General features: G+C 51.2%; 5 protein-coding genes and 1 pseudogene across 7 annotated transcripts; 3 read left to right on the top strand and 3 right to left on the bottom strand.

The window, feature by feature from the left end:
- Positions 1 to 6,249: 6,249 nt before the first annotated feature.
- On the bottom strand, positions 6,250 to 6,372 carry LOC125355815 (annotated as a pseudogene).
- A 10,305-nt stretch (positions 6,373 to 16,677) lies between these two features.
- Positions 16,678 to 17,258, top strand: LOC125354663 (small ubiquitin-related modifier 1-like). The gene has a single exon (XM_048350380.1). It carries the CDS (start codon positions 16,761 to 16,763, stop codon positions 17,256 to 17,258), a length of 498 nt encoding a protein of 165 aa, XP_048206337.1. The 5' UTR covers positions 16,678 to 16,760.
- Positions 17,259 to 22,406: 5,148 nt separating this feature from the next.
- Rnf186 (ring finger protein 186) lies at positions 22,407 to 23,852 on the top strand. The gene has a single exon (XM_048350379.1). The coding sequence runs from the start codon at positions 22,773 to 22,775 to the stop codon at positions 23,565 to 23,567; it is 795 nt and encodes a 264-aa protein (XP_048206336.1). The 5' UTR covers positions 22,407 to 22,772; the 3' UTR covers positions 23,568 to 23,852.
- Positions 23,853 to 32,982: 9,130 nt separating this feature from the next.
- Positions 32,983 to 94,773, top strand: Tmco4 (transmembrane and coiled-coil domains 4). 2 transcript variants are annotated; one of them, XM_048350376.1, is made up of 17 exons: positions 32,983 to 33,040; positions 36,221 to 36,445; positions 40,184 to 40,320; positions 43,564 to 43,640; positions 44,280 to 44,456; positions 47,880 to 48,054; positions 49,744 to 49,771; positions 59,473 to 59,605; positions 65,450 to 65,547; positions 66,017 to 66,160; positions 66,984 to 67,103; positions 69,571 to 69,735; positions 70,472 to 70,608; positions 73,685 to 73,769; positions 86,236 to 86,353; positions 87,098 to 87,215; positions 93,918 to 94,773. In XM_048350376.1, exons 5-17 carry the CDS (start codon positions 44,287 to 44,289, stop codon positions 94,260 to 94,262), a joined length of 1,836 nt encoding a protein of 611 aa, XP_048206333.1. In that variant the 5' UTR covers positions 32,983 to 33,040; positions 36,221 to 36,445; positions 40,184 to 40,320; positions 43,564 to 43,640; positions 44,280 to 44,286; the 3' UTR covers positions 94,263 to 94,773. The 2 variants fall into 2 exon arrangements, with proteins under 2 accessions (XP_048206333.1, XP_048206335.1); XM_048350378.1 differs by having other exon boundaries at positions 32,985 to 33,040; positions 36,269 to 36,445.
- Positions 94,774 to 97,119: 2,346 nt separating this feature from the next.
- Positions 97,120 to 113,566, bottom strand: Htr6 (5-hydroxytryptamine receptor 6). The gene is made up of 3 exons (XM_048349830.1): positions 112,852 to 113,566; positions 97,750 to 97,908; positions 97,120 to 97,566 (listed from the first exon to the last, which is right to left on the bottom strand). The coding sequence occupies exons 1-3, from the start codon at positions 113,563 to 113,565 to the stop codon at positions 97,123 to 97,125; spliced, it is 1,317 nt and encodes a 438-aa protein (XP_048205787.1). The 5' UTR covers position 113,566; the 3' UTR covers positions 97,120 to 97,122.
- Positions 113,567 to 118,774: 5,208 nt separating this feature from the next.
- On the bottom strand, positions 118,775 to 128,516 carry Nbl1 (NBL1, DAN family BMP antagonist). Of its 2 annotated transcripts, none has more exons than XM_048350375.1 (4): positions 128,267 to 128,516; positions 121,230 to 121,418; positions 121,015 to 121,126; positions 118,775 to 120,104 (listed from the first exon to the last, which is right to left on the bottom strand). In XM_048350375.1, exons 2-4 carry the CDS (start codon positions 121,394 to 121,396, stop codon positions 119,841 to 119,843), a joined length of 543 nt encoding a protein of 180 aa, XP_048206332.1. In that variant the 5' UTR covers positions 121,397 to 121,418; positions 128,267 to 128,516; the 3' UTR covers positions 118,775 to 119,840. The 2 variants fall into 2 exon arrangements, with proteins under 2 accessions (XP_048206332.1, XP_048206331.1); XM_048350374.1 differs by having other exon boundaries at positions 121,230 to 121,426; positions 128,269 to 128,514.
- Positions 128,517 to 140,191: the final 11,675 nt, after the last annotated feature.

Here is a 140,191-nt window from a genome sequence, read left to right as displayed (position 1 = left end):
GCTAGGCAAGCACTCTACCACTAAGCCACATTCCCAGCCCATAGGGAAGTTCTATGTTTAGTTTTTTGAGGAACCTCTCAACTGCCTTCCAGAGTGGTTGTACTAGCTTACATTCCCATCACCCATGCAATAGGGTTCTTTTTTTCCCCTTACATCCCCATCAACATTTCTTACTGTTTGAATTCTTGATGCTGGCCAATCTTACCAGGGTGAGATGGAATCTGAGATCTATTCTTACAGCTCCATGTAAGTCTGGATTGTAGCCAGGTGCCACAATCCTGAGACTCATGCCTGAAATCCTGCCTTTTCTGGAGGCTGAGATCTGAAGAATCTGAAGGAGACTGGCTTCCATTTGAAACCAGCTTAACCAGCAAAACGCCAGTAGTGGAAGTATGGCTCAAGTGGTAGAGTGCCAGCCTTGAGTGAAAAAATTAAGTAGGAGTGTCGGGTCCTGAGTTCAAGCCCCAGGACCGGCACACAAGAAATTAATCTGGATTGTTAGCTCTGGATTGTATACAGCCATAGACTACGTGTTTCCTGGGAGTCCCCAGTGTGGCAGACACTGAGGGAGCGCCATACTCTGCTTCTCCCAGCAGTTGTGGGATTGTGGCACCTTTGATGGCACCAAGACAATCAATCTCATTGCTGTATGTACTTATACTTCTCTGATTATAAGTGAGATCATGTGTGTATGTGTTTCTCTCTGTGTGTGTGTGTGTGTGTGTGTGTGTGTGTGTGTACACTAATTTGCTATTCACATACTAATTCACTATTTGGGTTTCTCCTGTGAATTCCTGTACATACCTTTTATCCATTTTTCTACTACAGTGACTTCTAATTTTTTTCTTGCAGATAGAGGCATTTCTTGTAGAGTCTAGAACAATGTCCAATTGAAAGATAATATGAGACATATTTGTAATTAAAATGTTTCTAATAGATACATTGGAAAAGTAAAAGGAAACAAGTGAAATTAACTTTTGTAATAACATTTTATTTAATCCAATATATCTACAATGTTATTGCAACATGATGGAATCAGTATAAAATTATATAGAAATAGTACATTCCTTTATGCACATTAGCTCTTTGAATCTGGTGTGTATTTTATATTTATAGCACATCTCAGTTTCTGCTAAGTCACTTGTAGTGTCCGATAGGTCGATGTAACAGTGACAACTCAGGTCTAAAATCTAAGTATTAATTATTTGGCATTGTTAGGACTTGAACCTAGGGCCTTATTTATGGTAGGCAAGTATTCTACCACTGAGCCACAGCATCAGTCTCTATACTCTAAATATTAATTCCCTCTTGGCTTTAGGTTTAAAACTACCTTCTCTGTCAGCTACCAATGGCTCATGTCTATAATACTAGCAACTCAGAAGGCTGAGCTCTGAGAATCATGGCTCCAAGCTAATCCAGGCAGGCAAGTCCATGAGACTCTTATCTCCAATTAAACACCAAAAAGCCAGAAGTGGAGCTGTGATTCAAGTGGTAAAGGGCTAGTGCTGATCAAAAAAGCTCAGGGAGGGGCTGGGGATATGGCCTAGTGGCAAGAGCGCTTGCCTCATATACTTGAAGCCCTGGGTTCAATTCCCCAGCACCACATATACAGAAAATGGCCAGAAGTGGCGCTGTGACTCAAGTGGCAGAGTGCTAGACTTGAGCAAAAAGAAGCCAGGGACAGTGCTCAGGCCCTGAGTCCAAGGCCCAGGACTGGCAAAAATAAAATAAAATAAATAAAGCTCAGGGATAGTGCTCAGGCCTTGAGTTCAAGCCCCAGCACTCAAACACACACACACACACACACACACACATCTCTGGCCTTCTCACCTGTTAATTTACTTGTGGCATTTTTCTGTTCAGATAATAGATTAATTTTAATATAGTGGGTTAATTTTAATAATGTAATGTTATATTACACTAATTTTAATATAATTCAATATAATAGATCCATTTTAATATAAGATACTGTTAATAATTTCATAACTATTCAATACAGCTATTATATTAAAATTAATATACTTTAATTATTTACTTAGTCGTCCATTTTCCCCCTAAAATTTGTGTTTCAGGCACTGTGTTTAAAGTACACACCCAGAGGGCTGGGAATGTGGCCTAGTGGTAGAGTGCTTACCTAGCGTACATGAAGCCCTGGGTTTGATTCCTCAGTACCACATAAACAGAAAAGCCAGAAGTAGTGCTGTGGATCAAGAGGTAGAGTGTTAGCCTTGAGCAAAAAGAAGCCAGGGACAGTGCTCAGACCCTGAGTTCAAGCTCCAGGACTGGTAAAAATAAATAAATAAATGCACGTCAATACCAATAGGTGGAAGATACAATGTCTATAGTCTTTTGTCTTTCTTAGGTAGGTCTTCCAACTATTTAAAGATTTTTTTTCATATTGTAGAAAGTAGGTCTCCAACTTTTTTTTTCTCTTACATGGTGAGTCACTTTCCCCAATACCATCTACTAAATAGTCTGTCCTTTCTGCCTTCATTTGCTCCTCCACGCCTACCATCCATCAGTTTCTCATGCACACGGGAATCGCCTTGTGAACTCTGTGCTCCGGGAATGATCCACCAAAGACTCGTCCAGGATCTTGTTTCTCTCAAAGCCTCAACAAACAAGACAGCACCTGCCTTCCTCCCTGTCCAACTGTAAAGTAAGGATGAAATGAGACTCCTGAAGCGGGGCTTTATTGGACTCTTGTAAACAGAATCCACCCATACAGATAAAATTGGAGAACAACAGAGTAGAAAGATCGTTCTGTGGCTCAAAGTCGGTGTTTATGTAAAGGGCGTACATTGAACTTCCCCATAATCAGGTATAAGAAAATATTCCTTCTCTAAATCAGTTAATGAGCCTCACCTACCTGGCTACTGGAAAATTCCATCTTAATCTTTTTTCCTCCCCCCCCTCCCCCCCGCAGAGGCCCTCTTCTCTAGGGTTATATGAAAGCTCCTGAAGAATAGGGAGCCCATCCTAGACTCTGCTAGGCCACTGTTGACAGCCTACCTTGTAAGTGGCATTTCTGGAACCTTGGAGCTAAGCTGGAGCACAAACAATCCATCACCCAAGCCAGGGATCTGTGTGCCAGGGCTCAGAACCTCCTCAGCTCAGCTCATCATTGTCCCCATCTGAGCTTCTGCCGACTGCATTTTTTGTTTGTTTTTGTTGTCCCAGAACTGGAGCTTGAATTCAAGACCTGGGTGCTATCCCTTAGCTTTTTCACTCCAGGTTGGCCCTGTACTACTTGAACTATACTTTTTGATGATTAATTGATGTAAAAGTCTCACAGACTTTCCTGGCTAGGCTGGCTTTGAACTGCGATCCTCAGATCTCAGTCCTCTGATCAGTTAGGGGTAAGCCACTTGCATGCCTACGTGTCCTATTCTTCTTAGTCTTTCCCACCCGCACCTCTTCCTGCTCAGGGCTGCCTGTGGTTCAGTCCATCTGTTCCCACTCCTAGAGCCTGATCCTCTCAAACAATCCCACTCTGGCCATCCTAGGCAGGCAGAGGGAGGGAGTCACAGGAGGGGACACTGATGTAAGAGGTTCTACTACTGGCTACTTTCTTGGGATGGAGAAGGGTTGACTATACACTCAAGCTATTACTATCCCCACAAGTTATTGCCTAGACACAATTAATACGTGCTCCACACTCCTTAAGCAAATATGCTCTATGGTGAGTTTAGATGGAGTTCAAACTTATTTTTCCAAAGAGATGCATGTTTATCTTGCTGCTATGTGCTTACTTTTAAATAAGAGATTCAATTGTTTTTCAAGCAAACAGTGTCTGATAGGAAACTAATACTGTCCACCATGCACTCTGGATCTGGGTTCCAACACCAGCCAGGACTAAGAGGATAAAAATTTCCCCAGCTGCTGGTTCGGGTGTTTTAGGAATCCAATCCACTTGGTGGAGGACACGTGGGTAATGCTGACCCGGCAGCGAGAAGACAAACCCCACTGGAAGTTAGCAATGAAAGGATCATATTCCAGCCACCACCCCTTATCCACCACCCCCCACACACCCCCAATTCAGTCTCACATATGGAAAATAACTCGGCTCTCCTTCCATTTCTTTTTTAGTGTTAGCCGTTTATTGAAGAGGCCAAGGTCAGTGTGAAGGAAAAAGCCCAACAACCCTGGTGATTTTCCCTGTGACGCAGGAGCGGGGCTACAAAGCAGGACTTTACTCTGCCATGGAAATAAATCTCCCGGAGGCCCCTGTGGGAAGGAGGAGGCTGGCTGCGTGGTGACAGCCAGCCCTTTTCTATTCTTCCTTTTGTTTTCGCCTTGCTGGACATCAAATCCAGGGCCTCAGAGATGTTAGAAAAATGCCGTATCACTAAACTATACCCCAGTTCTGGTTTTAGGCTGTTTTCTGGGTTTTGTTCATAGGAGAAAACTCCAGGTTGAGGATCTAAGGATAGAAGAGAAGGGAGGAAATGAGTGAAGCACATTCCCAGGAAATGGATTTGCAAAGCTGACCACAGCTTGGTGTTCAGAGTGTGGCTGAGAGGAAGGCCCGCCCTCAGAGGGGGCTAGACCTGGGTCCATGGAGAGGCTGGCGAAGTTACACCCACCAGCTGGTATGACACTCTATGATGAACAGACACGCATGGCGCACGTGTGCAATTCCTTGAGCTCCTTGCTAGAATCCTAGGTGGTGAATGGCATGGATGGGGGTGTTCACTGTGATGGGATGTCACTGCTCCCTGGTCTTGGGGGGGACGGAGGGTGGCCAGAGCTGAGGATGTGCACCCAATCTCTTGGGATGTTCTCCATTTCTGTACTTGGCTCTTCCTTCTCTGGTAGTGAAAAGGGGTGTGTGTGTGTGTGTGTGTGTGTGTGTGTGTGTGTGTGTGTGTGTTGACATAATTGATATTGGACTTGACCGTGATCACAGTAAGCATAGCATGTTGATGACAGATAAATCTAAGGTGTCCCCCTCTGCACCAGTGCAACCAGACCAAAGGAATTCGAGCGAGACTAGCAGACTGCTGGCAAATCCAAACTGCTGGTGAATCCTAAGGCCAGAATGCTGGGAGCCAACCTTAAGGGTCAACCTTAACGTTGTCAATAAAATCAACACTAGCAAGTCACCTGTTTAAATTGACAACAAAATTCACCTATTTAAAATGTGCAAACCAGTGATTTTTGACATGGTTGCCCAAACTGTATAACCCTCACCACTCTAATTCCAGAATTTTCCTCTGCCTCTGTCTATTTCTCTCTCTCTCTCTCTGCCACTTTCTCTCTGTCTCTTCCCTCTTCTCTCTTCTCCTCTCCCCTCCCCTCTTCTCCTTCTCCCTCTTCTCTCCTTTCCTCCCATCCCCTCTCCTCTCCTCTTTTCTGCTCGGCTTTCCTCTCCTCTTTCCTCCTGTCTTCTCCCTCTCTCCTTCCTTCTCCTTCCTCCCTTCTTCTTGTCTCCCCTCTCCTCTCCTCTCTTCTCCTTCCCTTCTCCTCTTTTCTTCTCTCCTCTTCCTTTGGTTTCTTAAAGTAGAAAGTCAGGTTGCTAATTTAAGATGTTTCTTCCTAGCGGGATGCTGGTGGCTCATGTCTGTAATCCTAGGTACTCAGGAGGCTGGGATCTGAGGATCACAATTCAAAGCCAGCCTGGGCAGAAAAGTCTGTGAGGCACTCATCTCCAATTAACTACAAGAAAACCCAAAATGGCACTGTGGTAGAGCACTAGCCTTGAGCAAAGAGCTCAAGGACAGCACCCACGCCCCAAGTTCAAGCCCCATGATCATCAACAACAAAAAAGACATTTCGTCTTGTTAAATAATATATACAGATACAAATTTTCCCTTAGTGATTGTCTTACTTCCTGTCACATCCATTCATTTTGGTATGTTGTGGATTTGGTTTTGTTCTATTTTTCGTTTATGTCCAGGTATTTTCTAATCTCTTCTACAATTTCTTTTTGAGCCCATTGGTTATTTAGAAATATATTGCTTAATTACCACAAATTTATGGATTTCCTTAATAACTTTCTATGACTGACTACTAATTCTTTTTCAGTGTGATCAAAGAATACAACTTATATGATTGCAATATGTTTGAATTTATTGAAGCTTGTTTTATGGCTAACATAGGACATGTTCCGAAAACTAGTTCCTGTGTCCTGGAAACAAACCATTTGCCCTGTATTGTTATGGGGTGGAGACCTGTTAAGATGTATGTTTGGACTAATTTAGTGTTATTCAAGTCCTTTGCTTCCTTGCTGATCTTTTTACTTTAACCCCATGCCTCCCCATTCACAATTCAGACCAGGCACAGGGCCTGGGCTGACATGTATATGAGTAGGTTTCTGCCTTCTTGCTCTATTCGGTCATTATAAGAACACAGCCTGTGAAGCCAAAAGCTGGTGTCTCAGTCCTGTAATCATAGCTACTCATGAGGCTGAGATCTGAGGATTGTGGTTCAAAGCTAGCCCAGGTAGGAAAGTCCATGAGACTCTTATCTCCAATTAACCACCAGAAAACCGGAAGTGGAGCTGTGGCTCAAGTGGTAGAGCACTAGCCTTGAGCTAAGAGCTCAAGAACAAGGCTCAGGCCCAGAGTTCAAGCCCCATGACCCACAGGAGGAAAAAACAAAAAAGCACAGCCTGTGGTAAGCACCAGAAAGCCTCCTTGCTGATCTTCTATCCATTGTTCAAAGTGTGGTTGGTGAAAATCTTCCACTAGTCTTGTTGGCTTGTCAATTTCTTTCCATTTTTGCTTCATGTGTCTGGGGGCTTTGATCCTTTTGCATGAATATTTATAATTCTTCTGTCTTCTGAACAGATTAGCCCTTTACCACTGTGCAATAAGCTTTTCCTCTAGTAGTAATTGTTGCCTTGATACCGGTTTGATCTGATAATTGTATGGCCATTCTTGCTCTCTTTTGGTTCCTATTTCATGGAATAGTTTTTTCCACTTCTTTACTTTATGGGGTTTGGGGAGAGACTATTCCTAGGGCTTGAACTCTGAGCCTGGGCGCTGTTTCTGAACTTTTTTTTTTTTGTTCTCAGATGAGTGCTCTACCACTTGAGCCACACCTCTACTTCTGGCCTTTTGGTGGTTAACTGGAGATAAGAGTCTCACAAACTTTTGTGCCCTTGATGGTTTCAAACCACAATCCTCGTAACTCAACCTCCTGAGTAGTTAGGATTACAGATGTCAAGTACCAGCACCTGGCCATCTTTTCACTTTTCATCTATTTGTATCCTTGAATGTAAGACATATTCTCTTGTAGACAGCAAATAGTTGGCTCATGGTTTTTTGTTTTGTTTTGTTTTGTTGTCAATTGTGGGGCTTGAACTCTGGGCCTGGACACTATCCCTGAGCACTTCATCTCAAGGCTAGTGCTCTACCACTTGAGCCACAGGGCCACTTGTGGTTTTCTGGGTTAATTCTAGTTAAGAGTCTCAAGGACTTTCCTGCCCTGGCTGGCTTTGAACTACACCTCAGATCTCAGCCTCCTGAGTAGCTAGGATTACAGGCATGAGCCACTGGCGCCTGGCTGGATCATGTTTTTCTTTCTGTCATCTAGTATCTGCTTCTTAATTGGAACATTTAATAAATTTACATAGAAAGTAGTTACCGATAATATAGGATTTTACATCTGCCATTTATTTGCTTTCTATATGCCGTGTCTCTCTGTGTGTGCACATGTGTGTGTGTGTGTGTGTGTGTGTGTGTGTGTGTGTGTGCCAGTACTGGGACTTGAACTCAAGGTCTGGGCACTGTTCCTGAGCTCTTTTGCTCAAGACTAGTGCTCTATCATTTGAGCCACAGCTCTACTTCCAGCATTTTGTGGTTAATTGGAGATAAGAGTCTCACAGACTTATCCTGCCCAGACTAGCTTTGAGCTGCAAATCTCAGATCTCAGATCTCAATAGCTAGGATGAGAGGCATGAGCCATTGGCTCTTAGCTCATGCCATGTCTTTTTTATTTTATTCAGTGGATGAGTTCCAATTCGGGATAAATAAAGACAACCTTGCAAGTTTCAGTAGATCCACTGAAACAAGCCAAGTAACAAGAAACCTCTGAAACTGATACTTGGAAGAAGTTCCAGCCCCTGGGCCCAATCAGCAGCTGCCAAGTAGTCACCGGAGCTGTGAGATGCTAGTTATTCTGGTTGCCACCAGGCTGGAGGCAGGGTAAAGGAAGAAGTTCAAGTTCAAACATGATAGAGTTTGCTGTCCTCACTAAGAGTCAGCCATTTTTCTTGAGCAAGTGTTCCCTGGATTGCTGAAAAGCCTTTGGCTAATTTTCAGAGTTCTGAAAGTTTGGTGTTAGCCATTTTTCTTTGTTGCTTTCACAAAGGAGAGAAGATTCAATAGCCCTCACTCTGACATGATCACTGACTTTTCCTGGATCTCATGATTAATACATTCATCTCCTTGGCCAATTCCCGTATCTCACCAACCTCCCATATATTACCACCCTATCAATCCTGGACAGGTTTCCTACTCATCTCACTCAGGCTCTGATTTCCCATGCTAGAATGTTCTGTTCACCCTACTGAAGATTCTAACACCACACCCTGGGTCAGGCCCCACGTGGGCACCCGCCTCACCCTGCCTGGGCTCTGATAACAGATTTCACCTCATGCTGATGCACACCTCCCTTTGCTGAACTGTCTGTGCCGGGCTGCCAGTGTGTGGACATCCTCCCTGCCCCATCGATGTCTGCAGCTTCCCTCCCCATGCCCTCCCTGCCTGTGCAGACATCTGTCTTTCTCTGCCCAAACGTATAATTTTAGGACTAAATTATTCAGGGGGAGCAGGGAGTCAAGAGCAGTTTTCTTTTTTTAGACAAGAAAACAAAAGATGGAGCAGGGCACCAGTGGCTCACACCTGTTAATCCTAGCTACTCGGGAGGCTGAAACCTGAGGATCATGATTTGAAGCCAGCCCAGGCAGGAAAGTCCATGAGACTTTTTTTTTTTTTTTTTTTTTGGCCAGTCCTGGGCCTTGGACTCAGGGGCTGAGCACTGTCCCTGGCTTCTTCTTGCTCAAGGCTAGCACTCTGCCACTTGAGCCACAGCACCACTTCTGGCCGTTTTCTGTATATGTGGTGCTGGGGAATTGAACCCAGGGCCTCATGTATATGAGGCAAGCTCTCTTGCTACTAGGCCATATCCCCAGCCCATCCATGAGACTCTTATCTCCAATAAACTATTTTAAAAGCTGGAGGTGGAGCTATGGCTCAAATGGTAGGATGCTTGCCTTGAGCAAACAAAATGAAGCTCAAGGACAGTGCCCAGGCCCTAAGTTCAAGCCAAGGACTGGCACACAAAAGGAAAGGGAAGGGAAGGGAAGGGAAGGGAAGGGAAGGGAAGGGAAGGGAAGGGAAGGGAAGGGAAGGGAAGGGAAGGGAAGGGAAGGGAAAGGAAAGGAAAGGAAAGGAAAGGAAAGGAAAAAGAAAAAGGAAAGGAAAGGAAGAAGAAAAGAAGGAGAGAGAAAGGGAGAAAAGAGAGGAGGAGAAGGAGGAGGAGGAAAGAAAGAAAGAAAGAAAGAAAGAAAGAAAGAAAGAAAGAAAGAAAGAAATAAAGAAAGAAAGAAAAGAAAGAAAGAAAGAAAGAAAGAAAGAAAGAAAGAAAGAAAGAAAGAAAGAAAGAAAGAAAGAAAGAAAGAAAGAAAGAAAGAAAGGGGAAAAGAGAGGGAGGGAGAGAAAGAGAAAGGGAGGGTGGGAAGGAGGGAGGAGGAAGAGAAGGTAGAAGGAGGGAGGGAGGGAAGGAAGGGAGGGAGGAAAGGCAGGGAGGGAGGGAAAAGAAAACTAAGGACTGCATGGTCAAGGACACATTGTAAGAGCAAGGTCATCTGACTTCCAGTAAATGTATTTCTTTTCTTTTTATAATAGCTTTTAAAAAAAATTAATGCCTGTTACCGATTGAGTATTTTCAGGTCATTCAAATCTCAGTTTATATCTTACCTCCTGACTAGCTGATCTAAATAGTCATTCAGTCACTTAAGACTAATTCACCCTGTTGCAGTTCTCCTTATTGTCCTCATCCCTAATTAATGTCTGCCTGTATTGTAGACTTAGCTATTCCCAAGCTCCAAGAACAAGGGCTGTGCCAGTCCCATTCACCACTGTCGTCAGCACTGTCGTCAGTTCTGATGGCCGCTTCACATGCGGTACACAGTGTTATTCGCTGGACGAACCAACGAGCCATGTGCCAGGCACAGCCTAGTTTCTATTATGCCTATCCTAGGACAGGTATCAGTTATCAAAGAGCTTAGTAATTATCCCAAGATAGCACGCCAGCAAGGGATATATTTGTTAGATTAGATTTCTGCAACTACCAGTAATATAATCTCAGATCTTAGACTACATTTACTATCCTCCTTTGCAGGTAAGGATGGCCTCATGACCAAACTCTAGCCAATAAGATGAAAATATGATTGTTCTGTGCAATCTTGGAGAAATGTCCTTGAAGGTTAGGCTACTGTTTTCTGACTCCCTTTTTGTTTTTTCCCTTCTGTCAGCCACCATGCAGATTTGAAAAGCCATCTTGGAATATGGCATAAACTCGGGAATACTGGCCAACAAAAGTAGAACAAGAAGCTAGAGGCCTAAATCCACGACACTGTGGATACTATCACAGCTCTGGATGGCCAATCAAGTCTCTATGACGTAGAAAAATAAACGTCTCCTAGGGGCTGCATTGGTCCCTACCCACCCAACCCAGTCCATATATTAAAACCCAAAACCTGATACCACTCTCTCTGTGGAGATAGGGCCTTTAAGGAGGTAACTAGTTTAATGGAGGTCAAATGGGTGGTTCCCTAATTCCAGGAGATGCCAGAATCTTCTGTCTCCACATATACACAGAAGAAAGGCCAAGTGAGATCACACTGAGAAGATAACTGGCTAAGAAAAGATGCCTCCTAAAATAGAGGCTGTGGCTTGAGAGGTAGAGTGTCCACCTGTAGAGTTGAAGTAAACCCCATTTTTGAGGCAGTAGCCATTTTGTTGACTGTTTAAACTATGAATAACCCAGGCCACCAATTATCCCGGCTAGCAGAACAAGCTTATTAGGGCCCAGCCGGTCAGGAAACTCCTGCTTAACTCTAACCGCCTGGGAATGCTTAACTCTAACTGCCCCAGAATGTCTCTAGCCCTGAGCCAATCAGATCTGTACCCGTATCCTAATCTTGCTTGAACACCTGATTGCTGTAACTTTGTGGGTTTTTTTGCCTTTATAAGCCCTGTGAAATTTCAGCTCAGGGCCTTTCTCCTAACCTCCGCTGCGTCAGCGTGTAGGACAAGGCCCGAGCTGCAGCCCGCCTGAATAAAGCCTTAGTTTTGCATTTCGGAACGTCTGGCTCTTGGTGGTCTTCTTGGTGGTCGTCTCGCGACTTGGGCATGACACACCTTGAGTAGAAAAAGCGAAGCAAGAACTTGGGGCCCTGGGTTCAAGCCTTACCACCAGTACAAAATAGAAGTTAAATTTAAAAAAAATGTTAAATAAAGAGCAGGGAAAAGAAGACATATCTCACCGGAAATTAGCACTGAATAGAACCCTCATCTTAAGTTTCTGGCCCCATAACTGCAAGAAAATAGAGTTCGATTGTTTAAACTGCAGTTTGTGATATATGTTATGGCCTCTGAGCAGACTAATACAGCTTTATCTTATTTAATTCCTTGTAACTTAGCATTTTGCCAATGAAAAAAAAGGAGGCTAGTAGCTATCCAATAGCCGAAGGAAAACACAGTCGATCAGAGACACACAAAGATAGCTACAGATATCTATTCATCAACAAATACCTGTTAAGTGCCAATTAGGCACCCAGCTCTGCTTTTCACCTAAGCAACCTGAAATGTCACCCAAGAAGAATGAGAGGCTGAGCTGAGACAAGCCACTGACCTGACATCCTTGGCAAAAATGACTCTAAGTGAATCAAAGACCCAAATGTGAAACACAAAACCTATCAAAACTCCTAGAAAATAAAATAGCAGAACACTTAAGTGACTTTGGTTATGGCAATGGCTTTACAGATCCAACACCAAAAGCATGATCTACGAAAAAATAGTTAACAAGCAAGACACACCAATTTTTATTTTCTGCTCTGTGAAAGATGCTATCAAGAAACTGAGGGCTGGGAATGTGGCTTCGTGCTAGAGTGCTTGCCTAGCATGCACGAAGCCCTGGGTTCAATTCCTCAGCACCACATAAACAGAAAAGGCTGGAAGTGGGGCTGTGGCTCAAGTGGTAGAGTGCTAACCTTGAGCAAAAGAAGCTCAGGAACAGTGCCCAGGCAAGGAAGGAGAGAGAGAGAGAGAGAGAGAGAGAGAGAGAGAGAGAGAGAGAGAGAGGGAGGAAAGAGAGAAGAAAGGGAGAAAGAGAGAGAGAAAGAAAGAAAGAAAGAAAAGAAAGAAAGAAAGAAAGAGAAGAGAGAGAGAGAGAGAGAGAGAGAGAGGGAGGGAGGGAGGGAGGGAGGGAGGGAGGAAGGAGAGAAAACTCAACAATTTTTTAAAAATCTGATTTAGAGAGAGAAACCATGAGACTGGGGATATAGTTCAGTGGTAGGTACTCACCTGGGATAAGTTAGTTCCTAGATTCAAATCCTAGCACCTTGGGGAAAAGGGGGTGGAGCAGGGGGAATAGTGAAAGGCCTTACAGATATACCCTCCAAAAGATACCATATGAAAAGAGGATGAATGCCTTGTGTCATTAGGAAATGCAAATAAAAACAACAATGAGATACTCCTACAAACCTACTAGAGCAGCCAACATCAGGAACACTGACCACATCAAGTGTTGGTGATATTATGGAGCCACAGGAACTTTCAGTCATGGCCAACGGGGATGCAAAATGGCACCACCACTTTGGAGAATACTTTGGTGGTTTCTTACAAAACTCGACATTCTCTTGCCATATTACCCAACAATCATGTGTCCTGAAAATCACCTAAAGGAGTAAAAAAATATGTCCTACAAAAAACCTGTACATAGATGGTTTTTGTGGCTTTATTTATAAGTTCCCAGACTTGGAAGCCACCAAAATATCCTTGGGTAAAGTTGTGTACTGGTGGCTCACGCCTGTGCTCCTAGCTACTCAGGAGGCTGAGATCTGAGGACTACAGTTCAAAGACAGCCTGGGCAGAAAAGTCTTTTGAGATTCTTCACTCTAATTAGCCACAAAAAAGCCAGAAGTAGAACTGTGGCTTACGTGGTAAAGAGCTAGCCTTGAGCAAAAGAAGCTCAGGAATAGTGTCCAGGCCTTGAGGCCAAGCCCCAGGATTGGCAGACACACACACACACACACACACACACACACACACACACACACACACACACACACACCTTGAGTGGATTAATAAACTTTTGTTCCATCCAGATGATAGAATATTAGCACTGAGAGAAATTCAAGACATGAAAAGATGAGGGGAAACCTTTAAATACACATCACTAAGTGAAAGAAGCGGATCTCAAAAGGCTAAATACCGTGGGAGAGCCACTCCACAAACTCCTAGGAAAAATCAGAGTCAGGGGATGTGGAGTTCATGTGGGGAGGGTGTAGGTGGACACAGGGCTTTTGTAGAGCTTTGGAATGACTGTATGATACTTTGCCTGTAGACAGTGTCCAGACCCATACATCACACACCATCCCGAGTGAAGCCTACCATAAACTTCAAATGGTGTATCAATGAAGGTCCACTGCTTATAACAAATGTACACGCTAGAGTCCATGTTGATCATGAGAAAGACTATGTATGTTGGGGAGGGGGGGGATATTTGGGAAACTCTGTATCTTCTAATTTTGTTACAATTAAAAAGTCTTCTAGGGTTTGAACTCAGGACCTAGGCACTGTCTCTGAGCTTTTTTTTGCTCAAGGCTAGCCCTCTACCACTTTGAGCCACAGCTCACTTCTGGTTTGTAGGTGGTTAATTTGAGAGAAAAGTCTCACACACTCTCCTGCTGGGCTGGCTTTAACCTGCCACCCTCAAATCTCATCCTCCTAAGTAGTTAGTATTACAGACATGAGCCACCAGTGCCTGACTTGAAAGTTTTGTTTTTGTTTTTAAAAAAGGATACAAACATTAACTTTTTGAGAGGATTGAAGAGATAAGAAATTCAGGTCAGACATACTGCGTTTGAGATGTCAATCAGATGTTCAAGGGAGGCATAGGTGGCTAAATCTGCAATGTTTCAAGAATAGGCTGGAGTCTTTCTCATGCTGAAGTACTCTTTCTTTTCTTTCCTTCTTTCTTCCTTCCTCCCTTTCTTTTTTTCTTTCTTTCTTTTGTTCTGGTACTGGGGCTTAAACTCTGGGTCTGGACACTGTCCGTTAGCTTTTATTATGCTCAAGGCTAGTGCTCTTCTTCTTTTTTTTTTTTTTTTTTTTTTTTTTTTTGCCAGTCCTGGGCCTTGGACTCAGGGCCTGAGCACTGTCCCTGGCTTCTTCCCGCTCAAGGCTAGCACTCTGCCACCTGAGCCACAGCGCCCCTTCTGGCCATTTTCCATATATGTGGTGCTGGGGAATCGAACCGAGAGCTCATGTGTAGGAGGCAAGCACTCTTGCCACTAGGCCATATTCCCAGCCCCAGTGCTCTTCCTCTTGAGCCACAGTGCCACCTTTGACCTTTTGGTTCAGTGGATATAAGAAGCTCATGGACTTTCCTGCCCAGGCTGGCTTGGAATCGTGATCCTTAGATCACAGCCTCCTGAGTAGCTAGGATGACAGCCAGAAACCACTGGGGACCTGCTTGCAAACAATATCTGAGACAGGCGAAAATCCTTCTCCTGATAGATGAGGAAACAGGCCTGGAAGGAGCCCAGCTGGTCGGCCATGTGGAGGAAACTCACAGAGGAGAGGCAGCTTGACGCAGGGACCCAGCAGCCAGACGCCCTGGAGGGCGTCCCAGCTATCAGCTGCTAGACACATAAACCAACTTAATCTCTCAGTGACCCAGTTTCCTCACGTGCAAACCAGGAATATTTACTTCTTAGGTGTGTTGTGTGAGCACTTACTAATCCTAGCTCATGCAAGGGCCACGTGCTCACACCTCCCCAGACCTCCCCCCCCCCCCCCCGCCCCCGGCCTCTCAGTCCCTAGAATGAAGAAACGCCCTCCCCTCCTGGGTGATGCCATCTTACACTGAGTCTCTCCACATCATTCTTGACACAAACCCCACGTGGGTCGCCCTCCACCTGGCATAAAGATGAAGATCAGAGAGAGCAAGATGGCTGCTTAGAGATGCACAGCCCAGGTTGGAACGCCGTTCTGTTGGACCTGCCCATGCCTTCCAAACACAGCCGCTCAGCCTCCCCTCGAAGGCCTTGTGCTCAGGTCCCTTGACTCTTCCTCGCAGGGGGCTCCCCAAAGGCAAGGACTGCACGTCTGGAGGGGAAGCCACAGCCTCCTGACCTGGAGCTGAGTAGTTAAATGGGTCAGGAGCCACGTTTGGGAGGGTTCATTTTCGCATAGCCCAGTGGTCCGGATGGCAGATTTGTGCTCCGTGGAGTGTGGAGAGCTCAGGACAGGAGGAGACGGTTCTCACAGAGCACGCTTCGCCTCTGTGCCCACATTGTCCAGGACCGCATGAGTGGAAAGAGGCAGAAGCCCAGGGTGGATGTTGAAGAAAGCCAAGAATGCTAGTTACACACCCACTCACGCTCTCTCTACCTCCTGTCTCTCCCCTGAATTCGCCAGCTCCTTCTCTACTTTCTTCTTGTTTTCTGCCTTTCCTCTTAACCAGCCCCACCCCCCCCCCACCATTGGAATTATTTACAAGAAATATGTTCAAGCTGGGCACTGGTGGCTCACGCCTGTAATCCTAGCTACTCAGGAGGCTGAGAGCTGAGGAGTGCAGTTTGAAGCCAGGCAGGCAGGAAAATCTGTGAGACTCTTGCCTCCAATTAACCAGTAAAAAGCTGGAAATGAAGTTGTGGCTCAAATTGTAGAGCACTTAGCCTTAAGCAAAAAAAACAACAACAACAACAACAAAAAACCTCAGGGACAGCACCCAGGCCCTGAGTGCAAAACCTCAGGACTGGCAGAAAAAAAAGAGAGAAATATATTCAAGTGAAATATAAACAAACAATAATAAATCAGATGTCAGGACCTGTAAACCATAAACTGGATTAGGAATAGGTGCAACTGTTGAACTTCCTAGTGGTCAAAGCTAAACTTGGAAACAGAGTTAATTAAGGAATTCAGGATATCTGAGTAGCATAGACCAACCATCTGCTATCCAAGGAAGCAAAAAGCTTTCTCCAGCATTCAGACCCACGGGGAGAGACTCGCCCCCTGTGTATGAGTGACAGTCCTGTCACATGTATTTCTTGACTCTGTTTCTGACTACTAGTATAGCCAGTAACAGGTTTCCTAACCTTATTTAGAATATTTCTTGAAAGATAGCCACGGAGTCTTTAGAAGCATAGTCAAATGGTTTAATCAACAGCCTGTCTCAAACCCTGTGACTCAGAACCCCAGAGCACTGGTCAGTGTTATAAAGCAGGTATGCAGTGCATGCCTCTAATATCAGCCCTCAGGAGGCTGATGCAGGAGGACTGCATGTTCAAGGCCAGCCTGGACTGCATAATGAGAACCTGTCTCTAAAAAGAAAGAGAGAGAGAGAGAGTGGAGGGAAGGAAGGGAGGCAGGGAGGGAGGGAGGGAGGGAGGGAGGGAGGGAGGGAGGGAGGGAGAGAAAAGAAAAAAAATGTTGTATAAGAAAAGGCTTCCAGGTTGTGCTGTAGGGAAAGGAGAGGGATTTGTAAACCCCTGAGCAAGGTTCTGTCTGCCACTTGTCACTATGTCTGACCCGGATGCAAAACCTCCAACCAAGGACTTGCAGGGTAAGAAAGCAGGAGAATACCTGAAATTCAAAGTCATTGGACAGGATAGCAGTGACATTCACTTCAAAGTAAACATGACAACACACCTCAAGGAACTCAAAGGATCATACTGTCAAAGACAGGGAGTTCCAGTGAAGTCACTCAATTTTCCCTTTGAAGGTCAGCGAATTGCTGATAATCATACTCCAAAAGAACTGAGAATGGAGGAAGAAGATGTGATTGAAGTTTATCAGGAACAAACTGAAGGCCGGGGGTGGGGTGGGGCATTCAACAGTTTAGATCTTCTTTTTACTTTCTTTTTCTTTTGCCTCAATTCTTTTTTATGTTTAAAAAATAGTTCTTTTGTAATGTGGTGTCAAAATGGAACTGAATACTGGCACTCCATCTCTTTTAAACATCTGTTAAGTTGGGCTCCAGTGGCTCACATCTGTAATCCTAGCTACTCAGGAGGCTGAGATCTGAGGATCTTGGTTCAAGGCCAGCCGGGGCAGGAAAGTCCATGAGACTCTTATCTCCAATTAACCACCAGAAAACAGGAAGTGGTGCTGTGGCTCACGTGGTAGAACGCTAGCCTTGAGCTGAAAAGCCTAGGGATAGTGTCCAGGCTCAGAGTTCAAGCGGCACAACCAGCAAAGAGGAAAAAAAAAAAACTTAATTTAAATTCTAGTACTCATTGTTCATTATCATTTGTTTCCATTGTGTTGATTTTTAGTGATCAAGTCTCAGCCCCCTTCGCATTACCCTCTCATTTTGAAAAATGACCTATGTGCACAGAAAGGCCACTTTTCAGGACTGCAATTTTAAGTAAGATTGACCAATGCGAGTGTTCACAAAGACTTTCCAATTAGCCCTGAAGTTCTAGTGTGTGATTGTCTCACTCCTGGACTGTGACTTTCAGAGGAAGGTGGAAGTTTTTTTTTTTTATAGAACTGAACTGTGGGAAAATGACCTTTCCATAACTTGAAGCTACTTTTTAAAGTCTGAGGGTTTGGACCAAAAGAAGAGGAATATATCAGGATTGGACTCAAGCTGGCGGATGTGGTAAGTGTAACGCTTAACTCCAAAGATGGCTTCACAGAAGAGAAAGTGTTTTCAGATTTAAAAAAAAAAAATCTTGTCAGAAGAACCCAGAAACGTTCTAATTTTCATTTGAAGTTAATAAAGTTGTTCATGAAGAAGTGTATACAACAGAATACTGCTCCTTTTGATTTTATTTGTACTTTATAGCTTGGGACATGGGTTTTAAATGAAAACTGTCTGTATCAGCCTCATTAAAATAAACAATATTTGTTTCATTTTGGTTTTTTTGCCAGTGCTGGAGCTTGAACTCAGGGCCTGAGCACTGTCCCTGGCTTCTTTTTTGCTCAAGACTAGCACTCTACCACTTGAGCCACAGCACCACTTCTAGCTTTTTCTATATAGAAAAATGTGGTACTGAGGAATCAAACCCAGGGCTTCATGTATACGAGGCAAGCACTTTACCACTAAGTCATATCCCCAGCCCAAAATAAACAATATTTGTAAAAACTGCAAAAAAGAAAGAAAAGAAAAGGCTTCCAGGGCTGAGGATGTAAGTAACTCCATGGTTAAAGCAAACCCTTGGGTTCCGTTCCCAGCACTGCCAAGAACCAAGGTTACACAAAGGCTCTACAATCACATAAGTCAAAGATAAAGATAAGACTTAACAAGATCTAGCAGAGTTCTTCCTGCAGCTAAGCTGTGAGGAACACAGAAGCAGAAATTCTGGGACAAGAATGTGAGCAGAGGTGGCCGGGCATAGTCAGTGCCTGCCTGTAATCCCAGCACTTGAGAGGTTGAGGCAGGAGGATCTCATATTCAAAGCTAGAGTTGACTCTATAAGCAAGCTGGAGGTCAGCCTGGGCTCCATAGTGAGACCAGGTTTAAAATAAGTGAACAAGTCAAGACTATTCACAACCAGCCCAGGGGGAAGAAAGGATGGAAAGATGTGTGAAGTAAGGGTGACCACAGAGAGAGGCCAGGCTTGAGTAAGACAGTCTGATCTTGACATTGCTCCTCCCTGGCCCCTTTCTCAGAGAGTTTGCTGTAGGACCACTCCTTTGGATCCAGGCGTGGGCTGTTACCTGCACCATGTAATTCCCTATAAAGTTATCCCTAAACCAAGATGGCAGGATGAGAACAGTGGGAAGGAATCCACTGGTGTCAGCAGAGGTGTCTCAGGGAGAATAGTATAAAGAATATTTGTATTCTACTTTGTATTCTGTATTCCTGTAATATTGGGGGTAGCTATGCTTGCTTTCTTCCTTCTTTCTCTCTCTCTCTCTCTCTCTCTCTCTCTCTCTCTCTCTCTCTGTTTCTTCTTCTTCATCTTTTTTTTTATGTGTATATGAGTGCTGTCAGTGGAGCTTAAACTCAAGGCTTCATGCTCTGAGGATGTTCTGTAAATACTAACCCCAAATCATTTCCCTTGATCTGATTTTAGTCTTCTCCAGCCAGCCTCTGATAACCCGGCTTTCCACTGAGCTGGGTAGGAGAGAACAAGAAAGAGGCCTCTGGCCATGCCCACATCCATCTGATGCTTGATTCTTTCATTATCAATGAATGTGGCTGGGCAAGTTTGTTTTTTCCTCCTCCTCCCATTCCTAACCCTTCCTAGCTTCTAATAGACACAAAGGCACATTGTGTAATGCAAGACAAAGCTGGAGAAAAACAGTCTCTTTTAGCACACAGGCAATTAGGTCACTTTCAAAATCTATCTCACTAATACCTGTCCCCATCAGAGAACAAATGAAGGCTTCTTTACTTTTGAGTAAATGTTACACAGAAGTCTTTTTACTTGCAAGGAGGAAAACTCCAACTTGAACGGACTTAATAATCATTGGAGGTACGGCTCAGCTGCTAGGGTACTTCCTTAGCACGCACAAGGCCCTGGGCTCAATTCCCAGCACTACAAAACATAAAATCAAGATTGATTTCATAGGTTAATAGAATCAGAAGATCCTGAGATAGATTTCTCTGACTTCAGATATGGCTGGATCCAGGTGTTCAGATGATATCTTTCAGCCTTTGTTTAACTCTTTACTCGTCTTTCTTTTGCATTTACCTGATTCGTTCCATACACTGTAATCTTGACAACTCCAGCTCTCCTCCATGCCCAAGCTTGGAAATGCAAGAGAAACTTTTCAAGAACACTAACAAAACCCAGATGTGGTAGTACAGGCCTTCAATACCAGCACTTGAGAAGGGGAAACAGGAGGATCTAGAGTTTAAAGCCAACCTGTCTACCTAAACAACTCTCTGTTTCAAAAAAGAAAAATCAACAAGCCGAGCACCAATGGTTCACACACATAATCCTAGCTACTCAGGAGGTTGAGATCTGAGGATCATGGTTCAAACCAGCCTGGTCAAGAAAGTCTGTGAGACTTTTATCTCCAATTAACCATCAAAAAGCCAGACGTGAAGCTGTTGGTTCAAGTGGTGGAGCACCAGCCTTGAGTGCAAAAGCTGAGGGACGATGCCTACCTAGGTCCTGAGTTCAAGCCCTAACACCAGCACCCCACACCCCTCAAAAAAGAAGTTTCCACAAAAGTCCCAGAACTGAATCTCACTGGCCTGGCTTAGAGCACATGCCTATGTCTAAACCAATGAATGCAGCCAGCAGATTGGCATGCACTGATTGATCCACCCTGAGTCACATTCCATTGATTTCCCTCCCCCCCCACTGCCACACACATACACACACACACACACACACACACACACACACACACACACACAGAGAACCAGAGTGAAAGAACAATTCCAATGGACCCACACAGAATAGCAGTGAGGAGCTGAGCTTCAGAGCCAGAGAGCCCAGGAAAGCAAGAGTCACTTCGTGAGGAAGAAGCTTGTGCTAGGCTGAGGCTAGGCCATGCAATGCCCACCCTGGGGCTGGACACCTTGTGGCCTGCAGGTGGCAGTTGTTAAGGGAGTAGCTGTGCCACCCTCACCCTCTGTGGTAAAGGGGTCAGATCTTCCTAACTTCCAGGCTGCTCACGTGAGTCCTGTCAGCCTGAGCCCACTGCCTGGATGCCCACGGCATCTCTATGGACAGATGTGGCTGGGTTCCACGAGCTTGGGAACCAGACCTTGGACGCCAGTAGGTCCTGCCCCTGTGGAAGGCCTCCGGGCAGGCAGCCAGCCTGCCTACCCTGGCCACACCCTGGCCATGCATCCAGGCCTTCCTTATGGGGCCAGGATTCCGGGAGACTGCAGAGGAGGGTCCAGAGCCCAGAGTTATAACCAGCAGCTGTTTTTACAACTGCTTGGGTACACAGCTGCAAGCCAAGCATGAGACCCAAGGCAATGATTATTAGGTACTTGGACAGGCAAGACACGTGGACTGGGAGACGCTAATACAATTGTATTATTCACTGAGTGCAGTGGGGGAGGGGTGCAAAGGCCCTACAGGAAGCTGACGTTTTGTTACTCTGTTTTTGCCAGTATTGGGGCTTGAACTAGGGGCCTAGGCACTGTTCCTGAGCATTTTCTGTTCAAGGTTAGAGCTCTACCACTTCAGCCACAACTCCACTTCTGGCCGGGGTAGGGGTGGTGTATGGAAGGATGTGGGGGGGGGGGTGTCCTAGAGCTTTATTTGCTCTGGAATCCTTGAGCATTATTTGCTCAAGGCTGGCATTCTACTATTTGAACCACAGTTCCACTTCCACCTTTTTTGGTGGTTCATTGGAGGGTCTTAGTTTTTAAGTCTCACAAATTTTTCTGCCGGAGCTGGTTTTGAATGGTGATCCTCGGATCTCAGCTTCCTGAGTAGCTAGGATTACAGGCATGAGCCACCAGCGCTCAATTTCACTCAAAGAACCCACCATCCGCCAGCACCCAGCATTGTCACTCCGTTTTGCTGTGCTTCTTGTCTACTCTACTTCTCCCACCTCCTCAGGCTCTTTCACGAGGCTCCCTTGCTTGCAAATGTGCTCAAAGAGCAAGCAAACATTTCTTCCACTCATCTTAACACCCAAAAGGTTTGATCTGAAACCCCAGTGCTGGAAAATTTTCTCAGACATCTCCAATGTTGTTCTGTGCATCCAGCTACATCAGAATCAAGAAGGTGTTAGTTGACCCTGCAGACATTTAGAAGCCATTCAGAACCTGTTACATCTCAGTCTCTTGGTCTGCAGTCTAGAAACATGCACATTCAAAATGGTACCAGGAGGGCTGGGAATATGGCCTAGTGGTAGAGTGCTTGCCTCGTGTACATGAAGCCCTGGGTTCGATTCCCCAGCACCACATATATAGAAAAAGCCAGACGTGGTGCTGTGGCTCAAATGGTACAGTGCTAGCCTTGAGCAAAAAGAAGCCAGGGACAGTGCTCAGGCCCTGAGTTCAAGCCCAAGCACTGGCAAAAAAAAAAACAACAAGCAAAAGATAATAATAAAAGGTACCAGGAGCCAGGCACTAGTGGCTCATGCCTGTAATCCTAGCTACTTAGGAGGTTGAGATTTGAGGTAGTGTGAAATCAACCCAGGCAGGAAGGTCTGTGAGACTCTTACCTTGAATTAATCACTCAAAAGTTGGAAGTGGAGCTGTGGCTTATGCGGTAGAGGGCCAGCCATGAATGAAAAAGCTAAGGGATAGTACACAGGCCCTGAGTTCAAGCCTCAGAACTGTCACCACAAAGGTAGCCAGGGCACTTGATGGGAGCTTCTGGTGCGTGCTGAAGCGCACCTGGAGGGTTGTGGGTCATGTGGGTCCTGAGCCGGCGGGCAGCCGCCCCAGCAGCAAAGTCCTGGCTCATTAGGCCCCGCCCTCCCCCTGGCCCTTCTATCAGGCAATTCAAAGTCTCCAGAGCGGTGAGTTACTGATTAACCTTAGGTTTCAAGTAAAGAAATGACTGGAGGAGAATGTAAGGCAGGAACAAACTGGGCAGACTGAAGAGATTGGTCCCAGACAGCTACTGTCAGATGGCAGCGCGCACATAAGAAGAAGGCTGGATGGATGTGCCCAGTTCGGAGTGGAAAGCCATCCAAGTGCCAGCGGCCTCAGCTGCCATTCTCTGCGGATGTCCAGGCTCTGAGCTGTGGTGTCCCACCGACTTGGAGCCCAGGATGTCCTGCACAGAAGTCCTGAAGCAGCCCCAGCCCAGCTCCTCAGGAGCTATCGCCACGCCTGCCACCCGGCCTGCTGGGCATCACTGGAGCTCCACAGAAAGTGACCTGGAGTGCCTGGTGTGCCGCGAACCCTACAACTGTGCCCGGCCACCCAAGCTGCTTAGTTGCCAGCACACCTTCTGCACCGTGTGCCTGAAGCTCCTGCTGTGTGTGCAAGAAGACACCTGGTCCATTACCTGTCCACTGTGCCGGAAGGTCACCGCCGTCCCAGGAGGCCTCATCTGCAGCCTGCGTGATGAGGAGGCCGTGGTAGGGAGGCTGATCCGGCCGGGGACAGAGGTGCGGCTCTGTCCCCAGGGACTAACGGGTTCTGCCACCTTTGCACCAAGGCACCCTAACCTGGCAGGAGAGGATGAGCAGGACGCCGCAAGTGCCAACCGCGTGGCAGCCCGGCGCCTGGCCGTCCACCTGCTCCTGCTGGTCCTGCTCATTTGCCTTATCCTACCCTTCATCTATCCTGGCATCATCCGGTGGGTGCTAGCTTTCATCATTGCCCTAGCCCTGCTGATGGCCGCCCTCTTCTGCTGTTACCCCCAGAGGCAGGGCAGCTGCTGGCCCTGCCCTAGGACTCCCTTCTGTGGACAGCAGAAACACAGCCAGATCACCTCCATTGCCTGACGGCCCTGGGTTGTAGTGGCTGTGGCAGGCAGCCCTTTGGATTTTACAAACAGGGTTAAGGAACTAGGAACTGAGGCTGAGATTACGTGCCAGCTGGACTTGCAAGGCCAAAAGTCAGAATGGCCATCTTGGGTCAAGAACTGCATGTTTTGACACTGGACTCGCCCTCGTATGGCACAGCTACACCATAAGAGGTGGGAAAGATGGAGGCATAAACAGCCTGGAAGACACAAGGAGGGTTTTCTGTTCCTCTTTTCCAATGTTCTGGGCTTTTCTGTCTATAACTCAATGAAAGTGTTGCCATATTGACCTTACTGTAGAGCAAACAGCACTGGGATCGTTCTTTCTCTTTTCTTTCTTTTTCTTTTCCTTTTTTTTTTTTTAATTTGTGTGGCTGGCTTCATTTTCTCATCTGAGTTTGGTTTGGCTTTTTATATTGTGGTATTGTAGGCAGATTGTGTGTAGTTTTGACTGTCAGACACCCCCTCCCCCCCCCCCGCCCACACACACTTTCTCTAATGTTGCTCCCCACATCCATCCCAATCTCTCCAGAGGTCCTGTTGTTGGGTGAAGTCAACCCCAGGGGAGCTGCAGGGGTTCCCACACTTAGCAGGCAGAGCTGGGGAGGTGTAGAGAGGGATGGGGTTGGGAATGGCTACCCCCCCCCCCCAGGATCCCCAAGCTCCACGTTGCATAAGGTTATATAAGACGCTGACTTAGAGAATCCCAGCATTTGAAGGACTGAACCCCCCACCCCACCCCGCCAAGTGTCCAGCTGCACTTGGGAAGCCCAGCCCCCACTGCAGAACAGACTCCTTACGGGTGGTGCTGCCCTTGTGCAGCATCTCACATCCTTCTGGAGCCTTCGTTGTAAAGATAAGAGGCCTTGTAAATGCAACGGTCCTCACCAAGAACCCCACCCGGTCACCACACCCCGAGAAAGGCAGGCCTCACTGTCCTCCTTTCAGGACCCTCTCAGCACCTGCTGGTGAGAGAGACCCCATGAGTGCTGGAATCAGGGCTCGGGCCTGGCAAACACGACTTCCTCCCAAAGGCCTTATGAAGGAATGGGAACAGACCCAAAACGCTGGAGGGGTTGACAGGCACCCGGCCCTGGTCCTATTCACCCCAATCCTCCTGTGAGGGTGAAGGGGGTGGCACTTTGTCAGGAGGGACGAAAAAACTTCTGCCATCCAAGCATGGGGGCTCAGCCTTGACTATGCGGTGGCATGGGTTGAAGAAGTTCTTTTGCCCCTGAGAGCTGTGACTGAATTACCCCTAAACACCTAAGAGAGCTGAGGGCACAGCTAGGCTCCAGATAAATGGGACATTTGCCCTGAGAAACCCATACCTCTATGTGCCTTTCTGCTCTTCAAATCTGGGCTTAGCCAGGTGATGCCTGTGGTGACAGAGGGAGAGGGAGGGGTGTCTAGACCCTCACAATGAAGCCACATGGGCCTGAAGAACTCCCTGTTCCTAAGGTGAATGGAAAGGAGAAGTGGTCAGTATTTCCTGGCTTGGCCTCAGGCGGCTGCAGCTTTGAATGGCTGCCAGTCAGCCAGGGAAAGAACAGTGTCTCCTCATTCACTCCTCCAGTCCCACTCTGTCCTGATCTCAGACCCTCCACCCAGGCAAAAGTCTCCACCAATGCTTCAGTGGCTAATGGCAACACCATTTCCACCGTAGACATGGTGGAAACAGAACCAGATTTCTCCTGGGTTCCGCATGTCAGGTCTGGCCATTGGCTCCTGGGCACCAAAAAGACCAGTGATGGAGAACAAGGAGAGGAGACATGGCCTTTTTTATGCTGGGGCTGGGGCTGGGGCTTGGGCTTGAACTCAGGCCTGGGGTACTATCCCTAAGCTTTTTCCACTCAAAGCTAGAGCTCTCTACCATTTGAGCCGCACCTCCACTTCTGGCTTTTATAGCTGGTTGATTGGAGATAGGAATCTCACAGTCTTTTCTGCCCAGGCTGGTTTCAATTGCAACCTTCAGATCTCAGCCTCTTAGAGTAGCTAGGATTACAGGTGTGAACTACCAGGCTTGAGAAGAAAGACCTGTTGCATGGCACAGTCATGCTATGGGAAGAGGGGAGCGTTGCAGCCTATCTTTGGGGTGCAGACGTGAGCTTTAGGTTTAAATAGAGGATGAAGCAGAGCATAATTATTAAACAGTTCAAAGCAAAGTATAGCCTAGTTGATCATTATGAGTGAGTTCCGTCACTGTCATCACTGGAGGGGAGAAACCTGGTCACGAGAAGCAAATTGTTGTTGTCTGGGGACAGCTCCCAGTCTTGTTACAAGATGCTTATCTATCAGTTCGATCCTTCTTGGATCCCAGGGTGACTGAATGGGAGAAAAGCTCTGCACTGCTTACTGGTTACAAATGGACAGACACCAAAAAAAAAAAAAAAAAAAGAAGGATAGAAATGGCAGCCTGGGCTTTAGGCCTAGCCATGAGAAGTTGCAGAAGCCTAACAGCAAGCTATCTACATCACCATCTTTGTATGTGTGCGCTCATTACTGACTAGGACCTAAACTCGGGGCCTGGGCCCTTGTCCCTGAGCTTCATGGATCACGCCTAGCATTCTACCACTTGACACTTTTTTTTTTTTTTGAGCCTTCTAGCTTCTTCCCGCTCAAGGCTAGCACTCTGCCACTTGAGCCACAGCGCCACTTCTGGCCGTTTTCTGTATATGTGGTGCTGGGGAATCGAACCTAGGGCCTCGTGTATCCAAGGCAGGCACTCTTGCCACTAGGCTATATCCCCAGCCCCTTGGGTGGCTAATTTAAAAATAAGAGACTCCTAGGCTTTCTTACCTGGGCTGGCTTTGAACCACAATCCTCAGATCGCAGCCTCCTGAGTAGCTGGGACTGCAGGTGTGAGCCGCCCTCGTCTGGCTTCATTACCAATTATTGAGCCTAGGGCACTGGGTGTCTTGGGACTTTGGGGGCTGACAGCCAGCAGGGGGCCAGCCCTGGTGTGGGGATGGGAAACAAGCTGCTATAGAAGTTTCTCCCTAGACCCCTGGAGAAAGTCCTGAGGACGAAGAAGAACCTGAAGAAGCCAACTCCATCCCCACCAGCTCCAGCCCCACGCTGTAGCCTGGCAATTGGATACGTCTGGCTTGGATTCCAGCCTTGCCACATGGGTGTCACCTGTCTCTCTGCATCTCAGGTTCTTCCTGGTGAAACAGAGGTTGTGGCACCTTCTCTCCATGCCTCTGAGGAGCTCCTGACAGCACCCAAGCCAGGCTCTTAGGATTAGAAGGTAGAGACAGAGGAAATGAGAGAGATGGCCTTGACTTCTAAGAAAGCTCCAGCAGGGATGATAAAAAGACTCCCCTGTTCAAACATGGGCACTTTTGGGAGACGGAGGCAGCAAGATCACGAGCTCAAGGCCTGGGTTACATAGTAAGACCCTGTCCCATAAAAAGAAAAGTAGACATGAGAATTTACCTCCTCCCTTATGGGCCTTTGCATGGGCTACATCCTCAACAACAAGATAATAATACTAATAATTGTTACAATAATTGCTAACACCATTTGACATTTGGCATGGTGAATGTACTACATACATTATCCCACGTACTATAAGATAAGTATTATTACTACCCCCATATTATCAAGAAGAACCCAGAGTCACAGAGAGGTTAATAACTTGCCAAAGAGCACCCAGTAAAATTTGGGGGTGAGGTCAAGAGCAGCCTGCAGAGACTTCAGACTTTGGGTTTTGATTCACGTTGGTATAGCAGACAAAACACTCCTGGCATATGACACGTGTTCCAGGAGTGAGCTCCCTGGCCCCAAGGGGAAGGAATTAAGCATAGATGCATTCTCAATTTGGCTATAGCTTCCTGACTTTCCAGTTGGGGTGAATGGGGAGGAAGGGGAACCCCACTGAGCCTCTCTCTCTCGACCACTCCCTTACTGCCCTGATTCTTCACTAGGTCCTTGTGTCTTTCTGGAACTACTTCGTAAATGACTGGAAGAAGTGTTTCAGCCCTTGCTGGGACAATAGCTTCTTTGTGGTGAGCAGGGTAGAGCAATTCCAGGAATGAGGGACCGGCCTGCCTGCGTGGGTAGGTCTGGGTCTTGCACGCTGTAGAGGTCCCAGACCTAAGCTATTGAATCTGTTCTCCTGAACTTTACAAAGTCACTTCAAATTAAAGGGAGCTTGTATCCAAATACTGGTAGTCCTAGCTACTCAGGAGGCCAAGATCAAAGCCAGCTCTGGCAGGAAAGTCCGTGAGACTCTTATCTCCAATTAACCAGCAAAAAGCCAGAAGTGGAGCTATGTATGGCTCAAGTGGTAGAGTGCCAACCTTAAAAACCCAAGAGAGTGCCCAGACCCAGTACTCAGTATTAAATAAATAAATAAAAATAGGGCTTGTCTCTGAAGCCAATAGAAAACTTTCTGAAGAACTCAAAATCCTGGGGAGAGCTGGGAATATGGCCTAGTGGCAAGAGTGCTTGCCTCGTATACATGAAGCCCTAGGTTCGATTCCTCAGCACCACATACATAGAAAAGGCCAGAAGTGGCGCTGTGGCTCAAGTTGGCTGTGTGGTAGCCTTGAGCAAAAAGAAGCCAGAGACAGTGCTCAGTGCTTGAGTTCATGCCCCAGAACTGGCCAAAAAAATGATTGGGAGATTTAGCTCAGCAGAAGAGTGCCTGCCTGGTGAGCACAAGGCCCCAAGTTTAGGCCTCAGCTCTGGAAAAAAAAAAAATCCCTGTGGAATATTGGAGCCATCCATTTACTTATTTATCCAACAACTATACCCATGTCTGCTCTGTGTATGGAAGCAGGCAGAGCATTTAATCTTCAACAAAGAAGGAAAATTAACAGATACAAGTACCTGCTATGGTCTGAACTGCATCACCGTAAAATAAGGTGTTAGAATCCTAGCCCTCACCCCCTACCTCAGAAGGCAATCTTATTTAGAAAAAAGGTTTCTCTAGAAGTGATCCAGCTACAATGTCATTAGTGTAGACACCAATCCCATAGAAATAGGACTCTTATAAAAAAGAGGAAGCGGCTCGTATCTATAATCCTATCTACTCAGGAGGCTTAGATCTTGAGGATCAAGGTTCAAAGCCAGCCTGAGGCTGAAAAAGTCTGTTCAACTCCATCTTCTAAATAATGACCAAAAAGCCAAGCTAGAAGCATTCCACAAAGGGTTGAATACCAGCCAAATAAGAGTGAGAAGCCTTGAATTCAAACTCAGATCCTAGGAGGGGAAAAAAAAGTGGGGGGTGTGTGTGTGTGTGTGTGTGAGAGAGAGAGAGAGAGAGAGAGAGAAAGAGAAAGAGAGAGAGAGAGATCTTAGCTAGGCAAGCCAGGACTAGCAGAAAGGGCCAGCAATCACCAAAAGCAGGAGAGAGACCCAAAGCCATTTCTCTCTCGCATCCCTGACATCAACACTGGTGTCCCCTTCACCCCTGACTTCCAGCTTCTCAGAGTGAGTGAGGCAGATAAGACATTTCTGTTGTTTAAGCCACTCACGTTCTGGCATGTTGCTGGGGCAATTGTGGAAGCCAGCACAGCCTCTACCCCACAGTCCCTCAGCTAAGTGACATGCCACATTCTGGCATCGGAAAGCGGCGTGGCATCCAGTCTGATGGCCTCCCCAGGCTGGGTCTTCCTCCCATGATGGTAGATGGGATATCAAGACCCAGAGCAGTTCTGCAATCCCTCCCCACCCCACCCCACCCCCAATGCCAAATAACTCATAGAAGGAACTGGAACCAACACCTAAAGACTCTAAACCATCTTTAGTCTTCACAATTTTATAGTTGCTGAGTTACGATCTCCATGCTGCAGATTAAATAATCAAGATCCAGCCAGGGACTAGTGCCTCGTGCCTATAACCCAACTACTTAGAAAGCTGAGATCTGAGGACCGTGGTTTGAAGCCAGCCTGAGTGGATGGTAAATAAGGGATTCGGTAACATCACTGTAAATTCAATTCAATTCAACAAGGATCCAGACCAGACCCCAGGACAGAATTAACAAGCCATAGCAAAAAAAAAAAAAAAAAAAAAAAGCTTCTCCTATTTGTGGATTTCTTACCTGTACCTCATCTAAAAATGCCTTTGAGGGGCTGGGAATATGGCCTAGTGGCAAGAGTGCTTGCCTCCTACACATGAAGCTCTCGGTTCGATTCCCCAGCACCACATATATGGAAAACGGCCAGAAGGGGCGCTGTGGCTCAGGTGGCAGAGTGCTAGCCTTGAGCGGGAAGAAGCCAGGGACAGTGCTCAGGCCCTGAGTCCAAGGCCCAGGACTGGCCAAAAAAAATAAAAATAAATAAATAAATAAATAAATAAAAATGCCTTTGAACCTATACTTATACTTAGGCCTAGAGAAGGGCAGGATAGTCGAATTAGCCAGGTCTGGACTCAAATCCTGACTCTACCACCTCTGGTTTAGCAATTCTGGCCAAGTACAGACTTCTCTGAGAACTGGGGTTAAACAATAGTATGTACTGCATAGAATTAAGTGATATAAAATATACAGAGGAATAGTTACAAAGACAATGGCCCCTAAACAGTAATTGTGGTCATTTCCATAATTTCTGAGAAAATTGGATCCAATAATTCATTTGTTCCCAGCCTCATTGATCCTCAAAATCACCAAGGGAGTTTGTTAAAAATGCATATCCCAGCCAGGCACTGGTGGCTCCAGAGTGATCTAGCTACCATGTCATTAGGGTAGACAGCAATTCCTTAGAAATAGCACCCATAGGAAGAAGCAGCAGCTCACACCAGTAATCCTAGTTGCTCATGATCTGAGGATCATGGTTCAAAGCCAGCCTGGGCAAGAAAGTCTGTGAGACTCTTATCTCCAATTAAATCACAGAAAAAGCTGGAACTAGTGCTGTGGCTCAAGTAGTAGAGTGCTACCACTTGACAAAAAGGAGTTCAGGGACAGCATCCAGGCCTAGATTTCCAGCCCTAAAACCAGGGGGAAACAAAAAAAAAAAAAAACGAAAAACAAGCATGAACCTCAGTGCTGGGCTCAAAAGTATTTTTTAAAGGAGATAATAGCCACTAGTTTTTATTGTGTATCCTGTGTTTGCAGTATTTTTTATTGTGTATCCCATTCAAAGTACTTTACCTAAACATCTGCATGTAATCCCCATAATTAAAGATCCTGGGGCCACGGTCATCCTGATTTTACAGATGTACATCTTACAATGTCAATTTTTAAAAAAAATCTCAAACACATATGATGGTATTTTCTCCACTTTTCCTTTCAGTAGCCTTCTTTTTCTTTTCTTTCTTTTTTTTTTTTTTTGCCAGTCCTGGGCCTTGAACTCAGAGCCTGAGCACTGTCCCTGGCTTCTTTTTGCTCAAGGCTAGCACTCTGCCACTTGAGCCAGGGCACCACTTCTAGCCGTTTCCTATATATGTGGGGCTGGGGAATTGAACCCAGGGCTTCGCGTATACGAGTCAAGCACTCTTGCCACTAGGCCATATTCCCAGCCCCATGCTTGTAGCCTTTATTGTGGGATCAGGTCTTATTTGTGATGAGCGTGTGGTTACAGTGGCTATAACGGGATCCAATGTCCAGAGGCAAGTAGACCACATTAGAGATGGGACACGGCACTTGTTCATGGTCCCACCTGGTCCCACACAGCCAGTCTGGCTGGAAGGAAGGGATCACCAGCTATTGAGAGGAGGGTTAGCTAGACATTTTCTGTTGTTATCCAATCCAATAAAGTCATTTGTGGGGGGGGGGGGCTGCTGTCCCTTTACTTTCTCACTCGAGACTGGTGCTCTACCACTTGAGCCACAGCTCAACTTTTTTGTTGTTGTTGGTTGTGGTTGTTAATAAGACTCTCACAGGCTTTTCTACCCAGGCTGACTGTGAACTGTGATCCTCAGATCTCAGTCTCCTGAGTAGCTAGGATTAGAGGCATGAGCCACCAGCAGCTGATTCCATATGGTTATTATTCCATCGTATCCTAGGGGCTCTGTAATCACCCTTCCACCCCTGAGAAAGCATTCCACAAGACTTATGAGTCACCAGCTCCCAGATGGAATACTGATCTCTGACCCCTCCACCCCTCCACTCATCCCTTTCCACTCAGGGTACCTGTCTGCCTTCCCCAGGAGAAACAGCAGCAGCCACGGAGGTCACTATGGTTCATAGTCTGGCTCTGACACCGTGGGCCGCTGGCTCAGTGGGAAACTAAGCCCGCTTCCAGTCCTGTGGGTGGGTGTGGTGGAAATGCACTGGGTTGCTAGAGCAACCAAACTTTTAGCCCCAGCCCTGCACAGTCCCTGGGGTTGGGCACCCACAGGGGGACTTTTATTTATTTTAACAGTACTGAGGAGAGTGACAGTACAATGAACAAGGCCACAGATTAAAATACAGTAGGATTTAAGAACAGGGTGGGTGAATCCACAATGCTACAGACAAAGCCTGGATAGCAGGGCACTGGTGGCTCAAGCCTATAATCCTAGCTACTAGGGAGACTGAGATCTGAGGATCAGGATTTGAAGCCAGTTTGGACAGCAATGTCTGTGAACTCTTACCTCCAATTAACTAACAAAAGACAGGAAGAGATGATATGGCTCAAGTGGTAGAGCTGCAGCCTCAAATCAAAAAAGCCATGTCAGAACACCAGCCCCTGTACACACGTGTATACACACACACACACACACACACACACACACACACACACGACTGTGCCTGGCACATAGTATTTGTTCAAAGGTCAAACGTTCAAGGTGGAAGTCTGGGAAGGCTGGCGAGCACTGAAAGCCAGACACCAGAGCTGGGGAGAGGCCGGAGCACGGGATGGGGGTGGGGGGTGGGGGGGTGGATTCTGGCCCAGGAGCAAAGGCCGGAATCGGGACCGAATTTAGCATTCGAGAACCCGGAAGTAAGGTCCGGTGGCGCACGGGACCTCGGCAGCGGCGGCTTGGCTCTCCTGACCCGAGGCGTGTGGGGAAACTTTCCATCCAGGCCCCCATCCAGGCCCCGCCCCCATCCAGGCCCAAGCTCCCCCATCCAGGCCCCACCCCTTCCCCCATCCAGACCCCATCCAACCCCCATGCAGACCCAACTCCCCTATCCAAGTCGACCCCGACCCCGAAGAGCAAACTATAAAGCCTCTCCCTCCTCTCGCCCCGGAGGGGACGGCGGCTCCGCGGTCCCCAGGAGGGCACTTCTTCCCCGGGAAGCGCGGGCAGCCCCGGGTCCCGGCGGGGGGAGTGGGAGGGGGGAGGGCGATGGGACCCACAGGGGCTCTGGGAGGCCCCTCGGGGAAGGGAACAGGGGGACGCACAGGGGGACGTGGGGGGCGCGCGGGAGGGAACCGCGTGGGGGCCCGCGGGACGCACTGCGCCCCCGGGCGGCGGGACGGCCGGAGCCGGCGCGGGGCGGCCGGGCGCTTGGGAGGGCCGGGCGGGGAGGAGCCGGGCCGCCCCGCAGCCCCGCCGCCCCGCCACCGCCGCCGCCGCCAGGTAAGCGCGCCGGGCCTGCCGTCCTCCCCGCCGCCCCTCGGGGCCCCGCGCCCCCCGCGAGGGCGGCAGATCCCACCCCCATCCCCCCCGGCCCTGGCAGTGACCCCGAGCGCACGGCGTCCCGGCTGCCGGCCCGGGCGCCGCTGCCTCCAGACCCGGAAGTTCTCTGAGAAACCGTGCGGGCCGCAGATGGGGAAACTGAGGCCAGGCAGAGCGCTCGGGCGCGTCCTGCCTTCCAGTCGGGGGGGGGGGGTGGAATGAAGCTTCAGAGGTCACCGAACCGCTCCCCCTGGTTAATGGGGGTGCTGGTGTGGGCCGGCCGGAAGGGGGCTGCCCGAGGTTACACGCGGGGCCATGGGGAGGGGGGTCTCTGGGCGTCCCCCCCCCAGCCCTCCGATCGCGGGCGGCGTCCTCCCTCCCAGTCCCCGCGGCGCCCTGGCCCTCAGTGGACTCTAAGCCCGGTTCCCGGCGTGACCCGAGGAAGCCCAGCCCCCCACCACGCGCCGAGGGCGGGGCTCCTCGCGGTCCGCCGCCGCCCCTGACTTTGGGTAGACTGAGGCTGGCCCCGGGGAACCCGAGAGCGCCAATTAACCGACTCACGGTTAGGCACCATGGCCCTCCGCAGTGCCCTGTCTCGTCCTTCCCTGGGTCCCGCGGGAAGCGGGCAGCTAGCTGAGCTGGCAGACGGCAGGTGCCATGCCCAGTCAGTACCCAGCCCTCAGAGCCTCGGCCTTCCTGGGTCTCATTGAAGATGCTTCTGTCATCCTGAGTGCCCCCACTCCCAAGGTTGGAGTAGAAAAGAAGGGGCAGATGAGCAGAGAGTAGCACAAAAGACACCCCCCAAAAGTAACTTCAGAGCCTAGAGTCCTGGTACTGACACTGCCCAGCTGTATGACCTTGGGTAACCTCCTCTACCCACTGGTCACAGGAGAGATATCAAAATGTCTCTCGTCGGGGCTGGGGATATGGCCTAGTGGCAAGAGTGCTTGCCTCCTATACATGAGGCCCTGGGTTCAATTCCCCAGCACCACATATACAGAAAACCGCCAGAAGCGGCGCTGTGGCTCAAGTGGCAGAGTGCCAGCCTTGAGCAAAAAGAAGCCAGGGACAGTGCTCAAGCCCTGAGTCCAAGCCCCAGGACTGGCCAAAACAAACAAAATGTCTCTCGTAAATAGTAAAGCATAGGGCCAAAGTGTAGCCTGTATCAGGCCTTGCCAGATTAGACATGAGCAAGGGTGTATTTTATTTGTTGGCATATTTATGTATGTATTGATTGATTTATTCATTTATTGGTGCTAGGGATCGAATTCGGGGCCTCACAGATACACTAAACCTATGCTCTACCACTGAATTCTTCCTCCAGCCATTCTGGTACCGAGGCACTATCATGGCTCCTGTTAGTCCTCCCAGTAAAGACACCTATGAGGCAAAAATTGGAGGGCCAAAACAGAATGCAGGTTTAGAAGGCTGGACTCTGCTCCCAGCAGGTCAACCTCCTCAATAGTCCAGTGTGTGTGTGTGTGTGTGTGTGTGTGTGTGTGTGTGTGTGTGTGTGTTTTGAACTCAAGGCCTGGCCACTGTCCTTTAAATTTTCCACTCAAGGCCGGCACTCCGCCACTTGAGCCACACCTTTAGGTCCAAAGCCAAAGAGTGAGTGGTCCAGGGGACACAGTGGGCTGACTGGGGTGCTAGAGCTTCCTGTAAAGGCAGAACCTGGAGAATTTCTCCTAAGCCTGATGCCATCTCCCTCCATGGGCTTTCATAGGGCTACGAAGGCCAGAACAGCCACGGGATGGCCTGTGTGGGGCCTGAGCACTGCCCTTGGTGGTTTAATTATCAAGTCTTCTTATGTGGACTCATGCCCTGAGAGTTCTGTAAACACTCATTTGCATTATAAAATGGCCTGTTGGGGGAGGGTGGGGGGGTCCTTGAACATGGCACAGCAGGCAGAAGGAGGCTGGAGAGAGAACCCCATCTACTTTGTTTACTGACCTCTACTCTGCCAACCAGATGGACCCATTATGATGGTACACTCTCCACCTAAAACCTCATGTGCCTTCCTGTGTTCTTAGAGAAAAGAGCAAAAACCTTGCATCCTGGACTTTGAGCCTATTCACCTACAGCTGGCCTAGTCTCCAGCACATCTCTGAGCACTTTACCCATAGCCCTCTAGCCCACACCTGCTCCCCGGCCCACTCCTCCACTCTTAGCCAAACCCAGATTTGCATTCCCAATGCCCCAATCCAGTATCTACCATCTATGTGAAAGGTTAAACCCATGGTAGGGGTGCATTCTGGTGGCTCATGCCTGTCATTCTAGCTATTCAGGAGGCTGAGATTGGAGGGTCTAGGTGAAAGCCAGACCAGGCAGACAAATCTGAAATAAATCAGCAAAAAAAAAAAAAAAAGCCAGAGTTGGAGCTATAGCTCAAGCCCCCAGTACTAGCCCCAGTACCAGCATAACTAAATAAGTTCTAAATAAATACACCGATTGGTTTCTGCCTCTGTGCGATACCACCGGCCTGTGATTTCCAAGGCTGGATCTGAGTTGGCTCAGTCGTTGCTCAGGAGTGAAATCTACCTGCAAAGAGTTGCACTTGAGCACATTGGGGGCCTCCCTTTATAGAAAACTGTTGTCCTTCAAAAAGATAAGCTCAAGTCCTTCCTCCATAGAGGGGTGAGTGGTTGGCACACACCTTTCTGTCACACAGAAGCCAGAGACTTCCAGGGTAGGTCCCAGGTGCCTCTGGGACCGGACTTTCATAGCCACTTGCCCTGCGGAGATTTCTGTAGCTGGGGAGGCAGATAAGCAAACACAGCTTTGCTTCACTGTCTGGGAGTGACCAAGTCTCAAGGAAGAGAAATCCTGCAGGGAAGGATGGGGAGGCAGTGGTAGGGCGGGGTGAATACTGACGTTCTCACAAGGAGAGATGCTCTGGCTCTGAGCCACCCCACCCTCCTGGGCAGGAGACAGGCCAGCCATTCTACCCAGCCATCCTCCCTAGGAGGAGACGGAGCCTTTGGGACTTACGAGGCTACAGGTCACATCACCCCTGGACAAATTTAGAAAGGCAGCTCCTGAGCCTCCTTGAGAGCTTGAGATTTGCCGTCTGCCAGGCCTGAGTGAGGTATGCATCACAGGAAGAACATGTGCTCACTGTGTGGCCTCCCCTTTGGGCAGGTGAGTGTGGATTTTCTCATCGTAACGTGGTCATCTCTTCCTGGGAAGGTTGTCACCAGGCTGAGCCAGGAAGGGAGAGTGAACCCCATAGAAGCTCACAACTGAGCGCCATTTGGACATGCAGTATGGCCAAGAGCTGTCTGAGCTAAGGAATCCCCGTATGGACTTCTTAGCCAGCCAGGAAGAGCATTTGAGCTGAGAACTGCCTGGAAAAGGAGAGTGGAGGTAAGTCAGAAAGGCCAGTTTTACACACACACAATTCCATACACACACATAGACACATGGACGTATGTACCCACACATACACTGTGATGGATAGGAGCCATTGAGATGCATTAGACTTACAGCTTTCTAATTGTGTCTGAATTTGTTTTTTGCCAGTCCTGGGGCTTGAACTCAGGTCCTGAGCACTGTCCCTGGCTTCTTTTTGCTCAAGGCTAGCACTCTACCTCTTGAGCCACAGTGTCACTTCCGGCTTTTTCTGTTTATGTGGTACTGAGGAATTGAACTCAGGGCTTCATGCATGCTAGGCAAACACTCTGCCACTAAGCCACATTCCCAGCCCTGTGTCTGAAATGCTTTGAGCCCCCTCTGGTATAAATTTAACCAAAGAGAAATAAAGTATCAGAGCTAAGGAAGCTGCCTTAGATGAAGATTCAGATACAAGTTTAAATACCACCTTATTATCCAGTGACCTTGAACTTAATCTCTTAGGGCCCCTCTATCTCCATCTGTATATCAGGAAGGATAGCACTGCCCAGGAGGATTGTTAGGTAGAAAAGAGGTGACTCGCAGCTGGGTGCCGGTGGCTCCCACCTGTAATCCTCGCCACTCTGGAGACTGAGATCTGAGGCTCCCACTTGGAAGTCAGCCTGAGGAGGAAAACCCCTAAGACTCTGATCTCCAATTAACCATCAGAAAGCAGGAAGTGAAGCTGTGGCTCAAGTGGTAGAGCACTAGCCTTGAGGGAAAGAAGCTAAACGACACTACCCAGGCCCTGAGTTCAAGCCCCAGTATCAACATAAAAACAAAACATATACCTTTTGGGGGAGGTGGGAGTCAATAAAATAATACTCCACTATATATTACACATAATATATAACATGTATTATATGAAATATTATATATATAATATTTTCTTGATCCATTCATCAATTGTAGGGCACCTGAGCTGTTTTCATAGCTTAGCTATTGCAAATAGTGCAGCAATGAACACGGGTGTAAAGGTCCTTCTATTGTGTCCTGACATATTCGTTCAGGTAAATGTCTCAGGGTAGGATCACTGGATCTCATGGTAGTCCTATTTTCAGTTTTTGGAGGAACCTCCACACTGATTTCCATAGTGGTTGTAAGTGGCTTACAGTCCCAGCAACCCTGTGACCTTTATAGGGGATTTGATTCATGAGAAGGAACTCCTGAGGGTGTAGAGAGGAGGAAGAGCTCACAGTCTGACTTGGTTGGAGGTAGCAGTGTCTTGTGGTGTCACAAGTGGCTTCAGATGAGGCAGAAAGAATCAAAGACAGGTAAGAAGGCTCCAGCTGTGGTCCATGTGAGAGCCCCAGGCAGCTTGTGCAAGAATCTCAGCAGAGGAGGAAGGGACCCACCACAGAGCCTAGATGTCCATGCTAACCCATCATCCCTTCCTCCTGACCCTCCCAGCTCTGAAATAAGGAAGAGGGTGGCAACTCCTCTTCCTGGCCAACATCTCTCATCCCTTTTTGGTGTGTAATGCGGTTGCCTAGCCTCCTCTGGGTTCTTCCATGTTGGGTCTGTTGCCATGGAAACCTCCCCGAGATGCTTCATTTACCTCTGGCTTCCAGTTTTACTCCAGGTGTAAAAACGATGGGTTTCCTTCCTGCTCTTGGTGGGTGCGATCAGATAGGCAGGTGGGGAGGTAAAAGGGCAGGGAATTCTGGGCCTGTCTGAAACCTTCCCTTCTAAAAGCATCTTCTCTATGTGCACGTGTGTTCTTCTACATTTCAACTTACCAACTGTAAGGTTTGGCTTAAGAGTAACATTGCAGTTCTGTGTGTGGGAAAGCATTTCTCTCAAAAGTTTCTCTTTTGGGCTGGGAATGTGGCCTAGTGGCAAGAGTGCTTGCCTCATATACATGAAGCCCGGGGTTTGATTCCCCAGAAAACGGCCAGAAGTGGTGCTGTGGCTCAAGTGGCAGAGTGCTAGCCTTGAGCAAAAAGAAGCCAGGGACAGTGCTCAGGCCCTGAGTCCAAGGCCCAGGACTGGCCAAAAAAAAAAAAAAGTTTCTCTTTTCTCCCCCTGGATTCACAACAATTAGTATCCAGCCTTCCCAAGACATTGCATGCATCTCTATTAATTATTTGGTTAATAGAGGGACCAAAATATTAAAAGATTTAATCAAATAAAATTCAACTGTGACAAGAAAGAGGAGATACCACACACACACACATATTTTTTTTTCTGGTCACACTGGACATTGACCTTCACTGACTGCTGTGAGCAGGGAAATGGCCCATAGCTGGTAAAATAAAAGAAGTTCATTAGCGTGGGATCTTCTAAAGGCCTGAGTTGTGCCATTTGGGGCAATTTCAAGGGTTTTCAGGGGTGATGGTGACTATCTTGGGTTTCTTCCTCATTACTGGCATTAGAAAATGTTTTGGCCAAGAGTGATGTTGTGGATCAAGTGATAGAGCACCAGTCTTGAGTGAAAAAACTAAGTGACAGTGCTCAGGCCCTGATTCCAAGCCCCAGGACCAGCACCACAGTCAGATGACCAAGCCTTCCACATACAGGCCTGTATGGAATCCACAAAACACAAATAAAGAAAGAACTTTAAGTGAGCCAGCATCCAGCCTCCTTCCCCTTAGAGTCGGTGGTGATCAGCATCTCCTGTGAGTATCGTTGTCCCCCACAGTCACCTCTCCATGAACAGTCATATACAGACAACTTGCTTTTGTGTATTTATGGAAGGAACTGTGGGAAATGTAGAGACGTCTTGCTATTTCCCTTTGCAGAGATAATTTTGGAAGCTGTCTTAGTCATATTTCTTCTCTGCATCCTTTCACGTGATTGGACTCATAGTTGGAATATCCTTATTTTTAGGCATAATTCATCCTAGAGGAAGATGGCCTCTAAGGGGAGGGATGATTGTCATTTGTCACCATCTATGATCATTTATTGAAAACCCAACTGAGGCTTAAAGACACACACACATATACAAAATGATGTTCTTATTCACTTGCATTTAAAATGGCCAGAGGCCAGATAGGGGAACACACATCTGTAATCTCAACTATTGGAAGACTGGTGGAAGAGGATCAGGAGTTCAAGGCCAGCCTGGCCTGTTTAGTAAAACCCAACTCAACTTAAGAAGGGGGGAGGGGTACAGCTGAGTGATGAACGTGCTCAGCATGTGTGAGGCCGTAGGTTCAATCCCAAGTATCATAAAAGGTGGCCAAAGGATGAGACCTAAGTTGACAAGGTGCCAAGGTTTGGAGACCAAAATTACCTTGGGTGTTTCCAGGCACTTGGCCCCTGTTCCATTTCCCCTTCTCGTCAGATGCTTCATTGGTACGTGAGGATGGTGCCTTTGGGGAGAGAGAAAGCCAGGGAGATCTTACTCTTGCTTGAGCCAAATTGATTCACTCTTGTTCATATAACTGGCATATTCTGAGCACCCGATCCTGGCTGGGCACAGGAACATAGATGTGGAGGAAATAATGCCTGCTCTCTTGTTGCTCAACCTAAACCAGGAGCTGGATGCTATGATCACAGCCCAGGGGACAGAGCTAGAACAGGAACATGATTGAGGCAGTCCCGTCAAGTGCTAGAGCTGTGCCTAGCACACAGTGGATGTGTGATAAGTGGGAGCCGCCTGCCCCTCCCCCCCACCCACTGGTAGAGGGCTTAATAGAGGCAAAGGCCCAGGGATGGCAGTATAGCCAGGCTCCCTGGAGCCAGAACTAACTGGTTCCCTCTCTCCTCCAGGTCCTACATCTTGTGGACCCAAGGGCTGGTTTTTCTGGTTTGCTTCCCCCTATCCCACACCGGTGATTTGCATATTTCTTTGAAGCCGAATAACCTGTCTGCAGAGAGAGAGCTACACTGTTTCTCGAACTCTGTGGGTAAGTATTAAAGTTTCTTTTCCTTCAAATCGTTGGCCGTTGCTTAAATATCGTATTTCTGAGCTTGTATTGTGTATTGTCTGCTTCTTGCTAGCATGTATTTTTCCATGAGAGGAATCCTGACCGTCTGTCTGTCTGTCTCTGTCACAATTCTTCTCCATGTCCTCTGCACTAAGGTAGCATAGTGCCTAGTGCCTTGCAAGTGCAAGTACCTGTTTATTTAAATTAACAACTAGTTAATCTGTAGGAGAGGTGAATACTTAGTTTACTTTGGTCTTAAGGCTATACTCTGCTCACTGAGACAGTCCCTCAGCTCTCAGACTAACCGTACCCTTCTCCAGGGAAAAAAATTGGGGGTTCCAGTTCCCCTCTTACTGTCCCTCCATCTCTCACTGCCTTCTCTGAAGGAGCACCCCTTCCTTCCTTAAGAGACATCCTACTTTTTTTTTTTGTTTAGTCATGGGGCTTGAACTCAGGGTCTGGGTGCTGTCCCTCAGCTCTTACACTCAAGGCTAGTACTCTACCACTTTGAGCCACAGCACTATTTCCACTTTCTTAGTGGTTAATTGGAGATAAGAATCTCACAGACTTTCCTGTCCTAGCCGGCTTTGAACTGCGATCCTCAGATCTCAGCCTCCTGAGTAGCTAGGATTACTGGCCTGAGCCACCAAAGCCCAGCTGACATCCTACTTTTATTTCAACATAATTATAGTCTCACAGGAAGTTTAGGAACTGGTACCAACAGGCCCCAAGCCCTGGCAGTCCTCTCTGGGCCCCGCCCTTGCTCTTACCACTTGGTCCTGTGTGATGTAACCTTGGCAACCACTCCCCACCCTCCCGTCACTCCAAGCCCATCCATTGGCTGAGCCCTGGCTACAGTGAGCATCTTTTGGTTCTTCAAAGCCATGGTCTTGATGATGTGCTACACTCTGCCTGAGAAAGGCCCTCAGCTCTCAGACTAACCGTCCCCTTCTCCAGGAGAAAAAATCGGGGGTTCCAGCTCCCCTCATACTGCCCCTCCATCTCCCACTGCCTTCTCTACAGGAGCATCCCTGCTTTCCTGTCCTTCCCCCCGGGTCTTCCTTCCATCCACCTTCCAACTACAGGCAGTCACCACTCACTGCCTCTTCACTTCCTGCCCCCCGCCTCCTGCCTGAGTGTCCACCTCCTGACCCCGTGTTTCTTCATTCACTTCCTGGACTAAAGCACATGGATCTTGCAGGCAGACCTAGCATGTACATCCATGCCTCCCCTTCTGAGCTCTGCAACTGCCCTTGGCACCATTAGGTACTGGTGCATTGCTGTCTGTCTGCCACCCCTCCCCATCAAATGCCCATCCCTTTCCTATCCCGGGCCTGCCCAGAAAGCTAGGGGAGGGCAAGGAGAAAGGCACGTTTACATTGCGTTTACACGGGTAAATCAATAAGGAAAACCATTTTTAGTTATCAACAAGTATTAGAACAATAGAAGAGGTTGTGGGATAGAGGAACAGAGAGACTTTAGTCTGGGTATTCTGGGAAGGCTTCTTGGAGGAGGTGGAAGCCAGATGTGACAGTCAGGAGAAGGGTGTTCCAGGTGGTTGCAAACAGTCAGTGGAGGGGAATGTTCTTGTGTATTAAGTGTAATAGATGAGCCAGGAGTCGAGCAGCAAGCAAGGGCTTGTGGGGAGCAGGATTTTGTAGACAATGTCTGGGGGCGTCAGGGTCTCTTCTGTAGAAGGCCTCAGAGCTCCTGAGCAAGTAAGTGACAGAATTGAGTATGTGCCCAAAGAACCACTGGTGCTACTAGGTAGAGGCAAGCATGCTAAGATACCAAGAGAGCATCATGTGACTAGGCTGGAGGCATGGCTCAAGTGGTTGGCACCAGCTCAGCAAGCTGAGCAAGTGTGAGGCCCCAAGTTCAACCCCAGCACTGGCATTTAAAAACAAACAAAATAACAAGCTGGGCATTGGTGGCTCACACCTATAATCCTAGCTACTCAGGAGGCTGAGATCTGAGGATTGTGGTTCAAAGCCAGCCCCAGCAGGAAAGTCCATGAGACTCTTATCTCCAATAAACTACTCAGAAAAAGTTGAAGAGGTGCTGTGGCTCAAGTCGGTAGAGCCTTAACCTTGAGCACAAAGAGGCTCAGGGATAGCACCCAGGCCCCAAGTTCAAGCCCTAGGACTGGCAACAACAACAACAACAAAAGTTGCCAGCCTAAACTGAGCTTTTGCTCCACTGAGCCCAGCCCCCTGTCCTTTGTGACTAGAGACAAGCCAGTGCTTAGTCTACTTATTCTTGAACTGAGAGCTGGCTGGGTCTCCCCAGACACCAGCCCAATAAAATACTATCCCAGGCTCCCCTGAGTAACTGGCATAATTACGGCAGCCTCCAAGTGGAACTGTAGCGTTGCTTAAACGGAGTGGAAACCGCTGAGCCTGCTGGCGTCATGGCTGTGCCGCCGGGGGCCCTGCCCCAGATCATGGCTGGTGCTGTCCCCCTTTCTCTTACCCCCACAGTATCAGCTGACTGTCTGAACCAAGCCAACCCACTGTGAATCTCTCAAACTCGGGCACCCGTGGGAGATCAGTCTTACTGGATGGCTTAGCCCATCTGGGCCTCAGTTTCTCCACCCGAGATAAGACAGAGGAGAGAGCTGGGGGCCTGACATTACAAGTCTGATTTGGGTCTCATCACTTACTGTGTGACATTGGGAAAATTGCTTGGCTTCTCCGAGCCTGCTCCTGGCAGTAGGAGGGCCTTGTAACCGTGCTTGTTTCCGTGGTGATTTGTGAGAATTAAATGGGTTGGAATGTGCTTTTTGCAAACTGTCCCTTGCTGGGAAAATAAAGGTGATGTGTTGCTTTTAACTACCTCGGGATTGTTTTTGAAAACGAATGCAATATTGGTTGTGATACTTACATAACTCCTGCAAGTAATAGTGTGGGAACAAAACAAAAAAAAATGTCATTCCTCAGTTGGACGGAGTGAGAAGAAGCCCTTAGCAAGAGGATCGTTGTTTAAAACCAGTGGTGGGGCCAGCACAGATGGCTTCCCCCTGTAATCCCAGCTACCTGGGAGACTGAAAACAGGAGGATTGAGGTTCCAAGCAACCCTTGCAGAAAAGCTCCAGCCTTAGCCAGGTGCAGTGACTTACCCCTGCCATTCCACGCTGAGGGTGGGGGGAGGCTGAGATCAGAAGGATTGCCGTTCCAGGCCATCCAGGAACTGAGAAAAGTCTTTGAAACTCCATTTCCACAGAGAGAAGCCGAACATGGTCTCGAGCCTGTGATCCCACCTTCAACAGGAACTCTAGGAGTAGGAAGATTTGGGCTCAGGTGAGTGCTGATGAAAACCAGGTGGTGGTGGCTCACGCCTGTCATCCTAGCTACTCAGGAGGCTGAGATCTGAGGGTCATGGTTCGAAGCCAACCCCGGGCAGGAAAAGTCTGTGAGATTCTTATCTCCGATTAACCAGCAAAAAAAAAAAAAAAAAAATGGAAATGGGGCTGTGGCTCAAGTGGTAGAACTCCATCCTTGAACAATTTTTTAGTAGTGTGTGTCACACCTGTGCAATGGGGCCAGGCACTAGCTCTGTTCTAAGCATTTCACACAGGCTGCCATTGGCAGCCCCTGGGCCTCTCCAAGCACTGTGCACTGCACTTCATTGGTGGAGGAGTCTAAGTGCACACGGGTTGAGTTTCAGCTGTTAGATGGTGGTGTCTGATTTCACACCCTGCCCTGTCTGGTCCTGAGCCTGTGCTATGTGTCCCTGATATACTGTTGTCCTGCCCACAGGAGGCAGAAGAATCCCCAGTTCAGAGGCACCCTGGGCTATATAGTGGGCAATGCATAGGTTATTGTTTTAATGATGCTGATGTATCCATCTTCCCGTCTATAGTTGAAAGGTTGCGTGTCCCCTTCAGGTGACATTATCCTGTCCCTAGAAGCGTCTCTCACTGGAATTTTCTTCCACAGGGCTAGAATGGCCACGTGGACGAGGCCGAGCCAGAGGCAGCCCCCAGTGGCCGCACCAGCTGCAGAGAAGGAAGCACAGCTGCCCGTGGGCCGGGAGCTGACGGAGGCCAACCGCTTTGCCTATGCTGCCCTCGGTTCCATCTCCCTGGCCCAGCTGTTCCCAGAACCAGAGCACAGGTAAGCTCAGCCCTGTTCAGAGAGGCTGGGATCTGAGGATAGCAGTTCCAAGCCAGCCCGAGAGGAAGAGTCCATGACACTCATATCTCCATTTAGTCAGCAAAAAGTCAGAAGAGTTCTACACACCAAGTGAAAGAACACAAGTACTGAAGCACCAGCCTTGAGTGGTTAAAAACTAAAAGACTTGCCCAGGCCCTAAGTTCAAGTCCCAGTGCCAGGATTTTTAAAAAAAAATAGACACCATTGTCTTATATGCTGACCTAAAAACACTTCTAGTACAGTCCCAAAAGATAATTTATAATTATAATTTATATTTACTTTATAGATTACTCATATTGCCAGAATGAATAGATTTTTTTTCTTTCAAAGTAGGTGGATAGGAAATCAGTAACAGAGATTAAAATTTAAGCAGATGAAATGTTACTATGTTTGTGCAAGGGGATTAAATGAGATTCATGCACAGGCCCTGTATTCAATAATAATAATAATACCATCTCATCCTCAGTGGGGTGGTAGCAGCATCTTGGACATTCCTTATCCCACCTCCTGCAAGAGTCTGACTTACTTCCCACTCTGGACTCTACTTGTGACACATATGGGAAGCCTCCATCTTTCCAGAAGTTTCTTCAGCCTTCTAGCCTACCAGATGAACTCTTACTTAAAAATTCTGTGTGCAGCTGGGAATATAGCCTAGTGGCAAGAGTGCTTGCCTCCTATACATGAAGTCCTGGGTTCAATTCCTCAGCCACCACATATATAGAAAAGGCCAGAAGTGGCCCTGTGGCTCAAGTGGCAGAGTGCTAGCCTTGAGCATAAAGAAGCCAGGGACAGTGCTCAGGCCCTGAGTCCAAGCCCCAGGACTGGCAAAAAAAAAAAAAAAAAATTCTATGTGCAAGGAAGAACTCTGTGGGCTTCCCTTGCGTAAAGATTTATCAACCTAGCCATGCACAGGTGGCTCACACCTATCATCCTAGCTACTGGGGAGGCTGAGAGCTAAGGATTATGTTTTGAATCCAGCCCAGGCAGGGAAGTCCATGAAATGCTGTCTCCAACTAATCACAGAAAAGAGCTGGAAGTGACACTGGTGTAAAAGTGATAGAGTGCTAGCCTTGAGGGAAGAAAGAAAAAAAAAAAAGCTCAAGGACAGATTCCAGGCCCTGAGTTCAAGTGCCAAGACAGGCACAAAAGGAGGGGAGGAGGAAAGAGAAAGGAAAAATACAGAAGCTGCTGAGGTTGACAAAAGTCAGCAGACTCTGCTGCCAGAGGTCAGATTTAGACTCTCAGGCCATGTGGTCTGTGTCACAGTTCCTTTCATAGACAGGAATGAATGTGGCTGTGTGCCAATAAAACTTTGTTTATAAAAACAAACCATGGGCCGGATTCCCAGGATGGCTGCATTCTGGCTGCATTCTCCCAGAAAGGGAGGCCTTTCCCTGCCGGAGATGCCGGAGACCTTGGCCCTCCGAAGCCCAGGTGCCCCACCTGTAAGGCGGGGAAGGATGAGAGCGGTGATCTCTGCCCTGAGTACCTGGCACATGGTGGCACGCGGTAGAGTCCTCACTGAAAGGGGCCGTCTCCACAGTGGGTGAGCGTGGCCACCAGAGACCAAGAAATGGAGGTCTGGACTTCAGGTCCCTAAACTTGGAACAGGTCTCTAAATTTAATAAGACCTCTCTCCTGGTGGGTGGGGACAGGAATAATTCACTTATCCCTAAAGAAAGACACAGACAGTGACAGTCATTGTCCTGAGCCTGTGACCGAGGCTCCCTAGTCCTTCCAACAACTTGATGAGATCCTTTTCATCATATGGACACACCTAGTCCTGGGGGTGAAGTAATAGATCCAGGACCACCCAGCTGATGGCCAATCGGGAATTGATCAGCTGCCCCAGGCTCTTTACCCCTGTGGATCTATCCCGAAGCATTTCTTTGCATCCAAGACTTGCTTCCCAGACCATAGCAAGCCAGGCTGCTATCCTTGACCCTGAGCCCCTTCGGTGCTTTCCACCTCTCCGCCATCCCTGAAGTCATCAGTGTCCTCACCACACCCCGTGCCACCCTGGGCTAATCCCAGAGTCACACTGGGACTTGTTATCAGGCTGGCTGCTCAGCAGATAACGTTTACTGTGCCTCCTCAATTCACCTCCCACCTCCTCCAGGCGCAGCCTGCTGTCATCTGGTTTACAGCTGAGGAGAACCAAGTTGAGGAAGGGGACCGTAGGGCACCGCCCGATTCTCCCAGGTGGCTGGACGTCAGAGTCTGACCCTGCCTGTCCTCAGTCACCTTGTAAACCATGACCGTGATGCTGGCTGACATCAGCAGGGCATTTTGTGCCCGTTGAGCCTTGCTCCGGTGCTGGTAAAACAAGTTTCTTAGCACCTGATCATAGTATAGTACCCGTGAGACCAGGGTTCGGAGCTGGGCTCCACACACCCACTCCACAGCCAGGAATGAGCAGGCTGAGCCATGCCAGGAAAGGGAGATCTTGAGGCACCCCCGCCCCTCACCCGCAGAGAGCCAGAGCCCTTCCTAACCTGGCCACAGGGCCTTGAGCCTGGGGCTGCCGCTGGGCAGGCTGGGCAGTAGCTGGGGAGTTAGACCGGATCTACCAGGATCACGCCATCCCTGCATAGGTGCAATCACATTTTCATTTACCCCTCTGCTCCCCAGCCACTCAGCCCTCACCCAGCGCATGCTCACGCCATGAAGCGTGGTCTCAGAGGAAGCCCAAGCTTGTCATGGTCCCTGAAATAACATCAGCTCATGCCTCCACCCATGGGGCCCCCTCTCCTCTCCAGTGCCCCTCACGCAGACTCCCACTGTGGGCAGCAGCCCTGAGCCAGCGCCCCTGGTGGGCGGGCACCTTCTCTTTGCACACCATCCCACTCTGCAGTGACACGGTCTTCTCTGGGAGACTGTCCCATTCCCTGTGGCTTATGTGCATCTAGGGCTTGAACTCAGGGCCTGGGCATATTTCTTACCTTTTTTACTCAAAGTTGGTGTTCTACCACTTGAGCCAGAGCTCCACTTTTTTTTGGTGGTGAAATGGAGATAAGAAGCTCATAGACTTTCCTTCCTGGGCTGACTGTGAACCACAATCCTCAGATCTCAGCCTTCTGAATAGATAGGATTAGCTAGGATTATAGGCATGAGGCACTCGTGTCTGCTATTTGGTGGGCACAGAAGGTAAAATCCATGTCACCTACAATTTCAGCCCTTACTATTTCTGAATTTTCTGCATCATAGTCCCTATAATGTAGTTTTGCACCCATGACCTCAACCTGTCATTGAATTATTTAGCAGTACCGGGGTTTGAACCCAGGTCCCTGCACTTGCTAGGCAAGTACTTTATCCCCTAAACCATGCCTCTAGCCCTGTGTGGCTGTGACTTAGGGGATCTAAAACCATCTCTCCATCTCTCAGCTCCTTTTGCTCCGAGTTTGTAGCAGGCCTGGTGAAGTGGCTAGACTTGTCTGAAGCCGTCCTGCCAACCATGACTGCTTTTGCCAGCGGTATCGGAGGCGAAGGAGTAGACATGTTTGCTGAGACTTTATCAAAGGACCCAGCTTTGAAGGGAGACCCATCCATGATCACACAGGTAGACCTCACACTTGAGGGGCAGGGTCTAGGGACCGGGGAACAAGTCATTTGCTTTTCACATCAGTCTGGAAATCACCTCTGGTGGGGTGGAGCGATGGGAAGACCAGACAGTCCAGCATGATATCAAATGGTGGGGAAGACTGGAGCTGGCGAAAACTTACTTTCAATCTGTTGCTCGCCAAGCACCCTGTGTTAGTGCCTTGACCACAATCACTCCAGATAACTTCTGGAGCTAAGCAGTGCAGGTGGAGTGTGTCTTATTCCAAATGCTTGCAGCCAGAAGTGTTTTCCAGTTTCAGACATTTTCCCCTCTGGGTTTGGAATACTTTGCATACTTGGACATGCATTTGCATATCCCAGTGTGTTTGCATGTTCAGACAGACATTTTCATGTTGGCATAAATATTCAAGGATTCATATATTGTATATACAGTCTTGAAGAGGGAGCCCAGATCTAAGACACCAAATTTATTTATGTTTCATAAATAAAAGCTTGTACGCATAACTGGAAGGGAGTGGGATACTATGCAAGTGTGGAAATTGTGAAACAAAGTTTCATGGTCTGGGGTTTTCTGTGGTATCTTGTTGGCACTCAAAAACTTTTTAGGGGGCTGGGAATGTGGTTTAGTGGAAGAGCACTTGCCTAGCATGCATGAAGCCCTGGTTCAATTCCTCAGTACCACATAAACAGAAAAGGCTGGAAGTGGTGCTGTGGCTCAAATGGTGGAGTGCTAGCCTTGAGCCAAGGAAGCTCAGGGACAGTGCCTAGGCCCTGAGTTCAAGCCCCTGGACTGGCAAAAAAAAATAATAAATTAAAAAACTTTTTAGATTGTTTTTGAAACATGTTGAATGTTTTTTGCTATTGTTGTTTTGTTTGGGGGCGGGGTGGGGGGGGTAGCCAGTCTTAGGGCTTGAACTCAGGGCCTGGGAGCTATCCCTGAGTTTTGTTTTTTTGCTCAAGGCTAGATAGAACTTTGCACTTAAATCCTCCAATCTCAGCCTCCTGAGTAGCTAGGATTACAGACATGAGCCACTGGCACCCAAATGAATTTTGTATTTTTTTAAGAATAGGAATACTCAACCTTTATGACCATATCTGTTTCATATTAGAGAAAACCAAGGCACAGAGAGGTTAAATAATTTGCCTGAGGTCATACAGCTGATAAGTGTCCAAGATTTGCACCCTGGAGGTCTGATTTCAGAGCCTACATGCTACTGACCTGTGATGCTTCTTTGCTGAAGCCAGCACTTTGCTGTGTGGCCCTAGGCATGTCACCAGCTCTGTGTCTAGCTAGAGCAGATAGGAGCTTCTGACAGGCTGTCAGTGGCCATGTGCAAATATAAAGCAGCCCTCTTCCTGCCTTTATTTCACTACCTGATATCCTGATAGCTCTGCTCACTTACTTGGTTTTACTTAAGGTGTTATTTTGTTTCGTTTTGAGACAAGTTTCCTTACTGTGTAGTCCAGGCCGGCCTCAAACTCCCAAATGCTGGGATTCTAGGCACCCACCGCCATACCTGGCTGCTCACTTAGTTTTCTGTCCTGCTCACCGCTATCCTATGGGGCGGAGGGTTTTGTGGGTCTTGTTCCTCATGGGTAGGAATGGGAGTGGGAATGGGTGACTGTGACCTGGACTGGGGGTCATCCTGTGGCCTCCTCCCTGAACCCTGTTTTCTTTTCCACACAGGACCTACTGAGCTTCTCACTCCAGGGTGGTAAGTTGATTTGCTGAATTCTGTATATTGTGGGTACGAGGGAAGCCTGTGACAGGTGCACCACCTGTGGGTGGATTGGCACACAGGAACATTTGGCATAGAGACTCCCAGCCTGCAGCGTTGGCAGGGAGCTGGTTAGCACATCGGGTCAAACGCCCAATGCTGCGCTCACTGCTCACTTCCTCTTTCTTCCTCAGTCGCCCCGTGGCTCATCAAGAGCTCTTGAGCCCCCACTGCCCACCCTCCTGTATCTCAGCGACATTTCCCAAGACCTCCTTGCCTCATGCTCACCTGGTATACTCAGGAGAAAGACCAGCCACTCGAGTATAGCTCTTGGGGTGCTGGGGCAGGGCGGCGGGGGTGTCTCCCAGCCTGCTCACATGGGACCATAGCTACAGCTTCACGCCTCCTCACGTGATTCCTCAGTAACAGCTTCTCATTCCTGGAGATCTTCTGGGGAAAACCATGGCGCAGGCACACTAAATCCCTGCCCACAGGATTTCCCAGTTACGTTTTCAGCAGAGAGGTTCAGCGGCGTTCCCCTGCCCTGGTTGCGCAGTGAGCGGCAGCTGGGAATTCTACACTCTACTACTTTGATCCACAATGCAACTTCCAGTTTTCTGGTGGTTCATTGGAGATAAGAGTCTCATGGGAGGGCGGGGAATATGGCCTAGTGGCAAGAGTGCTTGTTTCATATACTTGAATCCCTGGGTTTGATTCCTCAGCACTACATATATACAAAAGGCCAGAAGTGGCGCTGTAGAGTGCTAGCCTTGAGCACAAAGAAGCCAGGGACAGTGCTCAGGCCCTGAGTTCAAGCCCCAGGACTGGCAAAAAAAAAAAAAAAAAGAGTCTCATGGACTTCCCTGCCTGGGCTGGCTTTGAACCACGATCCTCAGATGTCAGCCTCTTGAATGGCTAGGATTACAGGCATGCGCCATTTTTTTTTAACAGATGATACTGTCTAGTCCTTGCAGGTAGAGTTTACACTGTATGGGGCTCAGGCTGCTGGAGGGCAAAGCCCCACCCCAAGACAGAGAAGCCGACAGTGTGGCCGCCACCATGACAAAGCCACCTCATGTTGGGTGCATGTGCTATGCCAGGTGTGATTCTAGGGGGCCATGCAGGCATATAATTCCATGGCTCCATTTTGTAGGCCTGAGACTCACCCCTCAAAGCGAATGTGTGTGACTCCCTCCTTTGACAGGAGGAGAGATTGAGGCCCAGAGAGAGCAAAGGGCTTGCGGAGGACGTAGAGTGCACAGGTAGGCAGCGTCAGAAGCAGGTCACTGCCTCCTGGACCCGCACTGCCCTCTCCCCCATTCACTGGGTAGAAGACCTGCCCTTGACCATTTATCTGCACTTTCTCTTTCCTCCTCCAACATCCTGTCCCCTCTCCTTCCCTCCTGCACACCACAACTGTTGTGAGCACACTCAGCACCTAGCACCCAATATGTAGCCCTCTCTACTGGGAGCCACCTTGGAGCCGCTCTTACAGAATAACTGAGTGGGTTTTAAATGGGCTGGCTTGGCTTACCCCTGGCTCTTCCTCCCCTGACCCCCCACCCGGGGCATCCTCACAGACAGTATCTGAGCCAGCCTCGCTGCCTTTTTGTCCCTAGCCAAGCCCCACTTTGGCAAATGACTGGATGTTTCTGTGCCTCCATTTCCTCAGGTGTCGCATAGGAATAGCTTAGTGTTTACCTTGTCGAGTAGCAGTGAGGATGGGTTAAAGGAGATGGTGTATGTGGAGAGCTCAGGGCAGAGCCTCGGTGACAGTAAGGTTAGTGGCAGAGGGGAAAACGTGGAATCGGGAACCCTGGATTCTCTCAGCCTGTATCTGAGCCCATTTCTCTGTGACTTTGGTCACAATATCCCAGCAGTGCAACTTGAAGCCTAAATAAAAGGCAAGAAAAAGCCAGAAGTCCATAATGTATATGTGTGTGTGTGCGTGTGCACGTGTGCGCATGGCATGCACATGCACAGGTACTCGAGCCAGTACTGGGAATTGAACTCAAGGCCTGGGTGTTATTCCTTAGCTTTCTTGCTCCAAGCTTGCACTCTACCACTGGAGCCACAGCTCCACTTCTGGCTTTTATCTGTATATGTGGTGCTGAGGAATCGAACCCAGGGCTTCATGTATACGAGGCGAGCACTTTACCACTAGGCCATATTCCTAGCCCCCACTTCCAGCTTCTTGGTAGTTAATTGGACTTTACTGCCTGGGATGGCTTTGAACACAGATCTGCCTATCTCAGCCTCCTGAGTAGCAAGGATTACAGATGTGAGCCACTGGTACCTAGCTCATCAGAAAAGAAAAATTTTTTTAACCTGTAGGATCCTTGATTGACAGAACATAACCAAAGGTCTTATAAGGCGACAGTCAATGTCATAAGTGAACCAGTCATCTAAGTTCTTTCCGACAGGTTCCATGAGGGTAGAGCTCTTGTCTGGCTTGTTCACCATCGAATCTCAGCGTCTGTAACAGTGGGAGCTACGTGCTGGACCTTGAATAGTTGCTGAAAGAAAAGAGGGAAAGAGGAAAGGAAGGAGGGAGGGAGGGAGGGAGGAAGGGAGGGAGGGAATGATGGGTGGATGGATAAATGAGTGTGGGTGAGTAGATGGATGGATGGATGGATGGATGAGTGTAGGTGGGTGGATGGATAGATGGATAAATGAGTGTGGATGGATGGATGGATAGAAGGAAAGACCAGGTGCATGGAAAGATGGGAGAAGGAAGAATGAGAGTGGGAGTGACAGAGGATGGACAGATAGTCTTTCTTCTGAGAATGACCTTCAAACCTGCTGAAGGTGGTTTGCCTGAATACCCTTTTCCTCTTCTGGAGTGGATGGGGGAGCCCTGGCTTTTCCCCTGAGTATGAGGAGAGATGAATAACCCAGGAAATCAATATGAAAAACTGCCTTTCTCACCGCTTCCTGGAAGGTTGACCTTTACTGGCAGTTTGGGGCTCTTAGTCACAGTGAGGCCTTGCTGGCAGCTGGCTGGGAATTTTTTTTTTTTTTGCATAGACTAATCATTTTTTCTCTTCAGGTAGCAACCTGCTAAGCTCCTTACCAGCTGTAGAAACAAGTCTTACATAGTCTTCCCCCCCCTGTGCTGGAGTTTGGACTCAGGGCCTCATGCTTGCTTGGCAGTTGCTCTACTTTGAGTCATGACCCCAGCCTTAAAACATGTCTTATAGAATACAGTAAACACTGAGCTGATAACACTAACTCAGCTTGGCTCCAGTGATGTTCAGAGTCGGAAAGCCCTCTGTCGTGGTGGGTGGGGGCGTCCTGTCCACTATGGGGGTGTTTGACAGTCTCCTGGGCCACTACCCACTAGGTGCCAGTAACACTTCCTGAGTTCTGACATCCAAAAATGTCTTCACACATTGCCGAATGCCATGCAAAGAACAAGCCCAAAATGTGGCTGTCTCGGGCGGGGCCCGTGTAATCTTTACAAGTCCTTCTGGTTGTTCTTTAGGCCCCTTATATAGGCTGAATTATTGCACAGTGTATAAATGTCCAATAAGCTACTGAAATACATCCTGCAGTCTGCATTTACAGGGAGGAAATGAAGGCCTACGAGGGTTTAGTCAGTAGCTCAGGATGACATTTCAAAGTTTCAAAAGTCCACTTAAGGCAAGGTAACTCTCATGAGCTCTGAGTGGCTCAGGGAAGTTTGTAATCCAGGGTGAAGGGTGGTTTCCGCCCCCTGGCTCTGCATCTGTAATCTGACCTGGAGGTGAAGAGGCCAGCAGGAGAACCAGCAGGTGTAGCCCGCACTTGAGCTACAGCAGTGCATACGGCACACCTAGCTCTACTTTCTGCAGAAAGTCTTTAATTACTAGATTGCACCCCTACTTCCTAATGAATCAGTGCTAAGACGTGAGTCTTTGGCTCTCCTGACCCAGATACCGGGTTTTCTGCCAACATCCTTGAGATTGAGACAGTTTATAATCAATATCGAAACCACCTTGTTTGTTTATTCAGTAAATAAGAACTCTTATGTATAGTCAGCCCTGGAGTTTGGTTGTTTTATTTTTTTTTTTTTTTTGGTCAGTCATGGGGCTTGAATTCCGGACCTGGGTGCTGTCCCTGAGCTACTTCGCTCAAAGCTAGCTCTCTTACCATTTTGAGCCACAGCACCACTCCCAATTCTCTGGTGGTTAATTGGAGATAAGAATCTCATGGAAGCCAAGGTGGTTCACATCTGTAATCCTAGTGACTCAGGAGGCTGAGATCTGAGGCTCAAAGCCAGACCAGACCAGACAAGAAAATCCATGAGACTTTTATCTCCAGTGAACTACTCAGAAAAGGATGGAAGTGGTGCTGTGGCTCAAGTGGCAGAGCACTAGCCTTGAGCACAAAGAGGCTCAGGGACATCACCTAGGCCCTGAGTTCAAGCTCCAAGACTGGCAAAAAAAAATAAAAAGTCTCATGGACTTTCCTGCCCAGGCTGGCTTTGAACCACAGTCCTCAGATCTCAGAGTCCTGAGTAGTTAGGATTACAGGCCTGAGCCACCAGGGCCTGACTCCTGGGGATAATTTTAATAAAGATACTTGCCAAGGGGCTGGGGATATGGCCTAGTGGCAAGAATGCTTGCCTCGTATACATGAGGTCCTGGGTTCAATTCCCCAGCACCACATATACAGAAAATGGCCAGAAGTGGCGCTGTGGCTCAAGTGGCAGAGTGCTAGCCTTGAGCAAGAAGAAGCCAGGGACAGTGCTCAGGCCGAGTCCAAGCCCCAGGACTGGCCAAAAGAAAAAAAAAAAAAAAAAAAAAAGATACTTGCCAATAGCCTGATATCTGCCTGAAACTCATTTTAGACCCCAAACCCAAATTCCAGGAGTTCCACATGCCAAGCCTGGCCACTATACGACAAATAAAGAGAGAAGATGAAATGCAGAGAAAGGAAATGTATTACATAGCACAGACAGGCTATGGGAACACTGCCCTTCAGTTGACCTTCAGTGGTCCTGTGGGGGTACAAACATGAGCTTTAGGTTTTATAGACAAAGAACTGGGGGGTAAGGGAGAGAGGCAGGCATAATAAACAGTCTCATTCAGGGTGTGGTGAGGTTGATTCTGACGTCAGTCCTTTTCTTGGAAGAGGTTCTGGAGAAGTTGTTACTGTTGTCATGACTGGTCAGGATAAACAGGTCATCGGGAATGCCCAGGGGTCTGTTCCAAGGATACGCTCTTGTTCCTTGGAAATGGTTTCTGTCCTCTCATGAAGATGTTATCTGTCAGTTCCGTCCTTCCTGGATTGCAAGGTGACCACAGAGAGACTGGCCCAGAGCAGACACGTACAAAATGAATGCAGGAACACCCAGCTTTTCTCCTATGTTTAGAATGAGTATGCCCATCAAAAGCAGCTTTTAAGTATCTCTTACAAGCTGAGTGCTTTCTCTTTCTTTTGTGTGTGTGTGTACCTGCGTGCACACATGCACACACGTACTGGGACTTGAGCTCGGGACCTCTAGTTCCCACTGACAACTGCACTTTACCACTTGAGCCATGCCTGTATTTCTAGCTGTTTGTTAGCCAATTGGAGATAAGACTATTGCTTGTCTACCTAGGCTGGCTCAAAACTGCAATTTTCTAGAACTCAGCCTTCTGAGTAACTAGCAGCCATGGTGCCCAGCATCAGAGTGCTTTCTTTACAGATACTAATTTGTTTAAGGCCCATCAGGCCTTGGGAGACAGATGCTATGACTGCCTCTGCTTTATAAGAGGAGACCACAGCAGAGAATAAAATCACCCAGCTAAGGCCACACACATAAGAATGGGGAGCCAGGGTTCTAACCTGGCATTCTAAGGCCCACAGTCCACCTCCTTGCTGGCCTGCCTTCCTGTGGACATGCACAGAGACCCTGAGCATGAGTGAGGGTGGATGCAATGTGTGGCGTCGCCCACCTTGCTGATAAACTACAGCCCCCAGAGGGGCTCCACTACCACTCTCTCCCTTCTGGGGCAAACCCTATGGACCATTCTAGAAGCTTAAAGCCAGTGCTTGGTAGCAGACAGGTGGCATGGGGTGGGAATTCAGTGTGGCTTTTTTCATTTGAAAACTGTCCCTTGGGGTAAGGACAGGGTTGATGCTGGTGTCTAGGGGAAATGTAATTGGGAAAGTAGGTGGGTGAAAGGAAGTGCTGTAGGGAGGAGCAGGAGGGACACGAGTGTGGCCTTGAAGTGTGTCCTCAGACCCCAGGGAAGAGGGGGTAAGGAGCCCACTCTGGCACCATACTAGGCAGCTTACCTGGCAGCCCTATCTCCAGGTGGCTCTTAGCATGACTTATCAGAGTGGATGGAAGAAATACCACAATTCACCACAGAGAAAGCATTATTACAGCCAAGCCTTGGGTACACTCCTATAATGCTCGCATTTGGGAGGCTGAGGCAGGAGGATCAAGAGTTCAAGGCCATCTTGGACTACATATGGGAACCTTGACCCAAAAAATCAAAACACAGACACAAAAATGTAGTATTAACTGGGGATACACAGTGAATTTGGAATTTATCTTCTGGAGGGAAGACAAACAATAAATGTGTAGGCAAATTTAAAAAAAAAACAATTGTTGGGTTTGTGTATGTGTAGGTATGCTGGCCCTGGGACTTGAACTCAGATCCTAGGTGCTGTCCCTGAGCTTTTTTGTTCAAGGCTAGTGCTCTGCCACTTGAGCCACAGCTCCACTTCTGGCTTCTTTGGTGGTTAGTTGGAGATAAAAATCTCCTGGAGGGGCTGGGAGTGTGGCTTAGCGGTAGAGTGCTTGCCTGAAGCACTTTAGTGAAATCCTAGGTTCAATTCTTCAGTACTGCATACACAGAAAAAGTTAGAAGTGGCACTGTGGCTCAAATGATAGAGTACTAGCCTCGAGCAAAAGAAGCTCAGGGACAGTGCCCAGGCCCTGAGTTCAAGCTTCAGGACTGGCAAAAAAAAAAAAAAAAATCTCATGGACTTGTCCTTCCTGATCAGGCTTTGAACACAGATCCTCAGATTTCAATCTCCTGAGTAGCGAGAATGACAGGTGTGAGCCACTGGCATCCAGCAAACACACCACACACACACACACACACACACACACACACACACACACACACACACATAATTTTCAATGGTGATTAAAAAAAAAAAGACTTGCTGCTGCAAAGGGACAGGAAGCAGGGGAATGAATCAGAGAGGGCTTCTGGGAGCAGGTGGCCCAGGTCCTTAACTGAGCCATGAGCAGGTCTCAGAATGTTCCAGGCATTGTCAGCTCTGGTGCTAAAAGTCATTTGCCCCTTGAAGCGAAGATCCTATCTAGAGGAAGCAAGAGGTCCTTGCCAGTTGGTCCCCTCCCTATCTCCACATTTCCTGGGAGAGCCAGACCAAAAATGGAGGTGAGAGGGCTGGGAATGTGGCATGGAGGTAGAGTGCTTGCCTAGCATGCATGAAGCTCTGGGTTCCATTCCTCAGTACTACATAAATAGAAAAACCCAGAAGTGGTGCTGTGGCTCAAGTGGTAGAGTGCTAACCTTGAGCAAAAAGAAGCTCAGGGACAGTGCTCAAGCCCTGAGTTTAAGCCCCAGGACTGGTTAAAAAAATAATGGAGATGAGAAGCAAGAAAGGCCATGCATGCTGCTTTGGGCACATGGGGCACAGCGGAGACTCTAGCAGGCCAGGAAGAAGTATGGCCAGCCACTGGGTCAACATGACTTCATTGCTTCCTACATACTCCAGTCATTGGTGAGGCAATGGGAAACAGCAAGGAATGAGGCAAAGGGCCCTATCCTTTGGCAGGGGATGGCATTGGGGCGGGGGGGGGGAGCATTCTGATGGGCTGAGCCACACAATATTATCCAAACAGAAGGGAGAGGAGGAAATGGTAATGGGAAAAGGATGGACTTAGAAGTGAACTGCTCTACTTCAGAAGCCATCAGTCTCCAAAGAGTTGAGATTTGGCTAATGGAAATGAGCCAACCTGGCAGACCTCTTGGAGAAGGGCTTACGAGACAAAACAGTAAGTGCAAAGGCCCTGAGACTGGCATGTGCTTGGTAGGACTGATGCTGATGCCTGAAGCACAGAGTCACAGTAAGAGAAATAGGAGAGGGTGGCAAGAAGGGTTTGGCTATCTTACAGATCTAGGAAGAAATCTAGACTTTATCCTGAGGGTATTAGAAAGTTACTGGAAAGTTTTAAGCCAAGAAGCGAGTATAGACGTGACTCCTTCTAGGTTGGAGGCAGATGGAATACAGAGGCCAGAATGAAAGATGAAGCACCACAGGGTAGCCAGAGGCTGTTGAGGAATTTTCAGTCCCAGTGGGAGGCAGTGGCAGTGGGGAAGGAGTGAAATGCTCAGATGCAGACTGTAGCTTAGAGACTCCGCTGCCAACATTAGCTGGTAGATTGGGTGTCAGGATGACCAAAGGACAATACCCAGGCATTTGGCCCAAGCTCCAGGGTGGATGTGTGAACAGGGACCTATTAGATAAACAAAATAGATCTTTAGGAGAACCAAGACCAGGAGAGCCTCACCTGCCTCCAAGCTCAGCTTCAAGACCAGCAGCCCAGCCTCCAAAGTCCTTGAAATGACCTTGAGGGACAGCAGGCTCTCCATGCCTGACATTACCTCAGGAATCATAATTACCTGTGCACGTGGCAGCCAGGAATCTAGAAATTCTATCACTGCAACCTTGACCCCTCAAGTAGGTATTAGCCACTAATTATAATTGCAATCCATGAATCATCACAGCCAAGCCTTGGTTCCCACAGCCCAATTATCACCTGGGTGAAGCAGGTGCTTCTGTTCAAAGGAAAAGGAACTCCTTTGTCTGCAGACCTTTCATTAATCTGATGACTCTGAGACACAGCCTGTATGCCGGCACGTAGACAGCACCTAAGCAGATCTCAGCACCAATACCCCCCCATTTGAACTTGAGACTTCAAGCTTGCTAAAGCCAGTATTTTACCACTTGAGACACAGCCATACACACAGACAGTCAAGGATTTTATTTTATTTTTCAGATGGGTCTTGCTCTTCTTTCCCCAGCTTACCTCCAATCTTGATCCTCCTTGCCCCTGGCCTGTAAAGTAGCTGGGACTCTAGGCACAGAATGGAGCAATCATCTGGGGCTCTCCAGATGGCCCAATGGAATAACAAGGGCCTTGCATACATGACAGGGAACATCAACAAAGAAAGAGGCATGGTGGCAGAAGTAGAGGCCAGAATGATGTGGCCACAAGCCAAGGGGTGGGGGCAGCCTCTAGAAGTTAGGAAAAGCCAGCAACAGAATCTGTCCTAGCACCTCTAAAGGGGGAACACAATCTTGCTAACATGCAGGATCTCAGGCCACAGAGGTGCTAAATTTGCATTTCCTGAAGCCACTAACAGTATGTAAAGGAGACCAATCCATTGGTTTTCATGGAGTACTGCTATATGTGGTCAAGCTACAATCTCAGGATCAGAGGGCACAGTAACCCAAGGCTCCTTTGACAGAAAACAGCAGAGGGGGGCGAAATGGCGAATTTGTCTTGGAAAGTGCGGGCACTCAGCAGCAGCAATGCAGCCTGGTGTTCTGGACACTAGTGGACACTGCCGAGGACCAACAGGGGCTGGGGGGAGAGCGAGCTTCAGTTGTGATTACTGTAAACATCTCTGTGTTTAGGAACTCCATCTGATGCTTTGCTTGTGTTGTCCCTTCTGTCTTTGGAGGAGGCTACGATGCCCGAGCCAGAGTCCTCGTTTGCCATGTGACTTCTCTGCTCCACATTCCCCTGGAGGACCTGGATGTCCTTGAAGAAACATTCCTCGAGAGCCTGAAGGAAGGCAGAGAAGAGGAATCTGAGTAAGAAAGCCCTGCATTTCCACTCAGGGGTCCTTTGCCGATCATGATGACCTTCCCCTGATTGAGGCTGAAGGAGCATTGGATGGAGTTTCAAAATTGCCTTGGCTCATTGTGTAACCTTAAGAAGTCCCTTACCCTCTCTGAGCCTCAGTCCTCACTTGCAAGAAGAGGGGGACCAAATAGAGAGTTACTAAGAGTGATGCATCTGACTTGAATGTCCTAGAGCCCTGACACCCTGCTCTACCTCAGGCCCAGTGACTGGGCCTGAGTGACCTGGGTTCAGATTCCACTTTGGACACCTATCTGCTGTCTGACCTTGGGCAGCTAGCTTGCCACCTCTCTCTAAACTGCAATATTCAGTGTCTGTAAAATGGTGATAGGGATAGTGGCCTTCAGGGCCATTGGGAGAAAAGAACATTCCTGTAATATAAAACTCTGACCAGGCCTGGTGCCATAGCAAGTACTCTGTGATGTGGCTCATCCCTTCCCCCACATGCCCCACACACATCTGACTCCTCCATGGCAGAGCCTCTGCTATTCTGTCGGTAACTTGGCCACCGCACTGCTCCTTGGAGAGAACGCCTAACACAAAAATCTGAATCCCAGTGCAATAAATCAATCCCAGCCACAGCCTGATTGTGGGTTGCTGGCACCAGGCACGTCGGCCCGGCCCTGAGTCTCGCTCATCTACAATGTCTCAGGGGTTGCTCCAGTTCATTCTCCCAGTTGGAGATTTAATCCCGTTGTCAGGTTCAGAGTCAGAAACAGCCTCGTGCCAGGGTTTATGGGGCAAAGGGAATGGGTGTTACCTCGAAAAAGAGGAGGAAACGTGGTTTGTTGAAATGACCTCGAAACATTCTTGCTTTGTCTCTCAAACTGTACGAGCAAGAAAATAACCTTGATCCAAGCAAGTTACCATAACTACAAAATCTGCCCCAAGTACTTTGAAAGCACCAGAAAGAGGGAGGGTCTCCTACAACTTCAGATTAAAGAATCGCTCATTTATTGGTTAGAAATCTTTTGCCGATACTGAACCTTTGAACCTTTGAACTCAGGACCTTGCATTCTTGGCTTGGCTTTTTTCACTCAATTCCACTTCTAGCCTTTTGTGTTTAGTTAGAGATAAAAGTCTCACAAACTTTTCTGCCCAGGCTGGCTTTGAACCTTGATCCTCAGATCAAACCTAGCCTCCTGAGTGGCTAGGATTACAGGTATGAACAGAACCTGATCATTAGCTGAAAAATTCTTACCAGAAAGAAACAAATTACCCAGAGGTATTTGTTCTGTGAACATCAGTAATCTAGATCACAGAAAATGGAAAACAGAAGTTCTAAGGCAGCCCAGCTCTGATGCAGTATGACCTTGAGCACCTGATTCAACTTCCCTGTGGCTCAGTTTCCTCACTGCAAAATAGGAATAATAGTAGGCCCGGGGCTGGGACTATGGCCTAGTGGTAGAGTGATTGCCTCATATACATGAAGCCCTAGGTTCCATTCCTCAGCACCACATACATGAAAAAAGCCAGAAGTAGTGCTGTGGCTCAAGTGGTTGAGTGCTAGCCTTGAGCAAAAAGAAATGAGGGACAGTGCTCAGGCCTTGAGTTCAAGCTCCATGATTGGCAAAAATAAATAAATAAATAATAATAATAATAGTAGGCCCTCTCTCATGAGTTTCTCACAGGCTTGGAAAACGCTACGTAGGCCTGACTACAACTTGCTATTTCTTTTAATAATTATAATTACTTAGAAATGCTCTCCCCAGAAATATGGGTAGCTTTAGGATTGTGGTTATAGAGCTCAGATTCTGCCTGTGGTTCCCAAAAGTATCTCAGATCCAGGGAAAGCACCATAACAACTCTTTAGCCTGGAGACCTGGTTCTCTGCTCAGATTCTGCCACTAACTTTCTGTGTAGCCTTAGGAGCGTAGCTTGTCCTCTCTGGACACCAGCCTCCATTTTTTCCCCAGTGAATTAATTGTAAGTCTGTATGTACCCTGAATGGATCTGATTCTGCATAAGTTTCTTTAAACTTTTTCTGTTTCTGGAAGGTGCTAGGCTTTAGAATGTAATGTGGTACCCAGGTGTTCTGCCCAGGCTGACTTCAAACCACAATCCTCTAGATCTCAGCCTCCTGAATTAGCTAGGATTACAGTGGGAGCTCCTTGACTAAGTTCCTACTAATAAATCTCCAGTGACTGTGAATGTTCCAACATTTCACGCTTGTCCTGTTAACTCAAAAGTTTCTGTTTAGGTGCTAGGCAGGTCTTCTCTGCCTTATACTTTTTTTTTTTAATTTAGCCTGCATTCCCCCTCTGGTTTCATAGTGAGTGGGGGACACGTCACTGCAGGAAGGTGGTCTGTCCTCTGCTTGCTGGAATGATCTTCCTGCTATCTCCCCCTCCCAGGCCCAGGGGTAGCAGCAGAGGATGGAGAGCTGGAAGTGTATGACCTGAGCCTCAGGTTCAGGGACCTCCTCCCTCGGTTTCTAGCTGCAGCCCAGGCAGTGCTGCTGGTACTCGGAGCCATGGCCACACGCCTCCTCTCCCCACCATGCCTGCTCCTGTGGTGTGCTGGGATTTTTTTTTTCTACCCTCCGGCCTTGAACCCTACCAAAAATCCAATAATTTCCATCCTCCCTGTTTAAACCAAATTAAGAACCATCAGTTAAGCATCAAATCAATTAAGGGTCAAAGTATATCACCAGCCTCTGTTTAGAAGGAAATTCTCATTAGTAACAAGAAAAATGATAATAGCAATAAACATATTGAACAGTTATGATAGGCCAGTCATTATATGTGAATCATCTCATCTCGTGAAGATCTCACAAAACCCCTGGAAATTATATATCATTATTAGTTGGAAAAGAAGACTTAGATATAAATGCAGTTGATAGGCTAGGTACAGGCTCACACCTATAATCCTAGCAACTCAGGAGGCTGAGATCTGAGAACTGCAGTTTAGAACCAGCTAGAGCAGAAAGGTCTGTGAGACTCTTACCTCCAATTAGCCAGCAAAAAGCTGGGAATGGCAAAGAGCCAGCCTTGAGTGAAGGCAAGGGACAGCACCCAGGCCCTGAGTTCAAGCCCTAGTACTGGCATAAATTAAATAAGTGTAATCTATACATAGTCATAGTAAGTGGATCCATCTATCAGGATAAGGAGATTTTGCTGCTGTAACAAATGAGCCCTTCCCCTCAATCTCAATGGTTTATAGCATTGACAGTTAAACCTTATGCCCATAACTTCTACACTGCAGACTGGCCATGCCTTGCCTTCACAATGACTTCATTCTGGACTCCAGGCTGATACAACAGCCCCAGTCTTGTCTAGAATGTTGTCAGTCTGGGGCTAGAGTGACAGAAGACCTGTCAGGCTCCCCTACAGTTCCTTAAAAATCCTTCCAGAAGTGGCTCACATCCCCACTCTCATGGCATTGGTTAAAGCTGGTCATCGGTAGTCAGTTGACAGAGCAATGATGTACACTTGGGTCATCCTCTATCTCGGCATTTCCACATCCCCCAGATTCAACTAGCCATGGCTAGAGAATATTTTTTAATTAGGTTTGACTGGATATAGTGGTGCATGCCTATAATCCCAGCCCTCAGGAAATGGAGATAGGAAAATCATGAGTTTCAGTCTAGCCTCAGCTATATAGTGAGATCAAGCCCCCCCCCAAAAAAAAATAATAATTAGGTCTGGTACTAAACAGGTCCAGCCTTATTATTATTCAAGATATATACATAGATGTATACATTATATAAGATATACACATGTTCATATAGGTACAATAAATAATCTAAACATGGTTAAAGTAGAAGCGAGAATTGCATAGGTTAGAAATAAATACTGCACCTGTATTTATTAGCCCTTGGGGGGGGGGGTGCCCTGGAACCAATTCCCTGTGGAAGCACAACTGTAGAATCTTCCAGTAAGGGAGAGAGATGTGAGTAGCTGACAAATGGTGATAAACCCTGCACAGAAGAAGGCACCAAGCCTCCGCATGCAGTTGAGATCTGAACACCAGACTAGGCCCCTGGCTCTGAGTGCCCCCCCCCGCTTCTCCCTCCCTCTGCAGAGGTGCATGGTCCTGCACCAAGAGGGGGCACAAGTTTCTTGCATTGGCTTCTGTTTGTCTCAAAACAGTAAGAAGAGCCATGCTTTACCCTCTGCCCCCTTGGGTAGGCATGGAGAACTGAGCTGGCAGGAAGCCAAAAAGCATGCCCAGTCCCAGAATGCCCAATGCAAGTCCATTTCTGGGAATGGGCAGGAAACAAGTGGTGGACCCCCTGGCTTTTTCTGCTCACAGATAACACAGTATCCCAAAGCACCTGAAAATTGTCTATTTGCCAAAGGAGGAACCAATTTAATCCTCACCAAGCCATGCTCTTGTGAGATATTATTGCCCCCATTTTACTAAGAGGAGACTGAGGCTCTGGCCAATATGGTAGGATGCTCTGAAAGTAGCCACGATTTCTCTCTTAACCTATCTGCAATGTGAGGACCACAATAAAACCATTTCCTAGAATAAGATAAAGCGTAAGAAGTCCAAAGCACAGAAGCTAGTGTACAGGCATCCCTTACTAAATATTAACCATTTTTCCTCATTTCTTATCACCATGATTTGCTGTCACTCCAATGAGTGTCCAAACTCCAGCTTCTGTTCAGAGGTCCCCCATCGCAGCCACTCCACCCCAACCTCTGCCTCTCCTCTGGCTGCCAATCAAAAAAAAAAATGGCTGAGGGCTACAGACCCCAAAGGAAAAGGGGGTTCACAAAGCCTGAGCCTCAGAGTACAGCCCCGCTCAGTACACACCTGACGCCAGTTCATCCCAAATGCTTTCTTTCCTGCTGCTAGCATCCCCAGCACTTAGTCTCCAGCTTGGAAGCAGCTAGCTATTGCCCCAAGGCCAAGGTCTCCTGTGAAGAAATGTCTCTAACCCATCCTTGGAGTGATTCCTCAAGGGGAAATGGGTTTTCAGGTGTCCCCAAGGGAGGTGGGATCCAAAAGCAGGATGGGGAAGAAGGGAGGGAGGAGGGAGGGGAGGGAGTCACTCTGTTGAAAGGTATTCTTCGTGCTTCTCTATTATTATTGTCTTCTTTTCATTATTCAATTGCAATCCTGTTAGATGGACTTGTTAGGTAAGTAGTGCGCCTTGTCCACTGAGATTCCCCTACTAGGTTTCAGAACAGGTTTTCTTTCTTTTCTTTTCTTTTTTTAATGTGCCAGCTCCTTTTGCTCACAGCTAGCACTCTACCATTTGTGCCACAGCTCCACTTTCAGCTTTTTCTGTAACTAATGGGAGATAACAGTCTCACAGACTTTCCTGCCCAGGCTGGCTTCAAACTGAGATCTGTAGATCTCAACCTCCTGTGTGGCTAGGATTATAGACATGAAGCACCAGTGCCTAGTTTTGTGGGTTTTTTTGTTGGTTTTTTTTTTTCTATTTTCTTTTTCTTTTGTTTGTGTGTGTCTGTATTAAGGATTGAACTCAAGGCCTGGGGTACTGTCCTTTAGCTTTTCATTCAAGCCTGGTGCTGTACCACTTGAACCACACCTCCACTTCTGGCTTTTTGGTGGTTAGTTGAAGAGAAGAGTCTCCTGGACATTCCTGTTTCTGTGAGGCTGAGATCTCAGCCGCCTGTATGGCTAGCATTACAGGCACGAACCACCAGCACGTGGCTAGCTTCTGCTTCTTAAAAGCCTCAGTGGCCCTGGGTGACTTTGGTAGCCTAACTACCCACCATTGCTCTCTCCTGAGGTGAGGTGGGGTCGGGGCTGGTGAAGTGGGCAGTCTCAAGGGGTCCTAGCCATAGCTGACCCTTCAAGGTCAACCTCTCCATCCCCAGAATGGCAGAGGCATCCCGGAAGAAGAAAGAAAACCGGAGGAAATGGAAGCGCTATCTCCTGATAGGCCTGGCGACAGTGGGGGGCGGAACAGCGATCGGTAAGGCCAGCTGGGCAGGTGGCACATAGCAGTCTAGACTCACAGCAAGAATAGAGAGGGCAGGAGGTGTGCTGGGAGCGGGTCAGTGCTACATATACTACTTAGCAATGTGACAAGTTGCAATCGGCTGGGTGCTGATAGCTCACACTTGTCATCCTAAAATACTCCGGAGGCTGAGATCTGAGGATCGCAATTCAAAGCCAGCCTGCGCAGGAAAGTCTGTGAGACTTCCATCTCCACGAAAACTACCAAAAAGCTGCAAGTGGAACTGTGGCTCAAGTAGCAGAGCACGAGCCTTGAGCAAAAGCAACTCAGAGACATTGTGCCAGCCCTGGGTTCAAGTCTTAGGACCGACACCAAAAAGTAAAAAGAAAGTATCTGTGGAAGGTGGTGGTAACTTATGGGGTCAGAACACACGAAGGCGTGTTCCAACTCCCACTTCCACGCATGTGGGCTGCTTTCCCTGCAGGTGTGACTGGAGGCCTGGCTGCCCCTCTGGTGGCCGCGGGAGCTGCAACCATCATTGGCAGTGCCGGGGCCGCGGCGCTGGGCTCCGTGGCCGGCATCGCTGTCATGACCTCGCTGTTCGGTGCAGCTGGAGCTGGTCTGACCGGTAAGGCTCAAAAGGAGCAGGGAGCCAGGTGCTGGTGGCTCACACCTGTCATCCTGGCTACTCAGGAGGCTGAGAGCCAAGGATCACGGCTCAGAGGCAGCCAGGGCAGAAAAACCTAGGAGATCCTTATTGCCTGCTAACCAGCAAAAAAGCCAAGGTGGAGGTAGGGCTCAAGCGGGAGAGCACCAGCCTGGAGCAGAAAAAGCAAAGCAAGAGCATGAGGTCTTGAGTTCAAGCTCTAGTACAGTCATGTGCGTGCGCATGCGCACACACACGCACGCACACACGCACGCACGCACATGCACATACACACACGAAATGGGGAATTGAGTGGGATTTTTCACCCAGAGTGGGTCAGGTCACTAAAGGACTCTCAGATTCTCCCTTGGGCGACAGAGGGGATGTAGCTTTGTCCCCTCTGGGTCCTACTTGTACCTGACTTGCAGCAGACCTCACAGAAACTACTAGACCAGCACTCTGCTTGGCCAGGGTAAAGACGAACCTGGCTTTCCGGCCACCCCACCCCCACCCCAAGTGCTTCCTAAGGAAGATTCCTGAGCCTGCACCCCTGCTCAGTGAGAGTGCAGGGCAGCCCGCCGGAGGCACGAGGCCTTCTCCTGGCCACAAGAGTGGCTTTTTATTCTCTGCAATCAGGAACCGTAATGGCACCTTAATGGGGCCACAGATAAAGTGCCTTTGTCCAGGGGCAGGGCAGCTGGTTAGTGCTTGCTGAGTGAGGATGTGGGCACGGACAGGAGAGGTACCACCCCCCTTCCAGGATTCCTTCACCTCTGTTCCTGTTCTTGTGTGTCTGGATCTTTAGGATACAAGATGAAGAAGCGTGTTGGCGCCATTGAAGAGTTCACGTTCCTGCCCCTGACGGAGGGCAGGCAACTACACATCACCATCGCCATCACTGGGTGGCTTGCATCCGGCAAATACCGTGAGGACTAGGGGCAGAGGAGGACTGGGGGGGTGGGGAGTGCACTGGTGGAGTTGGGCTGCCAGACCTTGGGCTGTGTTCTTGCTTGCACGCAACTCAAGGAAACGGGCAGGAAGGGGCCCATATTGCAGAGGAGGAAACTGAGGCTCAGAAAGGTGAGATGACTTCACTTCTACATCCACCCGCCTATCCACTCACTCACCTACTGATTCAGCCATCCATTATCTTTCCATGCATGCACCCATCTGCCCACCCATCTATCTATCCAGCTAGCTACCCAGCATCCATCTATCCATCCACCCAACATCCATCTAACCATTCATCCACCTATCCATTCATCTACCCATCTACCCACCCATCCATCCATCTACCAGCATCCATTAGCCATCCACTCAGCATCCATCCACCCATCCATGCACCCATCCATCTATCTACTCGCTCATTGATCCATCACCCTTACACCTACTCACCTATATCACCCATCCATGCATCTACTCATTCATTTACCCATCTACCCATCTGTCCATCTATCCATCAGTATTTACAGAGTATCCACTCTCCTACCTACCTACCATCCAGCCACCCAGCAGTATGTATAAAGTACCGTACTTAACTGGGTTAAGCCAGCCTTAAGAACTCGGTGATGGACAGCCCAGTCATAGTGTCTGCTTCCATGGAACATACAAGACAGAAACAGGCCAAGTGATTATAGGGAAGCTTTATGGCTGGCACAGTTGGGAAAGCATGAATGAGCTGTTCCTGGGGGGAGGTTTTTAAAGGAAGTAGTATTTATGCTAAGGCCTGGCTGGTAGCTAATTGGGCAGCACAGTCAAAGGTCCTGGGGTACAAAAAGACCAAAACGAGAAGAGGATGATTGTGTCAAGTAGCCAGAAAGCCAGAATGAGCCATAGCACGAAGAGCAAAAAGTTTGAATTTGTCCTCAGAGCAAGAAGATAGCATAGGGCTTTTATTGCTCATGGGTGAGAGAGAGAGCAACACATCTTGGCTGTGTGACTTCAAAGTACATATTTATGTAACTTCCCCATGCCTCCGTGACTTCATTTGTCAAGTGGAACAAATGACTGCTGCTGTTCAGGGTGGCTACAAAGACTAGACAGCACTAGAGCAGCACCTGGTGTTGAGCTGGCATTCCAGGTATCAGCTCCCGGCTGGGATCTGGAGGAGCATGCTTGGGTGAAGAAAAAGCATCTTCATTGTTCTTTTCAGCAGTCTAGTGTGGGGGGGGGGGAGGGCGGTAGGGAGCAGGATGCCTAGAGGAGACATTGGGCCAGGCACCATGACACACCTGTAATCCCAGCTACTCCGGAGGCTCAGATCTGACAATCACGGTTCAAAGTGATTCCTAGCCTTTAGGGGGAAAAAGGTTATAGACAGTGTCTAGGCTCCAAGTTAAAGACCCAGTATTAGCACAAACAGAGAGGAGAGAGAGAGAGAGAGAGGAGGGAGGAGGGAGAAAGAGAAGAGGAGGGAAGGAGGAAGGAAGGGAGAGGGAGAGAGAGAGAGAGAATCCAAATTAGAGAAAGTTCTATAAGGAACAAACCATCACTCACTTCTGTCAGCTTGAAGCCTTATTGTCACTGAGTCTTGCTTGCAGATATGATGGGAATCATTGCTGTGTTATAATGAAGAAAGGAAACAAGGAAAGAAGGAAGGGAGGGAAGGAGGGAGGGAGGGAGAGAGGAAAGGAGGAAATAATGTTTACACTTCACCATCTAGATGGCCTTTGGTGGCTAAGGTACAGCCGTCTCTTCTATGAAGGTGCTTCCATTTCCTAGGAGAGGAAATCGAGGCTCAGAACATCTCCCCCAGTTTCCGGATGGATTACTTCCCGCTCCGTGGGCGTTAGTTCAAGGCAGCACTGAGTCACAGAGCCACACTGCTAGTCCTGTCCTAAGTCACAGCTTAATGCTCGACTTCTACAGGATAAGGAAAATACTATTTTATACACGGAGTGTCCTCAAACTTTTTTTGGGGGGTGGGGTACCAGTCCTGAGGCTTGAGCTCAAGGCCTGGGCACTGTCCCTGAGCTTTTACATTCAAGGCTGGTGCTCTCCCACTTGAACCACAACTTCACTTTCAACTTTTTGGTGGCTAATTAGAGATAAGAGTCTCCTGGATTTCCCTGCCCAGGCTGGCTTCAAACCGTTATCCTCAGATCTCAGCCTCCTGAGCAACGTGAGCCACCAGTACCAGGCTTAAGCTCTTCATTCTTAGCTCCGCTCTATGCAGGGAGGCACATAGTCTCTCTACTTCATAGAGAAGCAAAGAGAAGCTCAAGGTCAGATGGACGTGCTCCCAAGGTCCCCTAGCTACAGAGGAGCTGTGATCGGAGCCCTCCCTATGGTGGCCTCTTATCTGCCCTGCTGAAGGGGGCTGCCCACTGGCCCACCCCTGGCATTTTCTGCCATAGACAAGGCACAATGCCACCTACCTGTGTTCTCCCCAGGCACCTTCAGCGCCCCGTGGGCCGCCCTGGCCCGCAGCCGTGAGCAGTACTGCCTGGCTTGGGAGGCCAAGTACCTGATGGAGCTCGGCAACGCCCTGGAGACCATTCTCAGTGGCCTCGCTAATATGGTGGCCCAGGAGGCCCTCAAGTATACTGTGCTGTCAGGTAAGCTAGCCTCCCCTTCCAGCCAGCCATGGTAGGGTATACTGGTGCCATATCCTCGCATACCTGCAGGAGGCTCAGCCCTGTGCCAGAGATAACACAGTCACCTGCGTATGAGTCACAGGCCAACCACATAATGTATCTGTTAGCTACTGTTACATAACAAACCATCCCAAATGCATGGCCTGAAATCACAATCATTGGTTCTGATAGGTCTGAGAGGGTGTGGTTGAAGTGGGCTGATCCAAGCAAGGCTTACTCCAAAAAAAGAAATCAGTGAGTCTGCTGACTGACCACTGACCTAGGCTAGCCTGGGGCAGCTAGAGAGACTTGGCTCTGTACCATGTACCTCTCTGCCTGAAGTCAGCAGGCTAGCCTGTGCCAGTGGGGCAGGTACAAGACGGGCAGCCCCTGAGAGCCCAGCTCAAGCCCCACATTTCCTGACATCTCACTGTCTAACACAAATCACATGGCTGGTCCTTGCACAGCGAGGAGGCAAAAAGGGAAAGGAGAAAGGGGGGGGTGTGACAGAATGGAGACACCTTTGGAACTCCCACCCATGAAGGTGCTTGGGCAGGAGACGTAGATTGTGCATGGGAAATGCCACACAGGTCAGATTTCTCCTTGAGTTTGACCAAACCCGGAAGACTTGCAGGTTGCGTGTTAGAGACAGCAAGCATTCACCACGGCATCTGCCAGTCCTCAGGAAGACTTCCCATTTCCTCGCTGATCTCCCCAGGTATTGTGGCAGCCCTCACCTGGCCAGCCTCCCTCCTCAGTGTGGCCAACGTCATCGACAACCCCTGGGGTGTGTGTCTCCACCGGTCAGCAGAGGTTGGCAAGCACCTGGCTCATATCCTGCTCTCCCGGCAGCAGGTACCTGGGAATGGCAGCTGGAGGGTGGCCGAGGGGACCGTGAGGGGCTTGCCTTGTGCGCGGAGGTGAGCCCTAGCCACAAGTCCGCTTTGAGGTGGCCCAGGAGCTTGGGGGAGTAGGTGGTCTCTGCTGCTGCTCCAGTTGAAGGCGTGAGTGTCCCAGGATGCTCTGGAATTCTGGATGGGGCATCTCCAGCAGGTAATGAGGATGAGCACCAATGTTGAGACGCCATAGCCATGAGGACCTTCCGTGTGGCTGTCATCGAGAGAGGCTGGAGATGGTTTGGCTCGCTGGGGCAATGTTGCCGCGGGCACGTCAGGATCTGCTCGTGGTGGAGTGAGCGGGCTAAGTGCACCCACAGCCGCTCCTGGCTAGAGATGGGGCTTCCACGCACCCACAGCCAAGCTGTCGTGAGAAAAAACAAAAACAAAAACAAAAACCCTTGGTGCTGCGAATACTCAAAAATGCTTAAGAAGAAGAAACATCAAGGGCTGGAAATATGGCCTAGAGGCAAGAGTGCTTGCCTCCTACACATGAAGCTCTCAGTTCGATTCCCCAGCACCACATATATGGAAAACAGCCAGAAGGGGCGCTGTGGCTCAGGTGGCAGAGTGCTAGCCTTGAGCAGGAAGAAGCCAGGGACAGTGCTCAGGCCCCGAGTCCAAGGCCCAGGACTGGCCAAAAAAAAAAAAAAAAAAAAAATCAAGATTTCTTAAAAGTTGAATCTAGGAAAGTTATACTTTCCAGAGAAATAGAATTATCCTCTTTAAAATAAACTCAAGCCAGGCGCCGGTGGCTCACACCTATAATCCTAGATACCCATGAGGCTGAGACCTCAGGATTATGGTTCAAAGCCATCCCAGGCTGACAAATCTGAGAGACTCTTATCTCCAATTAACTAGCAAAAAGAAAAAACAACTGAAGGTATGGCTGTACCAGTTGTGAGCCAAAAAGCCAAGCAAAAGTTCAAGGCCCTGAGTTCAAGCCTCAGTACTGCCATACAAGAAGAGAAAGAAGAAAGGGGAGGGAGGGAGGGAGGGAGGGAGGGAGGGAGGGAGGGAGGGAGGGAGGGAGGGAGGGAGGAAAGAAGGAGAAAAATAAACTGGAATAACTAGAGACAAGCATTTGAGACACAGTACCAGAAATGACTATGTGGCTGGAGTTTGGGTGCAAGAAAAAAAACAAAATAACAGTGGCTTAAACAAAGTACACCTTTATTTTTCCGGGGAAAACCTGAGCCAGCTCCCAGGCCCCCCAGGGGTATGCCATTGCGGAGAGACTAACGGTCTACATGTGGCTGAGCCATGTGGTTTTGACCTTCTGGCCCGAGGTGGCCGCACCTGAGGTCTAGGTAGCTAGACAAGGAAGAGCTGGAGGGAAAAAGCTGGAGAGCCAAGGCCTCTGCTGCCAACTGGTGCCTCGTTGGCCACAGCCTTGTCACGTGGTTGTACCTCACTGTCCCAGAAGCCAGGAAATACGGCCTTTATTCTGAGAGATGATGGATGCACCAGCTGAAGTTCAATTATTGTGGACAACACGGTTGGTAGACAGAGAGAGACAGCAGTTTCTGCCGCTGTGGGAATGTTGCCTGGGCAACTGATGATAACTCCGTCCAGTCTTTATCTTCGCCAAAAGCATGTGCGTGCACACACTTTGCATTCCCAAGGCCAGCAGTGCCTGGAGGGACTTCAAATCTCTTCCTCTGCTCCCTCATCCCAGGCCCTTGTTAGAGTTCATCTCTAGCTCAGGGCCTGTGCGCTGCCCCTGAGCTCCTCAGCTCAAGGCTAGCGCTCTACCACTTTGAGCCACAGCACCACCTCTGGTTTTTGAGTGGCTAATGGGAAATAAGAGTCTCACAGGGATTTCTCTGCCCAGGCTGGCTTTGAACCACGATCCTCAGATCTCAGTCTCCTGAGGAGCTAAGATGACAGGCGTGAGCCACTGGAACCCAGCCTGGTCCCTTTTATAAGAAACTGATTACCTCAGGCCCACCCAGATAATCCTGGATAGTCTCTCCACCAAGACCCTTAACTTGCTCCCATCTGCAAAGTCGCTTCCATTCCCAGGGGCTCCAGGGAGTAGGATGGAGAGACCGTGGTGGGAGGACCGTTATTCTGCCTCCTGCTTGGGGGTCTCAATACTGGGAGCCCCATCTCCTTCATTTTGGTGGTCCCTCATCCTGAGCTCTCCTCAGCTTTCCTCTGGAGTCGCAGAGGAATCTCCCAGCACCGCACACACACACTCCAGATTTCCAAAGACAGGAAGTGAGACATGAAGGGTGCATCTAGACGTCACAGCTTTTCCTGGTCTTCAGTCACTTGGCTGCCCTGAGCCGCAGAGGACTCCGGGTACCTAGGTACCCAAAAAACCTAGGAGTTCTAGTACCACACAGGATGAGGGGGCAGAGATATCAAGAGATGGCTGGCTGTTTTGCCATAAAAGTTCTGCAGAATTCAAATCTCATTTAATGATGAACATTCTTTGGTACTGAATGGAGTCGAGGAGGGAAAGAATGGCCTCAAAACAAGGAAAAGCCAGGGCAGCCACTGGAGCTCACCCCCTCCCTTTTCTCCTTCTGTGCAGAACTGGTACCCCAGCACCAGGTAGCGTTTTGTCTTTGGAGTCTTCTCATAGTAGGGCAGCCTTTGAATCTGACTCCCCACCTTATCTTACCACTTAGAACCAATACCTTTCTTTTTTTTTTTTGTCAGTCCTGGGCCTTGAACTCAGTGCCTGAGCTCTGTCCCTGGCTTCTTTTTTGCTCAAGGCTAGCACTCTGCCACTTGAGCCACAGCACCACTTCTGGCCATGTTCTGTATATGTGGTGCTGGAGAATCGAACCCAGGGCTTCATGTATAGGAGGCAAGCACTCTTGCCACTAGGCCACATTCCCAGCCCCCGAGCCAATACCTTGTGCTGCCTGAGACCTCGGGGTTCAGGGAGCGAATAGTGCGTACAGGACTCATGAAAGCAGAAGCATCCCTGAGCCTTGTGCAGGCTTTCCAGTCAGTGCCGATGCCCCGCAACGCTGCCTGACTCCCAGGCACACACCTCTGCCCTTTCCCCTCCCCTGCAGGGTCAGCGGCCTGTCACCCTGATTGGCTTCAGCCTGGGAGCCAGAGTCATCTACTTCTGTCTGCAAGAGATGGCACAGGAGAAAGGTGAGTCAGGCTCAATGTCCCAGACAGAAACTTCCCGGTGCCCTGCCCTCCCCGGCCAGAGGCCAAGGGATTTACCGAGTGTGTTTCTAGTTTCATAGAAATAGACACACTTCATTGGTTTAAAACATGGCAACACCAGTTAAACCATTTGGAATACTGACTCAAGTTTGGTGTGCATATGTGTACAAATTAGACCGGATGCATGACAGTCCCATGTGGCATTGGTGGTTCTCCTCTTGAACGAGAATGAATGGGATGTGTCCTCAGGACCACATTCCCTCTGAAGGTTCTAGAAAAGGATTCTTCTTTGTCTTTTCTGGCTTCGAGTGGCGGACAGTGTTCCTTGGCAATCCTTGGTGTCCCTTGGAAATCTCTGGCGTTCCTCGGTGACCCTTGGCATTCCTTGGCGTCCTTTGGCTTACAGACGGCTCACCCCAGCCTCTGCCTCATCTTTCCACAGTGTCTCCCTCTTCCTGCCTCTTCTCAGTCAGGACAGTGTTCATGAACTTTCCAGCCCACCAGCCCAGGGTGAGCTTATCTCCAGGTCCTTCACTTAGTTATGTCTGCAAAGACCTCTCTTTTAGCCCTAAGTGCTGGGTGGACAGATCTCCTGGGGCGGGGGGGGGGGGTCACCCTGGCTCTCCTCACAGACAGCTCTGTGTCTCTCGCCCTTAGTGCCATCCGCTCTGCACACTGACAGGAAGCCTGAGGGGGCCACCGCCCTGGGGTGGGTGAGTGTTGGGCTCTGGCTATACCTTTAAGGGGCAGTCCCGAGAGGCCTGCCTCTTCTCCCGCCCTGGGGCTGCTTGGCTGTTATCCACTCCTACCCCCTTCTGGGTCCAGAACCAGAAGAGGTAGCAAACCAGCCCCGCCACGTGTGTGTGTGAAAATGGCGCCGGGCCAGGCCCAAGGGGCGGTCCTATGGGATGTGATGACCACCCATAGCGGAAGTTCTGTGACATCACTATGATGGGCAGCTTATCAGCCTATCGCTAGTATCGCTAGTATGCAGTTGGTCCCTCCCCTTCCTGCCGCCATTACTGTTAATTAAACCCCTCCCCTGAGTAAAACCTGTGGAAGTTCCAGAAGCTTACCCCGAGACAGCCCGCGTGACTCCCGTGTTGTTCTTTAAGTGTGCGAGGGGAGGAGGGGCATCTCGCGACTGCACACCGCCAAGGTTTGCACACTGGGCCGCACTCCAGCTTTCCGCCTGGCGGGACAGGGCAGGATACGCGCGAGGGTGAAAGGGGTCCCAACAGGTGAGGGCTCCCTCTGCAGAGGAAAGGGGAAGGGGCGGCCTGAGGCATGAGCCACAAGAGAGAGATCAGGTGCACCACTGTTCCCAGGACACAGCTTCCCTCCCTCGGGGTGGCGCCTCGCCCATGAGAGCAATCACTAGGGCTCCAGAGCCAAGCAAAGGAGCTTGCACATGGGAGAGCCCTCCTCGTTCATATGCCTGCCTCTTGATACTGACTCACACAGCAGGCTTAAAAACAACCTGTTCACCAGGCCCTGACGGCTCACACCTGCAATCCTAGCTACTCAGGAGGCTAAGATCTGAGGATCTCCAACTCAAAAACCAGCCTGGGCAGAAAAATCTATGGGACTCTAACTCCACTGAAGCACCAAAGAGCCAGAAGTTGAGGTGTGGTTCAAGTGGTAGAGCACCAGCCTTGAGCAAAAAAATGCTAAGGGACAGTTCCCTAGCCTTGAGCTCAAGCTCCCCCCCTCCCCCCAGAAGCTGCCAGCCTAGTCTGCTGCAGGTGTGTGGGATTTGGAGTCCGGGCATTCAGTTTGAAACTCAACCCATTGCCAGGCCTGACCATTAACCTCTCTGAGCTCCATTTGACTCTCATGCAGCTCTGTGAAGCATAGTAGAACGGCATTGAGGTTAGTATGAGTCCTATATGGAGTTGTTTTTAACCAGTGTTTCTCATTGGGACAAAGTATCTCATCCACCTCTAAAGAAGAGGCTCATTTTAACTCCTAAAAATGGAGTTTTCCAGCCATTGTCACTTGGCCAGTTGCTTTTGAGCTTGGGGCAAAACAGAACATCTTAGTAGGAGCAAACGCCATGGTAGGAGCACATGGCATGAGAAGTTCTACTTATGGCCAAAAATTGAGAGGAAGAGGTGAGACTCCCAATATCCCAGGCAAGAGCATGCCCCCCAAGGACCTAACTTCTTCCTACAGTCCCCACCCCTTCTTCCTATAGGCCACACCCCCTTCCTCCTATTGTCCCACCCTTTCTTCCTATAGTCCCCACCCTCTTCTTCCTATAAGCTCCACCCTCTCCTTCCTGTAGGCCCTGCCGCTTGTTCCCATAGGCCCCACCCTCCTGTAGGTCCCGCCCCTTGTTCCCATAGGCCCCACCACTAGCACTATCATAGGCTATCAAGGAAGCTTTCAACACACAAAGGACACTTAGCCAAATACTGTGGCAATGACAAGGGGAAATGTGGGCCATATGAAGAGCCCTGCAAAGACTCACTGAGCATTTATAATATGCTGCAACTGTCCAAGCTTTGTAAATGGAAGTGTGCAAATAGATGGTGTCGCCACACCCACCTTCTTCTCCACAAGCCCTTGCTTGTGATTGGTAGGGCATCTCCCAGTCTCCAGCTGGCTGAGATCCTGAATGGATTCCTCCCTTCCCTCCCCTCCCCCCCCCATCCTCACTGCTGCTTGACTTCTAATTCACTTCACTCCAGCTTGCTGTCTGGCTTCAGGCAGCCCTGGTTATTTAACACCCAATTCATCTGCACACAGAGAAGACCCTCTCTAATTGCAGGAAAGCTGTCATTATCTGAGTAAGGGATGTAAAAGAGGAATTACTCTAAGGCATTGGATCCACTAATTGTTTTCTGGAGCCCTTGGGAGCCAGTAATGAAATGTAGCAACAAATCCTAGAGTCACCCAGAGCCTGGGGCCCTCTAGCCAGCCTCTCCTTCCTCCTCCCTCCCCACAGTGGCTGGTCCTCCTCCCTGAGAAAAACTGCCCATAGAATTAACCGTCTCCATGCTTTCTCTTCCTTCTGGGGTGATGCTGCAGACCCTAAGAGTTGCTTCCCGGCTACCATTCACAGGGGCCCCTTAGAGCCTGAACTGCTCTCCGGCTCAGTGTGGTCAGCTTCCTTGTCACCTGCAGGCCACTTGAGAGCAGGGATTTCTCTGTCTGACCTCATGCCCTCCTGTCCTTGAGATGAAAGCCCAAGGAGTGTATGCTCCATGAATGAATAGAACTTGACATCTGTTATTGTAAAAGCCTTCACCAAGTATCTGTCAGGATAGGCGAGGTTACACCTCAGTGACAAGCATTCCCAACTCTTTAGTGCTACAGCACAACTAACATGTGTTGCCTATCCATGGTGGGTGGGCGCAGGGTTGGAGGACCACCGGCTTCCGGCTCAGGCCTGGGCATGCAAGTAGCTAATTTATGAACAAGAGGCATGAAATGGGTTGTGAGTACTCCCTGTAGATAGGGATGATGCCCGTGGCCTTTGGTGGAAACCAGGGACATGAGCTGCCTCTACCAAGAGGACACTAGAGCTGGCAAGACCTGGGTCAGATAGTGAGGCTGTTGTCCGAACCTGCCGTGACATCCTTTCCCTGGAGCGGACTGTCCAGGGGGCACCGTCAGCTCAAGTGAAGATAACCACCTGCCAAATGGTTATGCCTTCAGGCAGGACATGGATATGGCCAGAACTCCCAGAGATAAATAGACCCCTTGGGGAAGGATCCATCTCCAAGCCAAAGGCATACATCTGCCTTGGAAGTGTCCCAGCTGATGGCACGCAGGGGTCTGCAGCCCGGAAGCACGGCCATCTGAGCGATCGCTGGGTGAGCGCTGGGCTCCGCATCACAATGGAGGGTTCATCTCTCTGTGTGTTTGCTTGAAAAGGATGTCAGGAACTGAACAGTTGGGAAGGGAACTGCGGGTGGACTGACTCATCACAGCAAGCTCAGCCAGGAAATTGCCACAGGAACTAAGAAATCAATTACTGCTTCCGTTTATGTATGCACTCATTCTCCCCATTCGTTCCAAAAGGCACTACATATTGTCTGGGCCCAGTGGCCCTGTCCCTGCAGTTGGTGGAGAGATCGGATGCTGAACTGGCATGCCATGGCGAGTATTCGCTCAGCAAATGAAAGCCTGTATGGTACTTACCAGTGGGGACTTAATGGTCCCTCCAGCAATCCTAGCTCACCAGCCCATCTGCAAGCAAGCTCTGTTTGCTTAGCTGTCCTACTCTCTTCAAGTTGGAAAAGAAGGAAGTGTGGCCACAGTTGAGAAAGACATGAATGAACAACTGGATGGAGAATCTGACAGCCTGAGTTCAAATCCAGACTCTGCTAGTTTCTATCTAGGTGCCCTTGGGCAAGTCACTTGAGCTGTCTAGGCTGCAGGCCAGTTGGTAAGATTGGGATGTAGACAAATGCCTCTCAGAGTTATTCTTGGATTTAATCGTGTGTGTGTGTGTGTGTGTGTGTGTGTGCGCACGTGTGCACATACACGTTAATCCTGGGGCTTGAACTCGGGCTGGGCACTGTCCCTAAGCTTTATTTTTTTGCTCAAAGCTGGCACTCTGCCATTAGAGCCACAGCTCCACTTGCAGCTTTTTGGCAGTCTATTGGGGCTAAGAGTCTCCTGGAGTTTCCTACCCAGTCTGGCTTCAAACCACAATCCTCAGATCTCAACCTTCTGAATTGCTAGGATCACAGGCTTGAACTACTGGTGCCTGGCTGGGATTTAACAACTTACTGATCACTTTTAATATGTTCCGGGTGATACACTGCCTTCTGTCCACTTTCTCCCCTTGAGCATCCCAACAGCTCTGCTGTGTAAGTGTGTTGATCGCCCCATCTCACCCATGATGTGATGGAAGGTGAAGGATTGTGTCTGTCTCATTCCTTTCCATCACCAGCTCCCGGCCTGAGACCTGGGAGGCTGATGGAGCCGCCATTTACAAATACTAGCTCTGGGATTCTGTGCCCCAGCCAGCCTGAGTGCTCGACAAGGTCTGCAGGATGGCAGATGACGCCATACAGTGCTTGCTACTGCAAGCTGGAGTAAAGAAGTCTTCTTTCTCCTTCTCTCCATCACTTTTGCCAAGTGCATTTTGCCCAGGCTGCAGTAGGATGGCCTCTAAGATGGAAAATACAAATAGCCCCAGCTCTAAGGGCCCAGGGTATAAATGGACTTACTGGGAAAGTCAGTGAATCTCTGCTTTAATCCCAACCTAAGTCTCTCCAGGAGCCTCTGGCAGTGCCTCTGCCTGCTTCCTTCAAAAGGCTTGAGGTGAGAGACACCCCCCCCCCCAGCACTTACCATGTGCAAGGACCTACACTGGCCCAGAGGGGCCGCCCTCAGCAGCCTCCCTTCCCGTTAGAGACGCCCCTCAGTGGGAAGGACAGCCCTCTGGCATGCGGATCCCAGACACTGACCTGCAGCTGTCCGTGCCGCTCAGCCCACTGGGTTGCTTCAGCCCGGATCCCCCTCCCTCCTGCACGCACTTCCCTGCGTGTCTGGCACTGAATGCACAAACACTCTGTGAAGGTCTGCTGCAGGCCTGGCCCTTTGCAAGCGGGATCTCACAACGCGGAGAGAGGTGCTCTGCTGTTATCCCTGGGGTTTTTTGTTTTGTCAGTTGTGGGGCTTGAACTCAGGGCCTGGGCACCGTCCCTGGGCCTCTTTGTGCTCAAGGCTAGAGCTCTTATCACTTGAGGCACAGCACCACTTCTAGTTTTTGAATGGTTAATTGGAGATAAGAGTCTCACGCAATCCTCAGATCTCAGCCTCCTTAGTAGCTAGGATGACAGGCATGAACTACCAGCACATGGCTGCTATACCTGTTTTTAAGTGGAATAGGGTCAGAGAGGTCAGGGGACTTGTTCAGGGTCACACAGCTTGTAAATAACAGGGCCAAGGGAGGGCCCATCCCTGCCTGATACCATAGGGGCTCTGGCCTACTACCCCACAGAGACCCCACAGAGAGCCGGCTGGAGCTGCACAACTAGCAAGCAACAATACCAACCCAAGAGCCCTGCTCTCATAGCCACCTCTCAGGGACTCGGAGGAGTAGTGATGGGGTGATGTTCACCCCTTCCAGGAAACTACCTCTCCCCAGAAGGGCTGGGGGTCAGAACAGGGAGACACCGGCAGCACATGTGGCTGCCACAGCACCACCTTGTGGTGGTTTGGGGAAGCACACTTCAGCCCTCCTCCAAGCCCAGCTTCCAGAAAGTGCTTGCTTTGGAGGATCTGCCTGCCACAGAGTCAGCTCAGAACTGAGCAGCTGCCCCTACTCCATGAAGCTCCCATGCAGCCAGTTTGCCCATTCTTGTTCCCATTTACTGGATAAGCATTTGTTAGGCACCAAAGATAAAATACGGGTAAGGAGCTTAGAAGGGGCCCCAGCAGCTCATGCCTGTGATCCTAGCTATACGGGAGTCTGAAATCTTGACGATTGTGGTTCAAAGCCAGCCCAGGCAGGAAAGTCTGTGAGATTCATATCTCCAGTTAACCACCAAGAAAGCCAGAAGTGGCGCTGTGTCGCAAGTGGTAGAGCACTAGCCTTGAGTTCAAGTGCTAGCACAGAGTGTGTGTGTGTGTGTGTGTGTGTGCATGTGTATGTGTGTGTGTGTGTGTTTGGGACCAGCCTGGGCCACACAGTGAGACTGAGGAAAAGGAGTAGGAAAAATGGAATTCCATGAGGGAAAGAGATGGAGGAAATTTGATCATAGCACATTGTATGTATGTATGAAATGTCACAGCGATACAACTGATATATGCTAATTTTTAAAAATTTAGGAAGGAAGGAAGGAAGGAAGGAAGGAAGGAAGGAAGAAAGGAAGGAAAGAAGTTACAAGCTGGATGAGCCAGTGACTCATTCCTATAATCCTAGCTATTTGCAATGCTAAGATTGGGAGTATTGGGCTGGGAATGTGGTTTACTGGTAGAGTGCTTGCCTAGCATGCGTGAAGCCCTGGGTTCGATTCCTCAGCACCACATAAACAGAAAAAGTCGGAGGTGGCTCTATGGCTCAAGAGGTAGAGTGCTAGCCTTGAGCAAAAGAATCTCAGGGACAGTGCCCAGGCCCTGAGTTCAAATGCCAGGACTGGCAAAAAAAAAAAAAAATTGGGAGCACATGGCAAAGAAAAAAAGAAAAAGAAAGCCCACAAAACTCCATCTAAACAAAAGAAGCTGGGTGTGGTGATGCATGCCTGCCATCCCAGTTACCTTGGAAATCCTTAAATAGGCTGATTGGCCAGGTCCGTGCCTGGCCAGTAAACAAGACCCTATCTCAAAAACAGCCTGTGCAAGGAAAAGCTGAAGGCACAGCTCAGCAGTAGAGCACCTGCCTAGGTGCTGAGCTTAAACCCCAGCACCACGACAAAGGAAACAAATAGAATTCCATAACTTGTTTTGTTTTGTTTTGTTTTGTTTTAAAAGCCATCACAGCAAAACACTCCCTCTCCAATTTCATTCCCGACGTCCCTATGAATGTAGGCCATGGAGTTTCCATGGAGTTTGCAAGGTGAATCCGACGTACCAAGCCCTCCGTGCATCGCAGACGCGTCTCTGCTCCCAACCTTTGAACCCCAAACTCCCCCTGGGCTGGAAACTGAACTGTCCCTGGGTAGCAGCAAAAATGCACAACAGACAGCCGCTCGTCAGCCGGCTCTTTCATGTCGGTGATAGCACACATCCTATTTGATGTGATTTATTTCCCTGCTGTAGAATCGCATCCACCAGTTGCTTTATCCTCCGACAGACCCGGCTTCTGTCCCCCGGAGGAGCGGGGAGAGGTCAGGCAGAACAGATCGATTTCCAGGGGCTCCGGATACAGTAACAGCCTGGGCGCTTTGTAAAGCCAAATGAAAGAAGAGAAGGCTTAGCCAAAGAATCCATCAGAACAGGCTCTTCTGAGCAATTCCTCCTTGTGTGAACCTCCTTGCCCTGGAGGACCCAGTTGGGGGGGGGGGTCCATCAAAGCCCCCCTCTCCCTTCTCAGTCTCTCTCCCTTTTGTTGCTTCTCCCTGCATTTATCATGCGCGGGCGCATGCATCTTTGCAGCAGAATTCCTTTGTGTTGGACGCTGTTCCCATCACTGCCTTCAAGGGCTGGCCGCTGGACCTGCAGCGGGGAGATAATTTCTTCTCTCCATGCCCACCTTATCGCTTGCTGCACACAGACAAGCCCCTGCCAGGAGGGAGTAAATCCATCCACTTTGCGTCTCCACCTTGAGACGCTTTGGTCTTTGCAGCCAGGAGAATCTCATTACTGGCAACGTGAAGGCCATACGTGATGGGATTTCAGCACAGAGCCTCGCCGGGCACCAGGCTGAGGGATGCATTGGAACGTGTGTGGCTTGCCTCCGTGATCTCAGCAAGTCTGTGGTAGAGAAAAAGGTCAGACTCGCAAAGGTCAAGGGTCGGGCCCGCTGTGGTTGCTCCTGGGTACAAAGTGCTCCCTTCCCTGCTCACATTATATCTCCCTGGGTCCCTCTGTGAGCGAGCAGCCCCACGGAACACCTGATCTGAACATTTGCTTTTATAAGAACTCCAGAATGCTATTTTCAAGGCAGTCATGCGAACCCGTGTTTGTTACCAGGAAAAAGCTGTCCCTTCTCAGCCCTCAATGGAGTTTGAAAACTGAAATGGTCTCCAGACCCTTGCACAGTGCCAAGGGACAGAAGTGCCTTCCCAGCCGGGCCCCGGTAGCTCACCCCTGTCATCCTAGCCAACAGGAGGCTGAGATCTGAGGATCACAGTTCAAAGCCAGCCCAGCCAGAGAAAGCCCTGAGACTCTTATCTCCAACTAACCAGCCAAAAGCCACAAGTGAAGCTGTGGCTCATAAACCTCAGGTGAAAAAGCAGGAATGAGAGCACCCAGGCCCTGAGTTCAAACCCCAGAACCAGCACAAAAACAAAAGCAAAATCCCTGTCATAGCTTTGTGTCAAGACTAGATTCTTATCCTCAAAATAGCTCATCTACGTGTGCTAATATCCCAGAATCAGGGAAAACCCAAAATCCATCTGGTCCCAAGCATTTCAGATGGGGTTCCTCAACCTCCAACTCCATTTTACAGATAAGCAAACTAAGACTCCAAGTTCTTTTGCTTTTTATTGTGAAAGTGATGTACAGAGTGGTTACATCATTCAGATAGTGAGTGCATTTCTTTTTGGACAATGTCACCCCTTCCCTCGCTTTCTCCCAGTTAAGGTTCCAAGTTCTCAAAGACCTAATCTCCCTTCATGCAAGAGCAAAACGAGGATCAGAACTTGGCTTAATGCTAGGAGTCAGGCCAGCCCACTGGACCAGTAGCTCCGGGCCTCTTTGAGTTTGGAGCCCCTTTCCAGGGACAGCCATGTTCACAGGTGCCCCCTCTTTGCTGCCCATACCTTCAGTCTCTGTTGATTGACAAACTGTATGCCATAGACAGAAGTTACTCTGGACTCACAACAGCATGTTGGTTGGTTTTGGTTTGTTTGAGGGGCTTTAGGGGGGCTGTTATTTTTTGTTGTTGTTGTGGGTCATGGGGCTTGAACTCAGAGCTGGGACACTGTCCCTAAGCTTTTTCCCTCAAGGCTAACACTCTACTACTTTGAGCCATGGCACCACTTCCAATTTTCTAGTGGTTAATTAGAGATGAGTCTCACGGGCTTTCCTCCCAGGACTGGTTTTGAACTTTGATCCTCAGACCTCAGCCTTCTGAGTAGCTAGCTAGTGTGACAGGCATGAGCCACCAGCAAACGGCTGTGGGTTGTTTTTAAGGCAGGGTCTTGCTCTGTAGGCTGTCATGACTTAGACTCCATGCAAGCCAGGTCCCCTGGGAGGACGGCAGCATCGGGGTGACCCGACCTAAGGTTTCTGCAGTGGCATTTATACTAATCTGCCCATTGGAAGTGGAGAACTCAGGGACTTTTTTAAAAAAATATGCCATGTTGTGCAACCATCATAAACCCAATTTTAGAATATTTCTGTCACCCCAGAAAGACACTTCATGCTGATGACTTACATGTTAAATGAATCATTTTGGCTTATTTGTTAAAAAGTAAAAATAGGCTGGGAATGTGGCTTAGCAGTAGAGTGCTTGCCTAGCATGCATGAAGCCCTGGGTTCAATTCCTCCGGTACCCAACAGAAAAAGCCGGAAGTGGCTCTGTGGCTCAAGTGGTAGAGTGGTAGCCTTGAACAAAAAGAAACCAGGGACGGTGCTCAGGCCCTGAGTTCAAGCCCCATGACTGGCAAAAAAAAAAAAAAAAACGTAAAAACAGCCAGGAACTGGTGGCTCACACCTGTCACCCTTGCTACTCAGGAGGCCGAGATCTGAGGATCAGGATTCAAAGCCAGACCGGGCAGAGAAATCCAAGAGACTCTTATCTCCAACTAAACACCGGGAAACTGGAAGTGGTGCAGTGACTCAAAGTAGTAGAGTGCTAGCCTTGAGCACAAAAGCTCAAGGACAGTGCCCAGGCCCAGAGTTCAAGCCCCATGACCGACAAAATATAAAAAATAAAAAGTAAAAATAATTGGGATCTCCAAAGCTGATTTCTGCGATCCTAACTGGGAAGGAGCCTGAGATGCAGAGGGTCAGGGTTTGAGGCCAGCTTGGGCCTCAAATTATCTTCAGTTAACTAGCGAAAATCCAGGCTGGAGGCATGGCTTAAATGGTAGAGTCTCAACAAGCATGGAGCCCTGAGCTCAAACCCCAGTACCTCCAAAAGAAAAAAGAGTCAGAAGCAAAGAAAATACTGGAAAGAAATGTGTTCCCTGTGCATGTGAAGGACAAAAAGTCCTGAGAGAGGAGGGTGAAGGGGAAAGACATGTCTGACAAGCTTTTCTTGTCACAACCTGAGGTTTAACGCCTCCTTAATGCTAAAGTTATCTCCTCTCCAACGTGAAGAGCAGAATATTAATTGAATCCAGAGGATGGTTTTAGAAAGGAAAGATCCAAGCGCAGAAGCCGCGCGTCTGTGACTTCTGAACTCACAGATTTCCCTGCCCTCTTTTCCATAGAAATCTGAATATTCATCAGGAGTCACAAGGCTGCCTGAGCGCCTTAAAGCTTCCCGAGTAGAAGCACTGAGGGCAGAAATCTTTTCCCTGAAACAAAAAGGCAGCAGAGTCTTCTCAGTGATGGTCAATTCTAGCTGCTTTTTGCTGATCTTGAAAAGAGGGGCCAGCCAGGCATCGGTGGCTCACATCTGTAATCGTAGCTACTCAAGAGGCTGAGATCTGAGGATCGCTGTTCAAAGCCAGCCCGGGCCAGTAAGTCTGTGAAACTCTTATCTCTGATTAACCACCAGAAAACGAGAAGCGGTGCCTTGGCTCAAGTAGTAGAGTGCTAGCCTTGAGCTGAAGAGCTCAGGGACGGTGCCCAGGCCCAGAGTTCAAGCCCCACACCAGACAAAGAAAGAAAAAAAGAAGAAAGGAGCCTTTCTGCATTAAATAACTGGACAGAAAGGTCTGTGAGATTCATCTCCAGTGAACCAAAAAAATGAAAAATAAACCAGTCACAAATGGTTCAGATGGTACCGTGCCAAGCCTTGAGCAGAGAAAAAGCCAAGGAAAAGTGTGAGATTCTTAAATTCAAGCCCCAGTGCTGACACTGAGAGAGAGAGAGAGAGAGAGAGAGAGAGATCATTTGTCCCCAGAGAGGGGCCTGCTATACACTGAAAGCAGGACCTGAGTGATTTTGTTTTTTACCAGGACTGGGATTTGAACTCCAGGCCTTGTGCTTGCTGGGCAGGCACTCTACCACTGGAGCTCTGTCCCCAGCCCTCTATCCTCCCCCTCCCTCTGTGCTGGGGGTGGAACCCAGGGCCTTGCACTCTGGATTGTTAGGCTCAGCTCAGCTATGTCTCAGTTCACAAAATAACCTTTCTGGTCTACCCCATCTGTTGGCCTTGGGTCTGAGCACTTTGTGGGGGTGGGGCGTGGGGGAGGCTGCTATTGCAGATACTGACCACCAGGGGGTGCTGCCCCCAGGCAGGTGCATCAAGGCTGAAAAGCGGCTCTCTGGTACTAGGGCAGAAAAGACATGGTAGTGGCCGCCCTTTAGAAAGCTGCTGTGTCCCTGTGGCCTGTCCCGAGTCCACACTGTTTAGCACTGTGCGCGTGTGTGGTTACCCCAGCCGCAGAACCCCCCCCCCCCCCATGCTGAAGCTTCCCACAGAGTCTGGGCGGTGGTGCCAGGCTGCTGAACTCTGAACTGGTGGAATAATGGGTACATAAGGGTTTCACCGGGCCCTGGGAAGCCCCGTCGCTGTGTTTGTGTTTGTGTATGTGCATGTGTGCGTGTGCGTATGTGTGTGTAAGGGGAGCACGTGCACAGGTAGATAGATCAGTGTTGCGCATGTGCATGCGGGCGTGTGACATCCATGTCTTCCACGGCTGTGGGACAGTCCGTCCCAGGGCCTCTGTGGCTGGGACACTCACCGCCCTCTCTGGGGTCTCTCTAGATTGCCAGGGCATCATCGAAGACGTGGTCCTGCTGGGGGCGCCCGTAGAAGGAGACCCCAGGCGCTGGGAGCCTTTCCGGAAGGTGGTGTCGGGAAGGATCGTCAATGGCTACAGCAGGTCCGTCCACACCGTACGCCCGTGGGAGATGGCAGCTCTTCACACGCCCTCACCAGGGGCTGCAGGACAAACGAGATGGGGCCCACGCGGGAGGGGGGATCCTCTGAGCCCCTGGAGCCCAGCTACTTGCTGCTCACGATGGAGGAAGAGGAGGGCAGCCCACATGCACGTGCACACACCAATGATGGGGCTTAAACTCTAAGCCTGGGCTCGGTCCCTTAGCTTTCTCACTCGAGGCTGGTGCTCTACCACTTGAGCTACAGCTGCACTTCTGGTGCTTGGGGGTAGTTAATTGGAGGTGAGAGTCTCACAGACTTTCCTGCCAGGATGGGCTTTGAATCATGATCCTCAGATCTCAGCCTCCCGAGTAGCTGGGATTAGAGACATGGCCACTGGAGCCTGGCTGATCAGGAGAACTTGACCCAGCTTCTCACCCACCCAGTGCTCACTCAGCTGATAGGGCTGGGCCACAGCCCAGTGGGAGTGTGTCACTCCATGGTCATCCCCAGTATGGCAGAACACAACTCAGTGTTCAGGAGACAGATCTGCTGCATGCTAGACGCCATTCTTGGCTCTGGGGATCCAACAGAGACCAAACCAGACAGACTCATGTAGCCTCCATGGTGCCGGGCCCGGCCCTTGGCCACGCCCGACCAGGGACAGACTCCCCGTGTCAGTGGCTGCTGGTGCTCAGTCCCACCGGACCCCCTCTCTTAGGCTGATGTCACCTGTCTCTGCTCCCAGGGGCGACTGGCTGCTGAGCTTCGTGTACCGCACGTCTTCCGTGCAGCTCCGCGTGGCGGGCCTCCAGCCTGTGCCGCTGCAGGACCGGAGGATGGAGAACGTGGATCTGTCCTCTGTGGTGAGTGCCGGGCCGGTGACCCCCATGCCCCGCCCCTGAAGGCGGCCACCTCGCGGGCTCCTCCCTCTGCGGCTGTGTCCCCACCCCTTCGTTCCTCAGCTCCAGTCCTCCCGCACAGCTGCTGGTCAGAACTGCTGTCCCCATTCCACGGGTGAGGAAACAGAGGCTGAGGAGAGGGCCCGCCTCACGGCTAGCGCTTAGCAGGGCCGGCTTTCCGGCTTGAAGGGATCAGGTTCAAGGCCTCCTGCAGGGACATGTGCCCTGCACCCGGCTCTACCCTGAGCCCATCCCAGGCATTAGGACTCTGCTGGTACACAAGTGAACGCGGAGGCTCACAGAGGACAGAGCATGCCAAAGGAACACAAATACATAAAAAAGAATCAGGGATAAAAGAAACAGCTGGAAGTTCTGTTCTATGGAAGCTCCTTTGGCCGGGCACTGGTGGCTCACACCTGTCACCCTAGCTACTGAGGAGTCTGAGATCGGAGGATCATGGTTCAAAACCAGCCCAGGCAGAAAAGTCCATGAGACTCCTATCTCCAATAGGTTACTCAGAGAAAACCAGAAGTGGTGCTGTGGCTCCAGTGGTAGAGCACTAGCCCTAAGCACAAAGAGGCTCAGGCACCCAAGCTCTGAGTTCAAGCCCAAGACGGGCAACGAAGGAAGGAAGGGAGGGAGGGAGGGAGGGAGGGAGGGAGGGAGGGAGGGAGGGAGGAAGGAAGGAAGGAAGGAAGGAAGGAAGGAAGGAAGAAAGGAAGGAAGGGAGGGAGGGAGGGAGGGAGGGAGGAAGGAAGGAAGGGAGGAAGTTCCTTTGAATGCCCAAACCTCTTGCATGATCAGCTCTGCCCCAGAGGAGGGGGCGCCATGGGAAGCACCCAGCTTTGGCCCTAGAAAGACCTGAAGCCCTGGTGTGCTGGCTGTGGGAACCTTGATTGGCTCCCTCCCTGCACCTCCGTTTCTTTTTCTGTGAAAAGGCAGAAACCACCTCACTTCCATAGCAGCCCAAGTAAGACGCTTGCACACAGTAGGCCCTCCCTGGACCCTCCTCCCCTCCTCTGCCAGTGCTGCCACCACCCTCAGCTCTTTGCCTCTGAGCCAGGCCGCCTCCCTCCCGCCTCAGCCGAGCTCCTCCACGCAGCTCCCCAGTTCCTGCCTAATAATAGTTCTTTATCACATTAGTAGCAAGGCCCACGGTGCACGCTCCTCTCCGCTGGGTGATTAGAGGTAATTAGCATTGCCTCCGTGTGGCACACAGCAGGAGCAGGGCTGCTGGAGATCTTGGTGACACTGGGAAGCCTGGCCACTTTAGTCCCAAGCAGACCGCAGACCTCCAAGCGCCATCTCCCCACCGCCCTATCACAGAGGTCATCTCTGGGGTGAACGCAACATTCCTGACCTCAGGCGGGGTGGGCTGTGATTCTGCCACACCCCAGGACCCAATGGGTGAGGCTTCTCAGGGGCCCTGGCCCAGAAAAGGGCTACATCCAGAGGAGATGCCTCCTGGCTTCTAGAACTCAGCGTTTCTCCAGGCACCAGCACCTCATGCCTGTAATCCCAGCTACTCAAGAGAGGCTGAGGTCTGAGGATGGAAGTTCAAAGCCAACCTGGGCAGAAAAGACCAAAAGACTCATCCCCAATTAACAAGCAAAAAAACAACTCAGAAGTGCAGCTGTGGCTCAAGTGATAGAGCACCAGTCTTAGGTGGCAGGGGTGGGGGGGAGGCGTGGAAGGGCTGGGGAGCCCTCAGTTCAAACACACACACACACACACACACACACACACACACACACACACACACACACACACACATACGATCTCAGCAAAGGATTTGGCACAAAGCCGACCCTCAGGGCTGGGAATGTGGCTTAGTGGTAGAGTGCTTGCCTGGCATGCATGAAGCCCTGGATTCCATTCCTCAGCACCACATATACAGAAAAGCCGGAAGTGGCACTGTGGCTCAAGTGGTAGAGAGCTAGCCTTGAGCACAGAGAGGCTCAGGGACAGAGCCCAGGCTCTGAGTTCAAGCCCCAGAATTGGCAAAAAAGAAAGAGAGAGAGAAAGACAGACAGAGAGAGAGAGACAGAGAGAGAGAGAGAGAGAGAGAGAGAGAGAGAAAGAAGGCAGTAAAAATATCAGCACTGGCAGCTGCTGTCAGGAGCCGCTCTTTGTACTGCACGGAGATTGGCGAGTTGGCCCCGTGGTGGCTCCACTGTGCCCATGTCAGGGGGACGGAGGCTGCAGGGGTGACAGGGCTGGGACCAGCAACCGGGAGCCTGCTGTAGGGCCTGCACGCTCTGCCACGTGGCATCCCCACAGCTCTGCAACCTCCGCAGTCCCGTCTCCCCACCTGCCCACCCCCGCTTCCGCCAGTGCACCTGATCTGAGTACATCCCACTGGGCTGTCCCAGCAGCTCACATGGTTTATTTGTCTTTATCTTTTACAGAGGGGGAAACTGAGGGGAAGAGGAACCAAGAGGGGAAAGGAACCAAGGGGCCCAGTAAGCTTGGGAAGAGGTCACTGGGACAGGCAGAAGGGGTGGTGACAGTCTTGGTTTGGTCCAGTCGAGGTCTCTTAAAAGGCAGGAAATAGCTGGGTGCTGGTGGCTCATGCCTGCAATCCTAGCTACTCAGGAGGCTGAGATCTGAGGAGCACAGTTCGAAGCCAGCCTGGACAAGAAAGTCCATGAGACTTACCTACAATAAACCACCAAAATAGACAGAAGTGGAGCTGTGGCTTAAGTGGTAAAGCACAAACCCTGAGCAAAAAAGCTAAGGAACAGTGCCCAGGCCCTGAGTTCAAGCCCCAGGACACACACACACACACACACACACACACACACACACACACACACACGGACACGGACACGGACATGGACACAAAGACAGGAAATAGGAAGTACTGGGTCCATTCCTACTCATGTGGATCTGGGTTTGCATGGTGACCAGAGGTGACCCCCAGGTGCCCAGAGATGGTGGCACCGTCAGGTAGGGTCCCTAACCAGCAAGGGACCGTGCAGACCGCTTGCCCCACCAGGGAGGTCTAGTGTGTGTCTGGACAATGGGCAGACTTCAGTGGGACAGCCAGGGGATTCACAGGCTGAACTCCTCAGCCAGCGTCAGCCACATCAGAATGTCACTGGCTCGGAAACGACTCCTGGCCCCCTCCAGCCTGCTGTGAAACTGGAGTGCAGGCGGCCACGTCTCCCTGCTGGGTCTGTGCAGAATGGCAGCCCAGCAACTAGGCTTGGCTGAAACCCGGCCCAGGGTGCAGCCTCGGAGGCTGTGCTGTGTCCTGGGACAGGTAGCGGTAGGCTCTCCACCTGCAGTCACCTGCAGCAGGTGGCCACAAACTTCCTTTTGGCCCCTTCCCACCCACCCCTTCCCCAGCCTTAAGAAGAAGAAAACGAGGCAGCTCTGGTTTGTCCTTGGAGAGGCAATGACTGTCCCCATGGGTCTGAAGTTTCTGTTGGCTGGAGGTCAGATGTGATGGCCAGAGCTTAAGCCGACATCTTGGGCTCCCATGTGGGTCAGCCCAGTGACTCCCTGTCTTCCATCCTCCGCTTCTAAGAAAACTAAAGAAGTCGTATTTGTGAAGCACCTACTAAGTGCTGAGGGCTGTGCATTGAATTTGCATGTGTCATTTCTTTCCACCAGCCCCTTGAATTCACGTGTCAGTAATTCAAATCAAGCAATGAGCCTAAGGAAGCATTGTGTGTGTGTGGGGGGGGGTGGGTGTGTGTGTGTGTGTGTGTGCATGCTAGTACTGGGGCTTGACCTCAGGGCCTAGGCACTGTCCCTGAGCATTTTTTTGGCTCAAGGTCGGCACACTTCCAGCTTTGGTTTTTATTTTATTTATTTATTTATTTATTTATTTTTTTTTGCCAGTCCTGGGGCTTGGACTCAGGGCCTGAGCACTGTCCCTGGCTTCTTCCCGCTCAAGGCTAGCACTCTGCCACTTGAGCCACAGCGCCACTTCTGGCCGCTTTCTGTATATGTGGTGCTGGGGAATTGAACCCAGGGCTTCATGTATACGAGGCAAGCACTCTACCACTAGGCCATATTCCCAGCCCTCGGCTTCGGTTTTTAGAAGGTAAGAATCTCATAGACTTTTTTGTTGGCGCTGCTTCCTCAGGGCTCAGCCTCCTGAGTAGCTAGGATCACAGGCGAGAGCCGCTGATGCACAGCTTTGCATGTGGGCTCTTTGTGGTCCCGCACAGCCAGTCCACACACCTTGCCCAGCAGGACACTGCCCCTCACCTGGACCTTCACATGTGTGTGTTGTCTTGAAAACTCCTTCAACGTATTTGTAAGGAAAGGAACAAGAGGCAGGCGCGTTCTGGTGGTGTGAAAATGAAGAACCCAATCGGGGCTTGTCTCTTTGTGTTCTTAAAAAAAAAAAAAGTGACTAACCCAGTGTGATTGGTGCTTAACTGGAATTGTGGGCTGTTCCCAGTAGACTTCGTTTGGTTCCCTGCCTCTGAAGCAAAGCCTTCCCCTTTGGCTTAAAGGAAGGCTCTGGCTTGTACATGCCTTTGGCCCATAAAGCCACTCTGTAGACTGGCTGGGGAGCTCTCAGGGCTCCGTGTGGGGACGGGTCTGAGCTAAGCACCCATCTCAATAGGCATACGGAAGCAGTTCCCAGGTGGCTCACACCTGTGATCCTAGCTACTCAGGAGGCTGAAATCTGAGGATCGCTGTTCATAGCCAGCCCAGGTTTGAACCATGAGACTTTTATCCCCAACTAACCAGAAAAAAAAAAAAAAAAAGCGAAAAGTGGAGCTGTGGCCGACGTTGATAAAGTGCTAGCTTTGGGCACAAAATGCTAAGGGACAGCACCCAGGACCTGAGTTCAAGCCCTAGAACCAGCATGCACACACACACACACACACACACACACACACACACACACACACAGAGCACAGCACATTGCTTTACTCTTTGCACACAGTGTATCATTAACTCTGTCCTTCGTTCTCCTGGGCTTCGGGTTCCTCAGCTGTAAAATGAGGAAGATCCAAGTCTTTCCTCCCCGGCTGATATTCTCTGCAGGTAACAGATTTTTGAAACAGGCCTAGACCCAAGCCCTAGCCTAGACCCAAGCCCTAGCTGCCACGTGTTCCTGCCGTCTGCCCTTGAGGACTGCCCGTTCACTGTGCCTCCGCTCCCTCATCTACGGTTAGCAGTAAAGTTAGTGGTTGGCCTCTATGAATGCCCTTCTATGTGTCCTGCACTGCTCACCCTCTCAGGTTGGGGGGCATTGTAATCTCACCCCAACTTTGTACTTGTGGACACATCCCAACACACAACGAGGGATTTTTATCCTCTGAGAGAGTGGCATTTCTAAGGTTTTTTTGTTTGTTTGATGCCAGTACTAGGACTTGGGCACTAGCCCTTTAGCTGTTTTGTTCAAGGCTGGTGCTCCACCACTTGAGCTACGATCTACTTCTGGAGTTTTTTGGTAGTTAATTGGAGCTAAGAGTCTCACGGACTTTCCTGTCCAGGATGGCTTCAAGCATCAATCCTCAGATCTCATTCTCCTCGGTAGCTAGGATTATAGGTGTGAGCCACCGGCACCTGGCCACTCCTAACTCCTTAGCCCTTATTTTACTTTGAAGTTAAGACCATGTTACAGAGCAATGCTAAGAGTCTGAAACACACAAGCATTGACTGTTGCATTAAAGAAGCCGGGAGAGGCAGTAGAGCACTGCTTAGAAGGCTTAGATGGTTCCGGGCCCCAAGCTCTGGCTGCTTCTTGTGCCAGAGTAGCCAATTCCTTATCCAAGATGGCGCTCCAGCTCTGGCCATTCTGTCTGAATTCTAGCCAGCAGGAGAGAGAAATAGGGAGGCAAGAGTCCTGATCTTTAGGAGCACCCCATAACAGCGCTGCTTCCTCTCGCATCTCTTTGTACTGCTACAAGAAAATACTTGAGTCTGAGGAGTTTATAATGAGCAGAAATTGGCTCACGTAGAGGCTGCTAAGTCCAAGGGCCTGGTACTGCATCCCGTCCACCAGGGCCTTCCTGCTGTGTCATCCCATAGCAGAAGGGGGGCGAGGGAGAGAGGAGCCCACTTTCATAACAAACCTCTCCTGATGCCAGCATTAATCCATCCACCTCTTCAAGGCCCTGTCTCTCAAAATTGTCACTTTGGTGCCTGAGGGGAGGGGTGGCTAGTTCGCAATAGATAAACTTTGGGGGACACACTGCCCACAAGCATCTCAGTGCTGGACCCAATTGTGCTGGTGGCTGGAGAGAGGGGCGGGTGACCACAGCCCCTTGCAGTCTGTGCTGTAGCTTAACTTCCAATATGGAGCCTTTCCCAGGATGCCTTACAATCGGCCTCTGTCCATGAAGGCTCTTCATTCTCAGGGAAGGCGGTAAGTTAGGGACAGAAAGCCTGCCAGGTCCCACGTCTGGGTGCAGCAGGCTCCTTCTGCTACAGGGGCAGGCAGAGAACAAGAGCTTCCTGCTGTCCATCAGGAGCGCACTTCCTGTCCAAGGACCCGCCCTTTTAAAGAACCTCCCTCCTCTTAATACATTCCCAAACTGCTTTGAACTTCAACCCTGCCTTGCTCTCTCTCCGGATTGGAGACGCCTTGAGAGCTGGACGCGGGGCTGAGGATGCTCAGGTCCAGCGGAAGTTCAGCCTGGCATCCCAGCCCCTCCCCCAACCACCACACCCCTCACTCCTGTCTTCCTGCAGGTCAGCGGTCACCTGGACTATGCCAAGCAGATGGACGTCATCCTGAAGGCCGTGGGCATCCGCACCAAGCCAGGCTGGGATGAGAAGGGGCTTCTGCTGGCCCCTGGCAGCCTCCTTCAAGAAGAGCCCAGTCAGGCGGCCACAGGTTCCCCGGAAGTGGCCACCGACGCCAGCCAATCCCAGATATCCACAGAGCTGGACCAGCCTGGAGGGGCCCCACTCCCTGCAGCAGCCTCTGGTCCAGCTGAGAACTCCTGTATCTGCAGTCATGGTGTGAGCCCCAACCCTCTGGGCTGCCCTGACTGTGCCCGTGAGACCCAGGGGCGCTGCCCAGGGCTGGACTGACCCCAGTGAGGAACCGGAGCGTCTCCCCCCGGTGTCCATATGCACAAGTGCCTTTCTGCAGGTGAGGGAATCAGAAGTGAAAAGGAACTGGAAGGGTGAGAAATGGAAGAAAACACTGGCCTCCCCGGGAACAAGCAAGGGCAGAGGCCTTCAAGGTCATCGCAGCTCTGTTTGAGCCCTAAGCCTGCAATCCAGCCCTGGCCTTTATGCGCTTGAAGTCCCAGTGGTGGGGCCTGGCTGTTTATCAGGAGCTCCAGGGGGTCTCTCTTGAATCGAGAGACACCCGGGCTACCTCCTTTCCCTGGCCTCTGTGGGGCCGAATGTCTGCCGGCACGTCCATCCACACTCCAGCAGTGCCAGCCTCGGGCCTCACCAACAGGCACCTACACAGCAGACCCAGGAGCCCAGAGACAGTCTCTTCTGCTCTTAGAAGATGGTGCTACCCTAAGTTGTGTGGCCTGGTGGGCCTTGGTATGATTGCAATAAATGCGGAGCCAGTCTGTATTCTCTGCAGTGGGAACTGGGCCTGGTGGCAACCGTGGATGATATGGGAAGGATCCTGAAGTAAACACGGGTCATACCATATAAATAAGAAGTACAAGCCAGGCACCAGTGGCTCACGCTTGTCGTCCTAGCTACTCAGGAGGCTGAGATCTGAGGATCTCAGTTCAGCCCAGGCAAGAAAGACCATGAGACTCTTATATCCCATTAACCACCAAAAAGCCAGAAGTGGAGCTGTGGCTCAAGTGGTAGAGGGCTAGCCTTGTGCAAAACAAACAAAAAACTTCAGGGACAGCACCCAGATTGTCAGTTTAAGCCCCAGTACTGGCACAAAAATAAAGACCACACATTGAGTATTCACCATGAGCCAAGAGTACCCCTATGGAGTCAGTAATATTATCTCAGGGAAACAGAGGCTCACAGAGATTGTGTAACCTGCAGAAGGTAACACAGCCTGTCAGTGTTAGAGCCAAGTCTCAAACCTGGCCTGTGGGGGTCCAGAGCCTGAGCTCTTAGCCAGTGCATTCATGGGAGCCTTGTTCCTAGCTCCTTCCACTATCGCTGTGTGGATGTTGGCCTTGCCCCCATTGTGCTTCCGGGGAAGCTGGGGGCCAGACAAGAGGCCATGTGCGCAAGCTCTAAGGGGGCTGGGAGAAGGTGGTGGAGTCAGCCGGCGGGCATGGAAGTTGGGTGGCAGCTCAGGTATATTTGCATTCGTTAGTTCTGTAAATATGCATGCAGTGTCCAAACCACTTCTGCAGTGCATGGCACACTGAGGAACTCCTGAAGCAAACTGGGGACAGAGTCCTGACCTGAGCACAGGGGTATCTTCCCATGACCCAGCCGCTTCCCAAGCCTCCACTCTTCCCTCCGCAGAACCCAGTCCACACCACGCCACTTCCTCCAAATGGTGTTTATTGAGAGTCCCCTCAGACAGCCTGGGAGGCAGGGGGAGGCAAGCACCATGACCCTTCTGCCGCCAGCAGCCAGGGCTGAGTTGAGTGGGATCAGCACCAAGGACAGCGCCCGGCCATGGACCCTGGCGACCTGGGTTGATGGAACTCTGGGGCTTTGGAGGAATCCTGGGCTGGAAAGGAATCTAGGGAAAGTAAGTGATGAACCAAGAATAGCTGCCCCCCCCATCCAGGAAAGTAAGGCCCCTGTGTCTCAGCCCAGCCACCCCATGCCGGAGACTCTCCAACTCCACTCTGCCGACCCAAGCAGCCGCCAGCCCCCTTTCCCTAGCTGACCCACGGAAGGGCCAGACGGGACCTTCATTGAACCCCAGCAGCTGTTTCCTCCTAGGTCTGGGGAACCGCATAGAGGAAAGCCCATCACTGCCCCTGGGCTCAGCTTGGGAACTGGAACAGGCCCCGAGTGGCGGGGACACACCCACACCCAGCTGGAGAAGCAGAGCCAAGACGTAAAAGTCTGAGCTGGGGCTGAGGAAAGTTCTGTGGGGCTGGGGCCTGGGCTGTGGGGCAGGGCACTGGCCTGACATATGCAGAGCCCCAGGTTCCACCCCTGAACTGAGGGGAAGACAAATCACTCTTCCTTGGCCCAAAGTCAGAGCTAGCAGGCTGGATGGCCAAGGATTGGAGTGACAGAACAGACCCCCTGCCAACCCCTTACTGGCACTTTGCATATATCACACACACACACACACACACACACACACACACACACACACACCCCATCCTAATTTTCCAGGTGACTCTACCAGGTGGCCCCATTTCGCAAATGAGCTGAGACTCAGAGAAACTAAGCAACCTATGCCAGGCCCTGCACTGATGGGGCCTGACAGATTCCCAGGCCAAGCCGCTTCTCAGTGGACACACGCATACACACACACACACACACACACACACACACACAGAGGCCGGCAGGTCTGCCAAGTGCCCAGCAGGCCATCAGAGTGAAAGGTCCTCCCGCCAGCACTTCTGTAGTGGCGCACACGCCATCCATTCACTCAGGGACCTTGTTGCCATAGAGTTCTGGCTTGGCAATCTCCGTGGGGCAGAGAGGAGCATGCATAGAAACCCCCAAGGATGAAGAGAACACCCTGCACCTGCTCCTGCACAGGGGAGGAGCAGGCCAAGTCAATACAGGTTCACAGTACTGCCATCACTCAGAACCAAGAGCCCCTGCCCCATACCTCGAGTCCTCCAACCTTGCTCAACACAGAACCCCATGTTACCCAGGATAATGGAGTCAGACACAGCTCTAGCTAAGGGGACTGGCTAGGGCCCCCCCTCCTAGAGTTCAGATGGCTCTCAGGCAACCTACAACTTCCTGGCCTTAGCCAAAAGTTATCCAAGGCCTTGAGCCTCTGCTCTCTGCTGGTCAGCTCCAGACGTGTTCAGTTGGTGGGAGTGCCCAGAGGACGCAGCCGCAGCTCAGGCTCCACTGGATCAAGATCAAAGAAGTTGACCACCGCAGCAGCCCTGGTAGGTGGCGGGGGGTCCTGGGTGGCCTCCCCAGGCAGCAGCAGCTGGGCTGTGAGCTGCAGGCCTGAGGAGCCACCGGAGTCTGGGTCGGAGTTGGAGTCTGGAGGCAGGGGTAGCGGCATCACCTGCTGCAGGCTGAGGCCTGGCCGGGCACCGCTGTGAGATGTCCGCATGGAAGGGGAGGCAGGGCTCGCACGGAGCTCCTGGGGACAGTGCGGGCATGGCAGGAACCGGCCCAGGGCCCGCTTGAAGTCCCGCATGAAGAGCGGGTAGATGATGGGGTTCATGGTGCTGTTACAGTACCCCAGCCAAGTGAGGACGTCGAAGAGGCCTGGGGAGATGCAGTCACACACAGCCTGCGGTGGGGGGGGGGGAGGGAGGAGAATGTGACTCACCTGATCCCAGGGCAGGGACCCAGCCCACCCCACCCAGCCCAGCCCAGAAGAGAAGAAAGGCACCCTCTTCCCTCCCCACACCTTGGGAAGGCTGGGGTCACCCCAGCCAGCCTGGAGACCTCTTACCCCGGGCTGTAGTGTTACCTGAGCAATGTTGGCCAGAAAGAAGGGCAGCCAAGTCACAAAGAACATGCTGAGCAGGATGCCCAGGGTCAGGCTGGCTTTCAAGGCCTTCCTGCTGTGCCTGGTGGCTAGGCGCTTGCTGTCGGCTGATTCCACCCCAGGGTGTGGCGTTCTGGGGACCTGTGGAAAGGAAGGCCATGTGAGCCACTGACCCGAGCCAGAGAATGAACCTGGACCCTAATTCTAAACTGAATCGCAATACCAGCAGTTAATGGAGCCTGACTCCTTGACTCAGCCCCTAGACTGAGACTTGACCCTAACACCAAGCTGAATTGAACACGCGGACCTCAGCAGTAAGCTAAGTGCTGACCATGGTCCTGAACGGAACCCTGAGCCTACCACGTGGCCTGGAGTCTTCCATAACCAAAGTCTGTCTCAAGCCTGGATCTGAGCCTGAACCTGGTCCCATACCGACTCCTGACCTGGCCTGGGCATCTTACAAGGACAGCAAGATCCAGCAACAGCACCCCAGAGGAGAGGTCAGAGTTCAGCCCTCTCTACGCCAGCAATGGGCAGACGCCGCAGGTCTGCGGGCACCTGCAAAGCCCGCAGCACTTCAAGAATCAGTTACACTTGAACTTGAGCTGAACTTGACTGATGTCGGGATCTGAACGATCCCTTTCTCCCCGATCTCCCGGGGAGAATGGTAGACCCCAAAATCTATGAAAGAGCACTCGGCCTTGCCTTCCACCGGCAGAAGGCCAAAGGCGTACTCTCATGGACTTGCGCTAAGTTGAGGAAAGGTTGCTGAAGCCTCCCCTCCCCCCAGTCCCCTCACATGTTACCAAGAGCGAGGGCGAAAAAGAAGGCATCAGGGACACGCTGCTATGGTGGGATGTGTCTCAAAAACTTTAATAGGGAAAGGCGCTTATATAGAGGTAATGGCGGGGAAGAAAGAGGGCTGGCCAAAGGACCAGTCATAGGCTAAGGACCATGTCCATCAAGTGATATCACGAAACTTCCTTTGTGGGCGGGACAACCCCATCATGGTGGCACGCACATGTTTGCCTCCCAGGGGCTTTCTTTTCCGGTTGAGGCCAGAAGGTGGGAGGGACTTCCTCCCACACTACCCCAGAGCTGGGGGGGAAGGGCAGCATCTTGGGAGCTCTGTGCCCTTCCCCCTTTAAGGCCGAAACTGAATCCCCAACAGACTGAAGAGGACCCGATGCTTTCTTTCCAGGCTGAGCAACTTCCTTGTAAGTAGACTTTTTATCTCTGTATTTTGGAATCATGGTTGACCTGCACGATTACTCTTATGCTGCACAAAATAGAAATGAGTCTCATGAAAGATCTTACGGACTGCTAGGGATGGTCATGTCCTTGGCATTTTATGACTCAGTGCTGTCAGGGATCTGCAAGGCATCTCCATGCTATGTGTGGATGGCAGGAGGGAGAATGGGGAAGGGGGACATACCAACTGCCAACCAGCAATTCCCAAGCACGTACAGGCTCTCCCAGCTGGGTGGTCACATCTCTTGACCACTTGGGAAATCTCATTCCAGAAAATAAAACATTTATAAAAAGTGGGGACAGCCAAGTGAGGTGGCGCAGGCCTGTAATCCTGGCTACTTGGGAGGCAGAGATAAAGGAGGATTGAACTTCTGAGGTCAACCTGGGGAAAAAGCCAGCCAGCCCCTCTCTCAAAGTGTAGTTGCTCATGGTGGTGCACACCAGCGGGCCTAGGTACTCGAGGGTACAGGCTGAAGAATCACAGTCTGAGGCTGGACCCTGGCAAAGTGTGTGAGACCCATCAAGACCTGCACAGGCCCCAGCCTGAACATACAGCTAGGGGCCGCTACCTGCCTCGTCGTAAAGCAAGTGGATCATTTGTCTTTAGGGAAGACAAAAAATTGTCTCTCTGAAAAGCTTCCTTACATAGTTGGGAAAAAAAGAGAAGAAGGGAAAGAAAGAAGGAGGGAAAAAAGTATGACACCCTATCTGAAAAGTAACTGAAACATGGCTAAGAATGTGGAGTACTGGTAGAGTGCTTGCTTAGCATGCATGAAGCCCTGGGTTCAATTCCTCAGCACCACATGAGCAGAAAAAGCCAGAAGTGAGGCTGTGGCTCAAGTGGTAGAGTGCTAGGCTTGAACAAAAGAAGCTAAGGGACAGTGCCCAGGCCCGAGTTCAAGCCCCAGGACTTGAAAAAAAACAAAAAAGTAACTGATGCTGGGCACCTGTGGCTCACGCCTGCGATCCTAGGTACTCAGGAGGCTGAGATCTGAGGATTGTGGCTCAAAGCCAGGCCAGGCAGGAAAGCCTGTGAGACTCTTATCTGCAATGAACCACCAGAAAACCAAAAGTGGCGCTGTGGCTCAAAGTGGTAGAGCACTAGCCTTGAGCTGAAGAGCTCAGGGACAGTGCCCAGGCCCAAAGTTCAAGCCCCAGGAATACCAATGACAACAAAAAGTAACTGAAACCAAAAGGGCTGGGGGGTGGGGGCTCAGGGTTTGAATGTAGAATGTCTGCCTAGCAACCATCAATCCCTGAGTTTAAGCCCTCATACTGCCAAAAAAATTATACACACATACCCACGCACACGTACACACATGTGCGTGCATGAAGCAGGGTGGCAGGGGGAATGTGCTCTACTTTCAGAGGGTCCAGAGCCTCTAAGAAGCCATGAACACTGGGGTATGAAGGCCTCCCTCAGACCATGTGTCTAAACCGATTTAGATGTCCTACATCCGTGTAAGAAAGCGACATCCACCTACAACTACAGTTGAAGTAAGCGTGGTGTGCAGCAGTAGTTGTGCAGACACGCGGGGGGGGGGGGGCAGAGGTGCTGCCTTGGAACATGCTTTGATTGGGGTGCTAAGGGGGGGTCTGTGTACCCAAATCCTTCCCCAAGCTGTGTGACAACGCAGTCTTGTTCCTGAAAGCAGCGGGTGGCAGGACGGGTGTGGGGTCCGAGGAGGCAGGAAGGGACTCAGCTTCCCCAGCAACCCTCGCAGATGGAGAGGGGGTGGAGGCAGCAAAGTGAAGATTTGTCAGGGCCTCCCTGACAGATGCCTGCTTCCCAGCCAGCATCCCAGACTCACTCGGGGCTGAGCCCTCCCTCCCCCAGCTCCCCACCCAGCAGTCTCCACCGGACAGCTGGTGCCTGTCCAAGGTGCTGAAGCCCCTCTTCCCCTAGAACCAAGGAGCTGGAGGTCTGCAAAGAGGAAAGTCACAATGTACACACTGTGTACAGGTCTTATGTCTTCATGCGTCTATACTAATGAAATCTGCTTATGCAGATAGCAAGGGCAAAATTATGGAAGAACAGCCGAGAGAGAGCAGGGGGGATGGGCTTGGCATCTCCCCTCTGTCTTAGTGGGGTGGCATTCGTATAGAGGCAATAGCTGAGCTTTGAGGACAGGTGATCCGGCTTCACGCCATGACTCTGCCACTCACCCGGTCACTCTGTGAACTCGAGAATGCCTCTAATGCCCATATCTATAAAATGGGAGACCCCACAGGTGGAGTCTACGGACTGAAAATGAATGCTCGGAGCTTCACATATATAGAGATGCCGTGATGCCAGTTCAGTGACACATGCATGAAGTCAGGGTGATTTGGACCATCTTGGGGTCCTGTCATCCTACCCACATCTCTGGCTTCCAGGATCAGTACAGACAGCAGGATGGATGCTCTGACTCACCGTGCAGAAACTCAGGCCCCATAGCTACAGGGTGCATTTGCTCCACCCCTCCACACCCACAGACACAATCCCTCCAAGTCTGCTCCCAAGTCAGCAGAGAGAGAGACTGCATCTGCCTCTCTCCTCTTGTTCCCTCCCCCCCTCCCCTCTCCTCTCCTCTCCTTCCTTCCAGGTAGCCTGCATGCAGTGTCTATGACCCAGGATCAGCCTGGAAGGAGTAGCTCCCACTGCCCCATGAGGCTCTCCTAAAGCCTGTCACTCCATCACCTGGCTGCCATTGACGGGGACAGAAAACACGGGCAAGAAGATGACCATGTCTACAAGATTCCAGTCACAAAGGTGTTCCTCTGGACCCTGCTGGGCCAGGGGAAAGAGTGGGAAAGGCACAATTCTGTTCCTGTCAGAGGCCTGGGCACTGGGGTTCAGAGGGGGAGACCTCGGAGGGCATCCTCAGGGGCAGCAGCTCCAGAGAAGGGGTGAAGGCAATCCTTGATTCTCTCTGATCTTCAATCCAGGAATAACTCCGGGCTGAGGGAGCACTGCAAAATCACAGAGCATGTGCCTAGCCTGTTCCAGGACCCAGACTTGACGCCCACTACCACAGAGGAAAGAAAATAAAACAGAACTGGGTGCCAGTGGCTCATGCCTGTAATTCCAGCTACACAAGAGGCTGAGATCCAGGAGGATCAAGGTTTGAGGCCAACCTGAGCCAAAATATCTGTGAGACTCCACCTCCAAAATAATCAACAAAAAGTAGGGCTGGAGATGTGACTCAAATGGTAGAGCATTGACTGAGCAAGCAAGCTGAGGAAAGCAGGAAGCCCTGGTTCAAAACCCAGTATTGCCAAAAGAAAAAAAAAACCTTTAAAAACCTTTAAAAAAAAAAAAAAGGACACAGCAAACACTACATTTCTTTAGGTCTTGACACTAATAAGAAAACATACTGTGTGGAAAGTGCCTAGAAGCTGATGGGACAGGATTCAATGGATCCATTATTTTATTGTTGAATGTTTAAAGTGTACTTTGTTAGGCTACAATATGGCTTAGTGCCTAACAAGCACAAATGTACTTAAACCAAGGGCCAATGGCTCACACCTGTAATCCTAGCTACTCAGGAGGCTGAGATCTGAGGATCGTAGTTCGAAGCCAGCCCCGGCAGGAAAGTCCATGAGACTCTTATCTCCAATACATTACCAAAAGAGCCAGAAGTGGAGCTGTGGATCAAGCGGTAGAGCTCTAGCCTCCAGCAAAAGAAGCTCAGGGACAGTGTCCAGGCCCTGAGTTCAAACTCCAGGATCAAAACAACAACAATAACAAAAAACCAGCCTCTACCCCTGGGGGTATGTTAAGAATTAAATAAGAAAAGGCAAAGCTATTAGACTAGTTCCTGGCACATCGGAGGAACCTTCCTGTCACTGAGACTCCTAGCAGCCAGCTTCGCTCACTGCTACTACCACTGCCATAGAGGTTACCAGTGCAGCCAGGGTGATAGTTTTTGTTTTTGTGGTTTGGGGGGTGTTTTGCCCAATAAAAGGGGGTACACCACAGCTGCCTGTTTTATTACCAACAGGAAAGGGGAGAAACAAACATTTGTTGTGTACCCCCATGTGCCTGAGCCTTCAAGCAGATCATATCATGATGTCTTCCGAAAGCCTCCTGGTGTAGCTATCTGTGGTCCTGGGACACAGAGCTAGGCAAGACTTGAACTCTGAGCAGCAGGCACCAAGCTCCTGCTCCTGGCCTGGCCATCCCAGGCCACCTGTCTCCAAGCAGCAACCAAACCTTTCAGCCCTGCACTGCGGCCTGGTGGCCTCCCCCATGTAGATACTTCAGTGATGGATGCCTCCTCCTCAGAGGAGGGGGAGGGACAGAGTTGGAGGGAAGGTCATCGCACTGACATGGGATCCTGTACAGTGGGGGGTGAGAGAGGGTCTGGGGGTGGGAGGGAGAAATGGAGGAAGAGGAGGAGGAGGAGGAGGAGGAGGAGGAGGAGGAAGAGGAAGAGGAGGAAGAGGAGAGGAGGGGAGAGTAAGGGATCACAGAGGAAAAGAATGGGGACAGATAGAGCTGAGGAAGGAGAGGACAATGAGGTGCAGCAAGGAGAAGGTTAAGGACTAGAGACACAGACATGCCGGAGGCGGAGAACAGGAGAGGCTGGGGACATGGTGGGGACCTCTGGCTGGCCTTTCCCACTCCTCTCTGTCATTCAGCCTGAGCACCCACATCACCCCCTGATGCTGCCTAAAATGCCCTTAGCCCTCCAGAATCACCCAAGGGCTGAGCACCACCCACCTGGACAAGCAACACACACACACACACACACACACACACACACACACACACACACAAGCCCCTGAGGACACTAGGAAAGCCTGGCAGGAATTATGGATAATAAAGTCAGTAATGGTCCAGTTTCGAGCATCTGAGAGAAACATCGCTTACACAATAACTTAGCAGCTTACAGATGGATGTGACAATCGTGAAATCTCTGCTGTTGGAATTTCCCTGGGTAAACAGAGTAGGTGTGGCTCGTGTAGTAGAGTGCCAGCCATGAGCAAGAAAACCTGAGAAAAAAATGTGACCCAGAAAACAGACAGAGAAATGAAGGGACACAGGGCTGGGAATGCGGCTTGGTACTAGAGTGCTTGCCTACCACGCATGAAGCCCTGGGTTTGATTCTTCTGTACCATATCCACAGAAAGGCTGGAAGTGGTGCTGTGTCTCAAGTGGTAGAGTGCTAGCCTTGAGCAAGAGAAGCTCAGGGACAGTGCCCAGGCCCTGAGATCAAGCCCTGTTGTGGATTCAGCTTGGCCTTAAGGGGGGAAGGGCAACTAGGGCTCTTAGAGATGCTGCCCTTCCCCCAGCCCTGGGGCTGCACCTTCCGGCTTCTGCCGGAAGAGAAGCAAAGCAGCCCCGCCTCTCAGCTCGGCCATGTGGGCAATGGCGGAGGCCTGGTCCTTGGGGGGCTGTGGTCTCCGCCCTTAGAGGAAGTTCCATGACATCACCTGAGGGACAGTCCATCAGGCCAATCGCTAAGATCCAGTACCCCCTCTCCTCTGGAGGTATAAGTTGTTGGCCCCTCCTTTGAATAAAGCAGAATGCCCCAGAGGCTTTCTCTGTGACTCCCAAGTGCCCGTGTCTTCCTTGGGCTGGCGGGCATGGGGTCTCGCAACCACACGCGAACTGAGGCTACCTTGGGTCCCCGCTTCCACGACTAATCCCTACTGGCCAGGGGGACATGAGAGAGAGAGAAAGGATCCCACACGGAACAGGCAGACAAGCCTAGGACCCCCTCCCACGTAGATGGGGGGGAGGGAGAACGAAGCCTGGCAAATGGCGCCCAACGTGGGGCACAGAGCCCAGGGGAGTAAGTCCGCGGCTATCAGTAGCCCTCGGGAAATAGGAGAGAATGAATTCTCCAGGACGTGTTGATTCCCCAACAAACGAAAGAGAAGGTGGGGCAGAATCAATCCTTTTTCCAAGAGACCGGATCGGATTTTTGGCACTCGGGCCAAGGGCCAAGAGATTTCTGCAGCCCGCGGGGCGGCGCACAGCTTTACTCATCTCATGGCGCCAGGCGGCAGCAGCGGCTGCGCGCTTGGGGTCTGGGACAAGCGGCGCAAATTCCACGCCCGCCGCGAGAGATCGTGGCCCCAGCAATGTTGAGACATAGCAAGCATAGAGGCTCACGAGGCGCCTGGAGTAGCTTGCCTTCACCCCAGCCCCTGCTTTTCTTCCCGCTTCTGGGGCCGCCGAGCGCCTAGCGTGAAAGTTTTTGGGCTGGAGCGCCGGAGCACAGAGCGGGCGGCTTGGCGCCCGGGTAGCAAGAGCGGCAGTAGGCGGAGGCTCGCCGAGCGCCTGGAGCGAAAATTTATGGGCTGGCAATACACGGGGCCCCAGCAGCGTCAGGGGTGCAGAGCTTTGCATGCTCTCTCCACCCCCAAAGCCAGCCCCAAACCCACTGGATTGGATTGTGTGGCTGCTGGAAAAAGAGACCGGATCTTAGATTTCTGTTATCAGTGCTGGCTAAGTCAGGATGATCTTCTTCCCGCCCCCACCCTTGCTGGTGGGCGTGTGGAGGTTTTGGGCTGAAACTGCTTTACGCTGGCTCCCTACCCTCGCCTCTGAGGCCGGGGAACTTACCAGGTCTCGCCTGCCTACAATAAAGCTGGCTAATCTGCTTTAAAGGAGACAAAGGGGTTTTCAGTTTTTTTTGTCAATGTTTGCTAATTGGAGATTTGTTAACTTTGAGGTTGTGGGGCTAAAATCCTAAACTTGGTTAACAGATGAACTAGATTCCAAATTTTCCCGCTGCGGCTGGGCGGGGACTCAGAGACTGACAGACCTCCAGCGACTCTCGCTGCAGCTGTGCAGGGCTAGTGCATGCAGCCAGTCTGTGAACCTCCCCTCACCCCACCCCACCCCGGTGTGATTCCCTGTCATTTCTCTCTGTTAAACTCGCAGCTTACAAGCTGAGAGAACAAGGAAAAGCCCCAGATTTCCGACAAAAACGGAGCAATTGGAGATATTTTAAAAAGGCGAACAATAGTTCTGATACAGCAATAAGTAATTTGGTTGGATTTCCTATAATTACCAGCTCAGAGATACTAGAAATTGAAAGAGTTTTTCTGGATGGTCAAAAAGTTTGCTTGCCTGAAGTGATTTGATCCTGTGATATTCTCGTAATTTGGAGATATTAAAAAAAGCGAAATGCTGAGGCCTTAATCCCTTGTGTTTAAATCCTGGTAAACATGATTAAGTTATCTTGGATATTAGCCTGATAATTCAGGTACTGAATTTCCATGTAAGACTCCTATCTTAAGTTACAAATAATCAGGCAAGCGTTTAAAGTATGTTTAATTAACTATGGGGATAAGAGTAAATTCTCGTTAACCCTGTATGTATACAAAATATGGCAAAGCAAGCTAATGATTCTCACTAATTTGTTAAAAAGCTAAATGAATAAGTGCCTCTAAATTTGTAATTATGATTCCTGCATTAAGAAAAAAAATTGTCATTTGAGTTCAGTCTTTCGGATGCAAACAAGGCTGAGATAAAGGCCTGAAAGTACATTCCTAAATGGAAATTTAAACAGAGTACCAACATTTGCCAGATCAAAGGCACCGTAGCTGTTAAAAGCACAGAGTTATCTTGGGATTTTATAACTAGGAGAATCTCTTAAAATAATTACCCTGCTTAAGCCAAAAGGGCGTCTGCCTGCAAGGCCGGGGAATGCTCAGCAACCAACCAGAATATGCTGGGGTATTTAAATGTCCTTAACCTGTCTACTTTTCTGGCTTATGCCCAGGATATATTTTATGTCATTCATGCCAACCAGCTCTGAGAACTTGTCAATACTTTGCTTGATCTTTTCAAAAGTCTCTTTTAACAGAATAACATCTCCCTAAAGTCACCACCTGGAAACTTGCAGTTCAAGGCCATCGTTTTTCCATACTGCTTTGCCAAGCTACAGGGTGCCCAGATGAGACCAGGACACCCATTGGCCCGGATGGCCATTCCATTCTCGTGGTAATGACAGGAACTTTTGCCAGCCACACTGGACGGTGCCAGGCTGACCAGGGGCCCTTGATCACATCGCCCCCTTTCAGCAGGAAGTATGTCCAGAAGAAAGACCTTCGCCCATATTCACAGCCCAGCCTGGTGCCCTGCCATGTCATGAAAAAATAATAATAATAAGAGAGAGGGGGGGAGTAGCACCCGTGACTACTTAAGGATAATAGCTATGCTTACATTAAATATCTTAAGAAAATATCTTAAGAAATTTTAAATCTTCCCAAAACAGTGGGAAAGAGCCTTGTAAATGCTTTTACAGATGGGAAAACTAAACCCAGAGCACTTGCTCTGGAGAAATGTCTCTTCTTGTTCTCTTCAGGAAAACAAGGACCATACTGGATTTCTTCTGCTCTTCCAAAGAGAATATAGAAAGCCTGCCTGCATACAACAGCGGTAGTGGTAAAAAAGCATCCAGCTTCCCTTCCCTGTTTGTTTGCTTTCTAAACTCTTCCTTGAGCGTTTCTCGTGGCGCAATATTTTGCTGTGGCAAATGTCGCTTGCAGGTTTGTACAAAAACTAAAGAAATTTTGCACCATGTTTCTTCCACTCCTCTCCCCCTGCTATTTGGCTTAGGGGGGTCCCGTTAGAGGGAAATAGGAGCTGAGGGTTTGACACTCAACCTTAATGTTTCATGATAAAAATGTTTTAAAAAGTAAGCGCAGAGGTTTGGCGCCTTTGCCTCAATGTTTATGAAAAAAGGAATGTTTTACTAACCACATGTGTTTCAGTTACCAGTGGTGAACTACCAGAGATGCCAAAGCTTCAACCTGCTTCTACCTCACTGCCAGAAGAGGAATGATGCCTGCATTTTCCTGAGTGGCACAGAAACAGGATAAGGACTCCAACTTCTCTGGACTGACCCTTCGTGGAAGGGGCCCCACATACACATATTATGTCAGCATTTGGCTCATGCCTATATATGCCATACGTTACAGCATCCCCTGCTAGTTTTAAAAAAAAGGTGGGGGGGCATTTTTTTTTGCCAGTCCTGGGCCTTGGACTCAGGGCCTGAGCACTGTCCCTGGCTTCTTTTTGCTCAAGGCTAGCATTCTGCCACTTGAGCCACAGCGCCACTTCTGCCATTTCTGTATATGTGGTGCTGGGGAATCGAACCCAGGGCTTCAAGTATACGAGGCAAGTGCTCTTGCCACTAGGCCATATCCCCAGCCCGGGGGGGGGGGGGGCACATATTTTGGGGATTCAGTTTGGCCTTAATGGGGGAAGGGCAACTAGGGCTTCCTTAGAGACGCTGCCCTTCCCCCAGCCCTGGCACTGTGTGGAAGGTAGTCCCTCCCACCTTCCAGCTTCTGCCGGAAGAGAAGCAAAGCAGCTCCGCCTCTTGGCTCGACCACGTGGGCAATGGCGGAGGCCGGGTCCTTGGGGGGCTGTGGTCTCTGCCCATAGAGGAAGTTCCAAGACATCACCTGAGGGACAGTCCATCAGGCCAATCGTTAAGATCCAGTACCCCCTCTCCTCTGGGGGTATAAGTTGTTGGCCCCTCCTTTCAATAAACCAGAACGCCCCAGAGGCTTTCTCCGTAACTCCCACGGGCCCGTGTCTTTCCTTGGGCTGGCGGGCATGGGGTCTTGCAACCACACGCGAACTGAGGCTACCTTGGGTCCCCGCTTCTGCGACTAATCTCTACTGGCCAGGGGGACGTGAGAGAGCGAGAATGGATCCCATATGGAAGAGGCAGACAAGCCCAGGACCCCCCTCCCACATAGATGGGGGGGGTAGAGCGAAGCCTGGCAAAGCACCAGGACTGGCACAAAAAGGGGGTGTCACTGCCTTTATGGTGATGCTCTGACTCACACCAAGGTCTTGAGGGATCTGAACTTGACCTTCACCTATCAGCTATGCAGTTCTGGCCAGGCCACATGTGATCTCTCCAAGCCTCAGTTTCCCCATGTGTCACATACTGCACTTGCCTCAGTGGCTGTCTGGGGATGAAGAGGCTTGCCTTGGTGTCTGCCACACAGAGCTGCAGCTGTGGATATGCCTGCCCAGGCTTCATCTGGCTTGATCTGGTCCCAGGAGAAATGGCTGTCCCAACTCTGTGGGACACAGGAGTCCTAGCCTAGCCAATCCCTGCCTCACAGACCAGCCAGCTTCTCAGGGTATGGGCCAAGTGTGGGAATGGAAATGTTTTAGGTGTTTAGGGGTACACTCTTGAAATAAGAGGATCACAGAGGGAGCATGACTCCCAACCTCTCCTCCCGTGCTCTGCCAACAGAAAGCCTGTGCGTGGCTACTCTGTTCTTAACACTCCTACTTGTTTTGTTTGTGGGTGTATATGTATGTTTGTTTGTCTATGTGCCAGTACTAGGGCTTGAACTTAGGGTCTCATGCTCTCACTTGACTCTTTCACTTGAGTCTGGTGCTCTACCACTTGGGCCACAGATCCACTTCAGACTTTCAGGTAGTTAATTAGAGATAAGAGTTTCATAGAATCCCTGCCCAGGCTGGCTTTGGGCAATGATTATTAAATCTCAGGAGCTTAGATTACAAGGCATGAGCCACCAGCACCTAGCTTAACAACTCTACTCTTTTTATTGTTATTTTGCCAGTTCTGGAGCTTAAATTCAGGGCCTGAGCATTGTCCCTGGCTTCTTTTTGCTCAAGGTTAGCACTCTACCTCTTGAGCCACAGCACCGCTTCAGGTTTTTTCTATGTATGTGGTGCTGAGGAATCGAACCCAGGGCTTTGTGCATGCTAGGCAAGCACTCTACCACTAATCCATATTCCAAGCCCAACAACTCTATTCTTAAAGGCAAAGCCAGGTGCTCCATGACCCCAGCCTCACCACACACACTCAGACACAGCCAGGACACCTCTGACTTGCCTGAGGTTGCATTTATGATCACCAGTTAGCTGTATCAAGGGATACCAATTCTCTATTTTTGGAAAGGGTGTGAGGTTTCCTTTCCAAACCAAATCATGGGAATTAAAAGACGAGTGCGATAATTCAAAGAAAATGGTAAGTATGATTTTATTGTGGGCTTGGGGTGGCAGCTGAAGAGATAGGAAGGCAAAGGTCCTGGGGAGAGATGGGGGGCCTCTTGGTCTTTTACAAAAACCCATGGGCTAAGGGCCTAACTCAATGGTCAGCCAGTCTAGAATGCACTAAAGTCCTGGTTCTAGCCCCAGCACAGGGAAAAAATTCTTTGTGAGCACACAGGGCAATCTCCACTCCTTATGATGAGAGAGAAGTAAATCAATAAATCACAACTCCTCTGAGCCACTACATACGGTCTGCTTGTGTCACAAACACCTACTATAGCTCACTGAAGTTCCTGAGAGGAGTCACCTGGCCTTTAATATCAGAAAATTCACACAGGAGAGAAAACTGGGTTGTCAGCCTGGCAAGGTGCTTCATACTTGTAATCCCAGCTACTCAAGAGAGTACAGATGGCTTGCACTGGAAGCCAGTCTGAGCAAAAAGCTAGTGAGCCTGCATCTCATGAATGGCTTGGTGTTATGGTACCCATCCAACATCCCAGCTATGCAGGAGGCATGATGGGAAGACTGAGGTCTGGAGTGGCCCAGGAAAAATCTCCAGACCTTATTCCAAAAGTAAATTACAGCTAAAATGTGGCAAGAGTGGCTCAAGTGTGGGAACAGTTGCCTATCATGTGAGACACCCTGAGTTCAAATACTAAGACTACCAAAACAGGAAGAAAGGGAGGGAGGAAGGGAGGGAGGGAGGGAGGGAGGGTTGGCTTATGTCCATAGTCCTAGAGCTGAGATCCAGAGGGTTAGGATTTGAAGCCAGCCTGGGGAGAAAAGTCTTATGAGACTTTACCTCCACAATAACAGCAAAGAGCTAGGCTGGAGGTGTGGCTCAAGTGATAGAGTTCCAGCTGAGTGAGAAAGCCAAGCAACCTCAAAGTCCTCAATTCAAACCCCAATACTGCCCCCACCCTAGCAAAAGGAAGAAAACAAGCCTGAAATAAAGTAATTGAGCCAGGTACTGGTGGCTCATGCCTATAATCCTAGCAACTAAGGAGACTGAAGTCTGAGATCTCCGTTCAAAGGCAGCCCAAGCAGGACAATCCGTGAGACTCTTATCTCCAATTAACCAGAAATGGTGCTGTGGCTCAAAGTGGTAGGCGCTAGCCTTGAGCAAAAGAGCTCAAGGACAGTGCTCAGGCCATGAGTTCAAGCCCTACAACTGACAAACAAAATAAAGAAATAACGTAATTGAAAAAATTAAGAAAACATGGGCTGGGAATTTGGCTTAGCGGTGGAGTGCTTGCCTAGCATGCATGAAGCCCTGGGTTCGACTCCTCAGCACCACGTAAACAGAAAAAAACAGAAGTGGCGCTGTGGCTCAAGTGGTAGAGTGCTAGCCTTGAACAAAAAGAAGCCAAGGACAGTGCTCAGGCCCTGAGTCCCAAGTCCCAGGACTGACCAAAAATAAATAAATAAATAAATAAGGAAAATGTACAATAAATGGGAAACAGATGTAGCTCAGCCAAGTCCCCAACCATCCCATGACTCCAGGACACCTGTCACCCTCCAAGAGCTCAGGCCTCCTCAGTCTCTACCTGAAGGACCCCAAGGCTGGTGGGGAGAGACAGTGGAAGAGGGGGAGGTGGGGAGGTTGCAGGTGTAAGCGGGGAGGGACCTTGAGGCCACATTCTGGGTGCAGTGAGGTTAACAGCAGGGAAACAACCCAATAACCTTTCTTAAAATTTTTGCTCCGGGCTGGGAATGTGGCTTAGTGGTAGAGTGCTTGCCTAGCATGTGTGATACCCTGGGTTTGACTCTTCAGCACCACATAAACAGAAAAGGCCAGAAGTGACGCTGTGGCTAAAGAGGTAGAGTGCTAGCCTTGAGCAAAAGGAAGCCAGGGACAGTGCTCAGGCCCTGAGTCCAAGCCCCAGGACTGGCAAAAAAATAATAATTTTTTTTTTTTGCTCTACAAGCCTGGTGCTGGTGCCTCACACTTGCAATCCTATCTACTCAAGAGGCTGAGAGTGAGGATTATGGGTCAAAGCTAGCCTAGGCAGAAAAGTCTGTGGGACTATTAGCTCCAATTCACCAAAAAGCTGGAAGTGGAGCTGTTGGTCAAGTGGTAGAGCACCAGGTCAGAACAACAACCAAAAAAAAAAAATCTAAGGGACAGAGCCCAGACCCTGAGTTCTAGCCCTAACAATGGCACCAAAATTTAATGTGTTTTTTTTAAAGGACGTGTGTGTGTGTGTGTGTGTGTGTGTGTGGTGTTGACTACAGTAATCCCATGTATTTGAGAGGTGGAGGCAGGAGGGTGGAGAGTTAGCGGCCACCTAGGCAAAGTTAAACCCCATCTCGAAATCATGACACAAACCAAAAGGCCGGAGGGTGTGGCTCAGGTGATTGAGCATGCGCGAGCCTCCAAGCGCGCAATCTCCAGCTCCCATGCAGAAAACACAAAGGATGCCAAGGCTGTCGGCAAGGGAGCCGCGGATCAGGACTTGGGTTAGGGAAGGTGCAGTGGAGATGGGAATCCCCTTGGAAGACAGAACCAGCGGGCCTAGATAGTGCATGACTCCAATGAGGGAGAAATGCTTTCTCAGGACCCTGGTGTGGGGCCATGATGGGCCTGTGCGGTCCTCGGGGAGGCCAGGGCTGGGCCATGCTATGGTCTCCGCTTCACACTAGCCTCCTGCCCCACACCCTGCAGGGACAGCCAGGCACTGGCTGGAATTCTGAAGAAAGGTGCCAGCTAGAACGGCCCTCCCAAGAGGCTCTCGAGAACCCAGGATGGACGCCAAGGTGCCCCCTCCCCCATGGCTGCTCATCCCCCCCTTCGCTTCTCCCCCCCCCCCCCCAGGAGAGCGGTTCTCCCAGCGCACCCCGGGTACCTGCAGCGTCTCGGAGGCCGGGCCAGCCATGCTGGTGGTGAGCGAGGCCACCTGCACGGCCTGCTTGCGGGCGGCCAGCAGGATCCTGCAGTAGGTGAAGCAGATGGCACCCGAGGGCAGGAAGAAGGTAAGGCCTGAAGCCACGAGGACGAAGGGCAGGCTGGCCAGCAGGCGGCACTGGCCCGGGGTGGGCGGGCGCGGACGGCCCAGCTCGTGCCAGCCCAGCAGCAGGGGCAGGAAGGAGGCGAGCGCGGCGAGGCTCCAGGCGGCCAGGATGAGGGCCAGGGCGCGCGCGGGCGTCATGCGCAGCTTGTAGCGCAGCGGGGAGAGGATGAGCAGGTAGCGGTCCAGGCTGATGAGGCACAGGTTGAGGATGGAGGCGCTGCAGCACATCACGTCGAAGGCGGCCCAGAGCCGGCAGAGGCCGCGCGCCAGCACCCAGCGCCCGTACAGCGCGTTCAGCATGGCGGGCGGCATCACCACCAGCCCCACCATCAGGTCGGACGTGAAGAGCGACACCAGGAAGAAGTTGGACGTGTGGCGCAGCGCGGGCTGCGTGCAGATGAGCGCGATGAGCAGCAGGTTGGCCGCCGCGGTCAGCGCGATGACCACGCACAGCGCGGCCGCCACCCAGCCGCTGCCCCCCGGGGCCGCCGGCGGCCCCGACCCCCAGGTCGGGGTGCTGTTGTTGGCAGGGCCCGGCTCGGGGACCATGGGGCCTGGGAGGGACGGGGGGAACCCAGACGTGACGGGGCGCACCCAGACGGGACGGGACGGGCAGGAGGACAGGGTGGGCGTCGAGGCTGAGCGCGGTCCTGGAGGGGAGTGGGTGCTGAGACGGGGGTCGTGGGACGCGGCGGCGGCTGGAGGAGGGCGGGCAGGGGTTACATGGGCGCCCCCGGGGGTGGAACAGGGACCCATGGGGCGCCCAGATGGGAAGTTTGGGGGGAGGGCACCTGGACAGCAGGTGGCAGAAAGTTAGGACGGGGTGCGATGTGCGCCCGGCCCCCGGGGCGGGTCGCCCACGACAGGACGGGGGACGCCCGGCCTTCTAGGGGCGCAGCCCGGGGGAGGTGAAGGCGGGCGGTGCTCCGGCGCCCCCGGCCGAAGCAGGCTCCCAGCGGAGGGTGGGCGAGTGGGGGCGCGCTCGGTCGGAAGCCGTCACGTTGGGCGAGGGGGTGGTGGCAGCTCGGTAGCCCCGAAGCAGGTGCCAAGCCCCGGCGGTGCCGAGGCGCCGGGGACCCGCGACCCCGCGCCCCCTCCGGAGCGCCCGGCCCCTGCGGCGCGGGGAGGCCCCGCGGGCGGAGCAGCCGGGCGCCGCGCTCCGCCCTCCCCGCCGCGCGGAGCCGCCCGCCGGCCTCCCACCCGCGCGATCCTACCTGCGGGCGACTGCGGCAGGCGCCGCGGGGCTGGAGAGGAGAGGCGGCCGCGGCGGGGCGGCGGGGCGGCGGGGTCCCCAGCCCCGGAGGCGCGGCGAGGGCCCGGGGCGCGCGCCGAGGAGCCGCCGGGGTCTCAGCAGCGCGCGGTCCCCGAGCGCGGAGCGTGCGCCCCGCCCCGCCCCGCCGTGGGCGGGGAGAGCCGAGCCCGGCCTCGCGGGAGAGCGGGGTCCCGGCACCCCCAGGCCTGTGGGGCGGCGAGCAGAGCGCCCCAACTGCGCCGGGCGCGGCGGTGTCACACGCGCTCCGCACACCTCCGCACACCCCCGCCCGCCCGCCCTACACGTGGTTATGGCGCAGGCGGAACTCAGAAGGGGCTGCGACCCGCCGGGCCCCAGGGCGGCCCTCCGGTGGGGTCTGGCCACGGGCGGCCTGCGAAGCTGGCTGAGAGATACCCGACCGGTCCTCCGCCTCCCTCAGGGCCTCAGCCGCCCTGTCCGTCAGAGGAGTTTAGAATCCCTGGCTTTAGCCGTGCCGCCCCCTCCCTCCCCATAGCTCACGCCTGTAATCCTAGCTACTTGAGATCTGAGGATGGAGGTTCGAAGACAGCCTGGGCAGAAAAGTCCGTGAGAGACTCTCATCTCCAATTCACCAGCCAAACGCCGGAAGTGGGGCTTGGCTTAAATGGTGGAGTTGTCAGTCTCGCGAAAAACACAAAAAAAAAAAAACCGCGAGGCACTGAGTTCAAGCCCCAAGACTGGCACAAAAAAATGCGGGGGAGGGGGTGGAGACTACAGAAAATAAATAAGCAAGCAGGGCGCTGGTGGCTCACGCCTGTAATCCTAGCTACTCAGGAGGCTGAGAGCTGAGGATCGTGGCTCGAAGCCAGCCTGGGCAGGAAAGTGTGTGAGAATCTTACCTCCATTTAACCACCAGAAAATGGTAAGTGGCGCTGTGGCTCAAAGTGGTAGAGCGCTAGGCTTGAGCAGAAAAAGCTCAGGGACAGTGCCCAGGCACTGAGTTCAAACCCCACAACTGACATCAACACAATAAATAAACAAGAAGAATAAACATAAAATGAGAGAACAAATGTACATCAATAAAAAGAAAATCAGAGGGCTTGTACAAAGAGAGGAAAACATACCAGGGCCTGCTAGGTTACACTACTCCTACCTATTCCTCTGGCATGGCTTTGGGACAGCTGCACAAACAAAGCTGGGGCTCAGAGAGGGCAGGGGTGCCCACCAAGGTCACCAGCAGGAGCTGAACCTGGGATCTCCCAGGTGCCTGAGGCCTGGGGGATCCACAGTTGAGGGTCCAGTTCACTCCTGATGGAGGAACCCCGCCCACCTCCCAGCAGTTGCCTGCTCAGAGCCCAGAGATGGATCTGGGCAGCAGGGAGAGAGGGCCACCCTCCCCCACAGTGCACTGTCCCAGTGCACGGAGTGGAGCACCCTGAGACTGCACTGAGCCTCGGAACCAGCTCCCCTGCTCTGCAGCTCTGAGGACTTAGAGCCAGCAGCTCAGGCACCTAGGCTGAGCAGAAGGCCGCACCCACCTCACAGGGTTGTCCAAGCTGGCCTGGAACTCGCCACTCTCTGCTTCTGCCTCCTGAGGTCTGGGATTACAGGCACCGCCATGCCTTCCCAGCTAAACCTCTTGAATATCCTACTCCTCTTTTTTTTATTTCGTTTTGCCAGTCCTGGGGCTTGAACTCGGGGGCTGAGCACTGTCCCTGGCTTCTTTTGCTCATGGCTGGTGCTTTATCACTTGAGCCACAGCGCCACTTCTGGCTTTTTCTGTGTATGTGGTACCAAGGAATTGAACCCAGGATGCTAGGCAAGTGCGTGCTAGGCAAGCACTCTACCGCTAAGCCACATTCCCAGCCCTCTTTTTATTTTTTTAAGAATGAATTTTATTTAATTCTGTTTGTTTTCTTAACTTTATTTTATTTTATGCAGGCCAGGGATCAAACCCAGAGCCAAGCAGGTGGTAGGTGAACACTTCACCTCCAAGCTATACCTCGAACCCTGCTCTTCTGTGGGAGTGAGGATGAGCTAAGCATTTAAACTTCTCTTCACAGAAGTGCCTGATTTTGCAGCTTTGCAAAATACGCCGTGGGATAGAATGTGTCATTTGCTTTAGTTTTTCTCTAATGTATGCTGTATTTTATTTTTATCGGGAAAGCATCACAGTCACGTTAATATTGGTTCAATCTGGTTGATAAATGCTCATTATCTTACTTCGGCTAATTAAAAAAAAAATTAAGATTGGGCTGGGTGGTGGTGCCATCTCGTGGCCATACTGTAACTGTCATGATCCTGAGACCTGCTTCAAAGCCCCATCCATGAGCTCCTAGGCGTCTCAGGTTGATCTTGGAATGCTCAAATCCTAGACTCCCTTGCCCCTGCGAAGAGGCCTTCCAGGAGGGTTCATTTTTTTTTTTCTTTTTGAGAGGGGATTACTTCCAGTGTGGCAAGCTCCCTCAGTAACTATCTGCCCAAGGGCTGGGAATGTGGCTTAGTGGCAGAGTGCTTGCCTAGCATGCATGAAGCCCTGGGTTCCATAGAAAAAGGCTGGAAGTGGAGCTGTGGCTCATGTGGTAGAGCACTGGCCTTGAGCAAAAGAAACTCAAGGACAGTGCCAGGCCCTGAGTTCAAGCCCTAGGACAGGTAAAAATATAACAAATAAATACCTGCTCAAGATGGATGTGGTGGTGCATGCTTGTGATCATAGTTCTGTGGCAAGCACAAGTAGAAGGTTCAAGGCCAGCCCCTCAGAAAAAGTGCAAGAACCTATCTGAAAGTGACCTAGTCAGGTCCTTACAGGCTCAAGCCTGTAATACTAGCTGCTCAGGCGGCTGAGACCTACAGGATCCATGGGGTTAAGCTAACTCAGACAGAAAAGTCTTTGAGACTCCCTCTCCAGTCAACCAGCAAAAAGCTGGGCTGGAGGTATGGCTCAAGTGGTAGAGCACCAGCTGTGAGCAAGCAAGCTAAGCAAGAGCACAAGGCCCTATGTTTAACCCCCAATACCAGGCTTTGTCCCAAGATCTCTGTGCCACTCACTCATGGAACACTGCCATCCCCTGGAGAGCAAATAGGTGTGATCACCAACAGGAACATGAAGCCTCACAGATCTTACGTGACATGCTCAAGATTGGTCAGCAAATGGCCCTGCCAGGATTTGAACCCAGGAGGCTTGGACTCCCCCAGAGGCTGGAAGAAGAAAACTAGCTGATAGCTGGCTCTATGTAAAGGAGATGGGAGGTATTATTACCTCCAACTACCCAGCCATCCAGGCCTGTGTTGACATACTGGTATCTTTGCAGATTCCTTGTAAAGATTATAAACCCAGCCAGCCCTCTGGGAAAGCCCTCTGGGGCTCTCTTGGTGGTTTAGGTTTGAGCTAAGTGGGAAAATAAATGAGAGAGGAAGGCGGGGGAGGGGGAGAGACTGTCATTCTTTAAATATGGCTCTTCCCCTAGGCTCCTACCTCCAATCAGCATTGATCCTTCCATGTGGCCTAGCCCCGAACTCTGGTCTACACATCCCCAGCTGGACCTCAGCCTTCACCCCTGCAGGTCCCCAACTGCTTCCTCCCTCCCCTCTCCCTCCTCCTCCTCTTCCTGTTCTGCATAGACACCTTGCTTCAGAGCGAGTCTGCTCTCCATCAAGCATTCCAAGCCTGGCCGGAGCCCTGACTTCTCCACCGCCTTCCTCCCTCACACATTTAGGAATTCCAGGCCCTACTGAACCCAAACCCAACACACCCCTGAGGCTCAGAGGCCGGGCACTTCCAGGATTCTCACGGCTGTCACCTCCTTTCCCACAGCCTCAGTTTCCCCCTCTGGGAAACCCAAGTGAAGCCTTCCCACGTACGGAGGGATCTTGCTGACATTTCTAAGCTGAGTCATCCCAGGGAATAGCTGAGCCCTGGCACCTTCAATCCTCTCAGGAACCAAGGCCCCACCGCAGAGCGAGTCCATGGGGTGGGGGCGTGGCAATGGGGTGGGGGCGTGGCATCTTAGGTAAATTACCTGGCCACCTCGTAACCAATGGCTGTTGTTGTTGTTTTGGGTTGGGCACTGTCAAGCTCAGGGCTCTACCACTTTGAGCCACAGCTCCACTCGTGGTTTCTGAGCGGTTAATTGGAGATTAGTCTCACCCAGGCTTTTTCTGGCTGGCTGGCTTCAAACTGCGATCCTCAGACCTCAGCCTCCCGAGTGGCTAGGATTTCAGGCGTGAGCCACTGGCGCCCAGCTGACCAATGGCTTTTGGTTTCCTGGGGTTTTTTTTTTCTTCTGGGAGGGGGGGTGTCAGGCCAGACTGGGGTCACCATCAAGTGCAGAGAGGGCAGGACATAAAGCCAGGGAACCAAGGGTCAAAGGTCCAGTCGTAGTGGACAAGTCCACCACCAGGCCAGAGACGGGCACCCCGGAGAAGGAGTGGAAGCCACGCATCAGGGCATTGGCACCGGGGTGCACAGATGGGGTTTGGGAGTCACAGGATGGGGGGGGGGAGACCGCTCACGAGGAAGAAATGGCAGGCGCTGAAGGCATTTATTGGTGAGAAGACTCAGGTGGGTGGAGATGTGTACTGGTCACAAGCTCTGCGGAAGCTCTTGTCAGAACAGCCGTGGACGGGGCAGCCCCCCTCCCCGGGGGGGGGGCGGCGGGATGGTGGGCGGGCCCCACCCTGGGCACAAAGGAACCACACCGGGAGGACACAGGACAGAAGGGTCCCCCTCACCGCCCGCCTGCCCACCCCCCCCCCATCTCTCCAAGGTTAAAGTGCAGCGGGGAGTGGGGAGGGGAATGGGGAGCTGGATGGGGGGGGGAGGCCAACACGAGCCCCCCCACAGGGGCCTCCTCGTCCTAGAGGCTCATGGGGCATCTACTCCGGCCCCTGCCATGGGACACCAGGAGCGACACCGGGGCTGGCTCTGCCAGCGTCCTGAGGGGCAGGCGAGGCGCTGGGCACTCAACAGTGGGGAGGGGCGACCCCTCCTCCCTCTGACCAGGAGGGCTCTTCCCTTACCCCCATCCCAACCCCCCCCCCAACAGCAGACATGCCACGGGTGGCACAGCAAGGCCTGGAGGGTCCACAGGGCTCTGCCCCCCCCCCCCAAGTCCCTGCGTGGAAGAGACCCTGTGTCCTGGGGAAGGGACGGGGAACAAACACAAAGACAGAACTCCAGGGCTGTCTTCCCAGCCACGCTTCCTGCAAGGCAGAGGCGGGCCTCGAACCTGTCCTCAGCCCCACCAGGAGGCCGGGGGAAGGGGGCTCTGGCCATCTTGGGGGGGTCTCCCCTCACTCCTCAGCAGCTCCCCAAGGGTGCAGCTCTAGAAGGCAGCAAGGAAGGGCTCCCCCTTCCCCAGAGAGAGTGGGGGAAAGGCCTCACTCCCCATCTATTAAATCCGGCAGCCCCGCTCCAGCCCCGCCCCTCCGGGTCTCCATGGTAACCGAGCAGCATTCCAAGTCCCAGTCAGACTCCAAGTCCATCCAGGGCTGGGGGTAAAGGGGGGCTCCTGCCTTCCCCCCCACACCCCAGAGGATGAGACCCAACATTCCACAGGGGGGCGGGTGGGGAGGAAGAGTTGAGGGGAGCAGGTCAGTCCTCAGCCCCCTCGTCCTCGGTGTGGGGGGCTCCGGGGGGCTCCTCGGGCTCCGGGGTCTGCCCCCCTGGGTGGGGGTGAGGGTGCGGGTGAGGGTGGGTGCCCGGCGGGGCGCCCGGCCCGTCCTCGCCCTGCACGTACACGCTCAGCCCCTCGTGGCTGGGCTCCTTGCCGCAGGCCTGGCAGCTGCAGTGCAGAATCTTCTCCACCAGCTTCTCCACCCTGGGCACCTCCTCATGGCCCGGGCACTCCAGCGTCACCTGGGGGGGGGGAGGAGAGCACCACGGGTTCCCAGAGCCCACCCCCACCCCGCAGCCTAGCCCACTCTGCACTCCAGAACTGAAGGCTGGCCCTGGCTGACCACTCCACCCTGCACCTCCGCCATTCCCCACACCTGTGCCATCTGACCTGCCACAGGGCCTTTGCATGTGCTGCTGCCTCTGCCTAGAAGGCTTTTCCCAGCCCATGCCCCTACCACTTACCCCAAACTAGGCCGACAAAGATATCACTTCCCTAAAGGAGCCCCATTCCAAGCCCCCCACCAGCTGAGGTTCACCCTGCCACAACCCCACTTACGTCCTGCCTTCCCTGTGGCAAAATGTTGCCAATCGCTCCTTTCTTCCTCCCTCCCTCCCCCCCAGAACTGGCTCAGTCCCTCAAGGAGCCTGGTCTGCCCAAATCACCCTGGTACATCTGGAAGGATCGGATGTGACAGATGCACAAGAAGGAGTCACACGGGGCTCTGAGAGGCCGTGTCACAAGGATTTGACTCAGCGGGTCTGAAAGCCACCCCTGGGGAACGGTGTTTGCCCCAAGAGCAGAAGAATGAATAGAAATTAACTAAGGATAAGGAGGAGGAGGAGGAGGAAAAGTTTTCCAAGCAAGGCAAAGAGCATGTGCAAAAGCCCTGTGGTAGAAAGGAACAGAGCGGGTAGGGAGGACTTCAAGTGAGCAAGACCAGTGCAGCAGGCCATTCAGGACCCCACAGAGCGTGGCAGCTACTTCTGGACCCAGTCTATAACTGTGGGAGGAATTTCAGGACAGAGCCATATGCCAACAAGAGCCTCCGAAAGACCCCTTGTCCTCTACAAGTTAGTGCAGATCCGCGTGCCAGCCTGTAGCCAGGACCCCAGTGTTCCCCTAGTACACCGGGGGGGGGGGGGTACTCACAATCTCCCACGTGGACCGGGCCGGCATGCAGGAGTCACAGTGCACCAGTGACTCTGTGGACTGCGGGAAGGTGTTGGGGACGCTGTAGCTGAAGCACTGGCCTAGGCACGCCCTGTGGGAGCAGAGGGCACCGCGCCCGTCACCCCAGGGAGGCGGCGGCGGGCAGGGGGGGCAGCCCGGGGCCCCCTCCCTTCCTGGGTCACCCCCACACACACCTGTTCTGGATGGACGTGGCCTCGCAGCCGCTGTGGCCCACGATCTGGGTGATGTTCTTGGCTTCGCACCAGGCGCTCTTGTCCGGGAACAGGGCCAGCTTGTTGATGGGCGGGGGCGCGGCCAGCAGCACGGCAGGGAGGACGGCCCCCAGCAGCACCCGAAGCATGGTGCCCGCAGCCTCCGGAGCCCTGGAACGGAGCAGAGGGCAGGCGAGGGTGAGCCGCGGCCCGAGGTTCAAAGCCGGCCCTCCTACTCACTGTACAAGGGCTTTCTTTGGGCACGCTGAACCCCAAGACTGCCCTGTCAGATGGGGAGGAAGAAGAAGAACAGCGCCTGGCAGAGGTGGCTCCCACTTAGCATCCCGGCTGAGCCCTGAGGACTGAAGTTCGAAACCAGCCTGGGCAGGAAAGTCCCTGAGACTCTGAGCTCCAATGAACCACCAAAAAACAGAAGTGGTGCTGTGGCTCAAGTGGTAGAGCGCTAGCCTAGAGCAAAAAGTCTCACAACACCACCCAGGCCCTCAGGGCCTGAGTTCCAGCCCCAGGACAGGGGCACACACACACACACACACACACACACACACACAGAGGAAGTATGGTAAAGGAGGTGGGTTTTTTTTTCCTTCTTGCCAGTACTGGGGCTTGAACTCGGAGCCTAGGCTCACTGAGGTCAGTGCTCTACCACTTGAGTCATAGCGCCACTTCCGGCACTTTTTCTGAGTAGTTTATTGGCGATAAGTCTTGGGGAGGGACTGGGAATATGGCCTAGTGGCAAGAGTGCTTGCCTCATATACATGAAGCCCTGGGTTCCATTCCCCAGCACCACATATATAGGAAAAGCCAGAAGTGATGCTGTGGCTCAAGTGGTAGAGTGCTAGCCTTGAGCAAAAAGAAGCCAGGAACAGTGCTCAGGCCCTGAGTTCAAGCCCCAGGACTGGCAAAAAAAAAAAAAAAAAGAGTCTCAGGGACTTTCCTGCCCCAGGCTGGCTTTGAACCATGACCCTCTGATCTCAGCCTCCTGAGTAGCTAGGATACAGATGTGAGCCACTGACACCCAACTATAGAGGAGCCTCACAGATAATGAAGTAACTCAATATACTATTTTATTTATTCATTTATCATATATGTTTTTTCTTCCTTTATTGTGGCTTCAACGCTGGGCTTGGCGATCTTGCCTAGCTTTTCTTCTCAGTGCTGACACTCTACTATTTGAACCACACCACCACTTCGGACTTTTTTGCTGGCTAACTGGAGATCAAAGATTCACAGACCTTTCCGTCTGGGGCTGGCTTTGCATCGTCATCCTCAGATCTCAGCCTCCTTGAATAGTGAGGATGACAGGTGTGAGCCACCCCTGGGGAAAGGGGGTGCTTCTGTAAATCACCACGTGACTTTATCTCTGTGTACCGAAGCTTCCTCCCCAAGACAGGCGCCAATGCCCCCAGGAAGGCACTAAGCCGCCCCACCACACGTCCAGCGGGTTTTGTTTTAGTTGCCAGTCCTGGGGCTTGAACTCAGGGCCTAAGCACTGTCCCTGGCTTCTTTTTGCTCAAGGCTCTGCCACTTGAGCCACAGCGCCACTTCCGGTTTTTTCTACACATATGTGGTGCTTAGGAATCAAACCCAGGCCTTCATGTATACCAGATGAGCACTTTACTACTAGGCCACATTCCCAGCCCCAAGGCCACCTAGGTGTGAACCCCAGCACCCCAATTAACTGTCCACACAGCCTCCAGGCAGATGACCACATTGCGCCACCTGGAAAGGTGCTGCCTGGAAGTCCAGCTCCACCTCCCTAGCACGGGGGATTCTTACCCAGCTCAGTTGAATGTCTCTCCTCCTAGGACGCCCCACCAAACCCTTGATCATTTCCCACAGGCCCAGAGGCATCCCCAATGAAAGCTGAGCCCTGGAGGAGCAATACCAGAACTGACCAGAAGATGGCACTGCAGGACAGTCTGTGTCTCCAGTCACTGGTGGGCATTCAGGACCCACCCCCCTCCCTTCTCAACTTGACCTTTCCCCAGGTTTCACCCCCATCTCCACCTCAACAAACAAACAGTGGGGGTGGGGTTCAGAGAGCCTTGGAAGTAAGGGTGGTGCCAGAGCGGGGGACAGTGGGGAGCGGGTGATGGACACACACGTGCTGGGTGACCCTTAGACTCGGGCCTGTTTCCTGTCCTGTAAAATGAAGGACCTGCGCGGGTGAAAGCTCTTAGGAGAGGTAAAACTTGTGCCGTTGTTGTTGTTGTTATTGTTGTGTAAGCAAGTTGAGATGGGGAAGCGGGGGACCCTGTGGAGCCAGGTGGCAATCTTTTCCAGCCCAGTCCAGAGCTCTGGCTCAGGGCGGTCCCCCGAGGGGCAGGGGTGAGGCTGAAGTGGGGGGGAGGGGGAGAGCACGCCCAGGTCGCAGGGCAAGAATGGAGAGCCTGGGAGCAGCCACTCCAGAGAAAACAGTCCCATGGTGGCCCGCCTTCTGCAGAAGGCACGTGGGGGTGGCAGAGGCAGGTGCTTTGCCAGTGGGGACCCAGGGATGGGGCTGGCCGGCCCCGGCAGAGAAATCTGGGGAGGCTGGCTGGGCAGGGCAGCCGGCCCCACTCTACAGCAGCCAGCTCTCCCCCATCCAGCAGAGGCCTCCGGCACAGGACCGCAGGACAACCTCTGGCCCTCACCCAGCAGGGAACAGAGCCTGGGGAGAGAGGGTGGAACAGCCCCCACACACCCCCTCCCTCTGCCCCCATCCCTGCTGTCACCCACACAGTTCCAGCCTGGCCCACACGATACGCCGCAAAGCCCCATCCCAACCAAATAGAACAGGCTTGCTTCTTAGCTGCTTTGTGCAGCAAGCTGAGTGCCCGGGAGACTTCCTGCCCCTGACAGGTCCTCTGCCTTCCCTAGAAAATCAGCCTGAGCTGAGGGTTCAAAAGCCCATTTAAAGCTGGAGCCCCCTGGGCCTTCCCTGGGCTGGGCTGGCTCCTCTTGAGCTCAGAAACTCTGTGCTTCCTTGCGAACAACAGGCCAGCTCGGGAAGAAGTTGGGACTGAGACTGCCCATAATGCCCCCAGAGGAGAGTTTGGGGGGGGTCTGGCTTGGGGCAGGGGGACGGCTTCAGAGCAGGACTGGGCTGAAGTTAAACCAAATGGAGACACTTGGAGAGAAGGTAATGGTGCTTTTGAGGTGGGCAGTCCAAGGCCTGGAGATCAGACACAGGTGATTAGGGCCAGCTGTGCAGAAATTTGGGAAGAAATACAAACTGAGGCAGAAGGCCACCTGTAAACAAACAAAACGCACCCTGCCCTGCCCGGGGCTGTGAGCAGGGTAGCGGGGCCACCCCCAGTTCCGTAGCCCGGCAGCCCGACGTGTAGCAGCCTGGACATGGCCATCATGGCCCATGGAGTACCAGCGTTGGCCCCAGCCCTCCCCCCTAAGCACTGTGTGGCTCCCAAGACTAAACTTTACCTCTCAGAACTCTCCCCCAACCCTAAGCAGGAAGCCTAGACACTGTCCTCGAGGAAGAACTGGGAGGACTGGAGGAAAACGCCCAGCGCCCAGTGGGGACCCACAGAGGCTACTCTTTCCCCAGAGGCATCATGGGAAAGGCTAGAGAGGGAGGCCAGGTAGGCTGCTAACCACCCTTGAAGAAGAGAAAGAAAGAAAGAAGCAACCGCAAGAGGCCCCCTCTCTTCTTCCTGCCAGCTCTCTGGTGGTCAGCTACTGCCCCGGCAGAGTTCAAATTCCACTGATTCCCCACAGTCAAGCATGGGGATGTGGGACGAAAAAGTCCTTGCAGGCCTAGGAGGTCAGGCAAGCAAGCACACAGCCCTGGACCCCCAGGTAGGCCTCGGGGGCCAGTCCCAACCTACCAGCACCCAGAAAGCCCCCGTGAGATGCTCTCCAGAAATGCAGACACCCAGGCCCAGCCTGCACAGAGCAAGGTGTGACCAGCAGGGCACCTGTAGATGCTCTAAAACACAGGAAGGAACCAGGCACCAGTGGCTCATGCCTGTAAGGCCAGCTACTCAGGAAACTGAGATCTGAGGATCCGGGTTCAAGGCTAGCTGGGGCAGGAAAGTCCATGAGGCTCTTATCTCCAAGTAAGCATCCAAAAACAAGTCCCCAGGGGAGCTGTGGCTTCAGTGCTAACCTGGAGCAAAAAAGCTCAGGGACAGTGCCCAGGCCTGGAGTTCAAGGCCCAGAACTGGAAGAAAAACAACAAAGATGCAGTGTGTGGCAGACAAGTAAACACTCGCATGCCATTTCCTCTTCTGGTGAGTTGTGAATATTCAGGATTACTTAAGCCCTTTCCCCAGGATATTCAAAAGAGATTCTACTCCAATGCCACACTCTCTCTCTCTGCACTTATGCACGAGTGCGCGTGCACGCACACACACACACACACACACACACAGCTCCCCCTTACCCAGCTCGTTTCCACAACTGGGGAGGGGGGCCTCCCACCCTTGCTCCAGTGACTCATTGGAGGCTTCTGCCTGAGGGCTCAGCCCCCCGCTGAAGCACCCACAATCACTTGTGGGGTTGGGGCCAGGTCACACTCAAATGCTCCCCACCCTCTACTTCTCTTCCTTCATACACTCACACAGACAAAGTCTGGGTCTTTAGTTCAGCCCCACAGGCCTTTCTGTGCCTCAGGAGTAGTTGGCGGCCTCCTGGCTCCCCAGAGGAGCGCTGCTGGAGGGGGTGCCATGGTGGGCTTGCGTTTCAGGAAGCTGCCACACACACTGGCGTGGAAACTTGATTTGGAGGATACCTCCAGCAAATAAGAGGATGGCTGGCAAGGGTTTATAGGCTGTTCCATGGCCCCTCACACACCCACTTGCTGAGCAGGGAGCCCAGGCAGTCTCTCCGGGCCCCTAGGGAGACACGGGGCTGGAGAACGCAGCCTCCTCTGGCTGCGCATGCCGGCTGGCGCGGAGGGTGTGGCACCGGTGGCCGCAGCCCTAGGCTGAGGGATCAGCAGGGTGGGGCAATCCTCCAGGCCTTGGAATGGGTTCAGGGACTTCCTTGAATGGTACAACTGAAAAGGCCGCTCCAGATTAGAGGCAAGGCAGTGTCAGGCCTGAGGTCCACACTCCCTCAGGTCAGACCCAGTGAGGGTCAGCCTGCCGGGTTTCCTAGGTAGGGGTTCCCGGATGCTCTGGGGGTTCCGAAGCCCATCCCCTGGCTCACCTGCCGTGTGCCTGGAGGTAGGATAGTCCAAGGGTTACAGACCAAGCCACTGATCACTAAAATGCCTCCCTTAAAACGTCATGCTTGCCACCTGTGAAGCGGACAGCAGGACCTGGGAATGTCTGTTTTGTCAGATTCCCTCGGGAAGGGTCTGGCTCCGCCACTGTGATTCCACGACCCCCAATCTCACCACAGGGCGGCTTCCTTCCTTCCTTCCAGCTTGCTCTGAGCGCTGGGGACCCGCCAGGGCATGAACCCACTGTCCAGCGGGCTGCTACACAAGGTCGCGCTCACGCCACCCAGGCTGGCAGCTAGCTCCACCTCACAGCCCTGGCCCCCTCGGTGCTGGACCCCCAGCCTGAGCCACTGGCCCGGCTGCCCACAGACCCCAAACAGTCTCCAACACAAATCCATGCTAATGAGCGGCACATCTGCTCAGCAGAAGTCCCACAGCACACCTCACCACCAATCCAGCCGGCCTGCCGGCCCAGCAGCCCCCAACCCCTGGGGTTGCGGGTGGAAGAAAAGGAGCTAAACTCAGCCTGAAATTTCACTTTAAATTAATGAGGCCATATCCTTGGCTAAGGCTGAACACCTTCTCCCCCCACCCCCCACCCCTCCAACACTCAGGGCCCAGGAGACAGGTGGGGCTCACAAATGGGGGAGGGGAGGGGCGGGGGGGTCACCAAGGGAAAGCTCCAGCCCGCATCTTCTTTGGCCCTGATTCCAGGCTAACCACACCAAGCAGCCCCAGCATCTGCGGGGGAGGGGTGACTCCGGAGGCAGTAAGGAAAGGTGAGGAGCTGCTTGTGGACGAGTGGCTCCCCCATCCCCATCCTGGGCCAGCAGGCAGTTTTCCTGGGGTGTCACCAGTGGCAGGCTGGTGGCCCCGAACTGAGCAAGGGCCTCGGAAAGCCTGGGGCTGTGGTCTTCTTTCTGTGCCCACCGGCCTGTGGCTAGCGCTCAGCGGGCCGCCTTGTAAACTTTCGAATCCGAGTCGCCCCGCCCTGGCAGCGGGCGGCGGGCGGGCAGGTGGCCGGCAGCCGGGCCCTGGGGTGCTGACGGCCTCGCGAGGGAGGAAATCTTAAGAGAACCGAGCTGGGGAAACGCTGGCTGTCCCTGTGGCCGCCTCTGCTCCAGAGGGGTCGCCCAGGCCAGGCCCCGGAGCGAGCAGCGGGGTGGGTGGGGGGCTTGATTAACCGATCCACGAACCCACCTGGGGGTGCGAGCCTCGGACCGGGGGGGGGGGGCTGAGAACTGGAGGCCGGGGCTCAGGGAGGTGGGCGGACAGCACAGAGGGAGGGAAACCGAGGGAAAACACGAAGACACCGACACAGACCCTGGAAAGTGAAGAGGGAGGAGGAGGAGGAACCGGCCGGACAGAACCAGAGAAAGAGTGGGGCGGAAATGGAGCGAGGGAAAGGCCGGGCCACGCGGGTGCGGGCACCGAACCGCGAGAGGGGCGAAGGGAGGCAGGGAGGCCGGAGCGTCCGAGGATCCGGCCGGCGCGCCGAGGCCCGGGGCCGCCGCAGGGCGCGCGAAGCGGGCGGCCGGACCCTGGGGCTGCCCTGGCCCGCGCTGGGCCACGCGTCCCGCTCCCACTTTGTCTCGGGGCCGCGATCGGAACCCCGGGGAGCCGCCACCAGGGCTCAGAACCCCAGGGCGAGGTCGGGGACGGGCTCCGGACGCAGCGGTGCGCGCGGGCCACCCGGTGCCGCGCCCGCGTCCCCCAGAACCGGCGTCCGGAGGCGCGGGGCGCTCGCAGCTCGCGGCCGGGGGCGCGGCGCTCCGCGGGCACGGCCCGAGCCTCCGGCAGCTCGGCGCCCGCGTGCGGCCCGGGAGGGACTTACCGCGCAGGGCGGCGGCAGCGGGGAGCGCAGCGCACCCTCCGGGTCCTGGGAGCCGGGTGCGGGCCCCGGCGCTCCGGGAGGCTGGGCGAGGCGGCGGGCAGGGCTGGGGCGGCCCCGCGAGGCTCGGCTGGGCTGCGCGGAGCGCCGTCTGCGGCCCGGGCGGGCGCGCGGTGCGGGGGAGCGGCGAGCGGAGCGGCTCCGACGTCAGGGAGTCTCCGCTCCAAATAGGGAGCGAGGGCGGGGGCAGCGAGGGGAGGGACGCGCGGGAGAGCGCGGGGCGGGAGAGCGCGGGCGGGCGGGGAGAGGGGCCGGGACCCGGCGGGCGCAGCGCCCCTCCTGCGCGCCCGGAGGGAGCGGCCGCCCGCGCGCCCGCCGGGTCCCGGCCCCTCTCCCCGCCCGCCCGCCCGCCCGCGATCTCCGGGCCCGGCCACGGCGCGGCCCGACCCGACGGCGCGGTGCGGCGGCCCGGACGCCTAGCCGGCGCCGGAGAGAAAAGGGCACGCGCCGGGCGCCCCAGCCGGTTCTCGGGCGCCCTCCCTTTCGCCTGACTTTTTCCGGGACTGGGCTGTCAGGTCATGCCAGGCCTTGGGGTGACAAAGATGCATGGAGGCGCCCTTTCCGTGGGAGTCGGGCAATGTAGACCTGCTCTGGGCGGGGCGCTCCAGTCCGTGTCGTCTGGAGCCCATCCAACCGCGCGCCCATCCTAGCTGCTCCCGGGCGCGCGGCCCGGTTCGGCTGGGCGCAGTTCGTGCCTCGGATCGCCGCCAGGCCACTGGGTTTAAGCATCCCGACCGGGACCCGAGTGTCCAGCCTGCCTCTCCGGAACCAGAGCTCTGCAAAACCGACGCACTTCCCTGGCCTCTGGGACGAGCGGAGCGCCCTGGTCCAGGTCCAGGTCCAGGGCTGGGCTGGCTGGGCGGAGCTGGGAAGCGGGTTATCCACCCAGTGAGTCCCTGAGCTCCGCTTTGTTCCTTGCAGTTGTGGGACCTGAAGATTTCGCTGCACATCCGAGTTATTTAACCCGCTTTGGCCCGACAGCTCCCCGCCCAAAGAGGTTGGGGAATATCCGAGATGGGGCTCCCAGTGCCAACTCCATGGCTACCCCAGCCCGTTTGCACTCACCAGATCCAGCGAGTCTCCTAGCTATAGCTATTATGCATGCTGTTCCCTCCCCCCTCGCTCCTCTGTCCCCCCCTGCCCCATACTGGAAAGCCTTCTCAAGACCCCCCTCCCGCGCGCGGCGCGTGCGTGTGTGTATGTGTGTGTGTGTGATTTCAGTGTCCCCAGTGCAGATGCTGGAGCAAAAAGAGCTGTCTGATGTATTTAGTTGAATGAAGTAATCACAGATCTGTCTTTCCATAATGGTAACGATGATGATAATAGCTCACAGGTACTGAGCGTCTCTCCGTACACAGGGAGCTTTTCTAAGCAGTTTCCATTCTCACACCAAACGTACATGATCAACAGTAATTGTCAGCCCCATCCAATAGTTGTAAAGAGTGAGGCCAAGAGAGGTTCAGTGGCTCACGTACAGGCACACAGTACAAGGTAATGCCACTCTCCACAGAAGCCAGTCTCGCCGCATGGTACGCAGTGTTGAGCAGACCAAGCCTGCCACTGCTGTTCTCAGTGTGGACCCTGGACAGGGTGGGAGCTTGTGCTTCCCAAGAACCCACTTCATGCTGCAGAAGCCTAACTGGGTAACCCAATGGGCGTGCCAGATCACAGACCCAGCCAGGGGATCAGGTGGGATCCTAACCTGGGCACTTGACAGTGACAGGGAGCTCCTGGAACAATCCTAACACCTAACCAAGGACTCAGAGATCCACTAGGCACTCGTGGATCCTGCCTGTAATCCTAGCTACCCCGGAGGCTGAGATCTGAGGATTGCAGCTCCAAGTCAACCCAGGCGGAGAAGTACGTGAGACTCCACGTAATCACCAAAAAGCTAGAAATGGAGGCATGATTCAAGTAGTACAGCACCAGCCTTGAGCAAAGAAACTAAAAGATAGCACTCGAGTTTTGAGTTCAAGCCCCATTAACTGGCACCAAAAAAAGGGACACCGAGCTTGGAGCTGAGATGCTGACAGCCACACAGCTGGCCAGGCCACCTGTGAGCGAGGGTCCTGGAGGGGCCTACTCAGAATATCCATCCATGCCTGCCGTTTTATGGCAGGCATTAGCCAAGCACTATAACTCATCTCATCCCTAGCTCAGACCCGTCATCGCCCCATTGTACAGGTGAGGAAAATCAAGGCGTCTACGTGTAGTTACCTGCCCAAGACCTCATAGCTGGTGACTAACAGGCCGGCCTGGACCTCACGGCCCAGGTTCCTGAGCCCACCTTGGCTTTCTGGCGGCCTCAGCGTCCCTCCCATGGGGCTGAGCAGCCGGGATGCTGTACCCACAGGACCCAGGGGAGTGGGGCCCCAGCGGGGATGGCAGAACCTGTCAAGTCAGAGTCTCCAAGCTCCAGGAGATGCACCTGGCTGGCACTGCGGCTCCAGCTGCCCGGACAGGCCTGGCTGGCACAGGGCATGGGCTGGCAGCCAGAGCTTGCTGGCCTTCCGCCAACCTCTTGGGGCCAAGGTAATGTGGGGCCCAGAGCTGGAGGCTGGAGGGCTGAAAACCCCCCTCCCCAGCTCATTAGCAAACATCTGGGCTTAGGAAAATGACCGACCTGGAATGTGACTGGGCTGCGGGGAGCTGCTCCCTCCCTGAGTCCTGGGAATGTGAGCTCCCTCCCACCGGGCACTGGCTCGGGCCAGCTGTTTCCTCTAATCCTGTCAGCCTGGCCGCCACGGGGGTCCAAACCTCTGGACTGTCCCAGAGAAAGAGAGTGAAAACAAGCCAAAGGCCTTCCTTCTCAGTCAAGCCCACTGCCCGCCTTCTCCTCTAAAGGCTGAGATTGTGAGCGCCCACCTTGGCTGGGTGCAGCCAGCCGGAGCTCTGAGTCTCCCTGCCTGGTTTGCTTCCTTGATCCATCCTTGGAAAAGGAAGTTAGCAATGGCACACATTCTCCACAGAGTCACTGCCAGGATTCATTCCTTGATATAACAAGTATTTATTGGACCTACTGTGTGTCAGACACTCACAAATGTCTTTGGAGGCACAACAGGAGGACAGGCCAATAAAGTCCCAGCCTTCTTCTAGAAGGTTATATTCTGCAGAACTTAGGAACAGAGAGGCTTAGCTAGTAAACAGATGAATGGCTTTCCCAGATTCAAGGTGCATGGATGATGGCGGGGTGGGGGGTGGGGGGGAGTAACCTCAGAAAACATTTCAAAGAAGTGAACATTGGAGGTGAGATTTCTGATGAGAAGGAGCCAGGATTCAAGGAGATAAACAGATATAAAATGCTGGGCAGGGTTCCTGGAAAATAGCACGTGTTCCATAAAATGAAAACTATTTATAGTGCAAGAAAGGTGCAGGAGGCAGATTCCTGAGTAGACTCCAGGCTTTAGCACAAAGCTCTCACCTGATCTAACTAATGCCCTTCCTGAGCCTCAGTTTCTTCATCTGGGAAGTAGGAATGTTAGTGGCACCCATGACAAGAGTGCTTGAGAGAATTCACCTAGCCAGCCCACTTCCCACAGGTGCTGGCTATTATTATCATCACAATAGCATCCTTCCCCACAGAGGGCAGGGACTTACCCTGATCCAGGACCAGGCCCATGTGTCTTGGTTTTAAGCTCATCTGTTCCTCTGAGCCCGCAAGGGCTGTTGAGGGTGTAGGAAGTAAAGCCATGGGCAGGACTGCAGAACAGAAATGAGGCCTCAAGAGGGGAGAAAAATTATTTTGGTGCCGGTCCTCAAGGGCCTAGGCACTGTCCCTGAGCTCTCTACCACTTGAGCCACAGTGTCACTTGCAGTTTTTTGGAGGTTAATTAGACATAAGAGCATCACAGACTTTCCTACCTAGGCTGGCTGTGAACCACAACCTTGAGATCTCAGCCTCCTGAGAAGCTAGGATTAAAGGCCTGAGCCACAAGCATCTACCTTGAAAAAAAATTAAATGTTCTTTGTATGTAGGGTTGGGAGAAGAAGAATCAACAGAAAGGGATCAAGGTTTAAAATGGGAGAAAGAAGAAGAAAAAGGAGGGGCAGAGATGAGAGCCAGAATTCTAGGAATTCTGGAGTGGGAATAGGTGTGACATCAGTGATCGTCCATAAAGTACAGCAGTGAAAAATAACCACTCTGTCACCAGCAGTGTAGCCTAGATGTCCAGATGGGAGCCGAGGGCTACAAAGGAACAAGCTTGCCCCAGGTGTTTACGGATTTCTCCCCCATTACTCCCTGCTCCCCCACGCGGGCAGCCTTCAGTCTTCTTCTGGATCATTCAGGCTAGACATTAGACAAATGAGTTTGTTTATAGTGTTGCTTCTCTGTCTGTCTTCTTTTTCTTTTTGCCTGTCATGGAGCTTGAACTCAGGGCCTGAGTGCTATCTCTAAGCTTCTCTGACTCAAGGCTAGAGCTTGAGCTTGAGCCAGAGCTCCACTTCTGGTTTTTTGGAAGTAGTCTATTGGAGATAAAGAGTCTTACAGGACTTTCCTGCCTATGCTGGCTTTGAACCTTGACCCTCAGATCTCAGTTTCCTGAGTAGCTAGGATGACAGCTGTGAGCCACCAGCGCCCAGCCATTGTTTTCTTTTTTCTTTTCTTTTTATCCCCCCTCCATTTCTTCTGATTCTCAGCTCCCAGCAGCCCACACATAACCACAGCTAGTGGGAAAAGAATTGTTCCTCCTTCTCAAAGAGTTGGTCCTTTGTGTAGATTTCATATTCCACAGAGGGTAAAGTTGTTGTTGCTTCTAAGTTTTTGTGCTCAAGCCAGATTTTGCAGGGGGGAATCCTCTCTCTGGAAGATAAAGGCCGTGATTTCAAGCCCCAGGATGGGCCAAAAATACCAAGAAGAAGAAGAAGAAGAAAGGAAAAGAAAAAGAGTAAGTGAAGTCTGGAGAGAAGTGTTCTTTGGTTTCTCTAGGAGAGTCAGCTAGGTAAAATCGTGACAATGTACTCCAGTCTAGAACAGGGAAGTTCTTTTCATCATGATTCGTTACACATTTGATTTGTGTTATTAAGTAATATTAGATGCTGGCCATTTCACCTTCCTCCTCAATGCCAGAGTGCCTGGCACCATGAGTACACTGTGTGGCCAGGACAGGGGTCATCGCAAGCTGCTCACAGGGAGGCCCTGGAGGCCCAGTGATCTGCTCACAGTGGCCCAGTGAGCTGGGGATGCAGGCGTGGAGCAGAGGATGCTCTACAGTAAGGACTGTAGATGCCTTTCTTCTGAATGAAAACCACTGACCCATGGGAGGGAGGCGTCTGAGACACCCATTGAAGAAGCAAGTTCATTGAGAGGGTTAACAATACAGAAAATATGGGGCTGGGAATGTGGCTGAGTGGGAGAGTGCTAGCCTAGCATGCAAGAAGCCCTGGGTTGGATTCCTCGCTATCACATACACAGAAAAAAACAGAAGTGGCTCAAGTGGTAGAGCATGAGCCTGTGCATAGAGAAGCTCAGGGACAGAGCCCAGGCCCTGAGTTCAAGCCCCAGGATTGGCAAAAAAATAAAATAAAATAAAAAAACAGAAAATGTTAAACTCAATCACCTAGTTGAAAAGTTAAAGATAAAACTGTCCCATAATATTATAATTAAAAAATGTACGCATCCAGGCGCCGTAGCACATGCTTGTAATCCCAGAATTTGGGATGCTGAGGCAGATGTTGGGGAGAGAGACATGGAGATAGATATAGACGAGGAGAGACCTGAGAACACGGGGCAACCATCTTCCCTGATGTGCACATGAGAGCCAAGCAGACATAACCTATAAGGACTGTTCTTTAAAAACTGAATCTATGCTGGGTGCCCATGGCTCATACCTGTAATCCTAGCTACTCAGGAGGCTGAGATCTGAGGATCATGGGTTGAAGCCAGCGCAGGTAAGAGAGTCCGTAAGACTCCTATCTCCAATTAACCACCAGAAAATAGGAAGTGGCACTGTGGCTCCAAGTGGTAGAGCATTGGCCTTGAGTGTAAAAGCTCAGGGACAGCACCCAGGCCCTGAGTGCAAGCCCCATGAAAGACCAAAAAAAAAAAAGAATCCCTGTCAAGTGCCAGTGATTCACACCTGTCATCCTAGCTACTCAGGAGGTTGAGATCTGAGGATCACAGTTCAAAGCCAGCCCGGGCAGGAAAGTCCGTGAGATTCTTATCTCCAAATTAATCATAAAAAGCCGGAAGTAGAGCTGTGGCTCAAGCAGTAGAGTGCTAGCCTTGAGCACACTGCTCTGACCCAGAGTTCAAGAAGCTCTGGAACCAGCCAAAAAATAAATAAATTGAATATCTTGAGTCAGGGTTTTGACAATTATGAGATAAATGGGGCACCAATGTGGATGGAAGAAAACCAGACTGGACTCTAGTTAGGTTCTGGTTTGGGAGATAGGAGCCTGGGTGTTGTGTATACTGAGTTCATTCTCTGCCACTAAGCTACTCCTCGGTTCCAAGCCCAAGTTTCAGACTCCAGGTCATACACACATTTCCCAGCTTTGTTTTTGGGAGGGTGCCAAATCTATGGGTGTCTAGGCAAGGATGCACCAGCAATGACAGGCACATAAGAGACCTTGGCATCTAATTACAGACTCTCAGTTACAGGCAGACAGGGCTTCTTGGAGAAAATGGCTGATTCTAAGGCTGCGGGGTGGAAGTCTGGAGAGGCTGCACCGTCCTATGAAGAATGGAGTGGATATGTTGAGAAGATGTGGGAGGAGCTCCTACTGCACAGGCCGGATGCTGAGTAATCACATTAAGAGTAACGGAAGATATTCAACTGAATCAAATGAGAATCCACAAGGCCAATCTGCTGTGAATAAGCGAAGCTAAGTGAAGGAGAAAGCAAAGTGCTTCCTCGTAGGATGCAAATGATAAAGACTAATGGCTGTAGAAAATCAAGGTGGGGAAGTGGTGCTGTGGCTCAAGTGGTAGAGTGCTAGCTAGCCTTGAACAAAAGAAGTTCAGGGACAGTGCCCAGACCCTGAGTTCATGCCCCAGGACTGGAAAAAAAAAAAAAAGGTGTATTTATGGGCTGAGAATGTGGCTTAGTGGTAGCATGCTTGCCTAACATGCATGAAGCCCTGGGTTCGATTTCTTAGTACCACATATACAGAAAAGGCCAGAAGTGGCGCTGTGACTCAAGTGGCAGAGTGCTAGCCTTGAGCAAAAAGAAGCCAGGGACAGTGCTCAGGCCCTGAGTTCATCAAGCCCTAGGAATGGCAAAAAACAAAACAAAATGACAATCAATGTGGGCCAGGTGCTGGTGGCTCACACCTGTAATCCTCACTACTCTCTACCCACGAAGCTGAAATTTGAGGATCAGTGTTCAAAGCCAGCCCTAGAAGACAAGTCCATGATACTTTTATCTTCAATGAACTACTCAGAAAAGGCCAGAAATGGTGCTGTGGCTCAAGTGATAAAGCGCTGGCCTTGAGAAAAAGAAGCTCAGAGACAGTGCCCAGGCCTTGAGTTCAAGCCCCAGGACCAGCAAGAAAAAAAAATTAAAAAAGAAAAGCATCTGTGGATGTTCAAGCAGGGACAGGATTTTTACAGCCACAAAAGTGTCACCAGGGGACTGGGAATCTGGCTCAGTGGTAGAGTGCTTGCCTAGCATGCATGAAGCCCTGGGTTCAATTGCTCAGTACCACATACATAGAAAAAGCCCAAAGTGGCACTGTGGCTCAAGTGGTAGAACACTAGCCTTCAGCAAAAGAAGCTCAGGGACAGAGCCCAGGCCCTGAGTTCCAGCCCCATGACTGGCAAAAAACAACAACCTGGTTTTCCTTAGACAAGTTAATTTATCCTGAAATCACCTTTATTTATAAAACCAAAATAGGGATAATTGCTGCAACGATTAAGCACCATGAAAGACATAAAGCTTTAGATCAGTGGCAAACACGATATATGCTTAACTCTTGTATACTCACTTATGTTGATCAAAATTGGCCATGCTGATTCCTAGCTAGGCAAAGAATACAGACAGTTAGCTTGACTGGCAGTGGATAAGCTTTCCTCTCTAGCCTCAATTTCTTCCCTATTGACAACCATTACCAGCCATACTTCCTTCAAAATTTCCTGACATCTCAGCCCCCACTGCACCTCTGAGAACTCCAAGCCCTCATGTGAGGACCAACCGTCAAAGCTGATGGTTCTGAACTGGAACAGTCAGTAGTAGCTGTCTGCAACCTGGCTAGATGCCCATGAGTCATTGGCTTCCCATTCTATTTCTTCAGCGTGTTTGTCCTCCTTCCCTTCACTACTTCTATCACTGCTCAGCCACCAAAATCTGATTTTGTTTTCTTTTTCAAGGTCCGACCGGGACTTTAACTGGGTACCTGATGCTTTTGCTCATTGGCTAGCGCCCTACCAGCCGAGCCACAAGGCTTGAATTCAACCCATCTGCTTTTTTGTTTTTAAGCTAGGGAATGTGTTTCAGTGGCCACAATGGCCTTATATTAAAAACTTAGCTATGAAAAAAAAATTAGCTATGAAGATGCAGTGTTTTCTGGCCATGTTTTAGGCCTGTGGATGACATGTTCATTCTCTTCTTTGGATCTTATGGATTTCAACCTCAAGAATCAAATCCCTTAATGTGAATATTATGTAGAAGTACACTATGTATAAATAAATGTATATATGTGTTCTAACTCTATATATGGGGGAGAGAATGAAAAAAAAAGAACCAAATCCTTGAGCCCAACACCAGCAACTTCTCTCTCCTGAAACCATTTTATTCTGATTCAAGCAGCAAAAGCCTTATTTTGTGTGAGGATGGAATCTGGACCTTGTACATGCTGGTCAAGTGTTTTACACTGAGCTACACTCCCAGCCAAGGGCACCTTTCTATACCCCTGGCCCAGGAACCTTTATTTATTCTTATGTTTATTCTTCCAGTCCTGGGGGCTTGAACTCAGGGCCTGAGCACTGTCCCTGGCTTCCTTTTGCTCAAGGCTAGCCCTCTACCAGGTCCCGCCTCTCCTTGTCTCGGTGGGTCCTCATCCCACCGGGATCTTTACTGTTGTCCGTTCCTCCGCCCCACACTCACAGCCCGCTCGCCGAACGTGGGGCCTCCCCCTTGCTCCTACCTGGTCCACGTGTACTCTGCCATCCTTTGGTGCCTGAGGCAGTGGTACTCATGGCACACTTGAAAGGGAAAAGTGGTGATGGCTTCCAGATGAGCTTATTATTCTAAATACATTCCTTTTGGTACTTAGAATTTCCACTTTCTCCCTTCTACCCTTTTGCATTTATGTAATTAGAAAGCATGCCACAGGAAACCATTTTTGTGTCTCCGGATCCTTCAGGACGAAGGCTGTCCCCAGCTCTGTGGATGTACATCCTTGTGGAAATACTTTACAGAGTTTATTTGGACAGGTTCAAAAATAGTCCTTCCAACAATACAATCAGATCAAACCATGACAAGTAAAATGCAATTATGGCTTGGCTACATTAAAAAAAGTTGTAAACAGTGAGGTTTGAGAGAACTAAAAGCAAAACTACATAAACGACATAGTCATCTCCTTATTCAGTGTCTGCACTCCCTACAGCGGGATTTCAGGGCTGCATTCTTGGGTCTTTTGAAATCAGTGAGAGGATGACTCTCACTAAAGGAGACAGCTCAGCAGAGTGTGTTCTGAGGCCATTTCTCAGAACAAAGGCCCACTTCTGCGCAAGGCAAGTACGCTTGATAAAGCCTCCCCCTAGTGGGTACTCAGGGTTGCCAAAGTCATTCACCCAAATGAGTTCAAAATACATATTGTTCTGGGCCAAATTATACAGTGTCAGGCTCAGACTGTATGTATTTATATATGTTGGCAGAGCAGGCCACTTTCGGGGCGCCACAACTTCTCCTAGTATCCTGTGCCCAGCTGAGTTCCCATCACTCTCTCCCCAAACCCATGGATTTCTTTGACCTTGGTTCAGAAGGGCAGACAAGAGGGAAAGTCCAAGTTTCACATCCCACAAGGGAACTGGGCCCCAGAGGACTTGAATTTCTAATGAAACTTAAAGTAGGAGAGAATGTGGGCCTTTGCCAACAAAGCTGGAACTCACTGAAGGTTGAGCTGCGATGGTGAGGGCGGGTGGGGGTAGAGACAAGATCCAGTATTGTGCTTTCAGCTGAACTATCTCTGCAAAGAAGGACAAGGAAGGAATACGAAGCACCCTGTACTCTAGGATGAAGACAAACAGCCAAAGCTTCCTTCGGCTGGCCTTTGCCAAGAACTGTTCCCTCAGAGCTGACCGCTTCAAAGGTGCTGGGCAGCCAGCTCTATCCAAACAACTGAAAACTAGCAACTGATCACAGAAGTCCGAGTCTCATGGCCTCATGAACTGATTTTTTTTTTCTGCCTTACCTAGAGAATTAGCAGGCACACTTTTCTGGTTTGGACAGGAGCCTGTTATTTTTTTGTTGGTGGTAGTGGTCCTGGGGCTTGAACTCTGGGCCTGAGCGCTGCCCCTGAGCTTTTCAGCTCAAGGCTAGTGTTCTGCCACTTGAGCCACAGTGCCACTTCTGGTTTTCTGGTGGTTCACTGGAGATAAGAGTCTCATGGAGGGGCTGGGGATATGGCCTAGTGGCAAGAGTGCCTTGGGCTGAGGATATAGCCTAGTGGCAAGAGTGCCTGCCTCGGATACACGAGGCCCTAGGTTCGATTCCCCAGCACCACATATACAGAAAACGGCCAGAAGCGGCGCTGTGGCTCAAGTGGCAGAGTGCTAGCCCTGAGCGGGAAGAAGCCAGGGACAGTGCTCAGGCCCTGAGTCCAAGGCCCAGGACTGGCAAAAAAAAAAAAAAGAGTCTCATGGACTTTCCCACCCTGACTGGCTTTGAACCACCAGCGTCCGGCTTGAGCCTGTTATTCTTATCTCTGCCTGAAGATGGGAGACACTAACACTGAAAGCAAATATGGAGAGTACTAGCGGGGAGGATGAATGGGGCCTCATGGCTTTGGTTGTTTTCCTGCCAGTTACACGGGTTGCTCTGATTATGGAATGAAGCGGGCCAGTGAAAAGGGGCCAAGTGGAGAGGGCATGCCATGGACATGACCTGTCGCCCTGGGCCCAGCCCATCTTTGGCCCAGCACCAGTGCTGTCCAGGCAGGTCAGGGGAGTGGGCAAAGAATGAGGTAGGAACTACCAGGCCAAGATTTGCTGCCCTGAATCTACTCATTACAGCACTTGCAAAAACTGAGGTATAACCAGTGTACCAGGACTGGAGTGACACACTGCTCTGCAGGGGTATCATCCTCTTCCTCATCCAGCACTATGGCTCATGAACAGTGCCACTCCCCACCCCATACACCCCAAGCTATGAATCAGAGCCTTCACAGTAGCTACCTTCCTTCTCTTCCTCATTCCTCCTCCTAGCAGGGGTGCTCCTACCAACCTGGCAGGTTCCTTCATTTGCATTTTTCTGATCCACAACCCCTACCCCCACCTCTGTTACAGTGATTCTCTTTAGCGTTCCCATGTCTGCCTGTCTATCCACCAGATCCTAAGCTCAAAGAAGGCAGAAGTCTGTCTTCAGCTACTTCTCTGGCTGCCCAGACAAGACTTTGCTTATGGAAGATAATAATTAACATTCACAGGATGAGGGGCCAGCCATGGGCACCAAGCTCTGCAGTGGTGGCATTTTATTATAGAGAGAAATAAGCAAAAGACAAAACGCTAAGGGTTCCACAGGTCTCAGAAAAAAAGTTGCTGACTATTTTTGTGTCCCACACCTCCCTGGCTTAGGTGTGAGTACAGACCTGAACTCAAAAGAGGGGTATTCAGAAATGGCCCTTGTATCCTTAAGCCTCAGCTGCTACAAGAAGATAAAACCACCCCGAAATGTGGCCTTCCATTTGGTGGGTAGGCCACATGTTCTC

This window comes from Perognathus longimembris, chromosome 7 (assembly GCF_023159225.1).
Source record: "Perognathus longimembris pacificus isolate PPM17 chromosome 7, ASM2315922v1, whole genome shotgun sequence".
NCBI lineage: Eukaryota > Metazoa > Chordata > Mammalia > Rodentia > Heteromyidae > Perognathus > Perognathus longimembris.
This window is presented reverse-complemented; position numbering and strand designations above follow the sequence as displayed.

Coding starts and splice junctions, on each gene's coding strand:
- Tmco4 (XM_048350376.1), top strand. CDS start 44,287: ATGGCCACGTGGACGAGGCCGAGCCAGAGGCAGCCCCCAGTGGCCGCA. Junction 67,104..69,570: donor GCTTGCATCCGGCAAATACC/GTGAGGACTAGG, acceptor TGTTCTCCCCAG/GCACCTTCAGCGCCCCGTGG. Junction 86,354..87,097: donor ATCGTCAATGGCTACAGCAG/GTCCGTCCACAC, acceptor CTCTGCTCCCAG/GGGCGACTGGCTGCTGAGCT.
- Rnf186 (XM_048350379.1), top strand. CDS start 22,773: ATGGATGTGCCCAGTTCGGAGTGGAAAGCCATCCAAGTGCCAGCGGCC.
- Nbl1 (XM_048350375.1), bottom strand. CDS start 121,396: ATGCTTCGGGTGCTGCTGGGGGCCGTCCTCCCTGCCGTGCTGCTGGCC. Junction 121,127..121,229: donor GCCACGTCCATCCAGAACAG/GTGTGTGTGGGG, acceptor CTGCTCCCACAG/GGCGTGCCTAGGCCAGTGCT. Junction 120,105..121,014: donor CCCGGTCCACGTGGGAGATT/GTGAGTACCCCC, acceptor CCCCCCCCCCAG/GTGACGCTGGAGTGCCCGGG.
- Htr6 (XM_048349830.1), bottom strand. CDS start 113,565: ATGGTCCCCGAGCCGGGCCCTGCCAACAACAGCACCCCGACCTGGGGG. Junction 97,909..112,851: donor CGGCCTCCGAGACGCTGCAG/GTACCCGGGGTG, acceptor TCCTTTCCACAG/GTCCCCAGAACGCCACACCC. Junction 97,567..97,749: donor TTCTGGCCAACATTGCTCAG/GTAACACTACAG, acceptor CCCCCACCGCAG/GCTGTGTGTGACTGCATCTC.
- LOC125354663 (XM_048350380.1), top strand. CDS start 16,761: ATGTCTGACCCGGATGCAAAACCTCCAACCAAGGACTTGCAGGGTAAG.